General features: G+C 36.1%; 5 protein-coding genes across 6 annotated transcripts; 2 read left to right on the plus strand and 3 right to left on the minus strand.

Annotated features, from left to right (window-relative positions):
- Positions 1 to 5804: 5804 nt before the first annotated feature.
- Positions 5805 to 42153, minus strand: NT5DC3 (5'-nucleotidase domain-containing protein 3). Its single transcript, XM_051218182.1, has 15 exons — positions 40274 to 42153; positions 37770 to 37948; positions 37433 to 37579; positions 35775 to 35895; positions 35018 to 35089; positions 33676 to 33825; positions 29806 to 29877; positions 26629 to 26685; positions 23372 to 23432; positions 22719 to 22821; positions 21418 to 21519; positions 18647 to 18731; positions 16119 to 16205; positions 12886 to 13026; positions 5805 to 8362 (listed from the first exon to the last, which is right to left on the minus strand). Exons 4-15 carry the CDS (start codon positions 35802 to 35804, stop codon positions 8105 to 8107), a joined length of 1218 nt encoding a protein of 405 aa, XP_051074020.1. The 5' UTR covers positions 35805 to 35895; positions 37433 to 37579; positions 37770 to 37948; positions 40274 to 42153; the 3' UTR covers positions 5805 to 8104.
- Positions 42154 to 56513: 14360 nt separating this feature from the next.
- Positions 56514 to 63978, plus strand: UTP15_1 (snoRNA-binding rRNA-processing protein). Of its 2 annotated transcripts, none has more exons than XM_051218183.1 (7): positions 56514 to 56636; positions 56670 to 56762; positions 56799 to 56986; positions 57018 to 57243; positions 59568 to 60830; positions 61777 to 62128; positions 63148 to 63978. In XM_051218183.1, exons 1-5 carry the CDS (start codon positions 56559 to 56561, stop codon positions 59994 to 59996), a joined length of 1014 nt encoding a protein of 337 aa, XP_051074021.1. In that variant the 5' UTR covers positions 56514 to 56558; the 3' UTR covers positions 59997 to 60830; positions 61777 to 62128; positions 63148 to 63978. The 2 variants fall into 2 exon arrangements, with proteins under 2 accessions (XP_051074021.1, XP_051074022.1); XM_051218184.1 differs by having other exon boundaries at positions 56528 to 56737; positions 56789 to 56986; positions 59568 to 59897; positions 60516 to 60830.
- An 11075-nt stretch (positions 63979 to 75053) lies between these two features.
- BUB3_8 (mitotic spindle checkpoint protein Bub3) lies at positions 75054 to 103776 on the minus strand. Its single transcript, XM_051218186.1, has 7 exons — positions 103313 to 103776; positions 99587 to 102088; positions 95943 to 96043; positions 89449 to 91996; positions 81102 to 81470; positions 79396 to 79548; positions 75054 to 76296 (listed from the first exon to the last, which is right to left on the minus strand). The coding sequence occupies exons 4-7, from the start codon at positions 89729 to 89731 to the stop codon at positions 75995 to 75997; spliced, it is 1107 nt and encodes a 368-aa protein (XP_051074023.1). The 5' UTR covers positions 89732 to 91996; positions 95943 to 96043; positions 99587 to 102088; positions 103313 to 103776; the 3' UTR covers positions 75054 to 75994.
- Positions 103777 to 118031: 14255 nt separating this feature from the next.
- On the plus strand, positions 118032 to 131377 carry FTSJ3 (pre-rRNA processing protein ftsj3). The gene is made up of 15 exons (XM_051218187.1): positions 118032 to 118129; positions 118163 to 118340; positions 118378 to 118610; positions 118645 to 118744; positions 118776 to 119094; positions 119129 to 119234; positions 119265 to 119365; positions 120086 to 120142; positions 120659 to 120781; positions 121862 to 122217; positions 123973 to 124319; positions 125255 to 125450; positions 126249 to 126475; positions 128254 to 128423; positions 129270 to 131377. Exons 2-15 carry the CDS (start codon positions 118274 to 118276, stop codon positions 129520 to 129522), a joined length of 2655 nt encoding a protein of 884 aa, XP_051074024.1. The 5' UTR covers positions 118032 to 118129; positions 118163 to 118273; the 3' UTR covers positions 129523 to 131377.
- A 432-nt stretch (positions 131378 to 131809) lies between these two features.
- On the minus strand, positions 131810 to 137081 carry MS3_00009790 (uncharacterized protein). The gene is made up of 4 exons (XM_035732078.2): positions 136927 to 137081; positions 135313 to 135394; positions 134552 to 134852; positions 131810 to 132000 (listed from the first exon to the last, which is right to left on the minus strand). Exons 1-4 carry the CDS (start codon positions 136989 to 136991, stop codon positions 131936 to 131938), a joined length of 513 nt encoding a protein of 170 aa, XP_035588881.2. The 5' UTR covers positions 136992 to 137081; the 3' UTR covers positions 131810 to 131935.
- Positions 137082 to 144179: the final 7098 nt, after the last annotated feature.

Here is a 144179-nt window from a genome sequence, read left to right on the forward strand (position 1 = left end):
TATAGACAACTAGATGGAGTCGCCATGGGATCACCATTGGGCCCTCTACTGGCTAATATTTTCCTTGCAAAACTGGAAAATGGACCACTTAAAAGTACAATTACGCATTTACCAACTTATTATCGCTATATAGATGATACCTTCATAGTATTAGAAAAAGAAAATGATAAGCACAATTTACTTAATATATTTAATAACGTTCACCCATCAATTAACTTCACATCAGAAGATGAACAAAATAATAGCATATCTTTTCTAGATGTCCAACTAACTAGAAGAACAGATGGAACTATAAAAAGAAGAGTACACAGAAAGTCAGCAGCTGGTCAATACACTCATTTCCACAGTGCAGTTCCAATCAGATACAAAAGGAACTTAATAAAGATCTTGACACATCGTGCTAGAATGATCTGTTCTGAAGACACTATTGAAGATGAATTGAACAATATTCGGAACCTACTCAGTCTGAATGGGTACCCAATGAAATTCATCGAAAAACATATGACGGAGAAGAAAACAAGGACAAAAATACCCACTGTCCCCAAGAAGGTATTATTCATAAAACTACAATTCATAAATGACACCATTGAAGAAGTCATGACTCAGAAACTAAGAAGAGCGGTACAAAAAACATTTAATGCTGCCAAATTAAATGTCATCTTCTACAACCACCCGAAAATAAGAACATCCATTAAAGACAGACTGCCAGAATTCGCCAAATCTATGTGTATCTATCGTTTCAACTGCTCCTGTGGAGCCAGTTACATAGGGCGTACAATTCGACAGGTCCGTCACCGCATTACAGAACATCATCCAACATGGCTAAGCAAAGGACAGGTGAAAGTGATTAAAAGTTCTATTCTCTCTCACTTGGTTGACACAGGTCATCAAGTCGAAGTGAATAAAGCTTTTAAGGTTATCTACAATATTCCATCAAATCTACCACATGGTTTACGAGTGCGCCTTTTGCACATTGCGGAAGCCATCGCAATCCATGTTCACAAACCTGACCTTTGCATCCAAAAGAAATTCGTACAACCACTTTCTCTACCCTGGCCTTCAGTATAACATTTCCGTCAGAAGAACTATTTTTCATGCTTCTTCCATTTTTATTTTAATTTAAAAAAAAAAAAAATTTGTAATTTTGTTTCTATCGCTTTTGAGCCTTATAACTTCTCAACATTCATCTCTTGATTCTTACGTAACTACTATCCTATTGACCATCCGGTAAAATTCTATTCCTTCTTTGTTTCTTATATTACGCAACATAGCAACTTCTAGATTACTTTGAATATTAATAATCCTCTCTCTTCCAATTACTGAATGTTAATTTAAATGTCATTATGTAATTATTACGTAACGTATCCACTCTATGAGTATTATATTATTATTGTAAAACGTATATATATTAGTGTAGAGCCATGATGAAAAACTAATTGAAAAGAAATTTCTTCGCTCAATTCGTTCCTTCTTGATCTCAAATTCTCATATTTATTAGATGTTATTTTAATAAAGTATTGAGCGTGTGTTATTATTATTCAAGAATATTTATGTGATGAGTTTTTCATAAAGAGAAAACTCCATTCGTCATTAATTTGATGAATTGTTTACACAGATTGTTAAGGATAATATTTCAGTTAATATTTTGATCCAAATGGCGAAGAACTGTTTACGAATTCCTCATGTTTATGACTATACAGTCCTATGAATGTAATAATTATAATCACGAAACAATGTTAATATAAAATTTTTTATATGTTCACATGAAGCTACCATATTATTTGCTTGTAAACAATTTATTGTGAGTAGTACAAACATGTCAAGATATTACATACACTGAAGAGACGTGATTTAGTTGCTCAGGCATTTGTTTCTTAGAGAAAGAATCGAAATCCCCATTACTTTTGGAAATTTAGGTGTTCATCTAAGATTATTTGTTTTGAAATTCAAAGTTTTGTAAACGAATGTTTATTCAAGCCCTAGTTGTGGTAATACACCATTTACTTACAATAATGTGCAGATATATGACCTAACCGACGATCATACCTGTAATCTCAAAGTTGAAATTATACTACACAATCACCAAGATTAGGTCCAGTGATTAACCCTTGATTAATTAATGATTAATTACATGACGTAATTACCATTGGCATAGTTTTTTATTAGCTATAATTTTCCTCTGTTGTCAATATTTTTATTTCAGCCTAAATTCTATCTTTTTTAGTGACTTTTACACCAATTTTTAAATAAACAATACCGCGTTTTTTCTGTATTACAGATACACATCAATTGGAAGTATGGAAGATACTCATCCCAATCCACGACTAAGGTATATAACAGAAAGTGGACGAATCGCATACCATCCAGCATATACACTGAACGAGGAGATTTGTGAACGCATTGGTCGTGTACATGAGAATACTAAAACTGATTAAAGTAAAACCACCATCTACTAGTTCTGCGATGTAATACTCGTAAAATAATTTTGTGATAGATATTTGTAATTTTGAATAAATAGCCATGAAAGATTGTTTTCACCACTGTTCAGTACCACACGCATCGCATCCTGAATACACTGAGAATAAATTTTCAGCCAGGAATATGAACACATATTAAACCTATCCTAGTTACTTCTTACTAATAATGGTATTACATAGATTGGTGAGATCTATCTTACTGGTGTATTCTTTATAATGAAATATCGGAACAAGTCGTGCAGGCTTACTGATAAATGAAACCCGCCACAATCATTTGTCACATTCACCGGAAATTTCGAATAGATTTGAATACTACTTATATTCTCGAAATATCCCACAGAGTTCTTCACTGGTCGATTGGTAATCGAAGGGAATTTTCGAATTTCACTTTGAGTTCATTTAGGTCGCTAGTTCGTAGCACGGTTTACAATTCAAGTCTTCCACACGTATTATGGGTTTAGCTATGCAATAAATAGTACTTTTGTCGTGCAAAGCATATAAAACTCTATGATAGTTCGGAGCTAGTTCTCATTTCGAACACTGATTTTCAGGGAAAATAGCTTATTTAGTTTTTGCTCAATGGATGAAGTCGTTTAATAGTTAAAAATTTATTGCATGGCAAGTACACGAAATTTATAATAAAGTTATCTATAAAAAATAATTAAATAGTTTTACAAATAAAAGATTATGGAATGTTGGTGTAATTCATAAGAATAATTTGGTTAATTAGGCTTGTAATGTAAGAGTAGTCTGATAACACCCACACAATTTAATGTGATGACCCAGACGAAGCTGTAAAATCTAATTCACTTTCATCGTTTAGTCTGAAATATGATTAAATTGTGTTAACATATGTATTTAATGTGGTATCATCGATACGTAAAAAGTGATTAAAAGAGATGTGCGATTAATTCTGGATATTTTCAATCAAACAGGAGAGGATTCTGTCGGGAAGTTTTGACGTTTTATTTAGTTTGTATCCAGAAACACCAGTACATTACCATGCATTCTATAACGCAGTTTATGTTTTATAGCACCTTCAATATTACGGGAAATGTCAGTTACTCAATCGTGAGACCTTTTTGTACAATAAAACAGTTTGCTAGGAGACTGTTACGAAGGATCAAATGTGTAACCTGATATGTGCCGGATTCTATGTTCCAAATGACCGACTGATTTGGCATAGTAGAAGGGAAGACCTAATTACAATTAAACTAGCTAACATCAAAGTGCTTCGAGAATTTTAGGTCAAGTAAAAATATCAAGCGTGCCGGCCTCATCGTATCGAAAATATCCACTGGTTTCATTTTCTATGGGGCAGTCAATGTTTTTGCACAGTGTTTGGCAAGCGGTCTTCTTTCTTTGGCATTCGTTACGGTTGTCTGAAATTACCCAATGAATTTGGTGGTAGTTATTATGCTTGTCCGAATAAAGTGAATGACACATCCAAATGTTTAAAACTTACTTCGATTGATCGAATTCATCTAAACTGTAACATATTTACACAGTTACTTACTGATCCCCAGTTTTTTATACATCGTTTCTCAGATATAGAGCAACAATTATTATTATTTCCTGAGGATGCGACAGAAAATTGTAAGTGTTGTCAGTTTAGATTGCAATGTTTAATTGGTTGGTGGGTAAGAAAAGTTGTGATGTTTGTACATAATAATGGTTACTTTGTACATTATTGCGCGTCTAGTTCAAATTGCAATATAATACCTTCAAGTGTGTACAGTCTTATATCTAACTTGAGTGATGGTACATTCATGACTACTAGAGTACATATTGAACAGATCTTGGTATTGTATCCAGCACTCCTAATCCTACTTATCATAACCCGACTGTTGTTGCTACCTTGACGTGGTGGTCGGGCTTGTCTATCGTGATGAAGCAACCGAGCTATACTGGCTGGAACAACCGTTCCTCAAGGTCCTACCATGTCAAACAGGTCGGTTGAAGAGCGGTAAGACTAAAAGCAACAAACCCAAGGTCCGAAGGCAAAGTCGTACTGCTGGTTGTATGGAGGTGTGACAGCAGTAAGGTGTTTCCTTCAGATAGCCAGCATGATAGCGATGTTGGGTGGGGTTAGAAAGGGTCGACTGTAAAGATGCACACCGCATTATCCCACGGATATCCGTCTCAGGCGGTACGGTCTCAACAATTACGAAGCTAACACGAAAATTAATCAAAAAGATCATGTGTGGTCGACCACATTCAGTAGTCTCTTGGGCACTGCAGTCACTCTGCCAGGTCACTAAGACCACGTCTAACCCAAATTCCTTTTCAGGTACCTCTAGAGAAACCCTTCCGCGATGTGGGCAACCGGGAAGTGAAAACCGCCCTCATACCTCTAACAGCACTCAAGACCACTATGTTTATAATCAACCTACCTCTTCAATTCCTATTATTCCTCCTCCATCGACTTTCAACGCCAAACTTCCTCTTTCGGCTTCCCCCTCAAGTGTCATCATAGCGAACGATTCTAGTGCTCAAAACACTGTCCTAGGTCTACTGAAATCTCACTCCAAACTACACATTGGAACCTTCAACGTACGCACCCTATGTCAAATCGGTCGACAGGTTTCTTTGGCTAGAACCCTAGAATCTCGTACCATTGATGTATGCTGTGTCTCTGAAACACGCATACAGGATCCTAGTGTGGTCATTAACTTTACCTCACCTCCGCAAAACGGAGAGCCAACGAGATACACCCTCCGTGTATCTGGTGACCCGACAGCCAGTTCTGGTGGACTAGCAGGTGTGGGCATCGCACTAAGCATGAGGGCGGAACAAGCACTATTAGGGTGGATCTCCGTTAACAGTCGCCTATGTTTTGTTCAGCTAAACGGTTCCGCAAGAACTCGGAAGGATAGGGACACACGTCGTTGCCTTTTCGTCGTTTCTGCCTACGCTCCCATTGACCGCACCCTGGATGAAATGAAAGGCGACTTTTACAGAAAGCTTTCTGAACTTCTTCAAAAGCTAAATGCTCGAACATAGTACTTCTAGCAGATGACTTTAATGCTCAAGTAGGTAGGTTAAACCAAGCAGAAAGACATTTAGGCGGGTATTCTGGTATTCCAGATCAGAGAACAGATAATGTTGACCGTCTGCTGCAACTGTGTTCAGACGGTCGTTTAGTTCTAACAAGCACTGATTTTATGCATAAGGAGACTTGAGTGATAGTCCATTCATGACTACTAGAGTGCATATTGAACAGATCTGCGTATTGTGTCCAGCACTCATAATTCTACTTATCTTGAAAAACTGGATACTAAGAAGTTTCTTCTGTTAATTTCATCAAACAGGATACCTCTATGTATTCAGAAAATTAATTTGGATAATGCGATGAGAAGACGAAGTTTATTAGAATAATGTGATATAGTCGCGCAATACAGTTCGAACAGTTTGATCACACATATACTTGGTAAGACTTTGTATACAAAAAATAAAAGGTCGACTAGACAAATGAAAAGGCAAGGATGAACAAGGTACACGATGTGGAAAACAACGCTTGATAATAAGCCAGCATTACCAGGGTAGGTTAACGGCAAGAACAGATTGTCTTTGAACACATAAAGGGGGTTTCAGTTTTGTTCACAGACATTCAATGTCCCCAGCTATTTGTAAAATATGTATGCAACTTCTATCTATCATGAACAACGCAAGGAATATTGTACTTTAACAAAAGAGAGTGCGCTCATATCTGGCAGAATGAGACAGTGAAACTACACTGTAAGCATATCAACAGAGTAGGTTGTAAAATGGACAAATTTCAGAGGCACCGTTAAGAATAAAATAGTTAATTAGTACGGACGGTGTGCTTAATTGGTAATCAATTAAGGAAGTGTATTCGCACCAAAAAACAACATTGGAATTTTAAATAAAATGTTTTACAATCAGTAATGAAAGATTAACAGACTTGGTGAAATTTAAAAGGTTGAAGCACTGACAAAACTTAGCAACAAATTAAGTTTGGCTAATTGAAGTAAATACCAAACATAAAAAGTGTAATATGACATAAGTCGCTTTTATGATAAATTTATGATGTATTATAGGTGTAATAGTATGCAAGATTGTTATTAGTATTGTATATATTTATCAAAGGATACAAAATAGTGTTTATTAAGGTGAAATCCATTAGATAGTTTTACTTATTCTTATGAATTATACCAACATTCCATAATCTTTTATTTGTAAAACTATTTAATTATTTTTTATAGATGACTTTATTATAAATTTCGTGTACTTGCCATGCAATAAATTTTTAACTATTAAACGACTTCATCCATTGAGCAAAAACTAAATAAGCTATTTTCCCTGAAATTCAGTGTTCGAATTGAGAACTAGCTCCGAACTATCATAGAGTTTTATATGCTTTGCATAGCTAAACCCATAATACATGTGGAAGACTTAAATTGTAAACCGTGCTACGAACTAGCGACCTAAATGTACTCAAAGTGAAATTCGAAAATTCCCTTCGATTACCAATCGACCAGTGAAGAACTCTATGGGATATTTCGAGAATATAAGTAGTATTCAAATCTATTCGAAATTTCCGGTGAATGTGACAAATGATTGAGGCTGATTGCAATGTGACCACTAGGATAAATGATTTTAAATTGCATCACACTTCGTTTTGATGTTAGTAGGTTAAAGGTAGTTGAAATTAAGCATTGATTTTAGGTTTTATGCTAGTTGAAGCTCGTCAGCAATCTTGAGGGAAATAAAATTGTATTTTGAATTTTCGTTAACACCTCTCAGCTTCATAATATAAGACGCCATCGTCGATCTGTTCAGGCTGAGACAAGTTTCCGATGAGGCTGCGATACTCGCATTAACTCAACATTACATATTAATCAAGGTTCTGCTATCTAGGCCTTAGTTCAAACTCGGCGGGGATTGTCTGTTACATAAAATTATACGTCTAAGGAAAGCTAAGGGCAGTCAAAGTAAATGGATGCATTTGTTCATGAAGTTACTAAGCCCTGGTTTGAACCATGTTGGTGGTTGTAGAACATTTGACTGAGGTCCGTATGATTATCGGGAACAATGACGTACGGCATAAAGTGATATGTGTAAACATCGGTAGCAACTTCTAGGACGCTTTCACTGTTTATCTTCCCTTAGATCTTTAGTTTCGAAATTGTCCATTGCGTAAATGAATTTTTCCACTCTAATCATATTGTTTTTTAATACCACTGATAAGGCCTCTCTTTTGCCCTGGTTTTCACCTCACTACGTTGAGGTGTTGTAGAAACTTTGGTTGATACACATATGTAACAGGTTCTATGTTTCTTATAAACGACAGACTGAATATTGTAAATGCGTCTTACCAGCGAATGGAAGCTATCACGAGACATAGAAATACGTCAAATGCTTTCAACCAACTGATACGATATCTACTTAACTGATAGAGAGATTTAGCCTCGCTTAAAACTGTTCCATAAAAAACCTAAAAACTTTCACTTGAAAAGACTAGTAATAAGACATTAAAGAAAGGCATAAATACCTAAAATGAATACAAACGAAACTACTACGTAATAAACATCATTAGTAGTAAAAGTACAAAAAAGTGCGTTTATACCTACAACAATAAACTATAACAAAGATGAATTTAGAAATTAAAATGATTCATGTGGTAAAGCAGTTCTTTTAGGGAAAAACGCATGATCTAGTGGAAAATGTAAGAGATTCGTAACTCTTGACGTATACAGTGTTGCATATTGTCCAAGACGTTGTGAAAAATAAGACGGATTATGAAAAGAACGAAAAATACTTCCGAATTGTGGATTAAATACACATTTACTAGCACGTCTTAAAGCATTTCTTTCATCAAGCCACTTTTCAAGTAATAATTTTGCTTCAGCTGTATGAACATGCTGAAAAGGAAAAATAGGTGCGAAATAATATACAACTGTACTGACTTTAGAATTAAATGTACTCACATGATTTTTTAAACTAAATATGTAGTATCAAGATGGTTGAACAAGATTTAATTCAATGTTTTAATTTTTACGTATTAACATGTGAAGTTGAATCACAAAAAATTTTTATCTATCAAACGCTTTGAATGTTCTCATTCACTAATACAGAGTATTCACTTTTTGGAAGTTAGCCTGATTAGTTTAAGTCTATTAGATATACGATTTAATAAGACTGTTCGTCGTTGTTCAATTGTTTAAAACTATGAGATGATGTTTCAATTAATCTAAGTAGCTTGTTCGATGATAAAGCCATGACACCCGTTAGTACAACAGTCAGTCAGCTACAACGTAGGACCAGGCACATACATGCATCGGTCCAAGATGCCATACCTCATTAATACAACAAGATGGACACCGGATTCATAAAAGTAGTTAATTCAGAGGTGGTAATATATAAAAGAAAGATTGCAATAAGGATATAGAACAGGAAGAAAAAATTAGTTCATATAAAAAAAGATATGAAGCAATTTTAATCTCTTAGTTTAAGGGAAGACAGAGTGTATACACCGACGCCATTGTGAACGATTCTGAGCCATGTCACCAAGAGTCTCCAACCATTGGTTACGAAAGTCACGCGGACCCCAACCAAGTAGCCTGCATCTACCAACATGGCTCAGACTAGAAGTTAGTGTCTTCAAGCACTGATGACACGTTTTGGTTTGGCCGCCCCTAACTTTCTTCCAACCATCCCCAACACCAGTCAGCGTTGCGCATCGTGGTAATCGGTGTTCAGGCATACGTAACACGTGGCCCAACCATCTCAGTAGATGAAGATTCACAACCTCATCAATTGATTTACCATCATTCCCTAATATCCTGCGTCTAACCTCACTACTAGTTACCCGGTGATCCCAGCAGATGCCAGTAACATTTCTAAGGCATCTGTGGTCAAATACTAGTAGCTTACGAGTAACTTCTACTCTTAATGGCCGTGTTTTGCTGCCGTAAATTAAAAACAGAATGGACTGCCGCGCAGTATACTCGTCCTTTTATTGATAGACGGATATCTCGCCCTCGCCATAGGTGACGTAAGTTAGCAAAAGCCAAGCGAGCTTTTCGAATCCGTGCTGAGATTTCGTCCGATACCAACCCATTAGAGCTGATCAGACTTCCAAGATAAGTGAAGTTGTCGACGCGTTCGACTACTTCACTCGCTGTCCTTAGTTTAGGTGTTAACTCAGGCCAGTCCTGAAGTGAAGAAGGGAGAAAAGCGCATTTCGAACATTCTAGCATTGTTGCTTAGTGCTACCAGAAGACTCTGCATTTTATCATCGTTTTCACCAAACACGACTATATCATCTGCGTATTCTAAGTCGATAAGTGGACCTCCTGGATGGAGATCAATACCCGAGAATCCAGTCGACGACAATGTTATTTCCATCAGTATGTCTATGATGCAGTTGAACAAAAATAAAGATAGTGGACAGTCTAGACGGGCACCATTTGAGGTTGCAAAAGCAGATGACAGTTCGCCATAAGCTCTGAATCGACTGGTAGTGTTCGAGTAGAGAGCCTTCACAAGGTTTATGTACTTCTGAGGTACAGACACTGCCACAGAATATCGCGGTCTACCCAGTCAAATGCTGCTTTTAAGTCGAAAAAGATCACCATTATCAAACTCCGATAAGTATGCCTGTGTTCTAGAACCTGACAAATAGTGAATATATGGTCGATACAGCCACAACTAGGTTTGAAGCTAGCCTGATTTTCTCGTGTTTGCAGTTTACGAGTCTTAGTTAGGTGTCCGATAATTATCGAGGCTGGTATTTTAGATACTATATTAGTTAAACTAATCCCTCTATGGTTGTCACAGGATGATTTTGACCCTCTCTTATATATTGCGATGATAAATGATTGTGACCAGTCAGATGGAATAACGTCTAACTCCCAGATCTTAGCTAAAATATTAGACAACCTAATCGCTAAAATTGGACCACCATCCCCAAAGACCTCTGGAGTCAGTCCATCTGGACCAGCTGCCTTTCCTCGTTTCAGATTAGCTATAGCCTTTTGAACTTCAGCTAGAGTCGAAGGACCTTCTTCAATGTTCCATTCACACTGTCTGGAAATGGAGGGTAGTTGTAGAGTAGCTGAAGGTCATCTGAACTGTTCTCTGATATGTTCCGCCCATCGTTCTAAACTTCTGGACTGAGAGTAGAAAAGAGTGTTGTCTTTTTCCGAAATGGTCTCACTTACACTTGACTTATCGATTCTAGTTTCTTTCGTTTGTCTGGAAAGCTGTTTGATGTTACCTATAACCGCTGCCTTTCCCATCTCTTTTGCTTTCGTTACCCCCCACTGTTCATGGTCATTCCTTAAACTTTTGCTTAACCTAGGTCTCATTTGTTTTCGCTCTTCATCGCGTTTAGAACCTGATAGGATGCGTTTACGAGAATCCATCAGTGCAATAAACCTTGAAAAAATCCATTGAGTTTTTGTTACTCTTTGGTTTAAATCACTAATAGATATCACTGTTGTTTCCACGGCTGTTTGTATATCTTTCCATGCAACATCTGGGTTAGCCTCGTTTACAGAACTACCTAATTGTGACCTCAGTTGTACCTGGAACCTAAAATCGGTTTTCTCGCTACTCAATTCAATCCTAATGGGTCTTTTTAGTGTGACTTTTTTGCGTCCAGTGAGGCGCAAGCAGATGCGTGCCCGTATTATGGCGTGTTCGGAATCCAAGCAGGTACACCAGAATGAGCGACAATCTTCTATCGACTCTATCCAAAAATGACTGATGGCAATATGATCTATTTGAGTCCATCGTTGGTTTGCTGCAGTGGGTCGCCATGTTAGACGATGTCTCCTTATGCAAAAATCAGTGCTTGTTAGAACTAAACGACCGTCTGAACACAGTTGCAGCAGACGGTCAACATTATCTGTTCTCTGATCTGGAATACCAGAATACCCGCCTAAATGTCTTTCTGCTTGGTTTAACCTACCTACTTGAGCATTAAAGTCATCTGCTAGAAGTACTATGTTCGAGCATTTAGCTTTTTGAAGAAGTTCAGAAAGCTTTCTGTAAAAGTCGCCTTTCATTTCATCCAGGGTGCGGTCAATGGGAGCGTAGGCAGAAACGACGAAAAGGCAACGACGTGTGTCCCTATCCTTCCGAGTTCTTGCGGAACCGTTTAGCTGAACAACACATAGGTGACTGTTAACGGAGATCCACCCTAATAGTGCTTGTTCCGCCCTCATGCTTAGTGCTATGCCCACACCTGCTAGTCCACCAGAACTGGCTGTCGGGTCACCAGATACACGGAGGGTGTATCTCGTTGGCTCTCCGTTTTGCGGAGGTGAGGTAAAGTTAATGACCACACTAGGATCCTGTATGCGTGTTTCAGAGACACAGCATACATCAATGGTACGAGATTCTAGGGTTCTAGCCAAAGAAACCTGTCGACCGATTTGACATAGGGTGCGTACGTTGAAGGTTCCAATGTGTAGTTTGGAGTGAGATTTCAGTAGACCTAGGACAGTGTTTTGAGCACTAGAATCGTTCGCTATGATGACACTTGAGGGGGAAGCCGAAAGAGGAAGTTTGGCGTTGAAAGTCGATGGAGGAGGAATAATAGGAATTGAAGAGGTAGGTTGATTATAAACATAGTGGTCTTGAGTGCTGTTAGAGGTATGAGGGCGGTTTTCACTTCCCGGTTGCCCACATCGCGGAAGGGTTTCTCTAGAGGTACCTGAAAAGGAATTTGGGTTAGACGTGGTCTTAGTGACCTGGCAGAGTGACTGCAGTGCCCAAGAGACTACTGAATGAGGTCGATCACACACGACATTTTTGGGAGTGGTTTTCGTGTTAGTTCCGTACTTGTTCCAGCCAGTATAGCTCAATCGGTTCATTACGATAGGCAAGCCTGGCCACCATCTCAGGGAGCAGCAATTGTTACTATGGAGAGAGGAGTTGGGTTAAATGTATTTATAGTAAATTAGATTGGCATACCTTGGATTTTGTAAGACAACTTTTTGTTCCGTGTACTTATTAGACATAGCAGTATATATAGTCAAGTATTTCTTTGAAGTTCAAGTGTTAATTAACGTCAATTCAAATTATCTATTTTAAAAAGTATTTAGCATTCTCAGCTTATTAGTTTATAAGTCATAAAATCAGTAATTACCCACCAAGTGCTCAAAGCCAAAACAATTTGATTCATGTTCCTTAATAAATAATAACAACCAAGTTATACAATACTTCTTTTTTAGTAAGTTGGTAGGTAACATCGTACACTTTCATATTGTTTATATGTTCATCAAACGAGTAAATTCGAAGTTTAAAAAAATGTTTAACCTTTATAAAATTAAATGCTATAAATAAAAACTAGAGCTTTTTTTAAAAAATGAGGCTTTGATGAGATTCATAATTGTTAACAAAATTAAGTTAATAGGACTATTCAAATCAAATTTACTTGGTTTTCCTGAATTAATCTTTCTAGCATTCTTAAACGTTTTAAATTAATTTTGAAATCATGATTATTCGCAGCAATAAGTTCACTTTCAAGTTCCGGTATAACAGCTCCAGTCATCCAACCATATGTACTGGCTACATCCTAATAAAAATAAAAACAAAATTGATTTAATTTCCAGCATGCTTCTATATAGTAATACATTGATTGTGTGTCAGGAAAGAAAATTTTACTTCATATTTAACAATGAATTATTCGTTCTATGATTAAAGTTAGTAAAGATTGATTGAAAATAAAGACTACAAACGCAAACATGAACAACACTGTTTATTGTATAACTTCGTTTGATATGAAGCGGAAGTTGGATACTGATCCATAATTGAAAACTATGTGACCGAAAAGTTTATTTAGACTAAACTTCCATAGAAAAAATGTAGCATAATGAGAAGACAAAGTTGATCTGAAGAAAATGTGATGTACTTGAGCGAGGCATTACGAATAAATTAGGATTATGAACTTACTTTTCAAGGGAATTTACATAAATATAAAGAAAAGTCAAATCAATTAATAGTGATAGGTAAAAATATAAACGATCACAAGAGATAGTATAAAAATAAGAAATAGAAATATCAAATATTGGTGCCAGACTTGGCATTAAACAATGGTTAAAGGTAATCACGGGAAGTTCAAAGAGAGTACAAATTGCTGTTTAAAAACATAAAAGAGGAATGAATTTTCTAATGAGTAGAACTTCTATAAACTGAAGAAAAACTTCTTGGCAAATTTTATTTAAGGATTGAAAACTGTTTTAGGTCAACCCTATATTCTCTTCCAGTTATATACTTCGTCGATGGAGGATAATGGTTGTAAATACGCTGAATTTATTTGAGTTTGAAACTGTAAGTTTTCATCCATTCCGCCATATATATTTCACCACTCTTAATTGTATAGTTAGACTACTCTATTGTTCATAGATCATACACACACGTTAACTGGTAAATCCAATGTGATATATGACGCAATCATCCACTCAACATTGAAGACCAAATAAAATCTTTTTTTTGCGCAACAATAAACCTGACCAATTTTAGTTTCCGTCTAAAAATTATCTGATTTGACTCTCTTTAGTAGAGCAATGTGAACACGATTCTTCGCGATGGATTGGAAAAGGATTTTTAACTTCTAGTAACTTGAAAAACTACTTGTTATCAGTCATCAATTCAACGTATACTATACGAGTATTTTCATGGCAGATAAATTTTATGGAATAGATAACTTGCTGGGGCATACGAATAAGAATATCTGACAAATATGTGAAAACTGACGTCATTCAGAGTTAACACAAGCCTGATCTATATCCCTTACAATCCAGTTATTAGTTTCTGTAGTACCACAGTGAAAATTCAAACCCATAGAGTTGATGAGCTATTATAAGTAAAATGATACAATGAATAAATAAAAGCACTGAATACAGTATCATACTGAAGGCTATAAAAAGTGAACATTACACTGCTAAAGGTAATAATAATTATGAAGGATTATACATTTTTGAAAAAAAGGTTTTTATTTATATGTTCAATTTAATTCATCATTGATGGATGAGCTGTCAGACTACATACATTCAAGTAAATGAGAGAGTATTGTGAACTACTGTAAGAAATAACTTTAGAAAATTTTATAATAATTAATTATTTATTTAAGTAGATAAAGAAAGAAATCTATTGAAGTTCACAAGTAAAGTGGCATCTTCAGCAACATTTGATAATAACTGTAATGTCTTGAAACACATTAATTTGACAAAATTATGTGTAACTTGAGCTAAGTACTGATTTCTGCTATTGATAAGGATGTTTACTAAGACTGAGAAATACTTCTGCCTGCTACTTATTGTGACGGAATAAGACTACTTTGTTGACGAAAAGTAGAAAACAAGACTGAAGAAGCAGATTGATTTATTCACCAGCCACTAATTAAACGATATTCCAAATAGTGGTAATAATGAGTTATATATCAATTTTAATGTTTGGTTTGTCAATCATCAAATGTGTACGAACAATTTTAAAAAATTAATAAATGAGCTGGCTTAACCGAGAAATATAATTCCTCACTACATTATATATGTATCCTTCCTGACAAGAAAAATAAATGTCCATAAAAACACACAAAAATACATACATAACAATTACAACAGAATGTATATTGAAAAATTGATAACAGTTTATTCTGAAACTGGTAAAATGACGCAAGTTACCTTATACACACGATTAAGTTAATGCTGATTATTATATGCGAATAAAAAATTAGGATAACTTATTTTAATAGAAGGAACTCATACACTAATTAAAGTAGACGTATGAAAAATTGTTAATCATGCAAAACAAATTATTTACATAATACAGAAGTTAATATATCATTTGATAGGATAGTATAAGCATAGAGCTGTTGGTCTAACAATCTCCACAACTCCATGCTGATAATTATAATATCCTTACTGGTAGCTAGCTTCGAAAGTTCATTCTCAGAGTTCGAGTGAGAAGACATGACCAGTGGTGTTCAAACGTTTCGGGTATGGGGCAGTTATCCACCGAAGATGATCGCGCAATATCGTGGATTAGTTGAAGATAGATATTAACACCTCTGGATGCCGGCTCAGTGGTCTAGAGGTCAGGTGTTCGCGCCAGATCGGAGGTCTTGGGTTCGAGTCCCACCGCATGCGGGATCGTGGGTGTACACTGCAGTACAGTTCCATACTAGGACGAAACGGCTGTCCAGTATTTCTAGGTTTTAAAGGGTGGTATAACACTGATCAGCTATTGATCTCAGTAAAAACTCAATAATCTCTAAAACCTTATAATAATTATTTTGTTTATTTGAACTCTTATTTAATTGACCTTTATTAATTTGTGTATAAAATGCCTTGGCAAGTGTATATATGTGACCAGGTTGTTCAAAATGTGTAGTACAAATAAATCACACTTTTCACAGCAATTCCGCTTCTCAATGTTCTATCAAAATTTAAGATAATTTAAAAACATCCGACCGTATTGCGTGTTGTGAAATCAGGTCATGTTAAAATTTATTATGATATAAAAGTGATTGATTAATTAATGAGCCTATAATTGTTTAGTCTAAAGTATACAATAATAATTTGGTCATTTCATCACAATTAATATATAAATAAATAGAATTACAATATTATTCTGGATACAAATTTGATTAAATTCAACAAATCTTACTGCAAGATCAGCATAGACATGATCTCCAAAATATAATATACTAGCTGAAGACCAACCTGTAAGTTTTATCATCTGTTCTAAACAACCCTAGAAAAATAGAAATACAAGCATCAAAATCAAATATTAAATAGGACTTCAAGGTTAACAAAAAATGGTTTTGTTAAACTGAACAAATCAAAATGATTTGAATCATTTATTGAATATACCACCACTTTGGAGTACTTAGTTATAGTGAAATTAAAGTGTAGTTGGTCATTGAGTGTGGACATACGGACGCAACCCACTGACTAGTAAATATGTGATTTCCTCTCCCCATTCATTTCTACTCCAGATTTATTGAGAGTGACTGTTTGTAATTGTGTTGAATAATGTACCATCTGGCGTTAATCTGGTTCTCTACTGTGGATTGTGAATCCTGGACTTGATATAACGTGATTAGTCTCACTATCGTATTAACGTACGATAGTAGAATACATGAGAGAGAAAAATATTTCAAACCATTCGTTATATCATTTCAAGACAATCGGTCGTTTCTTATTAGCTAAAAGTAAACAACCTATTAAACAATTATCACATTTTTTATTTTAAGCATGAAAAACAAACACGTTTTACATTGTTTATAAACCTTCATCTATAAATTTCAGTTCATAATCTATGGAAGAAGGAAATAGAAGATGAGGTGATTCTAAATTACTCAAATCATAAACTGTTAATCATATATTCACAATCTTATCATGAGTTAAAAGGAGACTGATATAAACTGTCTTATGACCCTTTTACGACATTTCCATGTCTAATTAAAACCTTATCGACTAGATTATATGCAGGGATGTCTTGATCAATTTGCTTAAATTCTTCCTTATCTATTTTATTAAATGTCCCCTTGTTCATTATTTACCGTTTAATTTAAATGTATTTCGGTTGTGCTGGCCTTGCGTGTGTCATCTATACTTGATAAGTCTTCTCGATTGCACGCTATTTTGTCATATCTGGTCGTCGCTGATTATTATATGGGAATCGCTTATCACTTATATTCGAAAACGAGGAACCACTGCAATCCCCACGACGAGAAAGTAAGAACACAAAGACTGGTACAAGTGAAAATTTATTAACCCCAAAACACGACGATGACTCCAGTTGAAAATACACTCATTTATCTATTGATTGTACACCCACTTTGATTAATAATTAGGATGAAATCACATATATATGTAAAATACAGTTATAACAAATCACATGCTGCATGTCATGCTGTGCATAGTTCATGTCAATTGAACACATGATTATCGTACATTGGGTAATGATCACATTGAATTAAAAAGGAAGTAACGTTGAACGAAAATCATAATGAGTAAATCAATCTAAATTTGACTTTTCTTCCCGTCATATTAATACACTCATTTTTTAAATCTATAATTGATATATTATTCACCTTATTAAATACTAATTCACCCTTTTTTCACTGAGTAGACTTTTTCAGTTTATCCCGCGAGCCTCTATTCAATTTCCTTATTCACTCATTTAGTTTGTCTACTTACACGAATGTCTGAAATATGTCTCAAATGCAACTCGTATTCGACCTTTTATTTCTAGGTTTTATTAACATGATTGGTGGACAGAGTTATACATAGTTAAGCAGGCTATATATTTCATTGGCATCAATATCGCTCAATCATATTGGTGTCAACAATAGGCACGAAGCAGCCAGTTAAACGTCGTTCCTCGGAATATTATTATAGTTGGCTTTTACATAAGTTTCTTGATACGTTATTAATAACAAGGGATCCAAGGTCAACAGGAGTGTACAGCTATAAAACAATTCCGAAAAGGGATCTAATGAAATCTCTCTTTACAAACCTGGTGTGAATTTCTTAACTAATTGAAACGCAAACAATATCATAATCGAGAGGAGCCTTACCTACATCTGTAGCGTTGGGTTTATTGAACGTTGAATAGCCTTAGGTGTGTATCTTACAAAATTTATTTGACACAAAATAAATATAACAAAATCACATGGAAACCATTATAGATACCTAAATATTGACCAATGTTAATCATTTGAACGATGATGACCAATTAGTTAATGGTAAAAGTACAACTGTGACCATTTTTGTAAGATTCATGAGTGTCATATTGTAAAATCAAAGTGGTAAAATTAAGGAAGTTAAGATAACACAAATAAAAGTTTGCTTCGCATTCGATTCAAATATTGTGCTCTGTTCAGTATAAACCGAAAAATTTGGTCAACATTGATTATTATTTGACAAGGACACATCAGGGTCTGTTCAGAATTTTCGACTGTTATTTTTCTAAGCTTGAACATATTGCTATAAAACTTCTCACTTTAAATAAATAATTACTTCTATTGGCTGAATGTACTTACGTGTTACCATAACATCTTTATAATCACTTAACATATTTTGTATCGAGAAACATTTTCTGATATCATATATTGGGAAATGAATATTCAGAATATTATTATTATTGTCATTATGGTGAAAATATATCACAAGTAATTGAAGACATACTCCTTCATATATTTGACCTCGTTTAAATGTTTGAACTGCTTCCCAATGTTTGAAAGTCCCACTGATATCAGTACGTCGAAATTGCCTACAAAATGTTTGAAAATAACTTAAAATTCATGGGATAGGAGATATGACCTAATATTTATAGGATGCGGAATCATGAAATGAAAAAGCTCAGGGATATGTGTTTATGAATCGACCAATAGAATATGTTTCCCGAAAATGATGGACATTAATATGAGGAATGCTACGACAAATAACTAGGCCCCACTTCACAGGAAAGATAGGGTCTAAAGTTAGATGATGAGCAGAATGATTACAAAGGGAATTCACCTTCCAAATTAAACCGGTATATGTTTTCAATTATAGATATTTATATATGTATAATATATATATATTCTCAGACGAAAGACAATATCATATTACACATTACTAATCCCGAAGAATTGGTTCATTCATAAGTACAGATATACTCTTAGTCGGAATGACTACAATTTTAATTTGAACATTTAGAAAGGACATATAAAATGTTGCATAATAATATCATTAAGGCATATTTACATTGGTCTCAGTTAATGAGAAACCTTGAAACATAATGAATTCATGTTATTCAGTAAATCACGTTCATCTTGTTTTATTTATATTAATCACGACCAGTTAATTTCAGTTTGTATAAAAACAATAATGTAAAGAAAACAAGCTTTATTAAGAAAGTATTGAAACTAGAAAGTGGAAAGTTTCACTGATATTTTTGACTTGAATTGTTCAATTAATTAATTGATTGAGAAAAATAAATGCTTGAAATTACATACTACTTGTGTCTAAACTATATGCTAAGCCAGATACAAAAGCGAATGAGTTATAATGAGCTTGAATTGTAAGTATTGTTATTATTACTAGATAAGTCATATTGTTCTGTTTTTTTATTCTATACAACAGACAGATTTTTTTTCCAAATAAATGCACAGATTTACATCATAACCTTGTCCTTCAGTCTTTTGTTTTACAGTTCACTTAAAACTTTTAGAAATAGTGATAAAGAACTGTAAAAATCTCCATGTTCTATTGTATTTAATCACTGAAAGAGAATAATCATTGATCAACCCTTATCTCATTTCGGAAATTTCACAGACAATCGGTCATCAGACCTTCTAAACTAGGATTCAAATGTATTGTATTGAGATCAAAACAAAACTTCACAAGATTGTTGATCATGAATTTGGCTGATAATTTCATTTGACCGAATTAGGAGTTTAAGAGAAATGGAGTAGGCGGTTCTTTACCATAATCTCAAATAGTCTTGAGTTATGCAACTTCAAGAATAATTATAAGTTCTTATGTTAAGATTAACACTAAAGAGCTCGATCGCAAATTTTTATTGCAAGAAAATGTTCTCACCCATGGTCCGGCTCAGTTGCTAATAGGAGCCCCCTAACATCTGGATAAGTCGACTTGTCAGAGGAATATGATTAAGAGTGTGGTAAATTGCATTTGTCGAACGAAAACACTAATAACGACCACTTATCCTTCTATCTAAAAGATTACATTGAGTGGTCTGGTAGGGCATCCGCATTTCTCAGCTTTGTCACTTGTTTTATCGAGGGAAAAATATATATATATACTTTAAAGTGGTGCCAATCAGATATTTCCCACTGAATCTACAGGGGTGGTATTTCTAATCTGTGGTTACTTTATCCAACTTTCAATACGGTCAACATATTAGTAGATTCCATGATATAGTTATTATCAATTCTCTCGTCGTTAATCAATAAATCAAATGTATTAACATATATTTAACCGTAAAATACATGAGTTTTATCGTTAATGAATTGAAAGATCCACTAGTTTAATATAACGAACCTAAATGAGAGTCACGATTGTTCATACAAGACAGGTTGTCATTTGTGAATCCTGATAGTGATCAGCCTATTAACAATTTATTCACACTAAATTGAATTTATGGGTTTCAATACAGAGGAACTGATTATCAGAGAAGGCAATTTGTGTTGATTCAACAAAATTTATTTACATGAAAATCAGGAAGTATAGAATAGTCAAAACAATTTTTCATAGTAAATTTAACTACTTAAATAGTAAAAAGAGTATAATTTCGTTTACTCAAATAGAGACAACTAACTAGAAATAAAATTTTCAAAATTAGAGGATTTTGAGAGAACATCAGCTTTGCAAAAGTTATACGGATAAGTACATGACTGCATGATGTATACTTGACATAAAATTTGAGGTGACAGTAAATAAGGCACACGAACAAATCATTAGGAGTGACAATGATAAATAAATCCACGCTATATTGAAACATCTAACTTTTTACTTCGTATGATAACAAAAAACGAACTCTACGTAAATTTGAAATTACAGCTAGGAGGTCTTCACTAAAAACAACAAAACTATATTAAGAGTAACTGGCGCAACTTTAGAAACCTCGAAAGTATAATGAGTGAAGGGAGTTGATTTGAAAAATATTTAGCACATTTCGAGCGATCCCATCACATAACACAGTACTTTTGAAACTTCCTTACATTGATATTCTAAGAAGATAAATACATTTGGTTAATAAGTCCCTGGCTTTATTTTAAGGACTAGTAAGTATTACAAGAGTAAGGTATACACTAACGATGAGAAAACCGTGAAGTTTTTGGTGATGGGGTAAAATTACTTATTAGAAACCGAATCGGATGAAACATACAGCAACGAAGTCATATAAACAATACAATTAGATACGTATAAATAGAAGAAAATGTGAGACTAACCCGAGTGGTGATTTAAAGAACGATGGCTTATTGGCTCTAGAAATGATCACGTCAAATAATTCTTGCCAGTCGTTTCCAACCAAAAATTTCAAACCCCTATCTCTTTAGTTATGAATTATGAAAGTAGGATAAATTAGTGAGTGAATAAAACAAATAAACGTAGATAGTTTAGGAAACAAACAACCATAAAGTAACATTCTAATACAGTATAAACATAATAATAATAAAGTATTTCGATTATAAAAACAGGTTGGTATACACCGCTATGGGCCAGATATTCAGTGTGGGAGTTTGTTTTATTATCCGACTGCTTGAACTGAAGCGGATGAAACGGGACAGGAACATGGCGAGGTGTTCGTTTACTGAATATGCTCCCATGAGGGTCTACAATTTAACGGATCAAACTTAATCTATAAGCTACAGTCGTCGTGTGATCTTTGATGAATGAACGAAAGTAATGTACCAATGAGAATCAAATTAACAAAAAGCTAAGTGAATATAATCATGTGGATAAGATAATTATTTATATTATTAGTTAAACATACTGTTTATATGAAATTCCCTCTTTTAAGAAACAGGAAACACGTTGTTCAGTGCTAATAAAATTATTACTCGTTCAGTGATAACGTTTCGAATTAATTGTGTTGTTAGTAATGATATCGAGATATTCAATAGTCTTACTAGAGAATATTTTTTAATATACAATAAAGTGTTTACTGGTATATTATGTCTTCAAAAACGTGATTTCTCTGCGAAAAATGTAATCAAGTTGTATTCCCCATGGAAAGAAACAACTGTTTGAGACGCTTACAGAAATATTCGATGAGAAATCATCGATGTTCACTAGTTACAAAACGAAAACTGAGGTTAGAGCTATAGATAATGGTTAGTATAAAATATTTAGTAATAGGAGACTTTTAGTGATGTTGTTTACACTGAATTAAATAATAAATTCCCCAAGGTTTTACTGACATTTTAAATGGAATTCTTAGCGCCCACTTCAAATAAAAGTGAGTTGTTGTTAAGCTATTCTCTACTGATAAACTTGTTTATAGTGTATTACTTTCACAGGCTTCTTACCTTACTATGCGTCTTTGCATTCTCATAGCGTTTCAATAGGTTGACTTCTTACCATACGATTAATTAACCTTGTACGTATGCGTTAATAGATTCGATACATATTGACTAGTTAGTACGTTTTGGAAGCTTAAGATAGTAATATTGATCAATGAAAGAATGACTGGTTATAGAGATATTTTTAAATAGTTTCCTTCGATTTGTTTTAAACGATGTAGACTTACATGTAAGCAGCTGAACTGTTTGAAATAACAAATAATTTCTTATTATTTTTTACTAAGCGATATAAAAACGTAGATAGTTCTGGTGCCTTCGCAATATACCTTTCTGTAAAGTTAAAATGAATCATATTCTCAATAGGTTGGATACACATATTAAATTAAAACTTAGTTTTCTTAAAAGTAGGCATTATTCAAATATTAGTCTTTTAATATGATGGAGATCTTTAACCAATTAGTGGAATAATCAATGAAAGTTATGATACAATGAACGTCCCTATCTATTCTGAAGCTTCTCATTAGTACGTTACTTTTCACAGTTTGACGTCAACACTTATTGTTGTTAATGATATTGAAAAACATGTTAGAATTCATCAAGTACCATCTGAACCTAGGAACTTTTAAAAATTAAATTGCCATAAAAACAAAGCTTTTATATTCTATCTCAAAGGTAACCCATCAACAATGTACAGATATAAACTTTATAAGTAAGAAAAAAATACAACTCCCTTAGTGTTCAGGTACTGCTGAAAACCAAAGTGGATAGTGATCGATCAAACCTCTCAAAACAACGAAGTGAGATCAAAACTAGTATTGATAATTTATCGAACAAAAAATAAGACACACATGCTATCTAGAGATAGACTGTATTAAGTTACCTGGACCAGACATTACGGTTTGACCTAGAAGGCCAGATTTATGAACTCTTGCTACAGCTGTCTAAAAGATAAGTGTACATGGGATGAGAATTGTTAGTATTATCATGTTGACTTTAAATAAATAAATAGATATATAGGTATCATTACCAAGGTTTGACTTGATAATTTTGAATAAATTGAGCATTGGGTAGATTGTTATATATAAATAATATATTTGTAATATCCCAATGAATAGAATAGTTAGATTTTCTGATGTTTCGTGACTTAGTGTAAGCCGCTTCTTCAAAGAATAAATAACCGAATCAAGAAAAAATTCTATTCATGTCAACACAGAACTGCATCTACAAATTAGGTTGTATCGATTGTGACGCTTTCTATATTGGAGAGTCATCTTGTGAAATCTTGACTAGAGCCAAAGAACATATTAGGTAGACAAAGAAACCTCCCAACAATCCCGTAGAACTGGATAAACTTCAAATTAAATCGGCAATAGCAGTTCATGATATTTTCAAAGACCATGAAATTAATTTCAAAAATATCAAAATATTGCAAAAAGGCTTTTCCAATCACAAAGAAAGGAGAGTAGCTGAAGCGTTCCATATAATGCTTAATCCTACTGTTCTCAATAGAAAAGAAGGCCTTATCATTTGTTCTACTTGGACTATCTATCCTAGCCACCTAGTCTGATATTATTCACAATTCACACTATCACCGTACAAATTAAACTCTATTCTTCCTCATCACGAAGGTCACACAATTTTCATCCTTACAATGCACACATACATAGACAAATTTACAAATATGTCGCCTATGAATTACAAACAAATAATGGATGTGAAAATAAAGGTTATTGATGACAAACATAGAATAAAATAAATAAATAATGATAAAAATCAGCAAAAAAAATCGTTAGTTAAGTTACAACTGGCCATGGAAGAGATAGGGGGGTTACAAATTTCTTCGGTACACATAAATTGGGGTTATATGTACGATTGACTTTCTCTCGTCGACCAGCGATGTCTACCCAAACGAAGGATAAGTTACCTGAGTTGGCCACCTGAATGTGCATTTACAAATTCAGCTGCTCGTGTGGAGATAGCCATATCGGGCGTACTACCAGGCAACTTAACCAACGAATGAGTGAACATCTACCAGCTTGGTTTATAAAGGGCCAGATAAAAACATTCGCAGTTCTATCTTGGCATATCTCATTGATAGAGGTCATGCTGTAGATAAATCGAAATCATTTCGAGTGATCTATCGTATACCTCCATCATTTCCCAACGAAGTTCGTTCCCGCCTCCCACATATAGCTGAAGCCATAGGAATTCGTACATATAATCCCAATTTATGTGTACCGAAGAAATTCGTAACCCCCCTACCCCTTCCATGGCCAGTTATAACTTAACTAACGATTTTTTTGCTAATTTTTATTATTTATTTAATTCTATTTTTGACATCATTAACCTTATTTTCACATCCCTTATTTGCTTGTAATTTTCCGCCTCTTTCCGTTTGTATTCTTCACTATCTAATTATTTCAGTCGGTCTTGAGTGCTGTTAGAGGTATGAGGGCGGTTATCAGTTCCCGGTAGCCCACACCGTGGAAGGGTTCTTCTGGAGGTACCTGAGAAGGAAATTGGATTAGAGGTGATCTTAGTGACCTGAGAGCGTGACCGCAGTACCCAAGGGACAACTGCTTGAGGTCGGTCAAACACGACCTTTCTATGGGTAATTTTTGTGTTAGCTCCGTACTTGTTGAGACTTTATCGCCGGAGACGGATATCCGTGGGATAATGCGGTGTGCATTTTTAGGGTTGACCTTTTCCAACCCCACTCCTCCTTGTGGGAAGGCAGCATCGCTGTCATGCTGGTTGTCTGGATGAAACACCTTACTGCTGTCACACCTCCGTACAGTCAGCAGTACGACTTCGCCTTCGGACCTTGGGTTTGTTGCTTTTAGTCTTACCGCTCTTCAACCGACCTGTCTGACATGGTAGGACCTTGAGGAACGGTTGTTCCAGCCAGTATAGCTCGGTTGCTTCATCACGATAGGCAGGCCCGACTACCACGTCCAGGTAGCAACAACGGTCGGGACCTAATTATTTACACACTTCTTATTGCGTAATGATTTTAATGTTTTGTGATGGCTATTCCAAGTCTATTTACCCACGTTTGACCTTCTATTTCCAACGTTTAACTATTGTTTTTGATTGAGAACATGAACCGACTGATGTTAGACCACCATTGAAAACCCGGAAGCACTGGACGGCCGTCTCGCCCTGTTGTGGGACTCCTCAGAAGTGCGCATCCACGATCCCGCTCGTGAGATTCGAACCCAGGGCCTTCAGTCTTGCGTGCGAACGCTTAACCTACTGAACCACTGAGCCGGCATCCAATGGTGTTAATGTCTAACCTCAAACAATCCACGAACTATTGATAAGGCTACTGTTATCGTATTTCATTATTTTTACTACTATCAGTACACCTGTCTTCCTACTATCAACATGTATTTTTACTTATTATGTGTGGTGACCTGTTCTATTTCATTGTGATTATTGACCCAAATTGTTTTGATTGGTTTAACATTTTCGTATAAATATTCATGTATATTAGAGTACAGCCTGATGACGATCTAATTGAAAACAATTGTTCGCTTATATGCGTTGTTATAATGATTAATGTACACATCACATGGAAGTTGAATATCTACGGAGCATGATATATAGGAGTAGCGATTCGACATAAGTACGATAATAAAGAATTTAGACTATTTATTGAGAAGGATGTACGTCTGAAAAATCTTAGTACTTAATTACTATGCACAGACGAAGTGATAGTGAACATACCATAATAATGAGTTTTAAAACAGGATCAAATTAACAATGAATATAAAATATGACAGTATAACCGGAAAATGCTATATTCGTATATAAACGTAAATCAATAACATGTTGGAAATACTCTGTTAAAGACCTACAGTCAGTCACTGAATTAATTTATAAGTGGGTAGTATGATTTTTATTCCATATATCACATGTTCAACACATACTTTACAATAAAATCAAGAAATACTGACCTAATATTCGGTATATTTTTTCGCTGACCGGTATGTTTATCATGTAGTGTCTGCAAATATTAATTGGAAAATGAGGCTTATATTATTTTATAATGCTTTCGTGACGATTATAAGTGATAATAATAACAACAATACAATGAAACTTCTGCATGCTACTAGATAATTGAAGAACACTTACAGAAACATCCTGATAAACATAAACAGGCTTATAATCTATTCCATGTCGATCAAAAAACTGTAAATGAGAAAAAAAATTATTTGGTTGATTGAAAGCAAAGTATTGTCAAAAAAGTCATTGTAGCAGTAAATAAATAGTAATAATTGAAAATCAAAGGATAATGGAGAACATTATACATGAAAATTATACTTGAAATAATGATCTCAGCGATTGAAATTTAAATATTTCCAACATTTCGTCCAGCAAACTGGTCTTAACTTCTTCAGAGTAATAATCAAAATCAAAATTATCAAATAAATGTATAGTGTTTAACAATCAAATCAAATCTTTATTGTGCTAATCCAATCATATTTGGATGTTAACTTTGGTAAATAGGATAACATGAGTTGGTTAAATGAGAATCATGTAAAAAGTTCACAATGTGAAAATGAATGAATTGTGTGTGTATTTGTAAGAGTGAGTTATTAATGATTGATATCATGTGTTAAATTTGCTTTTATATAAAGGAAAAATAAAAGTGCAAGTTGAAGAAGTCCAGACAAGTTTGCTGGACGAAACAATGAAATTATCTAAATTTTAATCGCTGAGATTATTTCAAATATAATTTCCACACATAATGACTTCTTCATAATTGGCGCGCAATTTTCTTCAAACTATTCGTTCTAATATTAACGAATATTCGTATAGATAATGAAAAACGTCCTCGTTTTTAGGTTTCGAGTAACTCAAAGTTCTTGTCTCAATTAAGATATCAACATATTATATAATTAAATAACTGTCCATTGTACAAGTCTTAATTCACTCGACTATCAATATTAATTTAGCTTATATCAATTAGTGGAGAAAATTATCCTTAAGAAAATGTAAAACAAAAATGTCAACGAAAATCTTGTTAAATAATTACAATTATGAGATGTGTGTTTTCATCAAGCTTCCATGACAACAGTAACTGAAAGATTTTTGTTTAGACAGTTTATTATAATATTTTAGTAAACATAAAAAATTTACTTAACAGATCAGAATTTTAGTTAAACTTAGTAATCTAGCAGCATAAATACATTAGGCCTTTGATCAATGCTGATTGTATTAAAATAATATTTGAAATGCTGAAAAACGAATAATCCTGTGTCTATTTAGAACAAAATTCCCTAATGATAAAAGTGAATTCAAGATTGTATTAGCTACTGAGTCTTGTAATTGGTGCCGGAAACATAAAAGTGATTAGTTTAAAACTAGATAAGATTTCGATTTTACTCAAACTTCAACTTTCTAGTTAGATTTTATCCAGTGAACCGATGTTTTTTTATTCCTGTTTTTATTTTATCTATTTCCTGTCAGAATTGATTCTAAGTTAATTCTAAGTTGTCATATATCATTCAAGTTGATGGGCTCTTGTCAGAAGTACTGTTTTTATTGGGTTAATTATTTTTAATTTCCAAGTAGTTCTGTCTATTCAGTTACTGTTGGAATGACTAATATGTACTTTATAAAACTGATAAGAGTTGACTATATTTTGCAAACGGAAAAAAAATCTACCCGAATGATTTTTGTTCTATCCAAGTCGATCAAGTGATCAGTTTCCGCCAAATCTAGTGGTGTCTACAAAACGTTTTCGAGTTATCTAAGGTTTATATGGAATTAGGTTTTAGTCGTTCAAGCTCCCTTTTCATTCAAGTAGCTGGTTTGGAAGCTTGTATATTAATAGAAGAATCGCAGGATCTCACAGTTTAACATTTTTTAGTATGTTTGATTTTCGCTAACTTAAAACGTACAGCACAGTTTGAAAGGCAAAAATATTCATACGTTTTCATGGTATGGGATCTTTCAGATATTTGCTAAAGATTCTTTACGGTATCACAGATACACTGAAGTAATCACTCATTCAGTCAGACCTTCATATGCAATTTTTCGTTCCTATTCTCAATTATTTTATTTATAAAGTCCTTAAGATTATCATTTATTATCGTTGTAGTTACAATTAAATCTAACTAGGTCTTTTAATGCTTCAATTCTGCGATGAGTTGTTGAAATCTGCTAATCACGATCTTTGCAACTGTTACCGTCACTGATAGTGATTTGGTGACCTGTCTGTTGAGTATTTTTCGGAATCCGGGTTTTTGGGATAAATCAATCCGCAAATAATTATTGCGTTCTCTTTCGAATGAGCAGTCAATAAATCCTAGTTTGTGGTCATCAGATTCCATATCTAGTGAACTTGATTCCATCTGGCATATTGTTAACATGATCAAAAAGTTTATCTAATCCATCTCGTTTTGTAATAAAAAATGTATTTTCAAAGTAACTTGACCAGATTTTAGGTGAAAAGAACATTTTGAGATTACATTTGTTTCCGACGAGTCCATGATCAAATCAGTGACAACTAGGGAAACTGATAGTCTAACAGCTACACCTTCTGTTTCCTTGTAATCCCAAGATTTTTATAATCTCAGAGAAAGCTAACAGGCAGTACAACTTTAAATCAGTGTCAGATTCTAATAAATAATACCCAAATCTTTATTAATAAGGAGATTAGTAAATAAGTATGAATCTCGACTGGTAAGAATAAATCAATGAATAAAAATTTATGTTAAAAACATATCACTAATACACAGTTTTGACCTTGAACTGGTTATTCTCTGTTTAACTATAGGTCATGAAATTGTACCTGTTTTACAAATATGACTAGTTTCCACATTGAGTAATTTCGTTGCGTTCCTATTACTGTTTGGTATGTGTGCTTATTGTTCCCTGTTTCTAACTGACTGTACTATTTTAGGTCTTTGTATTAATGGTATTATCACTACCTTTAATTTGGTTTCTAGTAAAAAGTTTGGTAACAACGACCTGATAATATCAAGAAACACTTTGTAGTTCCCAAACATTGAAGCTTTTCCTTGACTGTTTCATCGTAAATAATTAGCTCAGACTAAACTGAAACAGAAAACTAGTAGTTTTTTCACCGATATCAGCTTATTTTGAAAGGTATTTTAAAACCAATAAACTTCTCTGAACGACTTCTTTATATAACATAAACAAACTTATCGGCCAACTGATCCAGATACAAAATAGTAATTGGAACAAAAATATAAATGAAGAGTGACAGTATTTTTAAGTAAAATAATGATAATTTTAAAAATTTGTAAGCGCTAAATAATAGATTCTAATAATAAGACTTACATCTATAATAGAACATAGAAGATTAATTTCCGGTAATCGGAAAAGATCCATCAACTGAATCATAATGGTGTCCTAAAATGTACAACAAAAACCTAAGTGGTAGTTACACATTTATTTAGTGACCAAGAGTTCTTGAAAAGTAAATCATAGGACATGTAGTTTGTAGTTTTTGTGAGTGGGTCCGGGAAGGCCATGAGTTTTATGATCACCATCATGAAATCCATATCCAACAGATGTGAGATAATCCTTTTGACGCGACCCATAGAACTTATTATTTATAGTCAAGAAGACTAAAATTTATGTACTGAACACCAAAATTGTTTATCACAAATTGAGTACAACGTACTGCAGCGATAAATAACTTACCTTTGTGGGGATTTTTTTTATTTCTGAAGGTAGTGACGAGTACATAGAGTAATTAACACCCACGGAGAAACTAGAGAATGAAACAATAAACTAAATAGTTTTGGGCCATACGACTGATTGTTTCGGACTAAAAGATAAGCGTCAACTTAAGTTCTGAATTTTATTGTCCCCACTATCAAAATCAAGTCATAACCAAAGTACAAATGACTAGATGGATGAGAACAACAGTCAGTTTGAGAACCATTATTTATGGATCGAGGATCGTCTACTTTTGATAAGGAACCTGATGAAATGGATGAAGATGGACTATACGAATAAAGGGGTGATAAAGACAAACGATGATAATTGCGCTGCCGAATAGACCTTATTTTGCTATCTCGAAGGTTTTTCTTCGACTCCGTTGAATATGAATGGAAACGTTTGAAAGATTTTCGAGACAACAGACCCTTCCATGGTTTTCAGAGCCAACTTTTCTTCCACTGACATATCATTTCCGTTGGTTCGACCTTCATCCAGCACGTCTTGATAAGGCATCTCAACGGTCTTTTCAAGCTCCGAGAGGTGAAGTCAATTTAACTTTATTTGATTTCTCGCCTGAGCACCAAATGGCTCCGATAACGTCCAACCGAAAATAGTTCTTATCACATGAAGTTCACCTAGTTTGCCTGACTTTTGTTGTGAAATTCTATAAACCCCTAGTACATCACATCCTATCAGCAATCCAACACGTTCAGTCTTACATTTCTTCAGCTCTACATCTTTCAAATGACATAAGGACTATAGTTGTTTGACATTAGGTTCTACACGTCTTGCATTAGACAAAACTGGCACTGCGTAAGCCCGCTCAACGTGCATACAATAGTCTGATTCGCATGATCGCAAATCTAATCAGGTTACGGCCCGTCGCCCACTATAGTGATTGATGGCAGCCAATCGAATGTGGACACCTTTGACCTCGAGCTCAAATTCGTTCACTAATTCTCGCAAGACGAGAGTTGAGTTTGAACCGCTGTTGAAGAAAGCTAGAGTTTCTTTTGTTCGATTACCGTAACAAAGAATCACCGGAACTATTGCCAAAGCTGCTCTTGGCTCTTCTGATGCTACTGTCACTTTAGTCATAAGTCGATATCCTGAAACGTGATTAATACTAATATGTGCATCAGGTTGAGAAACATCACTAGTTACATCTAACAATGTATGGTGTCGCCTGCCACATACTTCGATAGTACTTCCTCTTTGGATTTGATAACTTCTAGCCATATGCTTGACATTTAGACACAAGCGTTATGACTTTTTTCTCTGATTGTGTTCAATTTTCCAGTGTGCAACACTGGTAAGAGGAATGGATTTCATTACAGGTGGTACAGACTAGACTCTTATTCCGTTGCTTATTGTTAACGGGAGAATACCACAAAGAAAAAAATACTATTCTTAGTGTTGAATAATGTTTGAAGTAAAGTTCCTTTAACTCGTTTATCCGATTTGCTACATCTGCTCGTTCTACCACGAACTTAGCTAAATTTACAGATTTAAGCTCTCTACCTTGTCACATATACACTACGTCCATCTCTACCCACTTAGATCTAAAATTCGAAGGTAGAAATGAAACTGAAGTTCTGAACGCCATAACTCTATTCTGTCCTAGATCGGACAGATCCATAAAATCATGACTTTTAAATGGTGGTTAGCCTACTGTTTCGTGTATGAAGGACCTACTAACCATATAATTTTGTCCGAACCGTTTTCTTACAATATCTCTAGCTCACGTAAATCATTTAGATCCGTCCATTATGAAACAATGTTCGATAGCCCTTTTAGCTCGTCCGGTACAAAACTGAGTTAGATTGTTAAGCTGCTTAGAATCATCCTTCGTCGTTTGTTCAAAAACTTAGGAATTCCTTCAAAAAGGCGCAGTACTTCTGTAGATTGCCACCAAACTTCTGTACTTCTGGCTTAGGTAGCTCTAAATAACGTTCGAAATGACATGGAACTGCACTCGACATAGGTTGTTCATATTTTTTTTATTAAACTATCGTCATAGGGATCAGGATTATTTCTTTTATGTTGTAGTTTCTTCAGCGCGATCCACTTTTCAAGTTTTATCCTTAGCATGACTAATTCTAGTTCCAATTGCTTTAGATAAATGTTCGTATGATGTTCTGTATTGAAATCTTTCTGATACTGTATAGATAAGTCTGGTATTCTGAATTCCCTTCAGCTTTACTCGGAAATATATATACGTGACCAAGACAGTCTTCAAGTGGATCTGAAATACAGAACAAATGTCTATTAACCCAGATCGTAATACCATATAAGCATGATGAGGTCAAATTGTCAGGATGAACACCAAAGTAGTGGTAGCAGAAGGAATGTCAGTAAAAAAAAGAAACAATTCGGGGAATAAAAGGCATAAAATAATTTCTAAACTTAAGAACTAAGAAAAGATAAAACGTAAATGATTCTGTGCCACTATAACTAATTTTGAGTCATGTCACCCAACGACTACAATCACTGGTTACGATAAAGCTGTGGACCTCAAACAGATAGTTTGCGTCTACCAACATGGTTCAGATCAATAGTTAACCTCTCTATGGATTGATGTTCCGTTTTAGTCTGGTCGCCTCTATCTTTCTTTGAAGCCATTATTGCTCAAGCAATGCTTTGTAAACACAACAATCAAATAAATGTGGAGAGATAGCTTATTGGTCAAGATGTTCGACTTTCAGTTATCAAGTCTCAGATTTGAATCTCGCCCAACCTACTTCGGTCTGAGCAACCGGGTAAATCCATTAGCTCTTACACACAGTCTGAGGCTTATGCCCAAGTACCTAGTGAGTTAATTTAAATTCGAACTTTAACTGAAAAATCAAATACTACTAATCTAAAGATGATTTTTACTTTTAAATACCGCGTTCCACAGCTCCAAAGTGAAACACAGAAAACTGTTAGTTGAAAAAAGGATAACTGCATAATTGTAACCTTGAGGGGAGCAGTGCTTCCCGGAGGATTTAATCTTGTGTCATTCATCCCTCCTGTGTGAGACGTTACCATTGAGTTATTTAGGCATTGACTGACCTCCTACAGGAATGGAATATTTACAACCAACTGATCCCTGAGTGGTGACCAATATTATGTTTGTCAAATCCTTCAGTCCCAAATAAATTTACTCCCTAATATTAGTTTAGGCATTGATGCATACCAGTCTGAAAGCGAGATTTAGCCTTTAGAGGGGGAAGAAACGAACCTAAGATATACTTGCATTGTTGATCAAAGTGATCAGAAAACTTTGGATTTCATTAGACATTAACAAACAGAACTGTCATTTATATAGTCGAAGTCAATAGGTAGATTTCCTGATAGAATATTAATCTCTAGAAAGTTGTTTGAAGAAAGTTTTGTCTCTAAGACAGTATCTACTAGGAAGTTTTAAAAAAAAATTTTAACGACATATGATAAAGCTAGTAGATTTTAATGATATACTTCATAGATGAACAAAAAGCTTACATTAGGTGTAAATTTTTGTTTTAAAATATCACTAGATAAATGACTCCCACGATAAACTTTTAATATCTCATCCAATGACAGTAGTTTAAATCCACGATAAACAGTATCCAGTTGAATATGATGAAATGCATCTACTTTCATTAATAAGCCCTAGACATTAAAATAATAACCATAAGAAAACAAAAGATCAATAAGTTGTCTGTAAAGAAATCCTACATATGGTTGCATATGATGAGCTTAAAAAAGCATCTGCAAAAAGACCTACAAATTTTTCGATACATAAAACCTTACCATACAGTTATTCTTTTTTGAAAGAGCTTGACCATCATAGAACCAATGTAATCAAATCTGGATTATAGGTGTGAACTCCACCTAATCATTTGCATCAGACTAGATACTCAATGATACATTGACTACTCAATAGTACAGTTTCGATCGGAACATACTATTGCAGTGAAGTCAGCAGTACATAAATGGCAAAAGATAGTGCCTGATTTATTCCGTATTATGCCGTTTTAATAATTATGTATTGAACAAGTCCAGGAAATAACCTCAATACTATTCACTAAAAGCTGAACTGTTAGAGATTGCATTTATACGAAACTATTATTATTATCATTATTATTGATTGATCTGATCTCGCAATAGTTTCCTAAACCATAACAGTATGCAAGAACTTTAGATAAGTTATTGATGAACCATAATTAAATCATGCAACCACATTCTCTCACAAACTTATCGATTTCAGTTGGTTTGCATTCAGAACAACCAGAAGTGAAACATCACTGGTTATTTTATGAACTTAATTCTTATACCTGATGATTCCGGTTATTATTTCATTGTCATGTGGTTTTTACTGAATATACTATAAATAAACGACAGCTTCAAATCACCAACTAAATATTCAATCAGCATCCCAGAGACATCGCATTCTGAAGTCATTTGCTCAGGATTTGAGGATCGGTCGTATGAGTTCTGGTAGTCACCATGGTAGTTGAAAGATTTAATAGTTCAACCATAAAAGTTCACTGTTACATTTCTGCCAATTAGGGTCATAGTACTGTCTTTTAATTATTCCTCATCCTTTATATAGACAAAAAATTGACTAGTGACAATCTGTGCATAAGACTGACGTGCGATTAAAATAATAATAATAATAATAATAATAATAATAATAATAATAATAATAATGATGTATCTGATCTACTTGTATTGACCAGTAAAAATTTATCATTAATTGCTAACTAAGACAAATCATTTGTGTCGTTGTCATTTAATAATAAACCTTTCCTAAATTAAATAATTTGGGGAAATTAATTTTATTAGTAATGAGGTAACATACTCGTTTTACATCAAAATGTAAACCACGTCTAGCGAACTCAGTATAATCATAGTTCAGAATTTCTTCAGGATACTTGTGTTTGTTGAAGATTGTGATTCGAAGGAAATTTGAATGAGTGCAAAATAGTTTAAAAAAAGAAGACCGATTACAAAATGAGAAATTATTTATATCTGAATTGGTAAAATTAAATAACAAATTCCGAAATTTTCAAAAATAATGCTGACTGACATAAAAACAACATTATGCTTTAGTTTATTTACTGGTAATCAAAAATCAAAGATATTAAACGGTTCGACCGTATAACGACAAAGTAAACAGGTGGAACTATTTACGTGCTGAGTCTCCTTATTTGCCCTAGTAATCTTGGACACCACTCCACTCGACTAATTCTCAAATCGAAACACGACTTGGACAGAACATAAATTTATTCCAAACGAAACGGCAATTCCCGTTCAGCAACAAAATGTCAGTGTATATACAAACATTACACCATAATATTCTTGTCTTCTCGGTTCATCAATTGGCGCTGATAGGTTGAAAGTGGACCAATCAGCGCCTCAACGTGATCCTGTTTAACACATGCCTTGAGTGAGCCTTTGTCCTGCTAACACGGTGGTATATAATAAAGTATAATTATTGCGTGACAGTTGGAAGCATTATACGAGTAGTTTAACTAAACTAGGTTAGGCAAGATTAGAGCATATCACACAAATGACTATGTATTTGGAACTTGAAACATTGAACAATAATTAATTACATATGGCATTATATGGATTATGCGTTCCATTTAGGGTTGGAAATGGACGCGACCGAAAAATATTTGAACAGAAAAGTAAGAACTCCATTTTTATTACATTGGTTTCGAATGACAAAAATATCTGAAAAATATATAGAGAGAGAGAATTATTGAGTAGAACACTTGCACTGGTCCAATTTACAGAACAATTAAATTGTCTTAACCGTTTTAGTTACATATTATTCAGCACTTTTAAACGAGATGAACTTATAATTTTTAAGCCCTACACTAGATTTTGGCCTCAAGAAATTTAGTGGTAATATATACAGAATGAAATAAATTCCATTAATAGTCTATAGGTGGGACATGGGAAGTATCGCCATATATGGATACTTAGGAAATATTAGCAATATATAATAGGAATCGTAAGTCAAGAGGAATAGGACAATATGATCTGTTGTTAATTGGCCAATTACTCTTGCATCTCATAACAAGTCATTTCTACTGCCTTTTTACTTATCCTTACTTCATATAATACAAGTTTTTTCCTCAGATCTCATCTAATATATGTCTGAAGAGAATCGATAAAGCTTGAAAACAAGAAAAACTAACTCATGGATTCACACATCAATGTACCATTTAGTTACTGCTAGAGCATTAACAAAGATACAAACATTAAAGATTATGATTTGCAGATTGGTGAATTATTTTATTATTTATTTTAACACATAGATATTGGTACAAGGAGGCACCAAATACATATGCGCCACACAAATCTCATTCGATATGTGTGAGGGCTGTGTTACTGCCCGGGTGCCCAAACCGAAGCAGGTGGTTATCTTAGGAGGCTACTCCCCGAGCCTTCGACCTGAAGGTCTGATCCACAAGGCAGTGGAGCATCGTAAGGAGATGCAGTCCCGTGGAAGCCGGTGACCAACAATTGGTTCATACGCCATTTGTTCCTTCAGGATACTGGAGCCCATGTGCACAGTTGGTTTGGAATCCGGTTAAAGCGCCGGATATTCGCTTTTCGTCCTCTCATTTTCATAAACAACACCCTCGCCACGAGAAGGCAATGAGTAGGACTTCCCTGGCAGAGGGAAGTCCTACTCACTTACGGGACGAAACGCATGTTTTGGATTCCACTACTAGCAACTATCCGATTGAACAGTTTTAAATAAGCTCCTGAAGGACTACTACCATTATTTTGTGTAACCTAACTAGTTAAGTATTGGTACAAAACACTTTGAAGAGGTAAATTATATGTTAATGTGTTTGTCACATTTAGAGTCATCAACAAAGAGGTAAATAATATGAACTTTTGACTTGAGTTGTTTTGTCAAACTGATAACTACTCTCACTTTCTATAACTTTTGGTTGAAAGAGTCTTCGAAACGACATAAAAGTACATAGATTTTAAAAAGTTGAGCATAAAGCATATTATCCCCAATTTCTTCCATTGATAAAACGGCTTGAAACTGAATCGAAATGAAATACAGCCCCCACTGACCTATAGAATGATGAAAACAGTTAATTTCGGACACTGTTTTCACTATATGAGATGGATACTATTCCTCTGTAATTAGTTAAAATTACTAGCCAGATTTTTTATTCATTTATGTGCTGTGAGTGACCAGGATATATAGCAACTACACCGAGTTAAAGAAGTATCTTCTCACCTTTGCTGATATGAAGAAAATAGTTCATGGGTTTTAGTATCACAGTACTTACAGGAACTTCAAGTAAAATTGGTTTGTGAACAACACACAGTAAGACGTAAAAGATTGATATCACTGAACGTTAAGTAACATAATACAAGGTAGCATCTGAAAAAAAACAATAATTAAAAATTAGATTTCCTATTCCTTATGTACGCCCCTTTTGCTTAAGAATCCAAAAACTTATTTGAAGCTGCGAACTTGAAAAAAAAGTAAAAATAGGAAATATATAAACATGTTTCATGAATTATTCTCAACAGTGTATTTCGTAGTTTACATGATGACATAGTTAACTGACCTTCATCTGTTCAACAAGCCAGTTACGAGATTCATTGAAAATAAATTCGTCCAACGCGGATGTATAATGAGCCAATGTGTAATCATAATCAAACCCGTACACTTGAATTTTGCTCAACTTTACTTCATTGTTTACAAATACATCCCGCGGATTAACTTGATCGAATGTGGTTATGTGTTCTAGGATTGTTAAATGAAACGAGTGAAGTCTCGGAAGAGGTGGAAAGTGATATGATGGAAAGTATGCATTCGATTCACAAGTTATAACAGAAAGTAGTATAGTATCAATAAACATTCAATAAAACATTGATTTGATCTATTCACTCCTGGTCAAGGGGATAAGACGGATATGCAGAACAAAATGTGGGACAGTTTCAATGACCTTCCAACTATCTCCAAACAACCCGAATGGAGGAATTGACACAATTCCTACAAATCTCAGTGAAGATGAAAGGACTATAGCCAGTCTGAAGAAAGGGAGAGCATCAGACCCTGATGGATTAACAACAGATCTCTAAGTCTGGAGGTCTAGTTTTATAAACTAAGCTAACAGAAGACACTAGCTAGGATTTGGGAGCTAGACCAAATACCACTTAACTGGTTTCGATTGCTGATCGTGTCAGTTTATAGAAAGGGAAAAAATCCTCTTGTGATGAAAACAAAAGAATCAACTCTAGTAACATAGTGCCTAAAATATTATTCAAATTGACCGTCTGACGCTCTACTAGGGCTTGTGAAGAACAAACCAAAGGAAAGCCAGGCTGGTTTCAGACCTGGGGATGGACGGACTGACTAGATGCTCAGTTTATCAGTTTTTGGAACATATGAACACCTATTGGCGCTCGACGACTGTATTTCTTGACCTTAAGACAGCAATCAAATCCGTTGACCGAGAGGTTTTGTAGCACTTTTTGTTATTTGAGGGCTTATCAAAAAAGTGTATAAAACTTGTGAGGTCTCTCCTTTCAGATACTATTAGTCGAGTCAGAACTTATAACGAACTGTCCTCAGAATTGTTAGCCTTAAGTGGTGTTCGTCAGTGTTTCCCACTGAACCAACTTTTCTTTAATTACACCATAGATATCCTCTTGGAACCAACACTTTTTCCATCCAACTTTTTGGAATCGATCTCCTACCCAGTTTATTCATCAACTGAGAATATGCAGGTGAGATAGTCTTATCTAGTGAGGAGGATGATAATTTGCAATCTTCCGATCACCCTGAAGAACAATGCTAGCATGACCAACTTGACAAACTTTAGGACATCTACATACTACACAGCAATGTTAACCGTTGGTGACTACGCAGATAGACGCTACATTCTGATCTGATAACCCTAAGAATTTTCATAATTCACTTGTTCAGTCAACATAATTTCAAAGTTAGCCATAACTTGACAAACAAGACACGATAGATTTTACATATTTCTTGAATAGTAATTTCATTAAAGCAGTGTTAAGGAGCAAAATTACCATCAAATAATGTTACCTTAAGATTGAATCTCATATCCACTAATACAACTCATGATATTACTGTTAAATGGAAAAAGTTTGAAGCAAATCTTTAGTGTTCAGAATAATACATGATGGCCAAAATTTAAATTCAGTGCTTGTGAGGTTATGCAAATCATGAGCTATACAGACAAAGCATTTTGTATATCAAAAATTCTAAGGGAAGTTGGACGTATTGCTTTTGTGCGCAGAGTTCGGACTTAGATTTGTGGATCACCAACGCCTCAGCAGTGCATAAGTTTTTTATCCATCCTCCCTTCAATCCAGTTCCTTTGATTGTGTAGATTACTTTGAAAGAACACTCCTTTGGAGCGATGTATCCAGAAATAACTAGGTGCTCCTGTGTTGAACTGGTGACTGAGTTGCATTCTCCTTGTAAAAGCTACGCCGGATACGTTTGGAAAGTGGTCGCTTTGTGGGGACAATTTAACCTGCTCCACAAGAGCAGGTAAATTTGTAGATGAACATCGATGTGGCCCAAAGCGGAAGTCTATCCTTAGCACATCCGTGAATGGTAGGCCGGCTTGAGAAGACAATACGGAGCTTAGCTTAAGTAAATGATTTTGTCGGGAAGAAATTTTCAGCTGAATTTTCTTTGTCCTTACAAACCTTTTGGTAATAAAATGTCAGTCATTATCAACATTCCGTTGAAATAATCAAGCTTTTAGAGACGGCGAAGTTATAGTATTGAGGTTTCGTTGTCTCAAAAGACTACTATCTCAAATTTTGTTCAGACGAAGTTAGAAGGTGAAACGCTACATGACTGATAAATTATCGCACCACGTTAGAGGAATAAATACTGTATGACACAAACCAGAACAGTGTAAAATAAGTGATATAATAGGGAAATCTGCTAAGTAAATATGCCTTTCACATGTTCCCCTATTCAGGATATAGTTCAAGTAACTAAATTATTAATCAATGACAAACTGTCTAATTAGTACACATAGGGACGCGTATTATGGTGTTAGTTAAAAGTAAACTAACATATTACCTTCGCATTTCTTATTTAACAGAGCATAGTGCTGTTGCATTCTAGTCATTTCAACACCATTTGTAGAGATATGTGAATTCCGGGAAATAAGGCTTTTGCTACATTTGGGAAGAACGATGAACCAATAGTAACCATTATTTCGACCGAATTTCCTGCAAACTGACATTAAAGAAGATGTTTCACCACAGAAGAATTCTAGATACGATAAGCTTACCACTTAAGCCCTGGTTGATCCACATGCACAAAACGCACCTAAAATTTAAGAGCTTTATTAGGAACATTACATAGTACAAGAGCTATTACGCAAAATATTATACTAATAACAGCTTTTTTACATGTTGAACTACAACCGCTTTGCTTAAAATGCCAATAGGCTTGATGTTGATGGCATGAGGAGAGTCTAAGTTCGATAGACACTTCCATGAAACAAATGAAGTTCAACTGATATAGGAATCAAAACTAAAGTTAAATGTCTTATTATAACCCTTAGAATTCTAGATGTGTTCACCGCATAGCCAATTTTTTCACTTACTACAAACTCATATTACCAAACCAACTAGCTTCCAAACAAAATATATTCAGCAAGACATGGTCAAACTCAATCTTGAGAGACATATGTTGTTAGGAAATACAGTACCGCGAATCATGAGTTATATCATTTTTTGGCGCTTCATGTATGAAATTTTGTGAATCAAATTCTTTCCCAAATTACTGTCACGGTTTTTAAATATTTGTAAGGTATTGAATTAACACAACCTAGATCTTATTTCCGATAAGCTGAAGAGCAGGAAGTAGATAAGAAAAGCCAAAATACTACTAAATGTTTCCTCTTGTTATTCTCTGATTATGGCTGGTCAATTGTCAAAGAATACTGGGCTGTTGATCAAACGGTCTCAATAAGTCTTGTTGGGATGTAGTTTAGGGATCCACCTAGTCACAAGCACACAGAGAAACATTGGATGGCGCTGATCATGGAGGCTGGGAACAATATTCATTATACGAAACACAAAGATAGAAAACATGAATTTCCTGAACAATCTGTTAGTGAAAATAGCCGTCCCAACCGTTTCAGTAACTGAAATCTGAATGATGTGTAACAAGGGAATTCATCTTCGTAAAATGATCAGGCGTTTTTGTGGTTAAGCTTTACAACCCGTACGCTGGTGTGCATATACGCAGAAAATTAACTCATGGACCGGATTGACTTGAATATAGTTTTTGATATCACAACTAAATTCGATTGATCAGGTGACCTAAAATATTTTGATGAAACACTACAATACCTTTAAAGTTTTCATCGATTAGAGCTTCTTCAATTAACAGAAACTTGAATGAGACCATAATTAATGGACGATATTTGAGAGCAATTGAAGTGCACTTGGGGAAATTAAACCACTTAAGAGTAGTAATATGGACTTCATCACCAAGTTATTAATAAGTGCAAGAGATAAAGACTAAAAGCCCCAATCATAGCAAAACCTTTTCATCACTTTATTAGGAAAATAATGACTCTGAATAAATTTTACATCACCCTAAAACTAGCACCCTTGGTTTTCGTCTAATGTCCTCGATTTAAAACATATCGGTGTTGAGAGAACAGCCTCAGGTCTGCAGTGATGTTCATTTTTCTATTCCTAGACACTCGCATCAAGTGGTCTCAGATGTACATTCGAAAATTTAGTTGTTTTTCTCATATTTTACATCAACAGGTCCTTATTTGTTTAGAATATGTTTGACACTGAAATCCAAAACTTTGCTTAACCACTAATAAATACAGTTAACAAGACTACATAAAACCTAATCCCAACAATCGCATCGGTCTTAAAATTATAAGAACTCGAATATCTACAACGTCCTTGAGGTTGAAATGGCGTAGAGTCTTCAAACGGTTCAGCTCGACCACTTCAAACGATTGATATGGTTGAGGAAAGGAAAAAAGTTTTTATTCAATGGACTTCCATGTCTAGTAGCAGAGGAACAGTGACTCTGAAATTTCAGGCGTTGTCTCTAAAATTTGTATTCGGATTGAGCTATTTAGCGTGGTCTCAGGGATGTTAAGGATGCTTATTCATTAGGTCACGTCTGAGATGCCTATACTCTGACAGGTTGACGTCCAGTGATTTGAGGTATCCTTCACAATGTTTAAATGTTAGTCCCCGAACTGATTTCGTGAATCACCTCTGGACATATTCCAGTGTATTCTTATCCTTTTGAAGTTAGAAAGGATAAAAGGTCAGACTCAGAAGACTGAAGAACATAATGGGCTGTCAAAAGAGAGCTGAATAAAGGTTAAAATACAAGACAGGGGTAGGAAACAAATAAATAACAATACTGTCCAATGAAATGTTGTGGAGGGATTTTCAGTATTTTCTTTTCTTTACGTTGACCACCAAGCTTCATCTGGTTACGTATAGAAACCTCTGGATGCATTCAACCATGGCTCTTCTAACTAACTATTGTATTTCAGTCGCAAGCACAGAATTCACATCAGTACGCTTGCATAACTATAAATCTACTCACACATTCTGCAGTTATACAGCTCTCTACAGAAGGCCAGGCTCTCTCATTTCCCCATACGCCTCCTTTCGCGCTAAGTCTAATACACTACGTTCAACCGCATCTAATTCCTCAATTGTCAGACAGTCTACACTCAAAGACTTATATTAGTGACGGAAGCACATGATGGTCATATAAACCACATATCTGTTGAGATATGCTACTGCTTTAACCAACTTTATTCAACTCGAGCACATAAAGGCGGTTCGGTAAGGCTTTGGCATCAAATAAAGCTAGCCAAATTTGTGTGCGATCCGAAAAGCTCATTCTATAATGTAGCCTCTCTTTGCCTGAACAAAATTGATTTTTGTTTGATAGTTGCTAGGTCCTATTGATCCAAACAACAACGACGGTGACACCGACCTTATGGCAGGACAATATTTTTTAGGCTTTCCAACCCTTACGTACAGACGAGATCACTTACAACTTAATTAAACTCTCAGAAGTGAACCTGAGTACTGCCCAAGAGGGAGGGTAGAGTTACTGACATTGGTGGTGAGGGTGATGACCTCAGTCCACTAATCTTCTTGGGGCGGAACATTTTGTTTGTTCCAAAATATTTATGATAAAAGACTAGAAAATTAGTCAGCCGTACTAAAATTTTTGTCCCATGCCCTTCAATCAGAGTCATGTCTCCAATTTTATGCTGGCTTCGCCATTTTACTAAGAGAACTTATAGCATGATAACTCGTTCTTTTACACTGTAGTGACTCACATTTATCACGAGAACACGACTGGTTTAATAAAAACAATTACTATCATAACTAACTGTACCAGTGTTTGTTTTAATGTGCTTTTGTTTGACTGTGCTAATGACAGCTATTTTGTGCTTCCATTCATATAGACACACCTTTGATTGTGACTTCGCGCGAATTCGGTTACGTTCTGTAACCAAGCTTGTATTCTGGCACGATCTCGGTATCCTTTCGATACCACGAGATCGCCAGCGAATATATATCTCGATTTGGTCCGTTAATTGCCTTCTGATATTTGGCTTCTCGGGGATCTTATGGATTTACTTGGTTACGTTCAACCCTCGCCTTCTGATTTACTTGGCACGTGTTTTTTGGTAGCGGTGTTCATAGTCAATCCCGACTCGACACCACGCTACAATTGGTGATCCCAAAGTTTGGAACACGCCTCAACCTCTGGTGAAATCTTCCAAAGAAGCCAATTCGGTGAGTCTATAGTTTATCTATCCACGTCTGTCGTATATTTTCATATTAATTTTTAATATATAATATACACGACATGACGGACAGCGACAAGAATTCCATTAATGTTATAGACTCAGACGTACAGGCCATTCACTTTCGACCCATATCATTCATCCCCCACGACCCAGAGGTTTGGTTTGCTGCATTAGAGTCTCAGTTCGAGACTCGTCGCATCACGAGCCAAAGGCAAAAGTACGCCTTCGCTCTCGAATCGCTGCCCGGGGACCATTTAGTTGCTGTACGTGAGGTCATCCTCAATTCCAGTGTGCCTAATGTTTATGATCGCCTCAAAGAGGCAATTCTCCGACATTTCCTCCCATCGAGGGAGGAACGATTGAGGACATTAATAGCACGTCACCCCCTGTGTGATGCTAAACCAAGCCACCAACTCACGCGCCTGCAATCTCTTGCAGGACCAACAGCATCTGACTCGGAAATAGTTAAGGAATTATGGCTCGAGTCACTACCAGCTCATATCCAACCTACTGTGACGGCACTGCTCGAGGACTCACCGCTTAACCAGGTAGCCCTCATAGCAGACAAAATTTTGGCGAGGACTAGTAATAGAGACACCTATGTAGTTGCTTCGACGGCACGTCGTAAAGTAGACATGGACGCCGGTCATTCCTCAGCTCATGGCGACAGGGACGGGTGTATTCACACGCGTCTTAGTTTTCGAGACCGTTGTAACGTACCCCAACCCTACGTCCCCGAGCTCGCTCAAGTTCTCGCAAACGCGTCACCACTCGCCCAAAAGGGCATCTTCCAAGCCACGCCGAAAGGCGGCTACGGAAGCGAGTGACAGTTGGTGCTGGTTCCATAGGTCCTTCGGGTCTGGCGCCCGCCGTTGTCGAGCACCATGCTCATACAAGGCGGGAAACGCCAGCGCCGGCGAGTAAAAGCGGCCGTACTCGCCGGCCCTTCTCCCCAGGTTGGTCGCCTATTCTATGTGCACGATTACCGCACAAACGCTAGGTTCCTAGTAGACACTGGGGCCCAAGTTTCTGTCGTACCACGAGGTAGCAGCAAGTCACAAGCCACAGTGCTTCGACTACGCGCTGCGAATGGCTCAGTCATTCCTACCTACGGTACACAACAACTCGCGATCAAACTGGACAACCGACGACGCTGTCAGTGGACGTTCATCATTGCTGATGTTCCCACAGCCATACTAGGTATCGATTTCCTACAGCACTATGAATTGCTTGTCGATTCACGTAGGCTGCAGCTAATCGATACTTCGTCGAACAGCAAATTCATGGGCTGTAAAGCCCACATGAACGCGTACCGAATCCTCGGCACTTTTAACTCGCGTGACGATAAATTCCACGCTTTATTCGAGAAATTCCCCGTACTCACTCAACCACTCGAGGAGCTTCCATCGGTGACCAATCGTGTGGTACACCACATAGTCACCCGCGGACCGCCAGTCACGGCACGACCTCGCCGACTGGCACCGGACAAATTAGCTTTTGCTAAGCGTGAGTTTGACAATTTACTAGCTACTGGTATTATTCGTCCTTCTCACAGTCCATGGGCCTCTCCTCTTCACATGGTGCGCAAAAAAGATGGGGTTAGTTGGAGACCATGAGGCAACTACCGAGCTCTAAACGTAGTTACGCGCTTTGATAGCTACCCCATCCCCCACATACACGACATCACGGCATCGCTCAAGGGCACGACTATCTTTTCTAAGATCGACCTGGTACGAGCATATCATCAGATCCCAGTCGCTCTTGAAGACATCGAAAAAACTGCTATCACGACTCCTTTCGGTCTGTTTGAGTTCCTACGAATGCCATTTGGATTACGGAATGCTGCTCAAACTTTTCAAAGGTTTATCGATAGCATTGTACGAGACCTCAATTTTGTTCACGTCTATATTGATGACCTGCTAATCGCATCATCAAACGTAGATGAACATTATCAACATCTTACGCTATTATTCCAACGCCTTTCGGATAATGGAATAGTAGTTAACCCAGACAAATGCGAGTTGGGTAAACGAGAAATAATATTTCTGGGTCATGTTATCAAGCAAGAGGGTATTCTACCTTGCGAGGACAAAGTGCAAGCAATAAAGGAGTACAACGAACCGTCCTCACTCAAGGAACTGAAGGCTTTTCTCGGTTTGGTTAACTTCTACCGTCGTTTCATCCCACACGCGGCAGAACGGTTACGACCACTAACCGACTTACTACGCGGCAACCCACGCAGATTGGAAATGAACGATTCTGCACGTACTGCATTCACTGAAATCAAAAGGGCTCTTGCGCAAGCCACTCTTCTCGACCATCTTGATCCATCAGCCACGCTTAGTATAGCGGTTGATGCATCCGATGTTGCTATAGGAGCAGTCATGCAATAAAACATCTCCGGTAGTTGGCAACCTCTCGAGTTTTTCTCACGACGCCTTACTACCACGGAGACGAGATATAGCGCTTTTGGTCGCGAGCTGCTAGCAGCCTACTGCGCCATCAAACATTTTCGGCACGCAGTAGAAGGACGTCAATTCATCTTATTCACCGACCATAAGCCCTTAACGTATACTTTGCATACCAAGTCTGACCGCTACTCACCACGAGAGTGCAGACATTTGGACTATATCTCCCAGTTCACGTCAGACCTTCGTCACATCCAAGGCAAGTCGAACTGTGTCGCCGATGCTCTATCACGAATCCAAACGAATGCAGTTACTCTGCCGGTGCTCGATCTTCCTGCTATGGCCGCTGCCCAAGCAAACGATCCCAGTTGTACAAAAGCACCACACTCAACGTCCCTTCAGTATCAGGAAGTACCTCTAGCCACGACTTCTGGCACCATTCTATGTGATACGTCTACCGGTCTTCCTCGACCCATCGTACCCTCTGCTTATCGCCGTCTCGTATTCGATGCTCTGCATGGATTATCTCACCCAGGTATCGCAGCTACTTTACGCCTCATCGCTGCACGATATGTCTGGCCGTCCATGAATAAAGATGTTCGTATGTGGGCGAAGCAATGCTTACAATGTCAACGATCAAAAGTGCACAGGCACGTAGTCGCCCCCCTCGGTACATTCGCTACGCCTGATGCTCGCTTCGATCACGTTCACTTAGACATTGTAGGACCACTGCCACCATCGCACGGGTATGATCACATACTTGTAGAACTATGGTCTACTATGATATTAGTACTGCTGTAATAATAGACCTAATCCTAAATTTGTAGATTTGTCATGATATAACTGCCTAATCTATAAGATCTTACGTGGAAGTCACACCATCGACTACACCAACTCACTGTATCATATCAATTACCAATACATGATGTAGAACAAGGTTAGGCTAGAGAAAGAACAATATATTTAATATGAATAGAAGATATAAGGTAACATTCAGCAGAGACCACGCCTGCATGGCCGAGCCATGCCACTCGATCAACTCCAGCCCATTCAATTCATTGTTCGCGCCTTCTCCATCGTTAAGTATTTCTCCGCGTTAAATATTGAATATCTATTTTCTGAGTAGTCTCGTGTTCACAGCTTTGTGGATTGTGTGGTTGTTGTCCAATGCCACTACATACTCACGTGCATCGACCGCTTCACCAGATGGCCCAAAGCTAAACCCATCACGTCTATCACGGCGGAGACAGTTGCTCACCGCTTCGTAGAACGATGGATAGCTGTATATGGTTGTCCCTCGACTGTTACGACTGACCGAGGACAACAATTTGAGGCCGCACTATTCTCCTCACTTACTCGGTTGCTTGGTACGGAACGCATACGCACTACCGCCTACCATTCAGCTTCAAACGGTTTAGTTGAAAGGTTTCACCGTCAACTTAAAAGTGCTCTTCGAGCACACGAAAACGACGACTGGTACTAAACCTTACCGCTCGTTCTTTTAGGTATCAGAACGAGTTTAAAGGCAGATATCCAATGTTCCGCCCTTGAACTTGTATACGGCACGACATTGCGTCTGCCCGGGGAATTCTTCACACCACGGAGCAGACATGATTTCGGTAAATCAGACAACGTCCGTCGACTGTCTGCATTTATGTGAACGCTGTCTCCGGTGTCAACTCGAATACAACATCGACAGGTCGCTCCCCCTCGAGAGTTATCTACCTGTCCACATGTTTTTGTACGAGTAGATTCGGTACGCAAACCTTTGCAACAACCTTACGAAGGCCCTTTTCACGTGATCGCTCGTCACGCAAAGACCTTCAAGGTTGATCGATATGGACGCGTCGAGATCGTCAGCGTTGATCGTCTCAAACCAGCACACGTCGATGACAGTGCCCTATCTGGTAACCTGAGATTCAATGCTAGACCTATCAAACCTACTAGCGGGATCCTTAAATCTTCTTCAGGTCCCACGCTAGATACATCTCAGACCTCATTCTCACGTCCCGGTCAACAGCACGCGTCATCTGCACCGTCTACGGACGAGACGATAGTCTCACGTCCAGATCAGCAGACCACGCCGCCTCTGACCTCGGATGAGATTGCAGGCTCACGAGATACGAACGAGACTACCGTCTCACGTTCCGGTCGCCGAGTAAGGTTGCCCGTACGCTTCCGTGACTAGTCGCACAGTCAACAACCGATACGGTGTAGGATTATTCCTATACTACACGCATGCTACACTCTTCTCTTTTTGATTTTCTTTTTGTTTCCTGAGCCCACGCCATCGACCATCTCCGTTTGGTTCCGTCGACTTCAGTCAACTTTGGCGAAAGCTGGATTGGCCACCCACGCTCTTGTCAACGCACTCAGTCGATATATTGGTTTCGAACGCTTGGCATACGCTTGGTCTCGAACTTGGTCGTTGCGGTCGCTTCTGGTCTTTTGGCTCAACGTGGTTTCGTCCTACGTCTGCAACGTTTCTGGTCCGCATTCCATACGAACGCAATCTTCAGATTCTGGATACAAACCACTCTCGTGTAGCATGCCAACTCAAGCAACAAATACAGCACATCGCTCCTGGTACCGTTCTCCGAAAACGAACTTCGTTGGCAACTCGACGATCAAAGATCGCTTTCCTGTTCGCCAATTCTTCCGTCCTACAATCGCTCGTCAGCCGATCAGTCCCACGATTTAAACCGCTATTTATCGAAAGTGTAAACCCTTTCTAGCGGGGGGCTCCTGTAGTGACTCACATTTATCAGGAGAACACGACTGGTTTAATAAAAACAATTACTATCATAACTAACTGTACCAGTGTTTGTTTTAATGTGCTTTTGTTTGACTGTGCTAATGACAGCTATTTTGTGCTTCCATTCATATAGACACACCTTTGATTGTGACTTCGCGCGAATTCGGTTACGTTCTGTAACCAAGCTTGTATTCTGGCACGATCTCGGTATCCTTTCGATACCACGAGATCGCCAGCGAATATATATCTCGATTTGGTCCGTTAATTGCCTTCTGATATTTGGCTTCTCGGGGATCTTATGGATTTACTTGGTTACGTTCAACCCTCGCCTTCTGATTTACTTGGCACGTGATTTTTGGTAGCGGTGTTCATAGTCAATCCCGACTCGACACCACGCTACAACACTATGACCTAGAGGCTGGCACTAGATGGACAAAAGAGAGAAAAGAAGAAATGACAGATAATAAAAGGTATAGACATTAGCGTTTCTTGATATTTTACCCTCTTTCGATGTACTTTCAATTTTGATGAACAACCTACTGGATTCTAAATTTGACTCTCTCTCTATCAGTTGAACCTATTTCACTTGTACTTGAGAAGCAACTTACATGCAAGTCAATTTTGTGAATTATTGACCATGCCTGAAAAAAGTGACATGTACCTGCTCTGTCAGAAATATATTATTGTTATTATCAGAAACTGAAGCATTTAAACGAGGACACTCCTCTTACTCCAGATATGGTTCATGCTTCCTGTTATGACCTTGCGTCTCCCAATTATTTTGTTTTTGCCAAAATCCCCGTCGCCAATTGTTATGACCTTGGATGTCTTGTTTTGCTACCACGCGACCTATCGACCAATCCGAATACGACTTATACGAATCTTCGCACTAGGCCAACCAATGACGTTCAACCGGTGTGGGCAGTTTAGTGTCCTTATTGGTCCTATGTCCTACGAGCCCTTCCACTTGAGTCCAGAACAAGATACCAGCTTCCGAATCAGAGCAGATCAGACCAGAATCAGAGCAGATCGTTTATTTCAAGCATACTTAGTTTATATATCAATCACACAGACCGCAACGTACCATAAAATAGGAAATAATATTTGTACACAAATAAGCCCAAAAAGTGGCTGTGAATGTGGGAGGCAGTAGTTAGTAAACTGAACATAACTTAAGAACCGTAAATCGTACAATAATAAATTATAGGTCAAAATAAAGCTTGTCATAAGAGGGATATAAATATACATAGTGTAATTGTTGAGTAGTTATACAATAAGAATATTAGTCCATGAATAGTCCTCGGAAGTTACCTGTAACTTAATCTCAACTCGGATATAACACCTCCCCCCTTTTTTTTTTGAAAATTCCAACTTTAGATTCTGATTAAAAAAAAGAATTATGTGACTTTAAATTCCTCGACATTCTCCTCCTCCTCGAAATAATGTTGGGTCCTTATGGCTCCAAATTACAACCAGTAGGACTTTATTTAAACCATGTTTCTTGTATTGACTGGAGAATCCACTAAAAATGACTAGATGATGATGAACGACCATCGACTTGAGGTCATTACTTCCAAATTCATTATGAATCTCGTTAGTAGATAATGAGTCATTAAGAAAGTCAACGCCTAACAAAATTAAATTAGATTTTTGACCATCATTTGAAACAGCCGACATATTTTCTTCATTGTTATAAGAAGTTTCATTAAAATTATATGTATTATTCTGAGAACCAATATTTGGTACATTGTCATTAGAAATCGGATAAGTCGACTCAATATCAATTTCTGTCTTCCGGTGATTTCGAGTAACATCTGGTACAATTGGGTTCATCGTGTTGCTCCAGTTATTTTCTGAATACGAGTCCCCACAGCTTTCTCGACTAATAGCACGTGGATCACAATTTTGTTCGAGCTGGAGTTTATTTTCAGAGCTAGACAGAACCAGTAGCGTTTCATTCAATTCTGGACTCTGGGCTTCATCTACAGGATCTGGTTCTTGATCATCTGGTATTGTCACAACTTCATGAGCATTTAGAACAGTATTTTCTTGCTGTGAGCCGGATACGTTACAAATATTACGTTCTGATTCAGGTATAAGGGGATGTGAATCCTCCACAGGATATGCTTCTGAATTGTCCATTGCTGCACCATTATCTGCATGATATATAGATTTCTTATTTTCTGCTTGAATGCAAAGTCTGCCCAAAACTGTTATAAATAGCTCTTGTTGCAAGGCAAACATCTTCTGCTGGTGCTGTAATATTAACCGCAACTGTTCGAAAGAAATCGACATTTTTTTTTTGTTGCCAATAATATTAGCTCCAAAAATCACCGGCAATTATACAGCTAATTTATTTCCAAAATCTGAGTCACCACTTGTATTATTATTATTTCTTTGTTGCCACCAAAATCCCCGTCGCCAGTTGTTATGACCTTGAAGTTGAGGGTTCAAAACTTTTCTCCACCCCGTCGCCAATTGTTATGACCTTGGATGTCTTGTTTTGCTACCACGCGACCTATCGACCAATCCGAATACGACTTATACGAATCTTCGCACTAGGCCAACCAATGACAGTTTAGTGTCCTTATTGGTCCTATGTCCTACGAGCCCTTCCACTTGAGTCCAGAACAAGATACCAGCTTCCGAATCAGAGCAGATCAGACCAGAATCAGAGCAGATCGTTTATTTCAAGCATACTTAGTTTATATATCAATCACACAGACCGCAACGTACCATAAAATAGGAAATAATATTTGTACACAAATAAGCCCAAAAAGTGGCTGTGAATGTGGGAGGCAGTAGTTAGTAAACTGAACATAACTTAAGAACCGTAAATCGTACAATAATAAATTATAGGTCAAAATAAAGCTTGTCATAAAAGGAATATAAATATACATGGTGTAATTGTTGAGTAGTTATACAATAAGAATATTAGTCCATGAATAGTCCTCGGAAGTTACCTGTAACTTAATCTCAACTCGGATATAACACTTCCATACTGATATAACTGATCTAGATATTGGCAAAACGGCTTAGTATGATGTTCTTGCATTCCCTCAACCGACGCACTGTCCTGTCAAATTGGATGCTGGCTCACATTACACTAATTTTCAGAGAAAACCGACTCACTGAACCTTAAAGCTACCAAGCAGTAGTACTTCATTAAATACCCTCAAACGTTATGGAGTCTTTGATAAACGATGTTCTAAATGACTAGTTGTTTTCCATAAAGCTTTTCTTCACACCAAAGACACGGGTTCGGGAAGAGTAAATCTTGTATAATCAAACTGTTGTTCTGCGTGGACAAGTGAACAGCTATCCCCGATCGTAAAAGTAAGGTTGACTCAATGTAGATTGACTCCCAAATGCCATTGATAGGCTCAATAATATACGTCGCTCAAAATGTAAGATACCAAGTCACTGGTGGTAGACTAACTTACTTCATATCTAAATAATCAGCATTTTATGGTACGCGTAAACTTAGATTATTCTCAAGCTATCAAATATCCTGGTTGGATCCTTCAGAGTCCAGCACTAAAAACTCTTCAGTTATCAATTCACATAGATGACCTCCTTCATTATGTATAATCTGATTTATTGCTCTACTGACATTGTGGAACCTGATAGAGAAGTTTGTAACCACGATGATAAGCTGGTAGTTCAGAAGGATCTGACTTCACCCCACAGTCGTGGGGATAACAACAGACTTATTTTCAACACTCCAAAGTGTAAAGTAATCCATGTGAAATATTCCGCAGCGTATGCATGCAAACTAGGTGACTCACCTCCGGAGGCGTCTCGAGTTGGAAAAGATCTGGGAGTCTTGGTACTCTATAATCTAAAGTTTTACTCTGAGACAAAAATGCCCTGCAATCAAACCTTGCACTGATCACGTCAAGGCGCATTTTTGGTCAGTTTGACAGTAAAAGTTTCCACTTTTTAATAGTTTTATTGGGCTTTACTTAGGTTATGAAAATATTGTGTCTCCTTCCTAACTTCAAAAGGATAAGAATACACTGGAATATGTCCAGAGGTGATTCACGAAATCAGTTCGGGGACTAACATTTAAACATTGTGAAGGATACCTCAAATCACTGGACGTCAACCTGTCAGAGTATAGGCATCTCAGACGTGACCTAATGAATAAGCATCCTTAACATCCCTGAGACCACGCTAAATAGCTCAATCCGAATACAAATTTTAGAGACAACGCCCGAAAATTAGAGTCATAACTTGACAGAATGGATTGCAGGTTCATGTTTTTCCGTTATGACTTGTGGAATTCTGAAATTCGCTACCAACTGAGATGGTTTAAACGAATTGTCAGATGTCTTTCAAGTGGAAGAATGACGTATTCCCGAGGATTCGTCGTATACTACAAATATTTTTCTCTCATTCGTTAAGTCTACCGATTTCCCCACCTGTCTGTAACGATTATCGTACGCTTATCTTGTTTTAGGCTTCCTAATTAAATATGTGTTCTATCATTTTCTTCTAGCAAAGTGTATTTAATTTCCTCAATTATTTGCACGGTTTAAGAATGTATCTGGTGATAAGAAGGTAAAATTTAAATGTATGGGAATTACTTCACTTTTTATCAAGGCAATGATAAAACACTTGCTATTCCTACTTCAACCTGCATTAGAAGAGCATACTGATACTTATAAGTTAGCCTACAAATGCAGGAAAAGCGCCTTAGATTGTGCTGTTGTTCTTCATTATAATATATTGTCCAGCTTGGAGAATGGTGAGAAGTTTGTTCAATTAGTAGTTCGGATTGTATTTTTGCCTTTGACCTAACCCCAAGACAACTTCCACCTAACAATTTAATCAGCATCAACACTGACAACTAGATAACCAACCACCTATGTCCACATCTCTTAGGAAGAGGAGAGTGCATTGTTTTGAGAGGGAAGTGCTCGACGTTTCCACTGACTCGTGAAAATGTGCCACAAAGTGTTGTTTTCTCTCCTCTTATTTCTTTTTTTCTGCATGATCTTCCAACTTTCACAGAAAACACTTCTATTAAATATATAATGATCCCACTGCATGTATGCCGATCTCTACCTCTTCACATTCCTTTTAATGAAAGAGTTTTTATATTCCTAATTAAACAATGGTCTGTTGTTTATTGTCCCACATTTAGTTCATCTAAGTGTCAAACTGTTAACTTCAGCGCTAGACATGAACAGCACCCCATTGCAATCCCATAAAACGTGTAACACTGGAGGCTCCTTAATAATCAGTGTCGAAGGTAATTTGTCTTAGTGTAAGCCTTTCCTCTGATCTCTATAAGTCTTCTCATGTTTTGTTGTTACTGAAGTATTCCGTTTGATTTACTGCGCAGGGAGTCTGTATGCTTTTGGTATAACTATACATTTTCTCTTACGATTTATTAATTCTCGTATATTACCTATTATCCTTTATTGTTCACCACTATTCTTTCCCAAAATTTTGAGAAAAAACTTAACTATATTCTGAAGAGTTCCGAAGTCAGTTAACAGGGTGTGTAGTGAATCTATTGAAGTCATTATTAATATGGTTGCGGGTAGATATCTTAAGTCTTGTAAATACCAACCATCCATTTTATCCGTATATTTCTCCTTGTATATATTCTGGTAGAACGAGACGTCAGTATATCAGAGTTCATGCACGCAAGCAAAAGCATGAAAGCTCTACAATACCCTACTTAGAAAATGTACTGTGTGACAAACAGTCTGTTAAAGCATGGTTTTCAGGAAGGGTCATTCTTTTGTAACCAACATGCTGACTGTGGTGGACAGATGGACAAACATCCTTGGTCGCAAGGTGAAGGTTGCCATCATTTACCCTCATTTCTCGAAAGCTTTTGATAGGGACAACCATACACATCTTACCAATAAGCTCAAACGATTGGGTATCAAATCACCCCTACATAACTGGCTCGCTTCAGTCCTAAAAAGTCGGCATTTGAAGGTTATGGTTAACTTCACTTCCTCTCAGGACATGGAATGCTTAGTGGGGTCCTCCAGGGTCCAGTACAAAGACATCTTCTTTTCTTGATTTGCATAAACGATCTTCCACAACAGGTATCGTCTGACGTATTACTTTTTGTTGATGATATGAAACTTTGGAGAGAGATACGCAACCGAGAGAATATACTGGCACTTTAGGAGGATGTAACTGAACTTCAAGGTTGGGCAGATGACGACGGACTTACCTTTGACATTTCATAGTGTAAAGTAGTCTATCTGAGATATAATGCAGACTACAGCTACAACTTAGGAAACTCCCCTCTAAGGGAATCTCGAATTCAAATAGGTCTAGGAGTGTTGGTACCCTACGATTTGAACTCTTATGCTAACTTTGTCAAAAATGCCTTTCGAGCAAACCTTGCACTGGTAACATTGAAGCGCATTTTCGGCAGTTTGACGAATGAACTTTCCACACATACTTCAACAGTTTCATTCATCCGCATATGGAGTACGGAAGCATAGTATTTCCTCCCTCGCTCCAAAAGGATAAAGACACTCTATAACACATCCAACGGCGAGTCACGAAATCAGTTCGGGACTCGAAGTTAAGCCTTATGAAGAGCGCCTCCAATAACTAAAGTTGTGCCCGTTAGAATACAGACGTCTTGGAAGTGACCTTCGTAAGACTCACAACATCCTTAACATTTCTGGACATCACCTCAAACACCTAGTTAAGTTTAGATCCAACACAGACCTAAGGGAAAACACCCATAAAATAGAGAAACAACATAGCAGAACGAACCGTAGGCACAACTTCTACTGCTTAAGAGTAGTCAAATTCTGGAATTCGCTGCCGGCTGAGCTATTCCAAGCGACTTCCAAGTAATACTTTAAAAGAAAACTTGACATATTCTTAAGCACTAGGTATAGTATCTTATTACGATTTACCAATTTTTCCTCTCTTATCGCTAATATACCTAGGTTCCTGCCTGGAAGTATTGGTGATCAACCGCTATTAGACATGGAAGCTCGTTAAGCGAAAGCTCCTTCTATTCTGTCCAAAATCACTTGAAACATTCGAACCGTTTGGACCTAGTCCACAACTTGTATTCTTGAATCAAGAAATGTACATATCCAAATATCCATCGAAAAAACAATTCATTTAACTCCAGGTAGTTTATTTGCTTAATTTATTCGTCTGTCTGCACTTATCGTTTTTTTCACCTGTTTTGTACAGTAAACCTGCTGAAACACTTTGTACTGAAAACTTTATATTGTGCCAAAAACAAAATATTTAGTAAAGCCATTAATATTAGCAAATATGAGAGTCTGTTGGGCTAGAAAGTTTATTTCGTCCACAACTATTTGAACTGCCTGAACCGCAGTATCCAATCAATGCGTTACTCTTAGGTGAATCATGATGCCTTCAACTCATAGTATATTAGTTCCGTATGTACAGAAAAAGGAAGCTATAAATGTTTGGGACAGCTATAAAGTTAGTTTGAAAAGGTGATAAATCAACTTGTAGAGTGGAAAACCATTACAACTTGTACATCGCATTAACTCGGTTGCTATTTCCGTAACACCTCCTTACAAGTATGGTCTTCCAGATGGATATAATGTACGTGACTTTTGATTTCCTTGTAGAGTATTCTAGGTCAATCTTTACAAATGTGATAGTGACAAACGTTTCCGTAAATTAAGTGGATTTTCGGCTCGAGTAGTTTGTTGTAATTTTAGAAATGATGGGAAACTTGTCATTGTGGGTGAAGAAGGCGGAACTCTGCGTATTTGTACTACGGACAAAAACAAGTTTCATCTTCGGAAGATGAAAGCACACCAGGGGTATGTCTGACCGTTTTTTGTAACTTCGTAGTTCTATTTCAACAGCTTCATTTTTTTACGACGGGTTACGTGCAGCTAGTCTTGGATCAGATGCAAGTGTTCGAATTTGGGACGTCACACTGGGTTCCCCATTAGGACGTTATGCGGTTTGCAATGGGAGCGAAGTTGCTCGTGGCATGGTAACAGGGAGAGTCGACAATAACCTCTTATGCTTTGGTGACCTTAATGGAAATGTTGCCATTTACGATGTGCGCGAGGTAAGGCTTTTAGTCGCGGTTAAATCCTGTCATTCAGTCACTGAAATTTCGGGTACTTCCCACTGTTTGTAATGTAGATCTTTATCTCGTTCAAAGTAGGGTTGATATTTGTTTAGATCAATCCACGGAAATGAGGTTTCTGTGCATAATAGAATATTATCCTTAAAAGATTATAATGAGACATAAAAAATACTCAAGCGGCGTGTAAAGAATCCCCTGAAATTTAGTTTGTTAAAGGTGTAAACGATAAAATTGAGAAAATAAAGTTCCTTCATAGTTACTTAGAGATTAGGCTATCACATGTGGTGTATATACGGATAATAGATCTATATATTTAATATGACGGGTAATGACTACTCCCTTTAGATATCCCTCATATTAAACATAAGTCATAGTAAAGTTAGAGAAATGATTGAATCCATCCTTTTGTGCCAAAAAGTCTAAGTTTTTAGATTGGTTTTAAATTATTTCTGGCAGATATTTTATTGCTTTTCTTTTCTAAAAGCTATAGATGTAGTCATCAATAAACGTAAACAAGTTGAGTTGCTTCATTTTAGGTTTAATTTTATTAAAATGCTCTTGTTAAGGCATAGTAGATAAGTGTTTTATATTCTGGTGTTACGTATCAGCTTGAAAAATAACCTTAGTTGACATTGGTGTCGTTGACTTATTTCATACGGACTCGCTACTAATAATAGAGATACACAGATGCACCAATTACTTTGTCATTTCCAACGATTTACTATGTAAGGTGAGCATGAAGTGCAATTAATTTTAAGATAATCCTCACATTGGTAATGTAAGTGGTGTGATATACTTATGGATAGTCTCCAATCCGTGAGTTATAAAATAATGAAATACGTTCGTATTTCTACTACCCATGCGTATATAGCTATAAGTCCTACAAGGATTCATCCAAAACTGTGGAATACCGCCAAAACAAAAAGACGAAGTAAAATATGTGTTAATCTTAGCCGTTGGTTTGAAAAAGTAAGAAAAAGTAATTTTCCTCAGTACCTGAAATGTACCTGTAATAGGCTTTGGAATTTCTAAGGTTTTTAGAAACAACCTCCATCATCGAATGAGAACAAGTCCTACCATCAAAAAGCACCGTTCTAATACTAGTAGTGATAACACAGGGTTTCCAAAGTACTTCTACAAGACTGGCAGGATTCCAATCCTGTACTCACCCTGGATGGTGAGCAGATAGAAGTAGTCGAGAAGTTCGTGTATCTGAGTAGCTGCATAAGTGCTGGTGGGGGTGTGAGTGATGAGATCAATGCACGAATAGTGAAAGCCAGAATGGCTTATGCCAATCTGGGCCACCTTTGGCGCCTTCGCTATGTTAGTCTGGCTGTAAAAGGTCGGGTCTACAGTTCGTCAGTGGGAGCAGTTTCGCTCTATGCTTGTGAAACCTGGTCTCTCCGAGTTGAGGACGTTAGACGACTCTCTGTGTTCGATCATCGCTGTCTCCGAAGGATTGCTGACATTCAGTGGCAAGACCATGTCAATAATGCAGAGGTTCGGCATCGTGTGTTCGGGCACAGATATGATAATTCAATTGGTGTCACCATCTTGAAACACCAACTTCGGTGGCTTGGACATGTACTCCGAATATCGTCCCAGAGAATTCCACGTCGTGCATTATTTGCCGACTCTGAGACTGGTTGGAAAAAGCGGAGAGGTGGTCAGTACATGACATGGTGTCGTGGCATGAAAGAAAGCTGCAAAGGACTGGCTTCTGTCGGTCCTTCACGACTCCCTGGTTGGGGTCTGAGAGATGGTGCAACACAGTGGCTAGAGACGTTATCAGATATGGCTCAGAATAGAAGCCAGTGGCGATCCTGCTGTAACCTTCTTTTACTTTCTTCATAAAAAGTGGTTGTGTCTCCCTTACCTGAAAGATTTCTTCCGATTGTACCTTTGCGTTCCCTCATTACTATCACACTACCTTACACCAATCTCTTCGTTATTGTTCTTTTTTTCTATTTCTCTTCGAATTCTCATTGTTTTGTGTCGCACATATATATTGGCGCTCTCTTGTACCAATATTCATGTGTTCAAATAAATAAATAAACACAGGGTTAATAGAAAAGTCCAGGATTTTGGTGGGCAAAAATCTTGAGTTTTCTATTTCTCCATAGAACGGGCTATTTTATGCAAAATTTACGATTTGTTTCTACTTCTTACGTTAAAGTAACCAAAAATGTGCACTGGGCTGTGTATTTAAATAGGAATCATAATAATTTAGTTCTACTTGACAGTGTATATGAACTTCAGTTTAGTTTATACAGTTTACTCACTGTTTTGATTCCACTTTCAAGCCAAAACCTGTTCAAAAAATCACATTTCCGTCTGCGGTCTCTGCTCTTGCTCTTAGCAAGACGGATAAAATTTTGGCTGTTGCTGCTGGTTCAGTTGTACAGTCCTGGGACTTCTCAGCTCAGAAATTTCATGACTATGGAACAAGTCAAAGCCTACATCTTCATTACAAAGTTATTACTGGTTTATTCATTGAACAACATCCCATTACAGATGAAGAAGTACTTTTATCTGTTTCGCTAGACAAGCTCGTCAAGTTCACCAGTTTGCTGGATGGTAAAGAATTGTATCAGCTCCAATGTTCATCGCCTTTGACTGCTATAGGTGTCACGGTAGTTTACTTTTTTGTTAACTGTAGTTTTGTACCCTTCCACTCCTGTTCTGGTCCATCCATTTTCATTGAAGTAACAGGAATAGCAAGGGTGTTATAATTTACGCATTTGATGGTCCGAAAATCGATCTGTATCAACATATCGAACAAAATATGTCTTAAGAATTGTTTCTTCCTGTGCTTAAACTAAAGGTTTTCTCCTATTCGTTAGAACGTTCGGGTTCGCTCCTGAGGATATAAATCATTGGATCCACTCGGATCTTTTATACCTGCTTTACCAGTTGTTTGTTTCGTGGTAATATTATGAGTTATCTAATTGTTAGTGGTAAAATAGTATAAATTTACCGATGAACTGCATTTTTAATCATATCTGTTTCATCAGATAATCTCGCCTTCTCAACTTTTGTGGATGAAATACACAATACAACGTGTTTACTTAATTTTAAATGTCAGTTACTCATTCTGCAGTCCTTTCCTGTATAATTTACATTTATACTACCTGATAATAGTCTGCTTAATACTCACTATTCAGTATTTTGCCGAACTAAGCTTCATCACTTTAAATTTTGTACCACGTTAGATAACTCATTTTTCTGTTCCTGTTTATACAATATTGTAGCCAAAGTGTGGAAGTCTTGTAATAGGAGGAGAACATGGTTTCGTTAAAATCAAACACTACGACTCGAAAATAGACACATTTGTCTCGGCATCATCTGAGGGGCAAAACAAAGCGTCTTCTAGTGACACAGAGGATCCATATATGAGTTTATTGTCTCAGTTTTCAAAACCAAATAAAGGCGATCGCTTTATGTCAATGAAAATGAACGAATGGCTAGAAGTACCCTTAACTGGTTCTCGCCGTGCTCCCAGGGACTGGTTTTCACCCGAGAAATTTAAAGCAACCGAAAGGCCGTATGTCCCTTTAATTCACCAAGTAAGCTCTTGATACCACTGTTTCATTTGAATTTTCTCAAACAATCTCCAAGGGTTTTTCAGTTCCAAGCCCAAAATCTTGCTAGCACTATATTTCTCATTCAAAATACCAATAAGATCTTCATTGCCTGTTTTTAGAAACCTGTTATCGTTAAAATCCTTTGATCATCATAAGTCCTATTTGACATATTGTCTAGAATACTATGATCAAATCACTAAGTGAGCTAGTGTATTTAGTTATGAATACAGACGTTAAGTAAACGGAAGAGTCGAAGTGGTAAAAATAAAAGTAAAAAGTCAGATGAATCTTCAGGACAAATTTGTGTTGGGAAACTTGTCGTTGATAATCTTTGTGTGACAAGTGTATATATCGTTTGTATGAATGGCAAGAGAGACCGAGAACTAATTCTTTATCAGTAATGATCATATTAGTTTGTAGACCGGGATACTAACCCAACGTCTAGATCGAAGCAGGTTTTTTTCTCGGTGGGCTACCCCTTTTTGTCTTTGATCTAGAGATCTGATCCGCAAAACAGTGGAGCAACGTTAGGAGATGTTCATACGGCACTTGTTCTCGCGGAATCTTTCTCGATTGTAAAGTTAACTGTATCTTCTATTATATATTATCATTGTTTACTGTATTTATTTATTTACCTTCCTCTTTCAAGTATACTTCCTCTCCCTCTTCTCTTCACAATGTTATTTCTCCATTCTGTGTGATACATTCTATTTTTTAGTTACTGGTTGTACCAGATTTTATGTACCTTAAATAAATAAAAATGAGATAAATCGCTAACATTGTCCTACAATATTTACCACAAAATGCAAGTTGTTTATATCCATAACTTGTATTTCTTGTTATTAAGATTTGATTTACAAATAGCCTTTAAACTTTTAAAGACTATTTCTAATGACTTGATTTCCTTTTATATTTACAATGAAAACAGAAAACGGAAATATCACGCAGTGGTCAGTCGTTTTACTCTCAAACACTGACAAATACATATAATCGAGTAGACGTTCTACTTAAACGTTTTAATCACTCTCGTGCGTTGACGTTAGCTTTAACCTATCGATCATGGATGCGTCGCTTTAAAAGAAAAACCATTCCTACCCCTCAATATTGTTTAAACTTAGCACTTGCTGTTGTACGAGAATTAATAAGAAGAGATACGTTAGTTGCCGCAATCGCAGGTAGAGATAATCGTCAGTTAGAATACATTTTTGGATTTATTTACAACAATATTTGGCGTAAAGATTCATCTGCAGTTTGCTTAGAATTATATCATTGTATATTAAGTAAGTTTCCACTTTAAGACAGTGCTTTTTAATAGTCTATAGTACCATCAGTTTTATAATTTATATTGATTGTTGAAAAGAGATAAATAATTTGAGAGATTGTAAACTAAAATTTACTGTGCAATACAGAACAAATAAAATTAAGTTTTCGATAACCTTGTTACTTAAATTTCCCGATCTTAGCAACATATTAAGCTGAACAAAAAGCATGCTTTTGAGCTTCATTAATTTTTCAATACCATAATACTTATTCTTTCCCATTAGATATTATTAAATCTCTTAGGAAATGCGCTTATTTGAGTGGATTACATTCTCCACTTTGGAAATTTTTGTGAATCGTAATTACCAACTGCACTTCAAAAGTGATTTGAAGGTTTATTGTAAAGCAGCCCAGTTGTAATTGTTGGTGAATATATCTGCATCCATATTTATCTACTGTGATAGTTGCAACGTGTACTTGTCAAAGTCGGCAGTAAAAAGTGTCGTTAAGATGTAATTGAAGTGAAAGAGAATGATACATAATGGAAGGTACAATCCAGTTAAAAATATTCCTTTGATCTAAAGAAGATTCCACTTTAATGTAGAGTGGGAAATAAATTATAGTAATATGTAGTTAAAAGTCAGTTATTGATTACTCACATATATTGGTTCAATAGATCGAATTCTGAAGTTGCTAATTGCGGATATATATGTTAATTTTGATCCCGTTTATCACCGACTGAGTGATTTGGTTTTATAAACTGTTATGGATTTTTATTTGCTAGTTATTGACAATAGCTAAAGAGGCTATTAAAATTTTAATCTTCACTAATCGTTAATGATTAATTTTACTGAAAAATTATCATACTTAAATTAATATTTGTGGTCATCACTGAGACACTTTATTACTTACCTTCGAACACCTTAGTGAGGTAACTAGCGAGGACCACATAAGTTTCAAATTGTAGCTAACGCTATTGTACATGCTTTATAATTTCACGCCTTACATTTTAAACTCTCATCGCATTTTTTTTCGACAGACACATATACTGCTGAAGAACTGATGAAAACCCGTGGATTCGCGAAAGTTACTAGACTGCTTGAACTCACATCTTCAAACTTCTATGCCCTAGGCAGAATCGTAGACACAATTGTATATCAGTCCCGCGATTTACCGCATTCAAAAAATGAGCAATTTGTAGAAAGTATGTATAATTATTCCTCATCTAATTCAGAAAATTCACCAGAATGCAAAGAAACATCTGTAACTAATAAGCGTAGAAAACTTAATGTTACTTAGTTATTGTAATCTTGTATAGTGAAAATAAATTTCCTTTCTGATATCCATGTTTGTGGTTACCAGTTCGGCTTTCAGGTAATACAAATTTTTCGCTGTTTGCAAACGAGAATTTCCGTTGGAAAAATAAAAGATTCCCACAAAATCCAACCGTAACCACTCAAAAAATTCCAATATTTTCAAAGCACTTGGGTAAAGTGGAACCTAACGCTTCAAAACTGTCATAACTTGTGAACCTGTGTGCCCTGTTTATTGTATAACGCAACGATACCGACAATCAGAGAGCAGCGGATTATCGATCAAACCAGTGACTCATAAAACACATGCGAACAGCCTAGAGTCCTTATTGGTCTCGCTTCCTATCTGGCCCAGCCTATTAAGTCCAGAACACCAACCTCAACTTATGCAATATGAATCATTTATTTCAAACACTCGGTTTATGTATCAACCAGACACCACAACGTACAACAAAATATGAAACATTTGTACAAGAGTTAGCCAAATGTGGCTATGAATGAGGGAGATAGTAATTAATAGACAGGCCGTAACCCAAGAATGGTAAATCGTATAGTAATAGTCTATGGGTCAAATTAAAGCTTATAATAAGAGCGACATGAATATGAACATTTTAGTTACATAACAATTATACGATAAAAATATACTCATAGTATTGGTCCATAAATGGATCCAAAAAGTTACCATTCATTATTCTTATCAGAATATAACAAGAACCCATACCCTTAGTGATTGATTCGTGAAAATACCGGAATTTCCCATATATACCAGTCCTTTTCACACTAAATCATCTTCATTCTGAACTACAGTAAACGTTCTGAGTTCCTTTTATCCTGTCAGTTGCTTAAAGCTATTTCCTAATTTACTGATGTCGAACATGGAAACTTGAAACTATGCAAGGTCGTACCAGATACTACTTTAACTGCTACTAACAGTTTAGGATGGTTAGAACCATTATGGGTATTTTGTTTTGGTGCGTCGGGTTTTTGAATCTCATGTAAAAGTACATTTCTGTTTACCTATACTTCAAATGTCATAAATGTTTCAAACAATGTAACTCGATTCCTGAAAGTTCATATCTAGTTGGCGATCTTGCATGAAACTGTCCACATTAAACTCAAACTACCGTGGGTTAATAATGAACTAGTGTTTCTGTGTGGCTAATGGCGACCACACTAAAATTCATTTTTATTATTTCAAGATAATCATATCCGCAATAATTTTTTCTTCTGAATGTATTTTCAATGATTGATATAAATTCCTAATGAAGATTTCATTGTCTTGTAACTCCCGATATATTTCCTACTAATTATAACATTTGGGTACCGAGCTTCGAGGCAGGTATAATAATACTTTTATTAGTCAGTTAACATCACGAAGTCGAACATGGCAAAAATTAATAGTTTCAACTTTGCTATAGCCATATAACGGTGGGCTTTGTTTGCTACGAATCTGTCAGATATACAATTATATCCAAAATATATGAACCAATCGACTCTACATACACTTGACAATTTTGTGATGCAAAACACATTCTATTCCTATAAACGCTGATACCTGACTAATTAAATACGATTTAAGTAGTTTGTACGGCATCGTATAAAAATTTATGTAACTGGTCGTTTCTTGTAGGTCTTCAACCAACAGGTTTGCGCACCATTTTGAAATATCTCAAAAATATTGTAGATAGAGAGATCTGAAGACCTTTTTTAGCTGTACTGATGGTTTAAATTAGTATAAACAGGTAATTTCCTGATATTATTTCACTAAAATATTTTGTACACTGAACTTTCAGTATACTGCAAATGAAATTATCTCTAACACAATTCCATAGCATAGTTTCGTACAACCAATGAAAGGTAGGTCAGATGGCAAGAAACAAAACTACTGCTGGTCTAAAATGTGTTTAGCATTTCTGGATAAATGTGAATATATGACCGACACACAACGTAGGAAAGATTCAGTTTGCTTTTTTGAGTCAGTTTGTTGTACGCCTTGCAATTTGTGTGAGACAATGTAGCGAGTATTTAGGGAAAGACTCGATATAATTTTTTGTACATGATTTCCAAATATGAAGAGTGACCCATTGCACAAAGATACGGTTTAGTGCCACTATGTTTTATCAGGTCTCGTGGTTTTAATTACACATATCATATAATCACGCTGCAATATCATCAGTGTGCTGAGAATGACTTAACTGTGTCACAAGACAAGCCCTCACATGGAATCCTCAAGGCCAAAGGAAAAGAGGAAGACCAAAGAACACATTACGCCGGGAAATGAAGATAGACATGAAAAAAATGGACAAGAATTGGATGGAATTAGAAAAGAAGGCCCAGGACAGAGTGGGTTGGAGAACGCTGGTCGGCGGCCTATGCTCCATTAGGAGTAACAGGCGTATTCAGTCAGTCAGTAACAACGTAGAACTTCGTGCGTACGTACATCAGTTCGAGTTGCCACACCACATTAGCACAGAGATGCAGTGGTCGAATCAAATCCCGTAGTGGTAGAGGTAGTAAGAGTACAAGCAGCAATCAGAAAAATTAGGGTGTGAAGATGCTATTCAAGGAGTATAATCCAGTGAAATAAATTTGAGAAGAGAAAAAAGAAATGGACATGAAGAATTCAGAAGATTAGAATTTGGGAGAACACAAAGAGTGTATGTACCTGCGCCATTGCAAACGGTTTTGAGCCACGTCATTCAGGGTCTCTAACCATCGGTTGCTATCATCTCGCGGTCCCCAACCAAGTAGTCTACACCTACCGACATGACTCAGACCACTTGTCGGTGACTTCATGGACTTGTGCCATGTTTTGGTCTGGTGTCAACGCAACCCAATCCTGAAGCAACATTTTGCATTTGGAGGGGGAGAACCTCATCCCGAACATGCTTGCATTGTTGCTTAGATTGGTCAGAAGACTCTGCATTTTGTCAGCGTCTTCACCAAATAAAACTGTCATCGGCATATTCTAGGTCAAAAAGTGAATCTCCTGGTAGAAGTTCAACCCCAGCAAATTTAGATGGGGAGAGTTTTATCTCTAAAAGTACGTCGACGACAAAGTTGAACAAGAGTGGAGAGAATGGGCAGCCCTGACGAACACCACTTGAGGTAATCAATTCTGATGACAGTTCGCCATAAGCTCTCACTCGACCAGTTGTGCTCGAGTAGAGAGCCTTTACAAGGTTAATGTACTTCTTTGGTACTCCTTTCAGTGACAACACTGCCATAGAACCTTACGATCAACAGAGTCGAATGCTGCCTTAAGGTCGAGAAATACTACCATTGTGGGGCACCTGAATGTGTGTCTGTGTTCTAGAACCTGACGTAGTGTGAATACCTGATCTATTCAACCACGTCCAGGTCGAAAACCAGCCTGATTTTCTCCAGTCTGTTCTTCACGAGCTTTAGTTAAGCGTCGAAGTATTATTGAAGCTAATATTTTAGACACTATATTTGTCAAACTGATTCCTCTGTGATTGTCACAAGAGGACTTTTGTCCTTTCTTATAGACTGGCACAATCAGTGATTGAGACCAATAAGATGGGATTACGTCCAGTTCCCAAATTCTATCTAAGACCTCAGTTAATCTCACTGCTAATACTGAACCACCATCCTTAAGAATCTCAGGAGTAAACCTGTCAGGTCCTGCTGCTCTTCCTCGCTTCAGATTTCCTGTGGCTTTTCCAACTTCGTAAACAGTTGGACGACCTACAATAACTTGCCATTCAGGTTGACTGGAGATCGTGGGAAACCGAAGTGTGGCTGAAGGCCAGTTGAACTGATCCATAAAGTGTTCTGTCCATCGATCCAATCTCCTGGATTGAGAATGATTAGTATGTCCATCTTTCTCTGAGAGTGTTTCGCCAACAGTCGGTTTCCTAATACCAGTTTCCTTAACAAGTCTGAACAATTATCTGCTATTACCCATTGCCGCTGCCTTTTCCATCTCTCTTGCTTTCGCTACCCACCACTGTTCACGATCATTGCGTAGACTTCTTGTTAGTTTGCACTTAAGCTGACTCCGCTCTTCATTATGTTCAGAGCCAGGTGGAATGAGTTTCCGAGCATCTATCAGTGCGATAGATGCTGATGAGATCCAGTGTTGCTTCCTAACCTTACGGGTTACCTTACTAGCAGATATCACTGCTGTTTCCACGGCTTTTCGGATATCATTCCATGCTGCCTCGGGGTGAGCATCACATACATGACTGCCTAACTGCTTTCCTAGTTGTTCCTGAAATATACTCTTAGCTTGACTATCATTAAGTAGGGCCCTAAGAGGTTTACTTGCAGCGTCTTTCCTACGTCCAGTAAGACGCAGGCAAATACGCGCTGGCACTGGAGCATGATCTGAATCTAAGCATTTGCTCCAGAATGAGCGACAGTCTTCTATCGAGCCCCTCCATCGGTGGCTGATAGCGATGTGATCTATTTGGGTCCAACGTTGGGATGAATTAGGGGTCGCCATGTTAAAAGATGTTTTTCCTTATGCTTAAAGTTAGTATTTGCAAGGAACAGGCGGTTATCTGAGCATAGCTGCAACAGACGGTCTCCATTATCTGTTCGTTGAGCCACGATGCTATAAGATCCACCCAGATGTCTTTCCCTATCGCTTAGTTTACCTACTTGAGCATTAAAGTCACCGGCCACCATTACTACATCCGAGCGCCTAGCTTTTCGGAGAAGGTTGGAGAGCTTTCTGTAAAACTCATCTTTTACATCATCTGCGCTGCAGTCAGTGGGAGAATAGGCAGAAACGACGAAGAGGCAACGACGAGTGTCCCTATCTTTCCGAGTCTTTACTGTTCCGTTTAGTCGGACAGCGCACAAACGACTGTCTACTGGGATCCAGTCTAAGAGAGCTAGTTCTGCCCTAGGACTCAATGCTATACCTACGCCGGCGAGGCCACGAGAAGCAGCATCAGGGCTTCCAGATACACGAAGTGTGAATCGAGTTGGTTCTTTATTTTGATATGCTGAGGTCAAATGAATGACGCTACTCGGATCCTGTGTGCGCGTTCCGGAGATGCAGCACACATCGATGGCGCGGGATTCTAAAGTTCTAGCTAAGGAAGCCTGTTGTCCTATTTGGCACTGTGTTCGGACGTCAAAAGCTCCTACGTGTAGTTTAGAGCGTGGTTTCAGGAGACCAGGAATAACGTTCCGCGTACTCGAATCGTTTGCCCTAGCGGTGCGAGGTGATAAAGAGACATGAGGAGGGTTAGTCATGGAGATAAGAGAGGTATTCGGAGGTGTAGGAAGGATTTGAATGTGACCAACAGGCGTAAATAAGTAAGTAAGCCGAGAATGATTAATAGGTGTTAGTTAGATATAAGACACCTGCAAGCACATTAGAACCACAGCTGGTTTTACTTATTACTTTCACAACGTTTTGTAAGTACAACATTAATGCCTATCTATGCCTAAAAGTGAGTTAACAACCCGTTTTGAATTCAACTCTATTTGATATTTAGTCGTCGTCACTTAAGTCAAATCACTTGAGACTACAGTATCGTTAATACCTTAAATGATCATGCAATATTCGGTGAAATAAATCTTTTTGATGTCGACTTGCAATTGTTATTTAATAAATCGTAGACAGGGATTCGGACTAAAAAAAACCCGGTTTTCTTGAAGAGCTTACACACAATTGGCTTTTTTTAGCTAGCCATAACACAATTTTCTCAGTCAGAAAACACTCAACGACACAAAGCTCTACGCAAATACGAAGAAAAGACGAGTAGATGTAAATATATTTAGCAATGGGGGATAGATTTTAGTTATATGTCACAACACTTCTTATGGCATATGGGCTTTATGGGAATTGTCAACATTTTATAGGTTTAATTATGAGCTGATCTTAGTAAAACTACCAATGAAAACCAGGAAGCAATAAACGGCTATTTCGTCCTAATATAAGTTTCCTTAATAGTGTCCATATACGATTGCACACCTGGGAATCGGACCTAGGACCTTCGGTCTCGTACGTGGACGCATAATCTATGGACCAGTGAAACAAAATCCGATGGTATATATGTCTAACTTCGATCAATTCACATAATCGTGCGACCGTCTTATACTGCCTGTGGTGGATAGCTGTCTCTTTTTCGATATAGTTGAACTCCATCAGCCACAGGTTTTGACTACAACAAGAATCTCATCTTGAAGCCGTTAATTAGTGAGCACAAGATATATTTGTTTGCGCATTGATTAGCATTAGAATTTTGGATAAACTATAACTCAATTGAACTTGTAATTGACGGTTCAATAAATTTCATGTGACCAATTTACTAATGACGTAAGATTAATAATGTCACTTATGTAGTAAGGCTTACAGAATAAAAAGAAACATCATAATAATACGTGTAGATTCTACATCAACATTACAATAATTAATTTACGATAGTATTAGATACTTATATTTATAAAATGTCAAAAAATATATAAATTATATCTGGTTACTACCTTTATTGTCTTTGGGTTCTCAGATAACAGTCAGAATGGGACATAGCGAGTCCGGCCAGTTGTCAGAAAGTAGAAGTAGACTAATGTCCTTGCAAAACACTAACGAGGTTTGTTTAATAAGGATAAGAGAGCAGCTAATAAATACGCGATTTTGAGCGAAAATCAATCTGGGAAGTGTATTTGTATCAAATGTTTAGCGTTAAAGTTGTGGGGCCCGTTATTTTGTCGTCTTTTAGATCGTATGATGTTGTCGAAAGAGCTCTCCACTTTAGTGGCCCAGTGGATCTGACTCCAATTAGATCATATGAATGTTTGTTATCGCTTGTCCTCGTATATAATCATCGGCTTAAATCGCGTTAATCAATAACGGATTTAGATCAGTCAAATAACGAGAATGGACTTGTGAATACATATATTTTGTATATGAAGGTGATGGAATAGAGAGAAGAGAAACGACGCGCGGTGAAGATGGGGGGTAAGCCAACCCCCCTTTAACCAAGCCTTAATCAATATTTATAGTTACACAAAAGTAAGTTACAGACATGTGATGAGTAATCGGATAAGAAATGTACACACTCCTACGCGCTCAGATAATAACAGTCAAAATTGATAAGCGAATAAATAACAAGGTCAGAATATGACCCAAGTAGAATGAATATGATGGACTGTCCGAAAGCTAGAATAAGGTATCTGGGCTTAACATAATAACTGACACTACAAAGACATTGACAATTGCGTTCAAATTATGCGAAGTTTTAAAAATATGAACCTGTAGTGAAATTATTTATAATTCAAGTTTCAAAGCCTCCTACCATAAACAGGAATTACATAGTCTTAGGCTTGGTTCCTACCTCAGTAACTTCGATATTAATACATATTAATTTGCAATTGTAATTCAAGTGAAGCAAATATGGACCAACAGTTTAAAGACATTTCACGGCTATACATTGTATGGATTTTCATGAGACTAAGTATAAATAATAATTCATCAAGTTATCAAGAGCAATCAAATCGTTCAGAACTGAACTAAATCTCTCATTAATTTCTTTAGTACATAAGCCAGCTAATCTATGAGAACAAGCCATATGTATAACTAAAAGGAATTGAACTGATCGATTGACACTGGAAATTACTTAGAGCCTAAAAGAAGTAGATGTGGCCTCCCAAATAGTGTAATAATCAGTCTTCTAGTATATATTACCGAAATTATAGTTCACAAATAGTGTTCAAAACTTAGCAATCTAATACTACTTCATGATATAATTTCTTATAGATAGTATTCGTAGCAAACTGAAATCATTTGGGATACTATTACTGTTTACATAGGAATGTAATTGTATCTATCAGAAGGGGTTTTGTGCGAATATTAGTAATTTCAATAGTTGAAATCATGAGTCAATTGAAACCAGACCACCATGGAAAACATGGAAGCACTGGACGGTCGTTTCGTCCTAGTATGGGTCTCCTCAGTAGTGCGCATCTATGATCCCGTCCCCCTCGGGATTCGAACCCAGGACCTATCAATCTCGCGTGCGAGCGCTTAACCACTAGACCACTATAATTAATTAAAATTTATTCAAATCTAAATTTTATTTATAATAATTCTATGGTAGTAAAATGTAATATTTTGTATGAATAATCATACAATTCGTGAATAACATCCTTAAAGAAAGCAATACTTGTCAACATTTTTTTATATTTTTGACTAGAAAAGTAGAATCAACAGTATATAATCTATTCATTTCGATAGTTTTATTTACACAGGAAGTGTTAACAGAATAAGACAGTTAAAACAAAACAAAAAATCGTTTTACATTTTCATACACACTAATAAGGTTTATTAGAGAATGAATTACAAAATATTTTTGTTCATAGGTCAATTATTATAAAAAATAAAAGTACATTTATAATGTTTTAATTTATATTAACTAATGAATTTATCAGGTGATTTAAAAACACATAATTATTTTATAAAACTTACAAAGTAATAATCTATTTGTTTTGATAAAATTTAAATGAACCAGAAAAATTAAAGAATATTAAGTAAATTAATGTATTTGTAGTATCCCAGTGAATAGAAAAGTTAGATTTTCTGATGTTTCGTGACTTAGTTAAGCCACTTCTTCAAAGAATAAATAACCGAATCAAGAAAAAATTCTATTCATGTCAACACAGAACTGCATCTACAAATTAGGTTGTATCGATTGTGATGCTTTCTATATTGGAGAGTCATCTTGCGAAATCTTGACTAGAGCCAAAGAACATATTAGGTAGACAAAGAAACCTCCCAACAATCCCGTAGAACTGGATAAACTTCAAATTAAATCGGCAATAGCAGTTCATGATATTTTCAAAGACCATGAAATTAATTTCAAAAATATCAAAATATTGCAAAAAGGCTTTTCCAATCACAAAGAAAGGAGAGTAGCTGAAGCGTTCCATATAATGCTTAATCCTACTGTTCTCAATAGAAAAGAAGGCCTTACCATACGTCCTACTTAGACTATCTATCCCAGTCACCTAGTCTGATCTTATATACAATTCACACTATCACCGTACAAATTAAACTCTATTCTTTCTCATCACGAAGGTCACACAATTTTTCATCCTTAAACAGTACACACATACACACAGATTTACAAACATGTCGCTTGCCAATCACCTTGACCGAAATAACATGTCGTTGATGTATTCAGACCTGTTTTTTGATTGATCACATAATATTCTTGTGTTGTTCTGTTGTACTATTTAAACTTGGATTAATTTGAATTATTTATTCTCTGAAGAAGTGGCTTACACTAAGTCACGAAACGGCAGAAAATCTAATTTTTCTACTCATATGGATATTGCAATGCATTAATTTATTTATAACAATCTATCCAATGCTCAATTTATTTGAAATTATCAAGTCAAACCTTGGTAATGATACCGATCAAAGAACATTGTTTTGTAAAATAATTCATGGGAAATTTAATGTATGTTTTGAAACAATAAACTATTGGAAGGGTATCATACTACTTACTAAACATCAATTATATTTAACTAAATTATGGAAGAAAATTATACTTCTTAACTTTTTATCATTAATCGTCATTAGATGAGATTTACCATTAAGTTATTGAAGTCTGAATAGATCCAGCAAAGAACTGATCACTGGATTGAGATAAAACACAATCCAAATAGTTAGTAAAAGCCACTTATATATTTAGTTGGTGAATCTGATTTTATTAACTTTAAAACGTAGATACGGATTCTGAACTTAAGGAAATACATAAGTTATTTGTGAAAGTCTAACCTGATCTTATCCATGAGATTTTGATTGAAATGTTAATTTCATAGAACAATTGTGTCTCTGTTAATGAACACTAATTTGTTTTTAATGACTACAAATATGATAGAAGAAAACTGAGTATAAAAAGGCAATGAGAACTCACATGAATATTAATCTGTAAGTTGTATAACATTATTTTAGATGACTTTTAAGGTGTTATTCTAGGATAACTGATACATATCGGGTTACTATCAGAAACAGCACTTCCATTATTATCAAGATTTTGTAATCAAATATTATTATACATACAAGCTCTACACAATAGGAACTAATAGGCTCGTCTATATAAATAAACGGAGTATCGAAACTTGACTACTAAAAATATACTGTCTGAGCAACTTTAGATTACAGTATTCGAAGCTTTATATATTTCATCTCCGACCGATGTGGTTGTACTCCACGAAGCAGCCAGCAAGCATTCTATCTTAGATATTAGTTTTATGATTTAGTACTGTTTGGGTGATCCAGAAAACTTCTCGCAAAAGACAAAAAAAGATCAGGAAAACACTAAGAAGCATTTTATCCAATCAGCGTTCACTTGAGGTTTAGCCAGAAACATCAAGAAAGTGATAAGTCACGTGGAGTTTCTGATTGGCTGATTACTATACTTCTACTATGTTTAGTAGCAATCCAGAACCTTCGGGAAACCCAAGGACACCTAAAATACTATAAAAGCTCTATATGTTCTGTACAAAAACGGACCTTCAGAGCAAAGTGCTTCTCGTATACCTTGCACCTCTTCTCTCGTGTTCAGGTCGCTGTGTTGTTCTAGCTTGGAGTTTACAAGAATAGCTTAGGAACCGAATATAGCGTCCAACTAGCAAGACCTGTCAAGTACTCGTTAATAATCTACGTATGACGTACCACAATTTATTTCATTATTTTGTTAGTATATAATTCACTGTTCAATAAACAATAAGTGTCCGCTTAGTTTTCTACAATAAAGGATAGTGGATTTTCATGTGCTTAACACTATGGACTAATTCCGCATAATAATAAGTACTTTCACATGCTAAAAGAAATTTAATTAAATTTTTGAACATTTATGCAAATTGAACTTAGTGCATAGTCGTATGTGAGCTACCTTTACAACTACTGGTTCATTTCAAGGTTGGTTACAAAACCACTCCATTTATTAAGAAATGATCCTTACTCGGTCAATAAATATATCTCCGCTGTCTCATTACGGCTAACTTCAGAAATATTATTCATCACATAACAGTTTTAAAAAGTGAAGAACTGATATGACTTCTAGTAATAGTTAACAAACACTACTTTTAATTACTTATGATACAACTGAATCAATAATCAAAATCTTGAAAGTAATAAATCTAATTAGTTAACTCACACATGCAATAAAACGATAAGTGCAACTGAAAGCCATTGGAAACAATAGGATAATATTTATAATGTCTCACTACACTTAAAACTATTAGTGCGTGATATGTCCCATCGCTAAAATCAAAATTCCAGTAAAATCGTCATTGATTTCAACTCGTAGAATAAGCAAACTGTAACCAACCTAATATTGGAGCAAAAGTGGCATAAAATATGAAAATCCTAAGATGGAGTATTGAATAAACACCTAATGTAATATTTGTAATGACCATTTCGGAAAATAGTAATTAGTCTTCATTGAGTTGTCAGTATTTAGGTTCTGTTAGTAGTTTATTCAATAACCAATTTATTTCGAACAATTTTTTTCCACTTATAAATTCAAGAACATGAATTTATCATGTTTTGTGATTTCTCGTCATATACTTACAACATAAACATATCGGCATGAATTACTAAAAATCAATGTACATACTTTAGATCATAGCGTCGGAAGCGCTAGGGTGATATGTTTATATATATTATTTCTAAGTAATTGTTTTTAGTTGTTTACTCAAGAATATTCTTGTATTCAGTCCATTAATTAACATATGAACATCTCTTATCGTTCTTCCATACCTATTGCTCTTCTCAATAATCTTTAGTGACGAAAACGCTTCCAATGCTATGATATAAAGTATGTATACTGATTTTTAATGATTCATACTAATATGTTTAGGCTGTAAGCAGATGACGAGAAATATAATAAATTCATGTTACACTACCACATCAATTGTTATTGTCAGTCAAATTACTTTTATAACCTAACTAATTTATAAACAATAAAAAATTGAGACATTCACCATGTACTTCGATATGAGCCACATTCTACGTGTAAAGACTAATGATTCTTCTTGGTTACCTACGTCGAAATAGGTGGAGCGGGTTGTTTTTTTTTTACCTTGGAATTAGTGACTGAAAGTCAAACGCCTTAAGTAATAAACCACTGCTCCAAACAATTTGGAAGACTAAATCCACTTGGTTTTAATCTTCCGGTTGACGGTTAGAACTGCAATTGATCAGTCTCTTATTGGCATATATGCATACTGCCTCGATATAACCTTAATTCGCAAGCATTATATGCAAAGATGGATAGTGCCTAGCAGTGGAATTCAGGACGCCCGTTTCGTCTTATTTGGAAGACTTACTAAATTAAGTTTGATAAACTACTGTTAAAGTGATATGCTGTCCGCTTATATGTGATATAACGAAATAGTTTAATATTGATATACAAATTCAATCTCCAGAAAATGATATTTATAAGAGTTACACAAAAATGAGACTAGACAGATACATATATGTATTTTTTAAATATTTAACAAAATGATTTGATATGGAAATGTTTATTTTACAGGATTATGGAAAAACAAATATTAAATTCATAATTGCTTCTGATTTTATCTTTAACCTTTATAACCAACATTGGCTCCAGCAGTACCACCTCCGCCACCAGTAGCACTAACATTATTAGTATTACTGATATGTTTAGGTTTGACTTCATTTTCAGCAACACTTCTTATGTAAATAGTTGGTTCTGGTTCATTTTCAATTGGACCACGTTCATACATGTATGAAGAAGCAATAGCTAGTAAATTACCATCTTCAGAAAATGCTAAACTTGATATACTAGTTGGATACTTTGATAATTGAGCAAGTCTTTTACGATTAAATCCATCCCATATATTTACAATACCATCACAACCACCTAATATTTGTATAAAAGAAAAAAAGAAAGAATACGATTTTACATGTACAACTCATATATACACATTTGTACGAATGATTATAAAAATTTGTTTATACATCGAAATTCTAATCTTTTCCTTTTTTTTTTAAAGAAAAAAAAAACAACCGTTTAACGTTTTAAAGATTATTTAAATATTTATTTATTCGTTTAAAAGCATTATTCCAATGAAATGTAAATGGAATTGTTACACATGTACATAAATGAAATATCAACAATAATAATAGAAATAATTAAACTATATGTACACAGTTCAGTCAACATTGAGTAACTAGATGATGAAAAACAATAAACAGTGAAACAAAGAATTCAATTATCAGATTTTCGAAAATCAATAGTAAAAACTTGTTAAAATACTTCATAACTAACTATTAATACATAATTTTCTTTATTCTTTTTTAAACAATGAATATAGGAATTGAAACAAATGTAAATCAATCTAAGTGATTAAATCATATTAGAAGAGTATGAAGAAATTCACAAGATAAAAACTAGAGGAGTTAAAATGATAATAAAGAAAATTATGAGAATATTGAATATAGTTTGAAAAGCACAAATGAAATTCAGCAATTACAATTAAAATAACTATAAAGAGATTTTGAGCTCTGTGACGTAAGATCTCGAAATAGAGATGAGGATTATTTTACTTGCTGACATAAAGTCAGTTACCTAATAGACTATTGTCATGTATTTTTGTCAGTCCTTAGTCTTTTTTTTCTAAAACCATATCTTTGCTAGCTATCATTGCACGTCACCGTAGTGGCGTGAATCTATATGAGTCACAGAGGTTAGCAAGCTCACGAACTAAATTTACCAAATACTTTAAACGTTATCGCTGCTGATTATGGCATGAGCAAGCAATGTTTTGGTGATAGTTCTAAACAACTTATAAGAAGAACAAAGGATGCTGTATAACAACGCGAAGAAATAATAGAAAGAACATTTCAATGAATTTGAGTAATTGCAAAGAGATTTTTAAAATAATCGACACTATAAAATCCTCTGCATGACAATTTTAAAACACCCAATATAAAACTATCACTGCTGAAAAACGTTTACACTATTCTTAATTAAAATTAGCTGTAATGATAGAATATTACGACGGAGATGACAATGTTGCGCTGTTCAACCATATACAGTCGACCTAACTCGTATTTAAATAAATGGCGTTCGTAAGTACAGGATATATTCTGAACATTCGACCTTTGTAGTAAGCTGTCAAAAACAATTGAAAGTTTGTTTAGCGGTACAGGTGTTAGTACTGAAGTGATAGTCTATATATAGGGACTAAGTGAATAATCCTGGTTCATTTTTGGCAACCCCAGCTAAGTTATAAATTATCTGGTATGTAACAAGTCGGTTAGAATTATTTCTGATCTATGTCTGTTTGGGTGTAATAACAATAACTCAGTTGGTACTATCATCGTGAAATACTAATTAACCTCAACTGTTTAAAGAATTAACATGTAAAAAGGTAGTTATTTATACATTTTATTTTATTGGCACAAATTTCAGAAAAGTTATCTTGTTAACACATTAGCAAGATGATTCTGATCAATAAATATATTATCTATCCGAATGATGATATTTTGTCTTACTTTGGCGATACAATATCTAAATTTATTGCAACAATTAACAAATCCTGTAAAAAGGCTAGCTTATTCCTTAATATGACAGGCCATTCTCCTCAGAATAAGAATTATCACCATGGTGACACTTATTCTTTAATATATATATATATAACCATTGAAAATACTAATGGTTAACACCCTTAATTGAGTCAATTATTTTTTTTCAAGTTATCTACGTAATGAAATAAGTTGTATGTAAGAGATATCTGAAACAACAATGAACCTACAGACTTTACATCTACAAATAATAACAAAAATAACACCCTTTTAGCTTACCATAATAAAATATTCTTTTAATTACAAAACAGAGTAATAAACACTGGTATGGAAAGACAATGTTAAGTGTGAGTAGCATGAGAATAATTATTATCAAAAAACTAATGTTTGGCAAATCACGTGACATTAGACACTGATTTTGTTCTATTTGTAAAATTTGGTAGTTCAACTATTTATGTGTGCTTATTAACCTTTTCAAAAGTAGTAGTACTCCGAATGGTATTATATCGCACCACAACGCATTGAAATAATCAGTCTTTTGTTTAAAACTCAACAGTCTGTGAAGTAGTCTCATATAACTAAAATACAAAGCATCCACTAATGACCTCATAGATACCTGAAAAAAGTCTGTGATCTTACCAACTGTAAAAAAGATTCAGAGTAAAAGAAAGTATCTACCGAAAAATTTCTTCAAATTACTTTGAAATAAATGAGTTAAATTTTAAAAAACAATGGATTTTATGGCTTAGTTGCAAGTTTTTGCTCGTCTGTTGTTTTGACGATTAGCCGATAAAAGTTAGGACGACAAAGAGTAGATTGAATAAGTCCTATCTATTTGTATAATCCATTTGATTAATAGGGTAACAATGATGGTTTAAATAAAGTTATCTGTTTGTTGAAAATATATGCTATCAATTTTAGGTAAACAGAAATGATGAAATATTATATTCCTTGTCAGATTAATGTGTGTGGTGCATCGAGAAAACAAAATAGTTGAAGATTATGATCAAAATAGTCTGATCCTAATATAAGTACTATATTTTAATTACGCTTCATAAGAAATACAGAAAGGTTTAGAACATAATCTACTTGTATCCATATAAAGGAATCAATACATCGCCAATGACAGTGTGATTTAGAAATATTTATCGATGGGTGATCGCTAGTGTATAAATCCCGAAAGACATTCCAACTTGAATAGTCATTTCAAAGAATCCTACAAAATACTTTTCGAATATTTGCAAAAGCAATAAAATAATGGGAGATTCAATTAGTTTTAAAATGAAATGTCCTGAAAATGAATATACAAAGTGATGTTATAAGTATCTGATTTCATAAGTAGCTTGCGATTCATCATTTTATAAACGAATTACTGCAAAAGCAGGGTATCGACGAAGTATCATAAAAAAATGAATTGATGAAAGACAAATACCTGTAGCAAACGTATTGTATCCTTGATGAAAGGCAATGGCAATTACTGGATAAATCGTTTCTTTATCGCCTTCTTTAACACGATGGCATTTAAAAGCATATTTTTTCTTTTGAACCTCCGGACTAGGATCAAACATTTCGACAGCTATCCGACCTAAAAATAAAAAAACAGTGTCCATTGCCTAGTAAGTAGATTTCAACTAGTAAACAAAATTCTTTTTTCTAAAATGGGGGATAATGTTTCACTGCATTAAATTCAGCTCTCGAGATCTTTATAACTTGCTTTAAATACATAAACATTAAGTATTCAACTAAGAATACCCAGGTAAAATAGTTTCGATTTATTATTTCAGTTAGATACGTGAAAAAAAACCGTGACAAATCAGTGTACTCCTAGCAAGTCGTTTATTAAGCGTTTTTCAGTTTGTGTAGGATAAAAGTATTTAAAAAATTTCGATGAAACTTGTATCAGTTTTATAATTTGACAATCTTACCTCCAAGTACTTTTATGCTAATCTGTTCTCATTTAGCTGGGAAACAATTTATGGATATTTAGCAATTAAAAGAAACCCATAGAAACATAGGATGTCCTCAGAACCTACAAGTGAGTTTCCTTAATACTTCAGTTATCTACTCTTTCCAGTGAGTTAGCAGCTAGTTTAGAAGTTTGTTCCGTTCGGTGTTTCGGTAAAGCTAGATTACTTCCGCTTAGGACGGCAATGTGTCTGACAATAACTACATAACATTTCGCCATTGAGATCTAGATAGGCACTTGGAAAAGTGTGGGAGTTATGTAAATATTCACACCACCAGCATCTGGAGTATAGTACAGTTCGTTAGTGTAGTAGTGTACAGAAAACCATTTTCAACAACGTATCGGAGAAATTTAGCAAGGCTGCAAAAATCGAAAATTACTCAGTTGGCTTTAGAAGTTAGTGTTCATCAAAACCGAGCTATAATCCACTGGATAATATAGGAACAGATAATAAAATAACGCTGAGATCGCTATCTTCTCATTATTTGGAATAAAATTTGTAACGCGCAAACAGATAAACAACTGTCAATCGAAAATTAGCTGGTCATATTCGCTTCAATTTCGGTCATTAGTGTGGTGACGACGATGGTGGAGTGGGACGTGAATACCAGAGGTTTCTAGGATACACTTACGTGAAACATACTTTTAAATACACAAACAAATAATAAAATGATAGTACACAAGCTGAATTATGAATACACGTATATAAAATACATCGTATATTAAAGCTGTGGGCAAATATAAATCACAAAGTAGCAGAACTACTTCATCAGGTGTTGAATTCATTTAATAACCACAAACAACAGTAAGTATGTATGCCACTTATTCCTACAAAACACATTAATCTATATATATTATTGGTTTGAGGAATCTGAATTTAAAATTATGGAAACAAATTTTAAACAAAACAATGGTTAGAATTGTATTTCGGTCAGTCATGTTGAGTAATAAACCTCAATGCTCGACAGAACATTCCTAGTGAACTGCGATCCCTTTATAATGTGGTTTATGTGTTCATATATGTGATCACAACACTGTGTGAAACCATTGAGAAAAAAGTGAAACAAACAATGATTTTCCCCAATATCACTTATAATTACATCCTTTCGATGGAAAGACAAAAAACAGTAACAATAATCATAATAAGATAGTGTCGATTAACATATCATTACCTTCAATTGAACCTAATATATAACCCTGTCCATTTGGAAAACATTGGATACATCGAGTTTGGTATCTGAGGCTTGATTCACGCTGTTCTAAAGGTGCATGCATTTGACGGAGATCCCATATTAGTACATGACGTCCAGCTGTACCTACAACCAGTTGGTTGCGTATACTATCCATCGTATACACTGTACTAGGTTGACGATGAACACTTTGTGCTCCACCTTTTGAATCAGTTGCATTGGATGATGCTACAGAAGCACGTGGGTCCCATATACGTACAGTACAATCCCAACTACCAGTGATACAAGCCTGAATATTTGAATTGTAATGCATCGTACTAATAGCTCTCAAACATGAACCTAAAGTTTGATCTGAAATTACAAGTAAAGAAGATATTTGGCCAAAATATTGAATATTTAAAACATTGTTAGGATAGAAACATTCGATTATCAGAATAAACGTATATTTGTAATATGTAGGTGGAAACCGCGTGTGAACTCAAACATAAGTTCTAAAATAATTATATTTCCTCACGTGAGGCATGAGACAAAAAATGTGGGTCATTTTTTCTGAACAAAATAACAATCCACTTCTCACGAACCTTAAAATACGGTACGCTGAGATTAATATTTGAATATAAACTAAATCTAACTCTTCCTTAAGCTCTTCTAGAACTACTTCCAGTTTTAAACCCAGTTGAAAGAGGAGTGTTGGACATGGGGTCAGCAACTCCATCCCACAGAAAACAATCTTGCTAAAAAACGCTAACCAGAAGAACCAAATTACGCCATTTAAACTCTGCCTTCGGAGTTGAAAGATCTTCACTCAGAAGAATTAAGACGCCTAATGATGAAAACCGAGATTCTTCGAAAGTCACGAGATCGATTCCCCTTATAACAACCAGAATAACAAGATTTATAGGTACATGGAATGTCCGGACAGTGTGGGAGACCAGGAGGACCGATCAAATAGCAACGGAAATGAGGAGATACAACTTGTCGATGCTCGGAATCAGTGAAACCCATTGGACCCAATCTGGACAGCAAAGGATAGATTCGAGAAAGACGCTGTTGTACTCTGTTCATGAGGAACAAAATGCTTCGCACACTCATGGAGTTGACCTGATGCCGTCCAAGGAAGTACGTACAGCACTTATAGGATGGGGATCTCATGAATCCAGGATCATCAAATCATTCAAAAATAGGCAGGGAATCACAATCAATGCTACACAGTGTTATGTACCCATAAATGATAGCGACAACGATGATAAAGCCTAGTTTTACGAGAGGCTGAAATCAATCATAGTGAAGTGTTCAGGAAATGACCTGAACATCCTGATGGGAGACTTAAACGCCAGTTGGAATAGATAACACGGAGTATGAAGATATCATGGGACGACATCGACTGACTGGGTGAAAGGAACGAGAACGGTGACGGGTTTACAAATTAATGTGTATTCAACAAAATGGTTGGCGCAATATTCTCACAAAAACGAATACACAAAGCTAAATGGGTCTCAACGGATCACACAACAGAAAACCAGGTCTAAAATATTCGCATCAGCAAAATATTCACAAGGTAAGTGGAGGATGTAATAAACCAGGAGAGGAGCTGACGGCTTCAAATCACCATCTGTAGGTTGCCAGAATGAAACTGGAGCTAAAAAAGCACTGGACAACTGGAGAAACAGCATTACAAAGGTTCACTTAAGAATTCCTTCAAGATACTGACAAACTTAACGAATTCAAGGTAGCTCTCAACAACAGGTCCCAAGTCTTACAAAATCTACTCAAGGAAAGTGAATCTACTATGGAGAACAAATGAAAACGCATCAAAAAGCACTAACTTCAACGTGTCAGGAAATTCTGGGCCTCAAGAAGGATCATCATCATAAAAAATGTAACTCTATGGAAACCCTAGACAGCATTCACGAAAGGAAGAACAACATAGCAATTAACAATAGTCGAACAAGAGCAGAGAAAGTCAGGGTACAATCTGGATATACAGAAGCAGACAAGCAAGTAAATAGGAGCATTAAAACTGACAAACGGAAATACGTGGAAGACCTAGCAACGACAGTGAAAAAAAGCTGAAACAGAAGGAAATATGAGAAAAAACTACATGACACAGCGGAGAAACTGACAAGGAAATATGGCAAACTAGAGAGATAGGTCAGGGACAAATAAGACAAGCCAATCACTGACATTCAAGAACAGAGCACCATATGGGTAGAACCCTTTGGGGAAATATTGAATAGGCCAGCTCCACTGAATCCAACGGCATCGAAGCAGCACACGCACTTTCCTATAAATATCATTCCACCAACGATAGAAGAAATCAGACAAACCAAGAGTGGGAATGCAGATAGACCTGACAATATATCAGCTGAAGCTCTGAAGTCAGGTATAGAAGTAACTGCAAGTATGCTTCACACTCTATTCAGGAAGATTTGGAAAAAAGAACAAGTGCCGACGGACTGGAAAGAAGGACACCTAATCAAGACATCAAAAAAGGAGATCTGAGCAAATGTGAGAACTACAGAGGCATCACACTACTATCGGTACCAGGAAAGGCATTCAACAGTGTTGCTGAATCAGATGAAAGATTCAGTATGCACATAGCTTCGAAATCAAAAGACCAGATTCCGTAAAGATCGATCGTGCACAGACCAAATCGTGACACTACGGATCATTTTTGAACAACCAGTTGAGTGGAACTCATCACTATGCATCAACTTCACTGACTATGAGAAGGGGTTTGACAGTATGGATGGGAGAACATGATGAAAACGTCTTCGACACTATGGTGTGAAAATCATCAACATCATCCAGAATTCATACTACGGGCTACACTGCAAAGTCGGGCATTGAGGACAGCTGACAGACGCATTGTAAGTGAAGACCAGTATAAAACAAGGCTGCTCGCCCTCACCTTTTATCTCCCTTCTAGTGGTTGACTGGATTATGGAGAACTCCACACCTGACAGGAAGCACGGAATACAATGGACAGCTTGCATGAAGCTAGACAATCTGGGTTCTTCAGATGACCTGGGCCTTCTACTCATGCACACCAACAAATGCAGGTGAAGACAACCGGTGTGTCGGAAGCCTCTGCATCAGTAGGCCTCAACAAACACAAGGGAAAAGCACGATCCTTAAATATAGTACAGAAAACACCAACCAACCCTATCGCAATTGATGAGGAAGCCCTGGAAGAGGTGAAAACTTTGACGTACCTGGGCAGTATCATCGATGAACAAGAAGGATCCGATGCAGACGTAAAGGCAAGGGTTAGCAAAACAATAGCAGTATTCTTGCAGTTGAAGAACATATGGAACTCAAAACAACTCTCAACCAATATCAAAGTTAGAATTTTCAATATGAACGTCAAAACAGTTTTACTGTATGGAGCTGAAACTTGGAGAACTACTACTACAACCATCATCATCAAAAGAGTACAAGCATTTCTAAAGAACTGTCTACGCAGAATACTCAATGTCCATTGGCTGGATACCAACAGCAACAGCGTACTATGGGAGGGAAAAAACCCGCTTACAGCTGAAGAAGAAATTAGGAAAAGATGATAGAGGTGGATAGGACATACATTACAGAAATCAACTAACTGAATCACGAGGAAAGTTCTTATTAAGCTCGCTACTTGATTAACGCAGAATACAGTATACAACTACAGCACTCGAACGTATAGAACCCCCATGGTCGCGAATGAGAAGATAGAAGACTGGAGAAGTGCTTGTTGGGTGAGTATCAAAACGTACGGAAAATTATGGGTATTTATAGATATTAGCGTTTGTTATATCAACATTACACTTCAGCAAAGAGGCATGTTATGCTACTCTCCAATGGTAGCATACCACGTTGATATTCTAGAAAGCTCCATCACATTCTGATTGGATGGAAACACTTCAGCTCCTTTAGGGCCACTGAAGGCTCCATCGTAGTTCTCAGAAGTCATCCAGACACCTCCTCGGAATAAGATTTATTCATTGGGTCCACTTGTAGCCTGACAACTGGTTTGCGACGGTATTCCATTTTGTTCGCTGTCTCTATGGTCCAAGTCTTCTTCTCCGTATTCTTGGGAGAATATGTCGTTAGTGTATCTGAGATTAACTCTAGTGGAAGATTCAGCTGATTATCTCGAGTATGCATCATTCTTTTATCTTTAAGGATTTGGTTTGTGTGTGTGATACATGTGCGAAACGTTCCTCAAACTTTGTACAAAACTTTCCCCAATCTTTGTACGATTTTTTGGGATTCTCATCGATTCTTCCAGAGGTAGGACTTAACGAACACTTGGTCGCCAACGTTAAAACTTCGGATATTAAGATTTGGTCTGTGCCTATCCACTATTTTGGTTGGCAACATGGCGTTGAAAATAGTTCGAATACGTCTTCCGAACATGGCTTCAGCAGGAGAATTACCATCTGGGACAGTTGGGTTTGGAGTAGTTCTGTAGGCCATTAAAAATGTTGTAATTACCTGTCTAGTTGTCCCCTCGCCTCCCTTTTCAGCGGAGCTCGTTTAAAAGTGTCGACAAAACGTTCTGCTTTTCTATTCGATCGAAGATGATAGGGCGGAGAACGTAGATGTATTATTCCATTTATGTTGCAAAAATAATTGATTGATTCTTCAACGAATTGTGAGCAATTGTCAGTCACTAAAATCTCTGGGAATCTAAAACACCTGAACAAAGTAGACAATTTGTGGTCTGTTTCTGATGTTGTACAATTGGGCATACTATATATTTCTGGTCACTTCGTAAATGCATCTAATCGGCGGCATCATTACGTCATATATTAGTAGGACACAAGTCACAACAGTGCTAACTTAGAATCCTGAAGGTAAACGGAAAAGAACAAGGCCAAAGAGCACACTGTGTCGAGAATCGGAAGCAGATATCAAAGGGATGAATAGCAACCGGAAACGATTGCCCAGGACAGAGTTGGATGGAGAATGCTGGTGGGCGACCTATGCTCGTCCAGGAGGGGTAACAGGTGTAAATAAGTAATGCAAGTGTTAAGTATGCACAATCCAAGTCTACAGAGATATATACAAAAATAGTTTACACGATTACTTTGTGTAGGTATTTTAAGCTTTAGGTCCTTCCGTAATAACTTTTGTTTTTTTATTTTTCATCATTAATATTTAGAAAATCTTATTTTTTGATGTACAGTAAACCAGAGAGACCGGTCAAAGACAAAGAAGGCAAGCCAATCAATGAAATTCAACAACAGCGTAACAGATGGGTAGAATACTTCGAGGAACTCCTGAATAGGCCGGCTCCAATGAATCCACCGGATATCGAAGCGGCACACACAGATCTTCCCATAAACGTCAACCCACCAACGAAGGAAGAAATTAGAATGGCCGTCAGACAAATCAAGAACGGGAAAGCAGCAGGACCCGACAACATACCAGCTGAAGCACTGAAATCAGACATCGAAGCAACCACAAGCATGCTTTATCTTCTATTCAAAAAGATTTGAGAGGAGGAACAAGTGCCGATGGACTGGAAAGAAGGACACCTCGTCAAGATTCCAAAGAAAGGAGATCTGAGCAAATGTGAAAACTACAGAGGCATTACACTGCTGTCAATACCAGGGAAGGTCTTCAACAGAGTGTTGCTGAACCGGATGAAAGATGCAGTAGACGCCCAACTTCGAGATCAACAAGTTGGATTCCGTAAGGATCGATCGTGCACAGACCAAATTGCAACACTACGGATCATCGTCGAACAATCAGTTGAGTGGAACTCGTCATTATACATCAACTTCATTGATTATGAAAAGGCATTTGGCAGTGTGGATAGGAGGACGTTATGGAAACTTGTTCGACACTACGGAGTTCCTGAGAAGATTGTCAATATTATCCGGAACTCATACGACGGACTACAGTGCAAAGTAGTGCATGGAGGACAGCTGACAGATGCATTCCAAGTAAGGACCGGAGTCAGACAAGGCTGTTTACTCTCTCCCTTCCTCTTTCTTCTGGTGGTCGACTGGATTATGAAGACCTCGACATCTGAAGGAAAACACGGAATACAATGGACAGCTCAGAACCAATTAGACGATCTGGACTTCGCAGATGACCTAGCCCTCCTATCACGTACACGTGAACAGATTCAGATAAAGACAGCCAATGTAGCAGCAGTCTCTGCATCAGTAGGCCTCAGCATACACAAAGGGAAAACCAAGGTCCTCAAATTCAAAGCGGAGAACAGCAATCCAATCACTCTTGATGGCGAAACTCTGGAAGATGTAGAGTCCTTCACATACCTAGGAAGCATAATCGATGAACAAGGAGGATCAGATGCAGATGTAAAGGCGAGGATCGGCAAAGCAAGGGTAGCATTCCTACAATTGAAGAACATATGGAACTCAAAACAACTCTCAACCAATATCAAAGTGAGAATCTTCAATACGAACGTCAAGGCAGTTCTACTGTATGGAGCTGAAACTTGGAGAACTACAACAACCACAATCAAGAAAGTACAAGTATTTATAAATAGCTGTCTACGCATGATACTCAACATCCATTGGCCGGATACCATCAGCAATAGCCTTCTGTGGGAGAGAACAAACCAACTTCCAGCTGAAGAAATTAGGAAAAGACGATGGAAATGGATAGGACATACATTACGCAAATCATCAAACTGCATCACGAGACAAGCCTTAACTTGGAATCCTGAAAGGAAGCGGAAAAGAGGAAGGCCTAAGAACACACTACGTCGGATAATAGAAGCAGATATGGATAGGATGAATAGGAACTGGAAGGAGCTGGAAAGGATTGCCCAGGACAAGGTTGGATGGGGAATGCTGGTGAGCGGCCTATGCTCCTTCACGAGGAGTAACAGGCGTAAGTAAGTAACCACAATGTAATGTTGACAAACGTTATTTAATAGTTTAATTCACGAGTCGATCCAAGCTAAACCACCACTGAAAGCCTGGAAGCATTGGATGGCCGTTTCGTCATAATGCAGGACTCTCCCCAGCAGTGCGTATCCACAATCCCGCACACGGGGTTCGAACCCAAGCCCTTCGGTCTCGTGCGCGAACACCTCACCTTTAGACTACTGAGCCGGCATCCAGTGGTGTTAATGTCTAACTTCAATCGGTCCATGATCTTGCACAACCCGTCATCCGTTGCCGTTCAGTGCGTCCAGATTTTCTATGGTGGTCTAGCTCAAATAAACTCATGAATTCAATTAGTAAAATTACTACAATCTCTACAACTCCCCATTCTGATAAAATGTTTTCATTTTGACTGACTTGAATTAAATTCAAACGACCCTCATTGGTCTACTTTTAAAGTTTCATACTATAATTTTTTCAGTATTTAGTTATTTACGTCTATGACCTTTAGTCTCCCATAACTGTTATATTTTCTAATCGATTTATTTGTTCACATTATTTACTAGTAGTTTTAGAAGTTTGCATAGATTCCACTCACTTCCTCACCCATACCTAAATATCCATGAAACATACAAGCAAATAAATGTTATCACATCATTTCATGTAAATTGTATGATTGTACAAGACATGGAAGTGAGATCATCTCAATGATATTTTTGCTTTACTGAGCTGCTTAATTTATATCGTAGTGGCGCAATAAATGAAAATCAATTTATTCTGGTGTCAAATAAATATATTTAAACGTGACAAACGAGTGCATAGTTTGAAAATAATTGTTAATCAGTCAGCATTTATCCATAATCATCGCTTGGAGCTATTTATATAAACAGAAATGAGAGCACTGAGATCGAATGAGTAACAAAGGAATTAGGGGATGTTTAGATTTACTTACAAAGATCTGTTTTTACTGTTTGCGACTGTCATTTGCAGTACGATTTCACTACTGTAATAACGAAGTGACATTTACTACTTTACTTAAGTCATTCAGCTTCCCACACAGACTAGTATATAGTATAGTGCTTTTCTAACTTCAGATAGTCTGAATTTCTTATAACTAGAAGTTCAGCTTTTAATGTCTCCAGTGTAGGCTAATAGTGAGATAACAAGTGATAGCGAGATCGGTTAGAAATCACATCAGATATCGTGAAAAGGAAATCTCCAATCTCTGGTTCCATCAAATGTAAGTATTGCAAATTTCTTTCCAAATAGTCACCATTTTGTATACAGAAGAGGATTTATTTGTCATATTCATTTTCTTATTTAACGAAATCTGTAAATCAGACATCCATATACCTTTGATATAACCAGAGAAGGGATGATAGTAAGTGAAGTTGCACCTCGAAGACCTGCCTGTATACTAGAAGTTAAATCAAAAGATAGTATATTAAGATGGGTTCTTTACTCAATGGTGCAAAACTTACTCTGATTAGTGTTGCAGTCGAACAATTTTAATTCTCCATCTAGTGAACCGCTGACAACGTGTACAGTATCAGAAAAAGCGGTGTCTAAAACTGGAGTACTATGTTGATAAAACAAACGTTGACTTCCTGAAGCCACATCATAAATTCGCACCGTACAGTCCCAACTTGAAGCGACTAGGAATTGTGGAGCCGCTTTCCCAGGTTGGAAACGAACAGCAGTAACACCATCAGTTGGAAGAGAAGATAATTTGTACTGATCCACAGTAGTAGTCAAAGGAGCCATTGCTAAAAAAATAAATTTATCTCCCAGGATAAATATAAGCTGCAGAAATCAGTTATGAAAACTACGCTGTACTCTTTTGTATCAAAATTGTGATTTTTTCTGGAAAGAACATGTCATCCTACTGTGCGTAAGTAAAATTTTTCGTAATAGCTGTAGTCATGTTAGGACTCTAGAAATGATATAATGAATGACGGTTCTAATGAGTTTTAATCACTTAGAGTGTTGACGCATGTGACTATGTTTAGAAATTATCACTGCTGGCGGGATAAAAGATTGAACTAATGGGCATTGATAGTCATACGCAAGTGACTTCTTGCAATCTGTTCGTTTAATAACTCGGTACAGAAAAACGTTCCCTTGATTTATTGCTCTGATTTGTGAGAATATAGGGGAAAATTTACACAGTATGTTCATACATATTGGAGAATCACATATACACCTAAACATTAATTTGATTTACGGTCTAATCAGCTGATGTAAGCATGGTTGTTTTCAGCATTAGGTGATTTCATTTACAGCAGACTGAAGGTACTAAGTAACCCTGTGTGTAAGACTTTGACCCCAATTATTGCATATGAGAGCTGATGGATATTATGCACTGAGCCAAACTTTAGCTGATGCCGAGTGCTTCGAGCCCCTGTCTGAACGACTTAGGTTTGAGAATCGAAACCTGTAAGACAAAATTCTAATCATAGTTCGACATGAATAAAAGTCGTATTACGATAATTCCTGTTCATAGAAAAAACAAATATCCTTTTTCACTATGAACACAGATTTTAAGGTTGGGATGGAATTAAAATCAACTATTAAAATACTAACATGGTTACAAGTATTTTAGTTCTTCTGAATAAGTCATTGTACATTAAGGAAAAACTGTAGGTCGCATTGAATAAAATATAACAATGAAACTGTACAAATATTCAATATCAGATGTAATATTTATCATAAAGGATCAAACTAGGAAACAATGGCAGTCATACAATTAATCAAGAACGATACTACATAATGTTTATACACTGTTTATTAGAATTAGTTTACACCGAAATTTATTAAACAGAACAATTAACATAAATATCAATGAGTATATTATTTTCTTAGAAAAAAACAAATGAAGCAGCTGGAAGCACTTCGGCGTTTTCTGCAATTAGCAAACTACACATACAGACTGAGAAAAGTTTTGGAAATAAATCATACATATCGTAGACAGAAACACAGAAAAAACAAAGTGTATTGAAATATTTCAAAAATAAAGGAAATCAAATTTATGCAACTCAATATTAACTCAAGTTCGTAGAAAATAGAGCAGACACAACCGAAATAAGCTGACTATAAAAAGGTGGGCAATACATAAGAAGCAATAGGTAGTTTAAACATAAGTATTCACTGGATGGATAATTGCGAGTAACTGATAAGTATTTTTATTAATTATTACCTGGTTCACTGTTTTTTACATAGAATATAAAACAATACCCAAATACTTTTTTAAAAAAGAGAAAAATATGGAAAACCGATGGTAACTACCTGAAAAGATCTTGTATAATTCACGAGATGTCTGTAGAAGTGTAAACATGCATATGAAAAAATAAGCAAACAAAAAACTGTACAATAACAACCACGGAAAATAACGATGAAGAAGGCAATTGGTAAGATATATATTGCTAGAATGATTTGCACAGGTTTACACTCTGAGTAGAAATAAGTTCGTTATCACAAATATTTATTTGAGTCGGTGATAGCAAAAATGGAATATATATTTAGTTAATAATCAAAAGGGAAATCATTATGTGCAAGAAAGAACTGGAAAAAGAGAAAACGAGGTATTTAGTGCATAACAAAATAAATATGGAGATTCTTTACTTTTGGTGAGTTCATAGAGATAATAACCGATTCAGGTGACAGCTTCTAATAATCCTTATTATCGGATATGCTTACAACTTCATCGTTTTTGGCATCAGTTTCAAGATATGTGTGATATCGGAATAGATCAGGCCAATACCAAGGTGGGGTGATTTTGCCACCTGATATATTTGATGAACTAGATTCAAATACTCTTTCTATAACAGATTTCTGATCATGTTTATTGGAATTCAGACATAACCAAGGCACCTTTCGTGTATTTAATCGAAGCAAAAACAAAGTAAAAATCTTTCCCAGAACTAATATTATAACAGACTGGTGAAAGACTGCCCATAAACGATAATTTGGGCCAGGGAATGGATCGCTTATAGCTGGGCACAGAATATTGTTAAGATTAATTCCGGTCATCTGCAAAATAAGATAATAAATTAATCACTTGGAGATCCAATTACTTAATGCACAAATATTTAAAGAACATTTGCACTGTTTAATGATTATGGACAATGAAAGAAAATAATTTATCACCAATAACGGAGTACATTTCACTAACATAGATCATTTATGAAGAATTAATGTATCGCAATTTATAATCCAGTTCCAACTACTTTTGTTTGATCAGCCACACATCATCGTGCATTTGATCAAGCAGAGATACGGAAGTCATGTTATTATCAAAACTATTTAACATAAAAGAAATGTATTGAAAAGAGAATGGTATGTTATAAGTTTGGACAAAGTAGAATCACTAGTCAACAAAAGAGACTACAACTATCTGTAACAAAATAAAATAACGATACTTAAAGATTTATGTTTCAAATTCATATACTTCCGACTGTCATGGAATGAGTCGATAGTAATATCTTTAAAAAGGGTTCACGTCGTTCCTGTAACAACTATCGGGGGATAACTCTACTTCCGATTGCGTCCAAGCTATTGGCTTCCGTCATACTTCGTAGGTTGTTCAAAACCCGAAAAAGATTGACTCGCGAGGAGCAGGCTGGGTTTCGTTCTGGTCGAGGATGTATTGCTCATATCTTCACCCTCCGCCAAATGTTAGAACACCGCCATACTTATCAAAGGCCAACAATCGTAGTGTTTCCTGACATCAGGGCTGCCTTCGATTCGTTGGACAGAACTGTTCTCTGGGATTGTCTATTGAAGAAGGGTGTGCCTGAGAAGTTTATTAACATCCTAAAAGCCCTATATACAAACACCTCAGGCAGAGTGAAGGCATACAACCACCTCTCTCCATTGTTCCATTCGAGCAGTGGGGTTAATCAGGATTGCCCAATCTCACCATTCCTCTTCAACTTTGTCATCGATGACATTCTGGAAACAGCTCTGATGAATGTAAGTAATGGTGGTATGTATCTGTTTCCTGGACAAAGACTTCTTGACCTTGAGTATGCGGATGATATTGTCTTACTGTGCGATAATGCCCAAGCCATGCAATCTGCACTTAGTCAGTTGGCAATCAGTGTCCGTAGGTATGGTATGTGCTTTGCACCTTCGAAGTGCAAAGTATTTCTACAAGACTGGCAGGATTCTAATTATGTACTCACTCTGGATGGTGAGCAGATAGAAGTAGTCGAGAAGTTCGTGTATCTGAGTAGCTGCATAAGTGCTGGTGGTGGTGTGAGTGATGAGATCAACTCACGCATAGTGAAAGCCAGAATGGCTTATGCCAATCTGGGCCACCTTTGGCGCCTTCGCTATGTTAGTCTGGCTGTAAAAGGTCGGGTCTACAGTTCGTCAGTGGGAGCAGTTTCGCTCTATGCTTGTGAAACCTGGTCTCTCCGAGTTGAGGACGTTAGACGACTCTCTGTGTTCGATCATCGTTGTCTCCGAAGGATTGTCGACATCCAATGGCAACACCATGTCAGTAATGCAGAGGTTCGGCATCGTGTGTTAGGGCGCAGGGACGGTAATTCAATTGGTGTCACCATCCTGAAACACCAACTTCCGTGGCTTGGACATGTTCTCCGAATGTCGTCCCAGAGAATTCCACGTCGTGCATTATTTGCCGACTCTGAGACTGGTTGGAAGAAGCGGAGAGGTGGTCAGTACATGACATGGTGTCGTGGCATGAAAGAAAGCTGCAAAGGACTGGCTTCTGTCGGTCCTTTACGACTCCCTTGGTTGGGGTCTGAGAGATGGTGCAACACAGTGGCTAGAGACGTTATCAGATATGGCTCAGAATAGAAGCCAGTGGCGATCCTACTGTAACCTTCTTTTACTTTCTTCATAAAAAAATGGTTGTTTCCTCCTTAACTGAAAGATTTCTCATTGTACCTTTCCGTTTCCCCATTATTACTATTATTATTACACTACCTTACACTAATCTGTTCGTTATTGTTCTTTTTTCTCTTCAAATTCTCATTGTTTTGTGTGGCGCATATATATTTGGTGCCCTCTTGTACCAATATTTATGTTCAAATAAACAAATAAATAATAAACTTTTGACTGTCGCAATAAAATATTTGTTTGTTTAGAAATAGACAACCATGTCACTGTGAAAAATAAGATGAGGCTAAAATTTATCTCTCATAAGCACGTAAAATATGTAGGAATCAGGTTTTGATATTAAAAAGGCGTACATTCAAATTAGATTACATAGTCTATACTGTAAGTAAATAAAGACATTGCATCTGATGATCACTTTGACACAAAGCTGCAGATCCACAATGACTTTCTGAAACAGTACTAAAAACAATGCAGTAAAATTTGTAAATCTAACCTTTTGAATATACATAGACATACTATGCTACAATCTTAGAAGTAAAAGACAATACAAGGAAATAATATTTCTAGAATGCATTCAGAAATAGTCCAATATTCCTGTTATTAAATTAAACAACGTATGTTAGTTTCAATATTTGAAAATAAAATTGATCATTCAGTTGTTGCCCCGATAAGCCTTTTTATTCATTCTCAAAACAATGAATAGAAGTATATGAACTAATACGACGACATTAAAACTTGATTTATAAAATAGGACAATAACATTGATAATTAGGATGAATAGACAATAACAACAAACTGTTGGGAAGGGTGAATATACATTAGCCTACATATTTGTGAAATTATTACATGAATATACAACCAAGAAACAATGAATGAGACAAAAACTGGTCATTTCGATGTAGTGAATAGCTGACCACATATCCCCTTTTAGAAGCTGAACATTCCAACCAGTAAACTATCTCTATATATTTTTTGTTTTGATCATTACTGATTTTATATGAGCGTGTGTGTGTGGATTTCTTATCCTACTCATCACGTGTCTGTGTGTGTGACTATGGATATCGATTAACGCTTGATTAAATCGAGTTGGCTCACTCGTCTTCTCCACTACGTGTCATTTAGTTTCGCTTCTCTCTCTCCTCTTCGCTCCGTTTCCTGATTGTTTGTTCAGATCAACGATTGTATGAAATATACGCACTCAAACATCATTCTCGTATTTGACTTATTTAATTCTGTTACTGACTAACGCGAGTTAAGTCGATGATTATATACGAAGGTAGCTGGGATATTGTTACAATGTCTCTTATTACAACCCAGTTATTCCTATTATTAAGTATTCTTGAACAGTAATCCATCCAACAAGTCCCCAAATCAGAACACGGTTGGACAGAAACGAAACGAAACGAAATTCCAAATAACAAGGGTAGATGGAAATAAGAAGCACAATAAGAAAAAAGTTAGTAAATTTCTAGTTTTTATGTGAAATTCTAGAGTCTTCTCTAAGTATCCGCTAGCGCTGATTGGTTAAGAAATAGCCAACCAGAGTGCAGCAACACAATCCTGCACGGAACGTGATTTAATCCAGTCTATATTCCACTAACAGATATATAATTAAATAACAATCATTCATACGATCAGATTGGAGTCAGAACTCGGGCCACTGAATTATGAAAGAAATCTGAACAGGGGTGGCTTCTGCTGGTCCTTCATGACTCCCTGGTTGGGGTCCTAGAGATAGTACAACACAGTGGCTTGAAATGTTGTCAGACGTGGCTAAAAATGGAAGTCAGTGGCAATCCTGCTGTGACTTTCCTCATAAAAAGTGAACGTAACTTTTTGACTCAAAGCATTCTTTCTGGTTGTATTTTTCCTAACTGAACTGCCTCTCCTATTATTATTTCACTATCATACACTAATTTCCGTTCGCTGTTATTCTCCTTTTTCTTATACGCACTATACATTCTCTATCTCTTCATAGCCTCATTGTTATTGTATGGTGCATATGTATTTGGCGCCCCTTTGCAATAATATGTGTCCAAATAAATAAATAAATTCTAAAAAATATTTTACCCTGATACAGAGATTCTATTTATCATAAGACCTAACTTACCAAAGCAATGGGTTGTAGGACTAAGAAATGATACAGAACCTGTATACTTAAAGAAAATATCACCCATGAAAAATCATCAATTGGTTCAACTGAAAATTCACCTGTTGTAAAAGCAAGAAACAAAATATCTCATGTTAAATACCCAGTTAATTGTAATTGTAACTTTAGACACTGAAATCTACCACGAATATTTGAAATACTTTAGTGGCTGAGAAGGGAAATTGTACTGTGTTTATGAATTGTCTTTAATACTTAGTTTTGCAAAACAATCATTGTATTAGATGTAACCAGTTAGTCATGACCAATGTAGAGCCTGACACATGTTTTGGCTAGAGTTGCCAGAATGCCCTGGTACGGCCGAGAGTGGGGAGAGTCCGCTCTCCCTCTCGAAATACTCTCACACGGCCGCGCGTATACAGCCACTGCCAGGGAAGTCCTACTCATAGCCTTTTCGTGGCGGGGGTGTTGTTTACGAAATTGAGAGGACGAAAAGCGAATGTCCGGCGCTTTAACCGGATCACAAACCAATGGTGCACATGGGCTCCAGTATCCTGCGGGAACAAATGGCGTATGAACCAATCGTTGGTCACCGGCTTCCACGGGACTGCATCTCCTTACGATGCTCCACTGCCGTGTGGGTTAGACCTTTACGTCAAAGGCTCGGGGAGTGGCCTCCTAAGATAACCACCTGCTTCGGTTTGGGCACCCGGGCAGTATCACAGCCCACACACAAATGATGAACTCTCTATGTCTATGGAAATTACTTTTCTCGCTTCGAAAAACAATCAATTGATTCAAATTATTATCATTACAATTATTGTCATTATTATTACTATTATTATTATTGTCATTATTAATATTATTATTATTTTCCACATTATTCACCCTCTTTTATACTTATACAGCGGCTCGTCTTTGGTGGAAATTCGACTGTATCTAAACGTTCTTGAGTCACTGTCTGGTTGAAAATTGTATGTTACCACCGAATACGAGGACTGAAGCAGTTTTTCTGAAACCACGTGCACCATTCAAACTGGCTGCCTTCAACGTTCACACATTTATGCAGGTCGGACAACATATAGGGCTGGCTATGTCTTTGGAAAGTCTTAATATTGATGTTTGTTGTCTATCCGAGACCCGTATTCAAGACTCTGGCGAAGTACTACAAATTCGCTCTACATCTGTCGCTTCGAAAAGCTTGTTTTACGTGCGCTTATCCGGGGACCCTGTGGCATCTTCTTCTGGTCTTGCTGGCGTTGGAGTCGCACTAAGCGCTAGAGCTGAGGCAGCACTAGTCGATTGGATCACCATTAACAATCGGTTATGTATTGATCATATCTTCACCCTCCGCCAAATGTTAGAACACCGCCATACTTATCAAAGGCCAACAATCGTAGTGTTTCCTGACATCAGGGCTGCCTTCGATTCGTTGGACAGGACTGTTCTCTGGGATTGTCTATTGAAGAAGGGTGTGCCTGAGAAGTTTATTAACATCCTAAAAGCCCTATATACAAACACCTCAGGCAGAGTGAGGGCATACAACCACCTCTCTCCATTGTTCCATTCGAGCAGTGGGGTTAATCAGGATTGCCCAATCTCACCATTCCTCTTCAACTTTGTCATCGATGACATTCTGGAAACAGCTCTGATGAATGTAAGTAATGGTGGTATGTATCTGTTTCCTGGACAAAGACTTCTTGACCTTGAGTATGCGGATGATATTGTCTTACTGTGCGATAATGCCCAAGCCATGCAATCTGCACTTAGTCAGTTGGCAATCAGTGTCCGTAGGTATGGTATGTGCTTTGCACCTTCGAAGTGCAAAGTATTTCTACAAGACTGGCAGGATTCTAATTATGTACTCACTCTGGATGGTGAGCAGATAGAAGTAGTCGAGAAGTTCGTGTATCTGAGTAGCTGCATAAGTGCTGGTGGTGGTGTGAGTGATGAGATCAACTCACGCATAGTGAAAGCCAGAATGGCTTATGCCAATCTGGGCCACCTTTGGCGCCTTCGCTATGTTAGTCTGGCTGTAAAAGGTCGGGTCTACAGTTCGTCAGTGGGAGCAGTTTCGCTCTATGCTTGTGAAACCTGGTCTCTCCGAGTTGAGGACGTTAGACGACTCTCTGTGTTCGATCATCGTTGTCTCCGAAGGATTGTCGACATCCAATGGCAACACCATGTCAGTAATGCAGAGGTTCGGCATCGTGTGTTAGGGCGCAGGGACGGTAATTCAATTGGTGTCACCATCCTGAAACACCAACTTCCGTGGCTTGGACATGTTCTCCGAATGTCGTCCCAGAGAATTCCACGTCGTGCATTATTTGCCGACTCTGAGACTGGTTGGAAGAAGCGGAGAGGTGGTCAGTACATGACATGGTGTCGTGGCATGAAAGAAAGCTGCAAAGGACTGGCTTCTGTCGGTCCTTTACGACTCCCTTGGTTGGGGTCTGAGAGATGGTGCAACACAGTGGCTAGAGACGTTATCAGATATGGCTCAGAATAGAAGCCAGTGGCGATCCTACTGTAACCTTCTTTTACTTTCTTCATAAAAAATGGTTGTTTCCTCCTTAACTGAAAGATTTCTCATTGTACCTTTCCGTTTCCCCATTATTACTATTATTATTACACTACCTTACACTAATCTGTTCGTTATTGTTCTTTTTTCTCTTCGAATTCTCATTGTTTTGTGTGGCGCATATATATTTGGTGCCCTCTTGTAGCAATATTCATGTGTTGAAATAAATAAATAAATAGAGTTGCCATGATACGTTAGCACAGCGAGGTGGATTTTAAAAAATAGCAAAGTGAAATGTAGCAGAAAAACCATACATTAAGAAAACGGCACGAATAAAAAATTAAAAAGATGTGTCAAAATGTACTGAAACTTAAGATCTAGAGGTAGATAAATGGTGATTACATCTGTGCCGCTGTGACCGATTCTGAGCCATGTTACAGGATGTCGTACACCACTGATCAAGGTTGTCATAAAAACCACAACTAGGTAGTTTGCGTACAGCAATATGACTCATAACAATAGCCAATGAAAGCATAGTGTTCAACCCTCCATCAGCTTAGTTAGCCGGATAGTGAGTGTCACAAGCTAGAGATAAGCGTCCCTCAAAGTTGATTACAAACGTGTATTTGGCAAACAGGTCCAAATGAATATCACAACATAAAATATCGGATAAAACCAAATTAAAGTGGATGGATTACATTAACCTATGTTGTAACAATAACAACCATAATAAAATCATGCATATAGAAGGGTACGATAAAGTGAGAGAAAATTGTTCTTTTTACTAGTACCCATCATGTTTTCAACAGTCAATTTATGGAAGTTTATGCAATAGCCACAAAAGCTCAGTTCATTATCAACTTCTTTTATTTTGTTGCCAAACCAGCCATTTTCGCAGTTTACTCTTTATACAACAAGCCACATTACAATATAGATACTGAAACATACATACATGAACTAGAATAAACAATAAAAAAGTAGACGAAATAAAAATGATACAGAAACATTCACCCGCATATAATGCATTCCTTTTTAAAGAAATAAGCACCTTTATACAAATTAACCGAAGCTGTACTGGGTAAATAGACACAATACATTTTAGCAATTTTAACAAAATAAGACTTACTACTCTGATTCAAAAAGCTAGCAGGAATTAAAATAATCAGAATATGTTGCACGAAGTAGGTCACATGTTCGAATGGCAGCTTTAAAAAATGTAAAGAACTACGTTAGAACTCTTGTTATACACAAGTCATCAAATTTCTCAGTAAATTTAGTCCAATCATCGGAACACGTCGTTTAGTGACTCAAAAGATGTGTTAAAATATGTGTTCGAGACGCTGAAAATTGCTGGGCTTTAACATAAATATTATGAGTATATCAGTTATGACTACACCTACTGGCACTTCAATGATTCAGGAACAATTTTCAACCTTCAACTTGTACTTTTATTTTTCGTTCATATAAAAACATCGAATATCAGTCATTAATAACTCAATTTTACACATACATAAAGGCACAATTTGTCCAGTCATTTATTTTCACATCATGAACTTTTCACATGTTTCGCATTTAATTGACTTATGTTACCCTATTTACTAAAAGTCAAGATCCAAACATGATTGCATTAACACAGTATGGATTTGACTGTTGAAAACGCTATATATTTATTTAATGATTTTGATTTTTACCATGAAGAAGTCCAGACAAGTAGCTGGACGAAACGTTAGAATTATTTAAATTTCAATCGCTGAGACTGTTTCAAGTATAATTTTCACATATAATGACGTATAATAGACTTCCTAATCTGAAATTGTCATAATCCCTGACTACATTAGACATCAGAACTAGGTTTCTAGAAATTGTAATACCAGTCCCTTGAGATTCGCAATCTTAAGTTGAAATGAGTTCCGGATGTTAAAAGTGTAACTATCGATTAATTAAATGATTCGGAAAGGAACAATGAACATGTCGGCTTCAATTGGTGTCCGGTGAAGCATTAAAAAAAATGGAATCGAGATATGAAAGGTGATTCTAACAAAAGTTGACAAGGTTATTCAAAGTAACAAAATGTGTTTATTTATGTACTGAGACTCGATACACAAATGGAAGTACGGGTGGACCTTACAGAAGTATATCTAGATACTTTTCTATTATAACCAACCAAACTTATATTAACAATTATTAGACTCAACCGTGACTTACTAAACATAAGTTCATCATATTACGTTTCAACCAAAGCTTAGAATTAATAGATACCTAATCATAACATCCGCGACAGAACGAATTAACTACTAGTCTTTCAATGGATTGACTAAATTATCATTTTACCAACCTCTAAAATATACTATTTGGCTATCTCAAACATTTTTTCCGATCCTGATAAGGCTCTAGAAACCGCTGAAAGATGTTCCGCTGACGCCTATGTCACTGAAAAGAATATATAGAAGGTATATTGAAGTTACTGAAGATTCTTTGTCTAAACTAATGTAGTTATTCAAGTTTACTGAATCGTATTCCGAGGTTATCACAAATATTGGCGTCATAGAAGCCAAGTGCATGAGTACGTATAATGAGTGGTAAGTTCAGCTTCCTGATTTTCGAGAACTCTCTTACCGGTGAACTTAAATTCCTGGTTTGATGGAACGAATTAGAACGTAAATAATTGCACTTTCTGATTTTAAGTTAAATACAAACATTTATTTTTACTCATTGAAAAATTACTGATTAATATACATTTCAGTTAAAGACGATTGTGAGTACAGAAACTCAATAAGAAGTAATCCACTTATCCTGATAGTTATATTCGCAACGAGTTAAGCATTACTGTATTGAGCTAAACAGTACATTGGGTGCCTTTTAAACAAGAGATCAAGTTGCTTACCTGGAAACCTACATCAACCCTGGAGATCATGTGATGCTCGCATACTACATAGTAAAATAATAATAATAACCATAATCATTAATATGGCTTTTTGAACGTTTGAAAAAATATCCATAATCGGGTGTAATTGTGGTTAGGCGTTCGCTATTGAACAAGAAGTGCGATAACAAGTAAATTCTCATGAGTTCTTTAGTGAGTTGAATATCCTTATAGACGACCTATACATTTTGCTTCAAATTACTTCTATATGTAGTAACTATCAGACTGTGATATCAGTCACTAAAAAACGTAGTGAAGTCGGTAAATAGAATCTCACACTTGATCTAAGGTTGATATTGATCATTTAATCGGTTGCTTATTGATCTGTATTTTGCACCATGTTCGTGTTTTAAACACAAATATTAACACATCAAACTTATCAAACAAAATAACGCAGGTCAGAACAAAACAAAATAAACTGTAAACTATCTGGAAATGTGGTCTCAGGGATTCAAGTGACTAGTATTGTTTCACTTGCAATTTACGGTAGAAAAGCCATACGTATTACTGCTTACCCAATGAGCCTTAATTAAAAAAGCAACCACACAGAAAACTAATGGATTAACATGAACGTCAGTAAGAACTTACGGAACGAGTGTTCAATATTGGGAAAGTTAACGCTAACAAAGGACCATTCATCATATGTAAGTGGATTCGAAAAATAAAAGTTGTAAGCCAAGATGACGATGAAGCCAAAAATAATATCTAGAAGGTAGCAAAATGCAGGGATGTTACATTTATTAAACCAGGAGACAATCGGAATAGTAAAAAACAATCGGCTTAAAGGTATCTAGTCGAATTTCTAAACACTGGAACAACTGAAATCAGCATAATAGAATTTTGTGTGGAAAACAGAAAAATAACTTATTAACAGTTGGAAATTTATGAACAACCATTGCGTTAGATGATTTGATCTACTCGATCTAAATCAAAATGCTTCAAATACTGATCTTTCTGGTTATAGCTCAAGTCAATAAGAACAAAACCGAAGGTCAAAGCAAAGTGCGACATAAGTTCATGAAATGATTGGCTGGTGGACTGAGCTAAGATAGTAGGTGCGGAGTTTCAAGTTGAAATCCAGAGGATAACCGTAATTTAAGGTTGGAGATGCTGGTTAGTATAACCGGAAATCCTAATAATCGAAGTTATTCTTTTTTTACATCTTGTGCTTAGCACTGTTCCGATCTTCCCCTATTCTGTGACAACTCAGTCAGCCAGCTACAACGTAGGACCAGGCACATATGTGTCGGTCTCAGTTGCCATACCTCTGTGACAACTAACGCTCTATTTCTACTTAAAACGACTAATTTTCGAATAGTCTCACCTTCTATCTCTGGAGTTTGTTCCTCAATGCAATAATGCGGTGCAGATACTAAATTCGATGTCGTTCACGACTGACTGTCCAGATAACTCAAGAGAAGAATATGTTCGACTTCGAAACCTCGTAAAATAAGTCGACCAAGTCATCAATCTTGCTCGACTATATTTTGAAAACCTTGTAGTTTGATCATACTTAAGATACTGAAGGCATACTTTAATGTTACCAGTAACCTAGAGAGTCATAATACGTCCCATCATAAACCCGTTTTCGACTAAGTTTCCCCAACCATCGTATTGTTCCAAGTCCCTTGTTTGGTGAGCGACCTTAAGCAGAGCACGAATCAACCATATTCTTGATGTACAAATACATATCATTATGACATCATTCAACTTCATTTGACAAATAACTCGTGGAGAAAATGAGTAAACAAGGGCTAGTGCCGAGAAATCTAAACACTCGGTAATGACAATAAAAAAGCAGTGGACACTCATAATAATCCATTTTATTGACGCTGGAACGATTTTTAACAGATTTTTCATGATAAAACTTCTCGTTCGCAAAAATAGAATGAATAGCGCAAAAAGATGAAGCAACTCAAAGCGAATTACCTGTAGTATGGTTATAATGTGACACGGATTTAAGATCCAAATAAGCGTGCTAGTGGCTAGCTTGAAGCCTATTTCAATCCCAAATACAAACGTGTGCAATACAAGAAGTATCTGTCTGAGCTTTGTTTGTTCATTAGAATGACGAGGATTTCCAACACTAAATTTTAAATACGACCAATAGAGAGTGTATAAGAATGTTATGCAGACACATGTAGATTCGAAGAACCTTCTTTTTGTTGTAATATAATTAATACAATTCTGACCTCCTGCCCCCTCGATACTTGTATTTACACCCGTATACGTCCAACTTAACATAATCCTCAAGGATTTACACAAGGCTACAACTTATTGCAATATTCTAAAACATTGAGGTTTTTCAGGCTTGTGAAAGGGTTGACGACGCCTGACGCAATGTAATACCTCATTGGGATCCCATCCGAAATCCCTCCCGCGCTCAACGTACGCTAATCAGGAGTAACAAAACAAATAAAACTTCTATCTGACAAGTTAACACAAGTCATTTGACTTATTTGTACTGTCTCCTTAGTATCAAAAAACTTTTAGCTACTCGTCAGCCTCCTGTGATGTTAATATACTTTATCTGCCACAATTGCTCTCGTGAATTCGCTAATTAGAATTGGGAGGTTTTTATGTTGATCCACAGTAACCCTAGCAATATATTTGCCTCCAAATATACTGCTTTCTATGAAATCATTCTTCTCAAGAGTGACACGATTGGTTTGTATAGGACTACCCAGTCGTTAACCTCTAGTGGTCAGTAAACCCGATTTCTCTATTTTGGGGGAAATTTCGTCCGTTTTGGGTAAAATTCTTATCGAAATAGTTTAAAAGTGCTGAATAGGGATAAATGCACTTGCTTTATGGAACTCTTGGCTATGTGTTGTATTAACCTCTATATTTGACGCTGTTAAAGTTCGAGAATTCGCTTTACTCGGTAACCGTAAACCGTTAACGTCTTCTTTTGATTCATAATCCAGTGAAACTAATTAAAATAGACTTGTCTTGTGATCAGTTCTTGCTCTTATTTGTGTTTCTTTCGTTAATTCTAAGAATTTGTACAATTACTATCATCGACTGTAAAATTGCCCTTTAGGAAAATGAACTTCGACCTTCTTTTCCGTATTTGAATACCCCACAACATGACTCAGTGATTATCGCTCACAAACACACTGCTGCACACGTATGTTACTTGTTCTTAATTATCTGCCGTCACGATAACAGAACTCTTATATATTTGCTTTCTATGTTTACAGATCACAGCGATATCCTCATTACATGCTTTATCTGGATATAAATCTCATGTTATAATAATTATAGTTGAAATTGTAACTACTTATAATTGAGGATTACAAGACCAACGGAAACTCGGACATGCCGATTTCTGACAATTTAAGTGACGTCCTGTATATTCTTGTGTGCATAATTTATGTTTGGTATATGAATACATTATTTTTTTTCATAATAACTTTGTCATCATTTTTGGAATTGATATATTCTGGTCTACCACAATCCAATAATTTTTTTTCTTTTTCGACACTTGCTTTGAACATAAAATGCACTTTTTTCGTTTGAACATTTAGGTGACAAAACTTAAAATGTCTTCATGTCATATATTATTCTAAGTGGATTACTATTAATTGAGGATTTATGAAATGTAGACTGGTGAAATATTCATAATGACTACTTCATGGAGACTCTGGCTTCGACCAGTTATAAACAAACACGTTTTTAATGGTTTCCTGATAATCACACATATCTAAGATCGGTTGAGGGAATTTCAACTAAAAAATATCAGACAGAACCCGCCCTCAGTATCGCAATGATTCAACAAGTGGGTTGAAGCAATAAAACTTCATGAATGGGTTCAATATGTCCCAAAACAGACTGGTGGAAAAAACTTACATGATATATCACTTGAAATCAACTCAAACCCACGTTGGATAAACGTCAGATATGAAATTTCTACTAAAGATCATAGAGTTGTAATGTGAACACTGCATTCTTCGATGTCTGTACTATCAAACTCCAAAGTAAAAACAAATTTTCATTGAGGGAAACTCAATTACGAAATGTGGAAGCGCATTAAAAATAGGTTCGCGGTTCATAGAAGGATTGGCGACATATCACAAATAACATAGACTGAATACTTTGATCTATACTGTAACTCGGAGCACCGTCTATACCGTCCAGCTACTAGTATTAAACATACAACTCGCAAAACCAGTAAAACCTAATTAGTAACGCCTGTTGCACCTCATGTAAGAGCATAGGCTGCCTACCAGCATACTCCATTCAACTCTGTCCTGGGCAATCTGTCCAGTTGCTATTCATCCTCTTGATGTCTTACTTCTATACCTGACTTCAGAGCTTCAGCTGATATATTGTCAGGTCTATCTGCATTCCCACTCTTGGTTTGTCTGATTTCTTCTATCGTTGGTGGAATGATATTTATAGGAAAGTGCGTGTGCTGCTTCGATGCTATTGGATTCAGTGGAGCTGGCCTATTCAATATTTCCCCAAAGGGTTCTACCCACATGGTGCTCTGTTCTTGAATGTCAGTGATTGGCTTGTCTTATTTGTCCCTGACCTATCTCTCTAGTTTGCCATATTTCCTTGTCAGTTTCTCCGCTGTGTCATGTAGTTTTTTCTCATATTTCCTTCTGTTTCAGCTTTCTTTCACTGTTATTGCTTTGTCTTCCAATGTGGTAATAATATGTAGTGTGTTTGGTTTATTAACGAACTGCGCTTGTATTGGTTTTGGACTTATCTACCCAATCTTCAAAGCTGAACATATAATAAATGGGAAAATATATATTCAGCATTTATCAGAGGGAGAAAGCGGATAGTGGTGAATTCGGGAACATTCATTCAATCGCTAGGCATGGTTTAGTCTCAAAGACTTGCTCAGTCTCACAGACTCGCTCATTCTGTATAGCTTGCCTTTATTCACATCAAACACATTATTCTATCCTCAGTCAAATGGTGTTCTCCCTGAGTGCTAAACATCACATTGCTGGTTGTCGTGGTACGAAGGGTCAGTGTAAACATTTGTGTGGCTTCCACGTAAGATCACACAACTTAGGTAGTCTCACCATAACAAATCTGCAATTTTGAAATTAGGCCTATTATTTTAGCAGTACTAATAACGAAGTAGACCATAATTCAACATTGGTGAACTCGGCTAGAGAAACGCAGCCTTTTATTAACCCTTAGTTCCACTCGATCGATCGATTTTTACTCATTTTAACGCATTATTCTATTAGTCCTCTGATTAATGCTTAGACGCATTATCGTAATGTTACATTGACTATTACTCGCTGCTTACTAGCCCAATCGATACTAATAACTGGTCATCTACATTAATTATTATTTACGATCGTTCCCTAACAAGTTGTAGTAGCATTTACACGCTTCAGCGAAATAAACTTGTTAAAACCTCAAGCTGTGGTGAATATGACCCGTAAATGACGTAAATATACATTGAATAGCAACATAAGCAGTGACTGAATGGTTATCTGGACCTAATTCTTCATATTCTATACCTAACGTTTCAATCTCTTTTAAACTATAGGCTATCCTGTAATATCTTTTCTTCAGACCACTTCCTGCTTAATTTCCAATTTTCGAGTTTCATCGCCAAACGACAGTGATAATACTTCAGAAGCATATGGTGAGTTTATGCTATAAATAACGAAATATACCATAATTCGACAGAAGAAAAACTAGTGAACCTAAGATGGTCCATTTGGGGTATTTGACTTTTAGCTTGATCCCACTCCGACACTGTCGCATTTACCCCTACTCTCGGTCTCTAGCCATGGAGGGAGTTCCTTATTCATTGCTGTACGGCACAAAATCTTCTGCACAAGCCTAGAGTGGGAAACGTTATCAAGTGCTTTGCTGAAGTTTACGAACATCATATAAAAAAGTATGACATTATCTCAGACTACTGTCCAATCTCCTGTCGCAATGAGTAAGTTAGTTGATCATGAATGCTTATGTTCCTCGAGAGATGGCAGACTGTATAACTCGGTGTGGCCTAGCAACCTGGGCCCAGTTATTTTTACAAGTAACTACTGTTCTAGTTAGACTGGGTTGTCGGTAATTAGACGCGACCCGTCACTGCCTATATTTAAATATCGGATTAGCCAAAGTATCTTTGTAACCCATAGGTTGTTGAGTGTGGGAAAGGTACATGCTGAACATTGCCTTTAGTGATGCTCATATAGTGTCTACGAGTGTTGACAGCAGTCGTATATATGACCCGTCAGGACCAGATGTCCTAATAGATTAGACGTTGTTCATCATTTGAACAACAGCTCCTTCACTCACATGTACAGGTCCAATAACTGGAACGTCAGTGGTGTGGTTTTAACAAATGTTGTCAACAATTCCCATGAGTTAGACTTCACCTGAATAGACTGATAAAGTCTCAGCTTTGTCTAGAGTGATGGCAGCAGTCGTAAATAAAAACCATCAGGATCTGATGTCTTAATAGATATAATTCATCTACTATATCTGAGGAGGAAAATCTCAATCACTGCGTACTGTTCTTCGTTTCATGTACGAAGAAAATAGTTTTGTGTAGGTACGGCTATCGTATGCCAACTGTCTTTCATATGCAGTGCGACACCTAGCTATGGTATTTCTGCATATATTCCGGTTATTTTGGTATCCACACTTAACTTAATCGTACTCTATCTACGCCAGTAAGTCACGGTAGTGTTTCTTGCGCCCCGGCGATGGAGAGGGCGGGAAGAGTAAATTCAATTAATTCAAATTCATTGAATTGCATGACTTGGCTTTGCAGGCCTGATCATTCTTGTGCAGACTATACCTCGTATTCATATTAGATATGTTGTTCCATCTCCAGCCTAAATGGGGTTGCTACCATACGATGAGTTCGTTGAACAATGCTAACGCGTATTATTGTAGTGTAATATTGGCTATTAATGTGCTTACTAGTTTAATTGATACTAATGACTGGTCATCTATATTTATTGTTACTCATGATGGTTCTTTAGCAAGCTTTAGTAGCATCTATATTTTTCGGTGAAATAAACCTGTAAAAACATCAAGCACTAGCAAACGTGGCCCTTAATTTAAGTAAATGCACATTGGCTAGCAATGTAAACAAGGACTAAAACGTTATGTGCATCTAATTCTTCGTCTTGTTTCATCACACAACATTTCACTCCATTTCAAACTCTGGACTATCCCGTAATCATTTTTCTTTCGACCACTTCCTGCTATGTTTCCAGTTTCTGAGTTCCGTTGATAACCAACGAAGACGATATTCCAGAAACTTACGGTGAGTTTGAGCTATAAAGTTTCGCCAATTGCAATCTAATTTCAGACTGTTTATACTGTAGTGACTCACATTTATCACGAGAACACGACTGGTTTAATAAAAACAATTATTATTATAACCAACTGTACCAGTGCTTGTTTTAATGTGCTTTTGTTTGACTGTGCTAATGACAGCTATTTTGTGCTTCCATTCTTATACTTACACTTCGATTGTAACTTCGCGCGAATTCGGTTACCTTCTGTAACCAAGCTTGTATCCTGGCACGATCTCGGTATCCTTTCGATGCCACGAGATCGCCAGCAAATATAACTCGACTTGGTCCATTAATTGCCTTCTGATATTTGGCTTCTCGGGGATTTTATGGAGTCATTTGGAACGAGCTTCTTACGCCTTCTGATTTATCTGGCACGTGTTTCTTGGTAGCGGTGTTCATAGTTAATCTCAACTCGACGCCACGCTACAATTGGTGATCCCAAAGTTTGGGACACGCGACAATTGGTGACCCGTATTTTGGAACACGCCTCAACTTCTGATCAAATCTTCCAAAGAAGCCAATTCGGTGAGTCTATGATTTATCTATCCACGTTTGTCGTATATTTTCATATTTTTTAATATATAATATACGCGACATGACGGATAACGATAAGAATAGTATTAATATAATAGACTCACACGTATGTGTACCGAATCCTTGTCACTTTTTATTCGCGTGATGATGAATTCCACGCTTTATTCGAGAAATGTTACCCTATTAACGATTCTCCTCGCTGACCCGGCTGCTTGGTACGGAATGCATACGCATAAGCATATCCGTCTACCACTCAGCACCAAATGGTTAAGTTGAACGGTTTCACTGCCAACTTAAAAGTGTTCTACGAGCACACGAAAACGGCAACTGGCACGAAACCTTACCGCTCGTTCTTTTAGGGGTGAGAACGAACTTAAAGGCAGATATCCAATGTTCCGCCCTTGAACTTGTATACGGCACGACATTGCGTCTGCCCGGAGAATTCTTCACACCACGGAGCAGACCTAATTTCGGTAAATCAGACAACGTCCGTCGACTGTCTGCATTTATGTGAACGCTGTCTCCGGTGTCAACTCGAATACAACATCGACAGGTCGCTCCCCCTCGAGAGTTATCTACCTGTCCACATGTTTTTGTACGAGTAGATTCGGTACGCAAACCTTGGCAACAACCTTACGAAGGCCCCTTTCACGTGATCGCTCGTCACGAAAAGGCCTTCAAGGTTGATCGATATGGACGCGTCGAGATCGTCAGCGTTGATCGTCTCAAACCAGCACACGTCGATGACAGTGCCCTATCTGGTAACCTGAGATTCAATGCTAGACCTATCAAACCTACTAGCGGGATCCTTAAATCTTCTTCAGGTCCCACGCTAGATACATCTGAGACCTCATTCTCACGTCCCGGTCAACAGCACGCGTCATCTGCACCGTCTATGGACGAGACGATAGTCTCACGTCCAGATCAGCAGACCACGCCGCCTCCGACCTCGGATGAGATTACAGGCTCACGAGATACGAACGAGACTGCCGTCTCACGTTCCGGTCGCCGAGTACGGTTGCCCGTACGCTTCCGTGACTAGTCGCACAGTCAACAACCGATACGGTGTAGGATTATTCCTATACTACACGCATGCTATACTCTTCTCTTTTTTGATTTTCTTTTTGTTTCCTGAGCCCACGCCTTCGACCATCTCCGTTTGGTTCCGTCGACTTCAGTCAACTTTGGCGAAAGCTGGCCTGATCACCCACGCTCTTGTCAACGTACTCAGTCGATATATTGGTTTCGAATGCTTGGCATACGCTTGGTCTTGAACTTGGTCGTTACGGTCGCTTCTGGTCTTTTGGCTCAACGTGGTTTCGTCCTACGTCTGCAACGTTTCTGGTCCGCATTCCATACGAACGCAATCTTCAGATTCTGGATACAAACCACTCTCGTGTAGCATGCCAACTCAAGCAACAAATACAGCACATCGCTCCTGGTACCGTTCTCCGAAAACGGACTTCGTTGGCAACTCGACGATCAACGATCGCTTTCCTGTTCGCCAATTCTTCCGTCCTACAATCGCTCGTCAGCCGATCAGTCCCACGATTTAAACCGCTATTTATCGAAAGTGTAAACCCTTTCTAGCGGGGGCTCCTGTAGTGACTCACATTTATCAGGAGAACACGACTGGTTTGATAAAAAACAATTACTATCATAACTAACTGTACCAGTGTTTGTTTTAATGTGCTTTTGTTTGACTGTGCTAATGACAGCTATTTTGTGCTTCCATTCTTATACTTACACTTCGATTGTAACTTCGCGCGAATTCGGTTACCTTCTGTAACCAAGCTTGTATCCTGGCACGATCTCGGTATCCTTTCGATGCCACGAGATCGCCAGCAAATATAACTCGACTTGGTCCATTAATTGCCTTCTGATATTTGGCTTCTCGGGGATTTTATGGAGTCATTTGGAACGAGCTTCTTACGCCTTCTGATTTATCTGGCACGTGTTTCTTGGTAGCGGTGTTCATAGTTAATCTCAACTCGACGACACGCTACAATACTGTGAAAGCCAAGTAGTTATCTAGACTCCCGAATTTTTTACTGAATCAACCAAGTGATAAAGTAGCGTCACATACATCCAGGAACTGATTGCTTTCAAATCATTACTACTTGTCATAACTAATTTTATATATGTCAAATTTATATGATGATCTAAATCCCAAGAATAATCCAGGTGAGTTTAACTATTTTGCTGGATATTTTGTCATGTTTTCGATACTTCTTAACACACATGTATTTTGACTTGCTAACTCCTTCGATATGGTATATCTTTCCCCTTAGCTGATGGTCTGACAGTGGTTTATTTATTTTAATCTTCCACCAAAAAGTGCCATATTTCAGCAATAACTCAAGAATGCATCGACAATCTATAAGAATGGGCTGCATCATAGGGTATACCGCTAACTTTTGTTCAAAGTGGAACAACCTTCATTGGCCTTAGTCCTGGCAAGAATGAAATTCTAAATAAGCGCTTATTGAGGGTTCTTTAAGCTGTTCATAACTTCAGTACCAGTTTTAGCAGCAGCCTGAACTTTTGATTGTGCTATCCAATCTCACTTTGCATTGCGATGCATAGTTTTATAGATTTTCGTCCGAGGACTTTAGCTCAACACTTCATTAACGTGTCATCATAGCTTTGTTAAGAGACAGTGACCGGCTGGTGCCTTACCACTATATACATAATAATTCATACTTCTTCGCGCAGAATATACTCTGCTTAATTTTCAGGTTTTAGTAAGTGCAAATTATTTACTTTTTATCCGTGGTTTTATGACTATTTATTTAATATAAAATGATTTAATTTAGATTCTGTGTGGGATACATATAATGCTGTTTATTCCCACTCTGTTTCGAAATTATAGTTGCAGAAACATCTATACATTTTTTCTAGAGTCAAAATAGTTTCCTTCTAAATTTTGTTGGAAAAATTAAGATATCGAAAATGTCATAATAATAATTTATTCTCAAATAACGGTTTGTTACATGAGGCATGCCAGTTTTCAGGCAAGATCGAATTGTTACATATGGTACAATTTTCACTGTAGTAAATTACTCAGCTGGGTTGACATTTTATAACATATGAATTTAGATGGTTTTAGTAAGAATCGTATTGCCAGTATTACAATTCGCGCGCTTTATGAAGGTTGCGTTACAACGTGCAACTGATGGTCAACAATAGATACATGAGAAGTTGGGGGCTCCTAGAAATCGCAACCTTATATCCTTCTGGAATATCTGAGGCTTTGATGGCGGTGCAGGACGAAGTCATACGTTCCATATCTGTTTTCAGTGGCATATCTCAAGGGGGCTGAAAAAGGGTTTAGGACTATAAAGGACGAGAAGCAGAGCAGACAATGTTCACGAAGGAATAGTTAAAGTATGACTACTCAGTCTAATTTTATTTTATTAAGGTACTTATTAAGCAAGAGCATTCTAGTATGTTAAAGAAATAAGTGTAAACAAGTTATAAGTAGGTAAAGAACTGTATAAAAGAAGGTGGTTCAGAAAGAAGCTGAGAGTGCGGATTTATGAGTATTTATAAAATATAGTGCATAAAACAGTATTCTGATACACAAATGGCCGTCTCCCTTTTTTCGTCGAAGCTGTTTGTTTTATAGATTTTATGGGGTCTTGAGTAGGCTTCGTTTTTAGCGAACCGCCCAGTTTGCTTGTATTAGGATTACTCAGTAGGAAGTGAAACCAACTCAGTGTTCTAAACACGATTTAATGATGTATTTTGCATGATAAATCAGCATCAATACCACTGGTTCGTGACATTCCACTACACCATTAGGAGCCGTAATTAAATAAAATGTTCTGCCCTACAGACATCAGTGGATTGAAGTTATCTCCTCACCGTTATTTTTGCTGGTCAGTAACGCCACCCTCCCTCCTTTTGTGATGTTAGGCTCTCCTACGTTTTTGGTAAGTATGGATACTGTTTTAACCAAAGCCCATATTTGGAATATTCTGTCTCCACTAGTTCCATGTTACAAGCGAATCTGATGGTTAAAGCATTTATATTATGGGTCAGACATCCATTTAGTATACCACACTGCTATGAAGATAACTAGTGGTAAAAGTCTAAAAAGCAGGTTAGATTATATGTGGTTTAGAGGTGCTAAGGACTATTAGCAAATCAAAGGGAACGAAACAGTATAAAATTGTAAAATTTCACGGTAAGACAAATAAAACACTGAACAGCTCATAATAATTTAGGACATTTTGAGCTTCTTATGAACGGCCTTCGATGACCAGCATCCATAAGTTTTGTGAGTTATCCATCTACTTGGAATAGAAAAAAAAGACATGACATTTAGGAAAAATGATGCATATTTAACCACTAGAGAGATTCGGAAACTGAAAGTGAGTGTTAGGAGCATAAGGCCTTGATCGTTAATCAGTGAATAATGGGTGAGGATAAACAGTGTGTTCTGTAATTTAGTTATATTCATATCAATAACAATGGGGTTCGTTATGTTCTTGTTCCGTCTAGATATCAGTCGATCCATAATAACGTTTATCAGTAGTGAGCGGGAGTTCAAGGCATAATTGAAGCTCTTTGTAGTCTGGTAACAGGGTTATTAGCCTTTGGAACTTGGTAAAAGTGTTACGGTTATGGAGAAATAGCATCACATTTAAGCCCAAATGACATAAATGGGCTTTCGTAGTGGGGTCATGTTTCAGAGTATTAAATTTCACTACAGATGAGTTCTTGCAATTTATACCTCATCAACAGGAAACTACATCAAAAATACTTTCTAATATTGATGGATAAACTAAGGAAGCCGGGTACTGCTTTATTGCAGAGAATAACATCGTAAATGATCACAAGACATCATAGTTACTTCAGTAGTGGTAATATATCGAAAAAACATTGCATTAAAGTATACAGAACAGGAAGAAAGAATTGGTTCGTAGAAAGAAAGATATAAAGCAATTTTAGTCACACAGTTTGTGGGAAGACAGAAAGTGTGTACACCTACATCATTGGGATCGATTCTGAGCCATGTCACCCAGAGTCTACAACCATTGGTTACTATGGTCACGAGGACACCAACCATGTATCCGTGTCTTCATCAAATAGGGCGATATCTTCTGCGTATTCTAAGTCGATAAATGAACCTCATGGTAGGAGATCAATGCTCGAAAATTTAGTCGACGAAAGTGTTATTTCCATCAGTAGGTCTATGATAAGGTTTAACAAAAATGGAGATAGTGGACAGCCTTGACGGGCACCATTTGAGGTTGCAAAATCAGATGACAGTTCGCCATAAGCTCTCATTGGACTGGTGGTGTTCAACGACAGACACTGCCACTGAATCTCGCGGTCTACCGAGTCAAATACTGCTTTTAAGTCGAAAAAGATCACCATTATCGAACCCCGATAAGTATATCTATGTTCTAGAACCTGACGAATGGTGAATATATGGTCGATACAGCCACAACTAGGTTTGAAGCCAGCCTGATTTTCTCGTGTTTGCAGTTAGTTCACGAGTCTTTGTTAGACAACTGATAATTATTGAGGATAGTATTTTAGATGCTATATTAGTCAAAATAATCCCTCTGTGGTTATCACGGGATGATTTTCACCCCTCCTTATATATTGGGATAATCAGTGATTGTGACCAGTTAGATGGGGTTACGTCCAACTCCCAGATTTTAGCTAAATATTAGTCAACCTAACAGCTTAAATTGGACCACCATCCCTAAAGACCTCTGGAGTCAATCCATCTGAGCCAGCTACTCTTCCCCGATCCAGACGGGATGAGTTTACGAGAATCCACCAGTGCAGTAGTCTTAGAAGAAGTCCATTGATTTTTCATTACTCTTTGGTTTAAATCACTAACAGATGACACTGCTGTTTCCACAACTGTTTGAATATCTTTCCAAGCAACATCTGGGTCAGCCTCGTTTTCAGGACTACCTAAGTGTGACCTCAGTTGTTTCTGGAATCTACTTTCAGCCACTCTGTTCAACTCTAATGGGTCTTCTTAATGGGGTTTTTCTGCGTCCAGTGACGCTGGTATTAGAGCATGATCAGAATCTAAACATGTAGTCTAGAGCGATCGGCAGTCTCCTGTCAAGCCTCTCCAAAGATGGCTGGTGGCAATATGGTCTGTTTGGGTCCGTCGTTGGTTTGGTGCAGAGGGTCGCTATGTTAGGCGATGTCTCCTTATGCATAAAATCAGTGCTTGTTAGAAATAAATGACTGTTTAAACACAGTTGCAACAGACGGCCAACATTATCTGTTCTCTGATCTGGAATACCAGAATACCCGCCTAAATGTCTTTCTGCTTGGTTTAACCAACCTACTTGAGTATTAAAGTCATCTGCTAGAAGTACTATGTTCGAGCGTTTAGCTTTCTGACGACGTTCAGAAAGCTTCCTGCAAGAATCGTCCTTCACTTCATTCTTGAGTGCGGTCAGTGGGAGCGTAGGCAGAAACGGCGAAAAGTCGACGACGTGTGTCCCTATCCTTCCGTGTTCTTGCGGAACCATTTAGCGAAGCAACACAAAGGCGACTGTTAACGGAGATCCACTCTAATAGTGGTTGTTTTATCCTCGTACATAGTGCTATGCCTACACTTGCTAGTCCACCAGAACTAGCTGTCGGGTCACCAGATACACGGAGGGTGTATCTCGTTGACTCTCCGTTTTGTGGAGGTGAGGCAAAGTGAATGGCGACACTAGGATCTTGTATGCGTGTTTCGGAGACACAGTATATGCCAATGGTACGAGATTCTACGATTTCAGCCAAGGATGGGTGCTGGCCGATTTGACATCGGGTGTGCATGTTGAAGGTTCCAATGTGTAGTTTGGAGCAAAGTTTTAGTAGACCTGGGAAAGTGTTTCAAGCACTAGAAATCTTGGCTATGCTGACACTCGAGGAGGGAGCCAACAGAGGAAGTTTGGTGTTGAAAGTCGATGTAGGAGAAATAATAGGAATTGAAGAGGTAGGTTGATTATGAACATAGTGGTCTTGAGTGCTGTTAGAGGTTTAAGGACGGTTTTTAATTCCCGGTTGCCCACACCGTGGAAGGGTTCCTTTAGAGGTCCTCAAAGAGGGAACTGGGTTAGAGGTGGTCTGGACATTGAGGAACGATTCTACCAGCCAGTGTAACTCGATTGGCTCATCACGATAAGCAAGCTCAACCACCACGTAAATGTGGCAGCAATGGTCGGGTGTGGTTTGTTCAAACACACTTCTGTCTGAAGCAATATGTAGAATTAATGAATCGTCCAGCAAGACTATGTCTTGGTAAATGCATATAAAATTGCAGCAGTGCCAGAGGATCAACAAACTGAAGATTCTGTAGATGCAGCTCTGAGTCCAGAGTTAAATGGCCCTCCCAAACTCGCAATAAACGCCAGCCAGCAGACTGTTGCTGGTCATTATAGAAGCTAAACACTTGGTGGTGAATTTTGTGAGCTGAATGTTGATGTGTTCTGCTAATTGAATGCTGGATCCCTACATTCTTACCGCCACTAATGACTCCAAACCAAAACCACTAGGTTGCTCAAACACAAGAGGAAGGGCATGGAGTGCAACTAAAAGACTGTTTGTAAAGTTTTATTTGATCAATAACATAAATTGAAGTGGTTCACGAATTAATCTTTTTGCATATGATTTATTTCATTAGTCGAAATCGTGATATAAACAGCCCACTGAGACAGAAAGGCATAGCAAATATTTAGCGACCTGCGAAGTACGAAGGGGTTAAGAGGTTATGATTTCACAATCCTTTTTAGTAAAACGTCACTAATACATTTTAATATTAAACTAAGCTTAGGTGACATCGCTTTAGTACAAAACTCGAGTGAATTCTTATACAAATCTATAAAAAGCATCTTGTGATCAAATGGTTTAAATAGTTGTCGACTGAATAAAAAAAGCTCTTGCCTAACGATCTCCCATGTCTGCTAGCAGTGGAGTAAATAGGCAAAGTGTGGGATTCCTTACCAAAGCAATAGCAACGACATCTTCTGTAGAGTCTTTTAAAGAATGCCTGAAGTTTATTTTAGTTCTACAGATTTTGACGGTGTTAGTCCATGATCACTTCCGCTACTGATAGCCAATTTTCCTTTTCATCATAGTAAGAGTTAGTCTTCAGTTTTCAGTAATAATGACAAGAGGTTTATCAACCTGTCAATCCTTTTCAATTTGTAGCACTGTAGAGGTTCAATCTAGCTTTGAATGTATCAAAAAAAGTTGATGATATTACATGTTCTGGTAGATGATTTTAGCAATTCACTACTCGGTGCGAGAAAAGGAACTCCAAAAGTGAAGGACTTGGTTTCAGTTTTCGAGCTGTTTTAGGATGTTCGCTCAGATGATCAGTCCTAGATGGAACGGAAAGATATGATATACTAGTACCAAAATCACCGTTCAGTATACGATCAGCCATTATTAGATTACCATGTAACCTGGGATTAGATTAAGGAACTAATACCCCAAGGCATCGATGATCCACTGTTACTAGGTATGGAAGCTCTAAAGATGCCACAGGTATTTGGAGTTTGACAACGCTTTAACCAGTAACACCTTCTACTATGAATCATACCAACCAAGTGAAATCAAAAGACAGAAGCGAGGATGTTCGACGATATATTTGATAGGTTATCAATATATCGAGGATCGACTGATCTAGATTGGCTAGCGATTGCAGGGGATGTTGAGCACGGCGTTCCCACTCGGATGGATGACCGAACGCCTTCAGCTAGGTGAGTCAAGCAAAACTAATGTGGTCAGCATTCAGTGTCAAAGATTTACAGAGCTATTTATTTTGGGGATTTATTTACCGCTATAGCTCGTTAAGCAAACGCTTATTTTATGCCGTCCAAAACCTTTGAACCATTTGAATTTATTGCTCATCATTTGTATATAAAATCCTACTATTACCAAGGTATCCTTTCTACTGTTCATAATCAGGTTCTAGGAGACATTTGACTGACTACTTCTATTCAGCAAGGTTCAAAGTTTGAGGTTTGATGACATTCGCTTCCAATAACTACGGCAAATATTTTAAATATTTTCGTCACAAGGGGGCATGGGGAAGAAAATAAAAACAGGGAAAGCGAGGAAGGATAAGTTTTATTTTCTTGCAAAGGAAACTGGTATGATAAACTTAAGACTACTCATTTTTCATATTAGGATTCCGATCTAGAGCAGCGTTTAAGTTGATCCAGTTAAATCGTCGCTTCAAGTTTCTAAATTCCTCCAAAGTTCTAATAGATTTATGTGCTGCTCCTGGAGGCTGGTTGCAAGTTGCAGCCAAGGAAATGCCAATGACCAGCCACATTTTAGGAGTAGACTTGGTGCCTATTCACCCTATTCCAAAAGTCAAGACATTTGTTGCCGATATAACGACTGATAAATGCAAGCAGGTTTGAAAACATTATTTTAATTTTTTCATACTAGATTCTGCGAAACGAGTTAAACGATTTAAAGGCTGATGTCGTCTTACACGATGGTGCTCCGAATGTGGGGGCTGCCTGGTCAATCGATGAATATGGCCAAGGTTAGTTTTTGCTATAAAATATTCTCGTTAGCTGTACTTTCGCTCAATTCATTTGCGATTGCAACTGAGTTCTTACGCAGAGGTGGCTGGTTTGTCACCAAGGTTTTTAGGAGTCGAGATTATGAACCGCTTAAGTGGGTTCTATCTCAGTTTTTCCGTACTGTACGTGCTATTAAACCTGAAGCCTCTCGACTCGAATCTGCAGAAATCTTTCTTGTTGGACAGAATTATATCGCTCCTGCACGTATCGATCCCAAGTTCTTGGATGCACGACATGTGTTTGGGGAGGTTGATGCACCAAAAGATCGCGCTGCGTTGGTTTCCACATTTTTGAAGGAAAGCCGCAAAAAGTAGGCCCACTTTCTCATTCATTTGATTTTGAAGGAAGGCTGAAGGTTATGATGAAGGAGACACATTGTATCATGAGCTCCCACTTTCTAAATTTTTGGAGTCAAGTGATCCTCTGGAGGCTCTTGCGAAAACTAACAAGGTATTCAGTTTGACTGTTAGTGACTTGTAGGTTATTTTTGATGTTCCGGAAATTGCATGCCACCCATTAACTACTGCTTTGATCAAGGAAGACTTTAATGATATTCAAGTCCTTGGGAAGAGCGATATTAAGTAAGTTTACTTTTCACTGTTTGATTTCGTAAGGTGTTTTGGGACTTGGATTGTTTTAAAAGATTCTTCATAGTTTGTATGAATATTAAATTGTAAAGCACTGTGTTCTGTGAATTATTTAGTTCTCGCAAGTTAATTTTTGTCCCGATGCAGTTCTGTTTAACAGTATATACTTGATTTTCTTCCAATAGTGGCGATGATTGCAAAAACACAAACTGCATGAATTCCCTTTGTAGTTCAATTAGCCTGTATCTGCCAAAATTTTTAATGGCTTTGGCCAAAACTGTGGTTATCAGTATAGTGCAAGCCTCTGAGTGGAGTTACTTGCTTTTTGAAATACTCGTTCATCACTCAATGTGGATTTGACCAGATTCCTGAAATTTTTTAAAACATATGATAAAATCACTTCTTTACTCGTATAATCTATTCGGGCTAATGCTATTGTACCATGCAGTAGCAAGATAGAAAAGAAATTAAAAGTCTACACCTCAGCTTCTAAGTCTACAGTTAATTTTGGAACGGATGTATGACCACTACAATTGGGCTTAATATTTAGACCAAAACAAGCAGATTTATCCTCTTTTCACTTTCACAGACATCTCATTCAAAACGAATTGAGTTAAAATCTTTGTCATAATCTATCTACGTAAAGATGGATGTATAGTAGTTTAATCTTATTACTCATAAACCTGCTTATAATTTTGATATTTTGCTCTCTAGAAATCTTCTCAAATGGAGGATGAAAATTCTCAGTATCTTTAAAGCTGAATCAAAAGAGTAAGTCAGCACTTATGCCTCATCTTTATTTCTTAGCGTACTTAAATTTTTAGAATTCAGCAAATAGATTTAATGTTAAGAAAGTGGTGATTGTACACTAAGGTTGTTTTGTATATGTTATGTTCGTTTACTCGACTTATATGATACTGAAGTTAATAATCTTTCCTAGTTTAGTATTTTCATCCGAAAAACATCGAATAAAGTACGCTTTTTTGGTGGGTTAGTTTCCACATCAATTCTATACTGAAATTGTACGTACATCAGTCTTAAAACAAGTTAGCTGGAAACCATATACGGCAAAGAATCTCTGGACTGCATTTCGTAAACCTTAACTGCGCAAGTATAATACCCTTGATGTTTTAATTGAGTCAGTTGTAAGGTATTTGCAGTTTTCTTGAAAAGTAAAGTAATTTGAATGCCAGTAATCAATAAAGACTTGTCGCTTGTGTCAAACAATCATTATCTTTAATTCAAACCGTAAAATGCTTACTCTGTAGATGTTCTTTATGTTCTCAGGTCCAAAGACAGTATTGAAGAATCTACTCTTCCTAAAAGGGGTACTGATGAAGATGAAGAGGATTTGGAAGTCGAGACACAAGTTCAAAGGTTGTTGGACGAGGAAGAAAAACTAAAGAAAAAGTAACTCACAACTTCATAGGTCTTAACTATTTTGGAAACACATTTTGAGATATCTGGATAATTACTATAATTTTTAAAGCAACATTAAGGTTCCAACTGGTATCAAATATTTCTCTAGGAATTGTTTATGTAATGAGTAATTTCCATGTTATTACTTAGATGTTTTAAAGTGTAAGTAATCGGCGTCCTACTGCTTTCTAACATAGATCTGATAAGGCTGTTATTTATGCGATTCGGATATTTTATTAGTTAATTTATATCATAAAAACATACCATAAGGCACCAAGAAGTATTCAGTAAGAATGTAGGAGAAACCGTGTATTTTTTGTCAGTTATATGTTTGCATTGACTGATTTGATCACTCATTAATACTTCAACAGGGGTTATTCCCAAACTGTGTGGAGTTTAAGCTAGACAATAAACATATATATTAAAATTTAAACGTAGACTATAGATATTGAATATGTAACCAGACTTAGGTGAATGAAAAATATGTAAGCTAAACACAGCAAATGGAAGCGGTGATAGAGTGTGATGGCTTATCGGTTAAAGAACTTAAATTTAAGCTATGGAATTACAGGTTTGGACTGTGATCCATCTTTCTCGGTTTGAGCAGGCACATAGGATCACTTATCTTCGTATTTAAATTGTGGTTCATTACTGAGTAAATAACTTCACTTGGCGAATACAGCAGTGAATTATTTGTATAACACTAATTTTGTCGTAATGGAGTCAAGTCGGTCAACTTATATATATCTTTTCTTTCTAAAAAAAATCCATTAGTCTAAGCACCTTTTTAACGTCACTTTAGGCTTTTATTTGTACGTGAAATGCCCTTCATCAGTGCTAATGTGTTACAAATTTGATTAGTGTTTGGTGTTTTTACTCGCAACAACCAAGTAGTTTGTCCACTGATATTTTACATCGTTATTTCATAACGTTGTTGCTTAATCTCACTTCAAAGTTTAGATTTTATATATTTGAAATGAACAATCACACTTCGTCAATTTTCAGTTTAAACTATGATGAACTATTGATTTACTTATTATTTTACGTTCCCACTTTCTATATTATAATTAGAAAAATGAAAAAGGTTAGGAAAGAGAAACGAAAACTTGCAGAACGCTATGTACTAAAAATGTCGCACGAATCTGACTATATTGAACAAAATGATGACGAGTTGTTTTCCTTAGCTGCTGTAAAGGATTTAGTTGGTTTAGAAGAGTCTAACAAATTGTCAGGGGACACCAGTAACACTGGTGTAGATGATTTAGCACGTGAACAAATCGATGCTGCTTTGAAAGCCAAACGTAAACGTTTAGCTGATGAATGGTGTTCAGCAGTAGAAGGGAAAAAACGTGTTCACTTTGAGAGGCGTTCTGGCAATCAATCTGATGAACATTTGTCTGACAGTGAACTGTTTGGTGAAATTTATGGTGAGCTTGCTTCTTGGTATATTAGAAATTGAATTTCTTCCCCAAAAGTTTGTTAGATAGTAAAATATGAAATATGTCAACTTTTGTTGCAAATCTTATGTTTGGTTATGTTTCTAACAATTTTGTTAGCTAGGTGAACCTTGGATTTTGTATTTGAATACAAAAAGCAATTTATTCTACTTGTAGGTTAACTGAATTCTTATACTATGTGCTTTCGACATTTTAATAAGATCTCTCACATGTTTTGAATATCTGTCACCGATTTTGTTCCGTAATTCTTTTCCACCAAATCTGTTTCATTCGTGTATATTTATTTAAACACAACTATTAGTACAAGGAGGCACCAAATGCATACGTACCACACTTCACCATTCGATTTGTGTAAGGGCTTGGATTCTGCCCGGGCGTCCAAACCGAAGCAGGTAGTTTTCTTAGAGAGCTACTCTCCGGGCCTTTGACATGGATGTTTAATCCACAAGTGGAGCAACGTTAGGAGATGCAGCCCTATAGTAGCCAATGACCAACATTGGGTTCATATGCTATTTGTCCGCTCAGGATCCTGGAGTCCATGTGCACCATTGGTTTGGAATCAGAGTTTTCCAACTCTCCTAGGTGGGTTTTCCGTATCCGCCAACCTAGTTAAGGCGCTGGATATTCACTTTTTGTTCTCAATGTCGTAAACAACACCCTCGCCCCAAGAAGACAGTGAATAGGAATTCCCTGATGGTCGTCAAGGCTCTCGGCTCCTAGTTATTAAGTCGCAGTGTAAAACGCCTTACGTATTTCAATATGAAAAACTGTTTAGTATCATCAGCCCTCATACTTAGAGTGCAGCTCGAAACCAAGTACATAAATGTGTGCCTCGTTAACGATTTAATCTAAATCCAAACAACCGCCAATTCGTCCGAATCGCGTGCATAGTAACTCAACCGATGCTACATACTCGTGCCAGTTTTGTATGAGATTTTCTTTAACATAGATTGTTTCATCATTTAAATCCACTTGAACTTTTGAGTGCTCTTATAATCTCCTTCTTACGGTTATGACCCAGCTATTCCTATTGCTTAGTATTCTCGGACACCGATTCACTCGACAAGTCCCCAAATCAGAACACGGTTGAACAGGAAAGAGATTATATTCCAAATAACAAGGTTAGATGGAAGTAAGAAGCAAGTAAGAAGCACAATAGGGAAGACGTCAGTATATTTGTAGTTTTTACATGAGAAGATTCTAGAGTATTCTCAAACTGTCGACTAGTGCTGATTAGATAAGAATTAGCTAATCAGCGTGCACCAAAGCAATCGTGCATTGAGCTTGCTTTAATCCAGTCTATGTTCCGCTAACAAGTGCTATAAATAGATTGAATTTCATCAGTGAATTAGATGTTTGATTGTACCATAGTTTAGAGACCGTTTACAGATTTGTACATCATAACTACATGTCCCAAAATTACTGGATTCCAAACTATGTAGAATCTTCAGTGTTTCATACAAGCTTATATAAATATAGGATTGCTTCTTTAAAAAAATAAGTAAGCCAACTCATAAGACTCGTATAATAAGTCATCGACTTGTTCGGATCTCAAATATAGTTATATCCAATTAGTTCATAAATGTATTTCGTCTATGCAACATTGGCGCAACTGTGTTTTTTTGTCTCAAATAGGTTACTTATGTTAAGCACTTTGCTTCCAATTGAACAGACCACTGCGATTGGAAATATGAAACTTTTATATATTTTGCTTCATGGTTGTAGCCCATAACCAACGTGATGATTTGTATCTGAGTTCTGACGAAAGCAGTGAAGGTGAGTCGGGTAAAGAAAATGGTGAAAATCGAAAATCAACCTTAAGTTCAGAAGAAGAATCTTCAGAAATCGATGAGGATTCAAATAGTATCAGTTTATCGAATTCACCTTTAAAATCCTATTCGAATGACAGGAGGGTTAAATCCAAACGAAAAATGATCCTACCACCTGGATTAGCATTATCTACTTCTGAACAAGGTAGAAGGAACCCTTTGCTCGTAGATTTGGACGATTCTGAAGAAATTGTCAAGAAAAAAAGCAAAATAGATTCATGGTTTGGTTCGGATGAAATTCAAGTGAGAATTGTCTTGATTAATGTTTCATCTTTAATAGATTTAGCAAATATTCAGTTATTGACTTTTCATACATTTATTATACAATTAATACATAATTTAGGGTTTGCTACAAGATTTCTATACTGAGTACGCATCACAATGATCCAAGTGCCTTATGACTGCAATCTAAAACGAGTCTTACAGTTACATACTTCATAAATAACTGGTGTGGCTGTTTAATTCTTGCTTATTGTATCATTCAAAAATTTTTGTTTCTGATTTGTGTCCATTTATGTAGGTTAAATATTCATGGTATCTTCAGGAATACATATTACATATTCTTAGGTTAGCTACTAAAACTTAGAATTTGGTTATCAGAACTGTTTCGAAAAGCGTAATTTAAAAGCTCATGATTAATTAACTATGCCTAGGTTAGTCTATTTCCATTTGATTCATCCGTCTTGTATGAAGAATGGTAAAGCTTCCTCGCTGGACTACGGTAGGTTGGTTTTCGAATCTCGAACGTAGTAGTTGAAAGTTTAGTGCTTTAATTACTAAAGTGCCGCTTTTTCAAATGGAAAAAGTAAAGTTATATAACTTCCTGCAAGTTACCTAAACATGGTCAGTCATTTGATTGCTGAATGTTTACACTTGAAATATCACTAAGGCATTAAAATAGTCATTGATAACCTGCATTATCGAGAACCGTTTCTACTCTTAAATTATATTTGAAGGAGTGTTTATTTTAGTTTACTATTCTCAAAGAACCAGCTAGTAATTTCCCATACGATATCTATTAACATTTGAGCTTTTTAAATGACATTATTAATGCTTCAACTTCTGTCTTTTCTCCTTTACTTCTTTTTATTCATCTATTTTTTTGAAATAATCATTTTGCACTTGTTAATATATATATATATATATATATATATATATATATATATATATAATTTCAGGAAATACTTGCTCCATTGGAAGAAGAAGAGAATATTTCGACGGTCATTTCAACTAAAAAGTCTAAGTCTGAGTATTCATCATATACTGTGATAAAGAAAAAGAAACGCGAAAAGAAAACGGTTAATGATGAAACTATCGGTTCACAAGATAAATGTGTGTCACCATCTTCAGAAATTTCGATACCTAAAGTTTCATGTGAGTAGATGTTAACATCTTTTCTTTTATCTAGCAACTAGAATGATTCTCATATGCACTAATAAATGCCTTCGTTTACTTTATACATGAATCAGCTGGTTTATTTCACCACTTGATAATATTCATCAGATTTATCCATTAATTGTTCAGTTATTTAAACTTGATAGCCGTCAACTTGCATCTGTGTTATTCACAGTGGTTACGAGTCAACAGTTTGCTATTTTCTTCTATAAGGATTGCTAGGGACTCTGTTCTGGACTGGAGGTCAGTAATTTGAAACATCTAGTGTGAATCAGAATTAACGTTACAAGCTATCACTTACTTTTTCTCTTATATTCCGTATAATAAGTAGAATGTTTTCCAAGACGAAAAGCTTTTTTGAGTTGGATTACTTGATTTTCATACTTTGATTTATAGTTGCTCCGTTTTATGGAGTATGAACCTTTTGACGCGTTGTTTATGCGAAGCTTTTTCACAATATAAAGACAAATGTTGACTTCGTTGGATTTGAGAAATACTCGTATTTTGTGCAAACAGTTAAATTGAGGTAAAACACGCCACAATTGTGTCTTGATTGAAGTTACCATATTTTCAACTAGTGTAATTAACACATTACAAATAGATGTTGAGAATTGGAAATTTAGGAGAAAAAATTCGACTAAAATAATAACTACTTAATTTGATGACCACATTTTTCTTTTTTTCTCAATCTTAATGGAGAAAATAAGTCAACATAACATGGATTCATAACCTCACTGCAAAATCTTTTCATTTTTCTTCAATTTTAATAAATATTAGCTGAAAAACTTGAGAAACCATTACGCCGTATACGACGTCTCAATCGTCCATTAACTGCAGAAGAGCGTGCCATAGCCACTCGTCTTATTCAGTCTGCAAAATCTAGACGCGAACTACTTGAATCAGGATATAATCGTTATCAATTCTTTGAAAAGTCCTCTGATTTGCCCGATTGGTTTATTGAAGATGAAAAGAAACATATGAGAAAACCCATAATGGTTAAAAAAGTAATCTGTTTGTAGTTAATATCTTTTTTAGTATGAGAGACCTAGTCGGTCTAGTACATTTGAGCTCGATTTATGGGATTTTTATTAACTTATTTTGCTTCTGTCACGTCTTTATTAAAAGCTAGGTGGGAAAATGAAATATTTATGTATGAAATGTTTGAACTCAAATATTGTTTTTGACAGTTTGTATATAACATTTATTTTCATGACGAAAAGGTTGAAGTTTCGTTCCCTTTGTCAGAACATAAGCGAATCACTCAGTAAATAACCATGTGATTTAATAAATGACAATTCTTCTATAATGAGATGAGAATACACTTCTCTTACAATATAGATGGACAGAATATTAAGTCTCATTAAAATTAAATGGTGTTGTCATTGAGTATGATTCCACACGGTTATCTCAATGAATACATGACAATGGAGGAAAATTTTCTGATTTGTACTTCTAAAGCTTTGCTGCTCTTAGATTCTCGAATAGGGATTATGTTATGTTCCCCAGCTTTATGATCCCTTAATATCATAGTGCTATGTTCGAAGAGATTACGAGTTCACCTAATCTGAGAACGAACACTCAGTGACACAATGATCAATAAGCTAGCTATTCCGCTAACTAGAGAGAACCCCAAGTTCAGAAGAGAGAAATATGTTTTACACGCAGCCAGAAGCACAGACAACCACGATAAGCTCAACTCAAGCGTATATATGCAACATAAAAATGTCCTTGGGAAACGTTACAAAATAGCATACTGTAAAAGACAACGAAACAATATCATTTAAGATCCTCCCAAGTGGGAAATAGGACATGAAGGTTAAAATGGGTGCTTTTGGCGCGAAAACAAGGAATTCAAATTTTTAAAATAGAATTACAAAAATAAGGCATTTACCAAATGAGCTCTGGGGATCTAACATCCCCAACACCTCCCCTCTTAGTAACGTACGTTCGTGGGGTCCACTTGCATCTTGACCGTCTGTCGCCGTTGTCGCAGTGACCACCTGCTGGACGGTAGACGTCTTCCTGTGTTGGGACTACGGGCAGACTAGAGGTATCCAACAGGATGTCCAGAGGAATATTCCCGTCTGTCGATGGGCGAGCTGGAGCTAGCCGCTTACGTAGCTGGTTTCGGTGTCGAGTCCTCCTGTCTCTCCCCACCTCTACCTCGTGCATGACATGACCTAGTTTTCCGGCCACATGTGCTTCTGTCCAGGGACCATTATTTGGTCTGTAGTCCCGAGCGAACATCGGACATCCAACCTCGTGTGTTAGTAGCTTCTGGGACCTGGTCTGTGATGGTGTGGTTCTCGGGAGCATCACATTGTGTATCGTTCTCAACTTTCTTCCCATGAGGATCTCTGCCGGGGATTTCTATTCTGATAGCATACACTAGGTATCGTTCAGTAAACGAATAGGAAGTTCTACAATGTTTCTGCTGGCATCCCCTCCCCTTTCGACTTGATTAGAGCTCTCTTGAATGTATCCACAAACCTTTCTGCTCGGCCGTTTGATTGTGGGCGGTAAGCGGAAATGATACACACAATTGTTTTTGTGTATGAAGCTGTTTTTTTATTACTCTGGGGGCCTGTTCTTCGATAATTGTGTTTGGATCTTTTTAATTTTACGTAGATCTAGACAATCATTGATAAGTTTGACTCGGTCTTGGTAGAAAAACTGAATTTTCTTACATCTAACTATTACAGTTTTTTATATCTGTACTTATATCGTTATTAGTAGTCCGTGTTATATTTTGCCCTAATTGTTTTTATTTTTACTATCGTAGGAGGAAATCCCGGTCGATGTACCTACGATGGGACGTTCCCTTTCAAAAGCGGAACAAGCCAAAGCACGTAAAAAAGCTCGTCTAGCCAAACGTTTAAAACGAATTCGTCAGAAGGCAGAAGGTATATCTGATGAAATACCAGAAACTGAAAAGTGGCAACAAATAAAACAGTAAGTGCTGGTATAAAAAATACGTTGTTAGTTTTGGCTTGAGTTGTTAGTACTTGAATATAGTTTAATAGTAGGGTAATTATACATCTTTGGAAATAGCATCTACTTCGTGTTTGTTTTGAGGATTTTAATTATTCACTTTCTAGATGAATGTGTAACAGAACTTTTAGCGGCTACTACAGAACTCCAAACTAGTTGTATAAACATTCGATCCTCAACAACTGGGTCGCACGTCCGAATCCTGCCTCACATTCTGTCATTTGGACAGAATGTGACAGATCCTAAATATGAATTAAAACCAGCTACATTGATCTGTTCTTAATTGTTGAATTGCATGGATTTTCAGCTACTTAATATCGCTATTTTCATCCAGTGTATATTTTGGTATATGCCTAGCAGTGGAATCCAGGACACGTGTTTCGTCCCGTTTAGTAGTCGTTATCTGAGTGCACTTTCACCTCGGCGTTGAACCCATAACCTTGAACTTCAAGCTTCCAATGCGTTATACAAACGAATAACTCATTCATCAGATATGAACAGGAAATTGCAAACCCCTAGTAACAGTGTACCTTTGTTTTAGATAATTGCATAAAATATTAGTTCATTTAAAAAGCATCCAACTGTTACATCTTACGCATTGGAATCCTTATTCAGCTTGTTTATACAAAGATTGTCTGTAAGCATATTTGTTACACCGTATTCGAACATAGGCTGTTGATATATGTAGACAAATCAGTACCTTTGATAAATTTTTAACATCTTTAACCCATAAGTTGCTCATCAATAAATTTAGTTCACTGTGTTAGTGTGTGACCATTTAGTTATCATTTTCATTTCTACACTTAGACTTTATAAGAAAGCTGGCCTGTTGAAAAAGAAGCGTCGCCCTCTTCATGTAATTGTAAATACAAAAGCTGGTTCGCGTAGCGGGGGAACTAAACCTCAAAAAGGGGCTAAAGTCAAAATTGTAGATAAAAGAATGAAAGCAGATTTACGTGGACAGCAAAAAGCTAAGGATGGAAAAAAGCATGGAAAGCGTAAGAATAAAGTTGGGCGTCCTGGAAGGCCAAAAAGTCGAGGATTCGGGAAGAGACGTTAACCGTTCTGTTCCGTTTATTGAGATCTGTATATAGAAATCATTTGATTATATTGATTTTTGTAAAATATGCTTATTCTTCTTTCTCATCTACTTGCTGAGTACAATATACAGTCATTTAGTATGCAGATAACTTTCTTAACTATTACAATATTTTCCATGTAGGTAACTAATTCAAAAATGAAGAATATTTGAGCAAACGATTGTTCTCAATAATTTCATCATCAGGCTTTACAGTTATATGTCCATAATTATGATATTTTGCAAAAACCAAAATAAGACATGTATTTATGAATTTGACAATGTTATATGTTAAAAATGGTGAACGTTTGCATCTGTTACGACATATATACTTCGAAATTGTGTTATTTGTATATTAGCAAGGTCATTTAATAAAGGTCAGAATGAGTTGAAGTGTCAAGTCATAATAATAATATTCAGTTTAGGTATCCGGTGATCCAGTAGTAGGCCACGGTAAACATAAAGACTGTTTGTATCTTTTCTGGTTACATAAGTTCGGTTCTATGGAGTTGATCCAGATGGCTTCAGCTATGTAGAGTAGCCGTAATCTGGCTGCTTGATGTAGATCCTTCGGAATTTGATATGAAACCGAAAAAGCTCCCTCTATTTTGATGTGATGTTCACTATCTACCAAATGAGAAAGAATAGTACTGTTGATCTATTTAGTAACTCATTTTCCTAACCGTTCTGGCACATGTTCATGAACACGCAAGGATAAAGCCTTCTGAGTACGGCCAATGTAACTAGCTCCATAGGAGCAGTCGAATTGGTATACACACATGGAGGAGCCCATCATCGTTAACCTGTCCTTGATTTATTGTGTAAGTACTGGTTTAGTTGAGAAAGTTATATTTAACCATTTTTAACATATTGTCAAATTCATTAATACATACTTTATTTTGGCCTTTGTAAAATATCATGATAATTGTAAACTTGTAACTAATTCAGTCCAAAATTGTTAGTGTAAAGTACGCACGACGAGACTCCTGCTTATATGAGGGTTTAATATACAGGGATTTGTTTCTTAGGTGTTCAATCACCCACAATCAATTAGATTACGATTATAAGACCGAATCAACAGGATTCTCTCAGCACAGTATTTTTGTGATAAAACGAGGGAATTTTAATTGCTTTGACAAAAAATGTACGGAGTTCCGAGGGTGATTAATTCACGTTTAGTTGTTTTTTAAGCTCTAGAACAGCCTGGTCGCATTTGAACATGATACATTACCATAATTACGGGATTGATTAATAGTAATTTTCTCGATAAAATATGTAAATTTCTTATCAATGATTGTATATATTACCTAAAATGAGTGCTTTGAAAAGCTTTTCATAACTGATTATCTAACTCGGAAGTTTCATGTTGAATGCAAGAAATGGGAAGTCAGACTTTCATATGATTGTTGGAATTGATGATATGCTTCAACCATTTTTAATGGAACATCTTTTCCAATTGTATTTCTTTAGTAGGTGTTAAGAGTATGATCCTATTACCTTTATAATTTTCTTGTAAATGGTAAATTCATGCCGAAACATTTATTGCAAATCTTACCACAGTGACTACACTTCATAGTCAATCTCATTATTTTGTTTATCTGCTTTGCAAGTAAGGAAATTATATATTTCTAACTTGAGTTACGGATCTACTCGACACTAATCGCCCTCGCCTCCCGCAGTTGAATAGTTCAGTAGAAATCTATGGAGGAAACATGTATTTTAAATAAAGTGTAGATTATGTTTATGATTTTTATTGTTAATTGTTTACCTTAATTTCCACATCGACGTGAAAGGGCTTGTCAAGCCTATGGCTTAAATGACTTAATATTTATTCAAACCTCATAATATAAATTCAAGTGGGGAGTTCATAGTTTTGCTTTCAAGAAACAAGCTTAATCACATGTCGAATCTCTTATGGCAGTCACATTTTGACTAGTAAAATCCAGTTACCCTGAGGGATATGACCTCATGTATCAAATGAAGACAATTGTTGAGTTTATCTTATTGTAACCAATTTTCATTGAGGTCAGTTTATTGCGTGCTACGTCTCACGTACTCTGATAACTTTTTTCATATACTCTTCACTGACTAAAAAAGCTGGTTGCTTGACCTAGTAAAGTTAGTGAAAACTACTAGTTAATTGCCTGCACAGTTAAAATCCAACCAACTTCAGATTTGTGCAATATCAGTTAAATCACTCGTCTTTGAGACTAATTTTGGCATATGTATGCTGATGAATATTCTACTATAAGTTCTGGTTTCATTTAGTCATTGTTATCCAATTCAGGTAGTAAACTAAGGCAGCGTTTGTGCGTAGTTGTTTATTTAACATAGCACATTTTACTAAAAAGGAATTGAGTGTATTTTATTGGAAACAAACAATACAATGAAATATTCAACTTCTCGGGGCATTGCATAATCCGAGGAAAGTATATTTGGCTCCCATTGAGTAATGGCCAACTGAAATAATAAAACAGTAATTGTCGAAAAGTGATTAAAAGACATGGATATAATTTCATTAATAATATTAATGGTGATGGAATTTATTTCATATAGCTAGGTTTATGTATGGTTAAGGATAAGGTTGGTAGTTTCTGTTGGATTCTCAGAGCATGGATGGTTGATTTCAAAAATATTAACTTTACTATCATCTTGGGAAACTTCGAGGTGCATACTCACGTATGAAGTCATGCCTTTCACTTACTTGTTACGTAAAAACAAAATAGAAATTATGAATCAAAATCATCAAGAGTAGTTGATTCGGATGGTTATAGTTTAAAGATAAATAGACCTGTTGGACAGGAAACGTAACTAGGTTTTTAGCCATATTTATCTTGATATAAAGCTTTGAGACTTTATGAGCTTATATCTTCCAATATAAAGTTGTGCCAAAGCAAAATGGTAGATAAAACGTGCTCAGTATGGTAGTTCTACAGGCAGTTTAAATTTCAGTGGTTACTGCTTATTATCTTTTTATCAGAAGGGGTTTGTGGAGATTTTTAGAAATTTCACAGATTGAAATCATGAGTCAATTGAAGCTAGACCATCATGGAAAGCCTGGAAGCACTGGACGGCCGTCCAGTGCTTCAATTGACTCATGATTTCAATCTATTATCTTTTTGTAACGGTTAAAAGCTTCGATTTCACCGAAATCTAGAAAACATAGTTTGGTATCTATTGTCATTATTTAAGCGAAATGAACGAATTGACTGTTTCTGCGTCAGTTATCTTCTGCAAAAGGTACATCAAAAGCCGATGTATTTTAATGTCAAAGTGTATACTAATCGTTCCTAAATTCAAACTCACCTATTCAAAAGGTGTAGGTGGTGACGAATTCACTAAGTTACGGCGGAAACATTCAGCTCACATGGCAAGGAGATGTATTATCAGAATTCATATTGCTGCTGATTGTCATGGCAGGAATGAAGGTATTCTTTGCTCATTAAGTGTTAATTAGATTTAATTAGCATAGGCTGATTTTTCGAGAAAGAACTTCTTACAAAATTAAGTTAAAAGTTGGATGTTCAGGAAGATCTTAGCGAACTGTTAGAAATAATCTCAACTAATGGAGGGGTTATTGAGGGCACGTCGATGTCAGCCTTATCAACTGTGGATTTCAATGGGCGTACTGGTAATCGGCTCGATAGTACTATTTTTTAAACATTGATCACACCAACAACATGTTGGCCTTTCTGTTGATAACTAGGCATAGCATAGTAGCATTGTGAACAGCTATTTTTGACGCGCTTGTCGGTAAAAGGTGTCTGAGCTTCCAAACTATTTTCTGTGAAGCTCTTTCAACACTTTTTTTCATTAAAACTACTGAGACTGCAACATTCAGATGAAAGAAAAATCCCAAACCACTTATTTTTCAGGGATAGTGAACGAAGACGTGATGGGGATGACCAATTTGTTGTTTAATGCAAAATTAAGGAGTGCCTTCGTAAAATATGAAAACTATACATTAAAATACATCATTTGCACATTTTTATTGATTTGTTCTTCTGTAGTGTAAGCTAATTATATCAACAGACACGAGTAGTATGTAACACCAATCGGAAGTGGAAAAACTAGCAGCAGGAGGCTAAGAAGATGGAGTTGAAGAGAATAGAAAGGGAAACAGAAAGAAATTAAGAACTGGAAGAATAGAGTGTAAAGGCAAATGATGGGAGTGAAGTATTCAATGTATGGTTCCCATATTTTACTAAGATATTTTGTAGTTTTGTAATAAACAATAAATTGGTTGTCCCTCAACTGAGTCTCCATTCATTACACTTCCTGTTCTCTTTAATTCAATCTTCTACTGGTAGGCATTCCACTTCCGATTACTGTTAAATTCTATTTATATCTGTGAGCATAATTTGCACGCCCCACATGAGTATTACTAATCTGCTTTAATGCTTCTAAATATCATTGTGTGAACAGAATAGATCAAGTTTCAAGATAAATACGTTAGCTGTTCGAAATATTTAACTACCAGTATTTTAATGGATGAGGTTTGAGAGCTAACTGTATTGCTAAAATTTCCTTTTGGATGTAATGACGACAAATTTAACAGATTTTAAATGATAACATAAATTGTTACGGATAATTTTCCGACCCTTATGAATTTACATATTTCGAATATACAATACTAAATATCTGACTTAAATGCAAACTGGAAGCTGATAAAATCCTTTCTGTACTTTGTAGCAAGATATATCCATTGATTTAGTTCACCTTCAGACTACACTCTTCCAATGATCACATTTCATTATTTCTTAAGAATAATAAGTTTTGATAACTAATAAACAATGAAGCTACATACAAATGCATCTATTCTATTTGATCTAAACTTTCTTTTAATCATTGCTTAAGGTAACATATGCTTTAGCTTTAATTTAATACTCTTTCATTGGAAATACACTACAAAAATATATAAATGTATAATAATACACATACAGGAATATATCATTCCATAGATGATTACTGCTTAATGTGAGTAATAATATCGATAAGTGTTTACGCTTACATTTTGTTGGTTTAGGCCGTTCAGTTACCCAAAATCGAAAACCTTCACGAGCTTTCTGATTTAATTTTGTTCTGAAAAACTGTTTCCGTTCTTCCGGTGTCATTCCTTTGGTGTATGGACCACCTTTATGATCAGTAGACTCAATACTCATTTCCTTTGTACATTTTTCAAAGCCATCTTCATGTTTTGTATGAGTTAGTGTTGTTTCTCTTGATATGTTTTGTAACTGGGATGCAATAATCTGAGCACGTATGGTGTGTGGGTTAGCTTCTTTCTCATGTCTGTCATTCATTTCATTTATCTGAAAGTGTAAGTATTATTTGATATTTATTTTTAATCATTTCGATGTGCCGAAAAATGAAACAATCATATTTGTGTCAATTTCTTACTAATTTTGAAACTCACTGAAGAATTAAAGCGGTCTCACTATCAGTTTATTCGTCCAATCTACTTCGTTTCACCTTAAAGAAAATGTAACACTGCATACAATATGCAAATTATCTGACTATACTAAATCTCTAAAGGTGTACTTCTATTAAAATTGTATATTCAAATTGATTATAATAAGAAACACTGTTTTGTAATTCTTAAGCAATATATATACATGAAAGGAAGCAGGAATTCAGTACACGTTAGTTTTGTGTGTTCCTAGTAATTCAAACTAGACAATGCTTCCTGATATCATACAATTAACTAAAAATTTTATTACATAACATAAAATGCTTGATAATAATAAGCAAAATGAAAATAACACCAATCACCTTATCACGCAAAAGAACCCAATTTATTGTACCGATTCTTCTAGCTATCATAACAGGATCAGAGTTTTTCCAATGATAACGCCTAATAAGTGTTTTAAAAAGAAATGACTGATTTAGTTATTAATGAATTACTGCTTTTATTAAACAGAAAGTTACAGAGGGTTTACATTTTTCATTACAAACTGGCTAAGTTAAAACCGAAACCAAAACAATAACTACTACTACTACTACTACTACTACTACTACTACTACTACTACTAATAATAATAATAATAATAATAATAATAATAATGGTAATTATCAGTATATGTTAGACAACACTTAACGGCTTTCGAATATGCGACAGTCAGTAACTTCTCAAAGGGAAGATTTCAGTAAGTATTTGGTATTGATATTGACTGTCAGTTTTGATGAACTTCCACGGGATGAAATGAAGGAACCTAATTGATCATCTGTACAAATTGTTGGTATCTGCTAGGTAGATAACCAGAATATTAGTCTCACTCTCATAGGTCTGTGTGTATTTCAGATGTATCATTCCCGGCTATGATTACCGTTCTTAACATTTTTGATATTGCCTTTCAACAAATAGGAGACTTGTCATCTCAATGCTTAATTTATTATAAAATTACATAGAATGGATCATATATAACATAAAACATATCATAAAACACATCGGTAAAAACCACTTTAATACCGGTAATGTGGAAGATAGATCGCAAAACACTGAAAAATACTTATGAAAGAAATGGCATTCAGAATAATTCATTGCTAAGCACTGAACAACTGAAAACAAAAAAATATTTCAGTAAACTACAATTTACAGATATCAAAGTTTTCTTCACCGCATTATTTCAGATGATGATGCTGAGATAGGAATAAGTAGAAATCTAAGCTCAGAATTAACGGAAGTATATTAGGCCGTTGTACTGATCATCTTATGTAAAACGATAAACTAGCCTAGACATCTGGAGTTTAACAGACGCCCTATTTATTTTACTTCTAACTATTCATATAAATTTACATTAGCATACTATAAATAAAGACTTACTTTAAATTTCACAAAGTCCGCTTAAAAGGAATAGGAACTTCTAATAACATACACTTAGTCATAAGTTCTAAACGTTATGAATTGAGACTTATCCATTTTCAGTGATTGTTAGAGTAATGTTAATTAGTGATAACAACTATGAAAACCACTAGAAAAGTTACGTTGTAATAGAATATACTCATTTTATTATTTTTTTAAAATGTTAAATTATTGATTTTGTTACTTTATTAAAATAATTTATTCGAGCAGATCATTTTATATAAATCTAATTTCAGATAAAAACCTTAATGCTTACATAATTCTGGTTATTAAAATGGTAACCGAAATTATATGTACCTTTATGTTTTTTTAAAGGAATAAAGTGTGGTTTTATTATTCTACGTATTAAAAATAACTCCTATTCGAATCTTAAAGTAAGGAATAGTTTCATGAAGTTACTAGCATCTCTCTCTCTATATTTTTAATGCCTAGTAACGATAAGTGAAAATCTTGGCTTACGAATTAAAATCAATATATATTCTAAGTAATCAACAATAAGCAGTACAGGAGATAGTAACACTTACCAGTAAATAGCATCTTTTGTTCGAGGTGAATGAGCTCTACGAGTACTCATTCTATTCTTGTTCATCTAACAGACGATGACAATGTTGAATATTGTAAATAATATACGCTAAAATGATTGTTAACTTTATTTCAACACCATTGACCTTAAAAATACTCGTAGTATCTTAATGTGTATTAAAAGAAACAAGATTTAATTGATTTACAAACTAATTTTTCTACGAATCAGAAAATAAATTATTAAAATAAGTGCAAACAATGTCCCCCCCATATATTATTGTTTTTATTTGACAATACAAACTAAATCAATAGTTAATATGTGTTTGTCTGTGTATTGTGGTGAATCAAACTAAACTCGTTATTATTTCCCGGTAATAGTATTTGTTCATTAAATAAAGTACAAAATGGAATTAAAGTTAATCTTTTTGGTGATACAATTAATTTGAAAATAATTTACATTAGTGAGAAATCCGATGACTAGATACTTTCTCTAATTACTCCATCGTTAAATTACTTTTAATACAAAATAGATGGGGTTTGATAGAAAATTCCATACTCGGTAGCATGATACCGAACTAGATAATAATTTAGTTATTTTTTGTCAAAAAAAATGAGCTGTTTGTTGTTTTTCTGTGAAACCGTAGTTAGGTGGTTAAAATATTATATTACAGATTCGAACCTCATTCAGTGTATTCGCGGAGCTGAAGAATAGTATCATTGACCCTTAAAAAATTTGTATTGCTCGGAATTGATTACATGAACTAGTTATGAAATATCGAGTTGTATTAAGTATTTTTTTGATATGATACATGTAATAGTATTTACTATTTGTATTGACTTGATTTACACTATTATTCTTTACTGAGTACACTAATGAATACAAAACTGTGAATGATACTACTAAAATGTTACTTTAACATGTTATTACACACGTATACTATATCATGGTACTAGACTTTAGTCGATTTTTTGACAAGTTGGTGAATTGTCGAACTTTAGATTCCTGTTACTGCTCCAAGTAATTCAAATTGCCTGATACAGAATTTGGATCCCAGTTCTATTACTTGTAAGATACCGTTTACCCGAAGTAATTTTTCATCCGTAGCTTTCTCTGCGACATATTGAAAAACAACTCAGCACTTAAGATGCTAACTATGATACTACAGGTCCCCCATCCCAATATTTATTAGTCATTCAAGTACATGTCCGATTTCCAAGGCTATTTTAATAATCTTTTGTTTGATTGTTATCACAAAGCTCATGGCACACAGCTTACTGAAGTCGGGCAGTGTACCAAGGCGATACAGTAAGTCAACAAACGTAGTATAGAGGGTACTGTACCAGACAGAAGATATACCTATCGCAGTTATTTAGATCAATCATAACAATAAATCAGTATAAGCTTGTACATTATTCAATTCGTATAAAATATCAGTATGATTATCCTACAACAAATCTCTTAATGGATTTTGTAAGGTTGACTAGAAACAATCGTATTCCACACTTTGAATGAACGAACTTAAAATCAGTTTCAGTGTGAACATACACGTTTTATGTTTATAAAGAGCTTAGAAAAATGGAAATTTACGAATAGATTCTGTTATGTGGCCAGCTTTCTTGTAGGTGACCGAAACTAATGAAGTAGCTTTTGGATTACTTTGCACAAATCTTTTGATCTGTCTGTATTGTTCTGATTTAAATGTCTTCCGCTTGTTGGTTTACGAAAAACGTCAATGTTACAAAAGGCTTTACCCTTTCAAAGATCTATTTCTTATGTGATTGTTGTCATGCATTCCATTTTTACTGACCTTTTACGTCACTTTTACGGCCTTCTAATGGTTTATCAGTTCATATAGAGTAAACCAGACCGTGCATTTAATCAGACTCAACAAAATTGATTTTTTGATTGAGGTTGATAATATAAATCATAAAAAATGTAAAAAATAATCCATTTATTTGGGATTACTTATAAGTAGCACGGAAATATCTAGTGAAAAATATGTCGTGTAAAGATATGATGCTTTGTAAGCAGCAAATTTTGCGAAAGAATTGACTTCAAATTGAGTGTGTTTCCTCACATCTAAAACCATAAATTATCAAAGTTATTATGTTTCAACAATTGTGGTTAATAAAATTATTTACTGTAACGGTTACTCTACATTTATTCGATAAAAAAGAGAAAATTGAAGTAAACAGTTATACGTCCGTGACTACTAGGTTACAATACAAACGCAAGACGTTATGACCTGATAAAAGTGAGCTTTTGTATCTGTCAAAGTGTAAATACTTCAGAAATGTGTCATTTGGAAACTGGAGAGGTTGTTTTAAAAAATGTTAGAATGATTCGTTATAAGTTATCAGGGTGTAATCAATCCAATCATAAAATAAATCATGTAAATAAAGTGTATAGTAGAAGAATTTAGTCTAGTTAATGAAAATAATAATAATAATAATATTGATAATAATAAGGATAATTTTGTGTGAATATAGTGTTTAATAAGTGAAGTATTGTTAAGGTAGTTATGTAAAGAAATTCATGTTCATTGGGAAAGATGAATATGTAGACTACAAAGGAGACAGTGGAGATATAAACAAAAAATGAATTACGAAGTAAATGGTTTTCAGAGTTCAGTTTAATTCTGTGATAACCCAATCGTAAAACAGGGTAAATAAAGGCTGAAGAAACCTCTGTTGTTCATATAAATTAGGTATTCTAGAGGTGATTCTGATGGTTTCAGCAATGTCGAATAACCGTGTTCATGCTTCCATGTGCAGATTGTCTGGAAACTGATACAAAAGAAAAAACTCCATCTACTTTAGTATGATATTCACCAACCGCCAGATGAAAAAGAACATCGCTGTTAATATATTTCTTGACGCATCTTTCCAACTATGCCGGTACATGTTTACGAACACGCAAGGATATAAACCTCTAGGTACATCCTGTGTGAATATGTAAACATAAGAGAGCTTATCATGGTTAACCTGTCGTTGATTCATTATGTAATTACTGATTTAGTTTACAAGACCATATGTAACTTGATGGCATTACACAACCTTTCAACGTGTTACGATAACATACTATATGCTCCCTTTAAAATTGAGTTCTGGCTAAAGGGTCTTGATGCTGATTGTCATAACTTACCCTATGTTTATCCAGTTGGCCGTTGTTTCTTAGTGTATTCTTTAGTTGATCTATTTCATTATCTGCACTATGTTCAGAGAATAGTAGTTCTGATAGTTTTTAATAGTTCTTCAGGAAATGTTAATTAGTGATGAAGACCATCACTGAAATTCTATAAATCTATATTGATGTACGGCGAAATATACGTATATGCTTGTTGATTTCTTCATTCTTAACTATAAAACAAGTCGTTTTTTTAAATGACTTTGTTATAATGTCCAGCTGAGAAAATCAGAGCTTGATTAAGTTTTATAGTCCTGAACTGTTAGTATTAAATGAGTAAATACAGGTATTCAAAAATTCAGTGATACTGGCTCATTACCAAGAATATTTTTTACTTTAAAACATTACCATCTTCGCTTATTTTGTCGTAGAAAATTTGATATCTTTCTGTGTGTTCTGTTATTTGCAATTTGAATTTGATTGGTAAACTTTACATTGTGTCTCATCTTATTTGTTCTTAAATATGATTTATTCATCAACTGGCTGTTTTCTTATATATTTAACTGCGAGCAACTAAAATAATCAAGGAACATGAAAAGCTATTTACTATCAGTGGAGTTTAACGCGTTAATCAATTTGTAGTGATCATGATAAACTGTAAGTGAATTTTCATCGTAGGTGAACCCGAGAAATTTTAATAGGAAGTAACCCTCAAATAGTTTTTCATTCTGTTTGCGGACCCTTCAAAATAGTCATAATCATTTAATGATGGAGGGAGCGAATTGTTCATCGGTCATTGTTTTGGGAATGTTGAAGCGATTATTAACAAGATTTTCAACTAGTTTTAAGATGAGGTGCTATACATTGCCAAAGAGTATCTGTAGACTTCATGAGACCCTTATTGCCTAGGGCTATGATCACATATGTTGTCGGTGAGTTATTTGAAACTTGAATGACCTCTATGTGACCAAATTGAGTATAGTGAATAGTTAGCGACTAAGATTATATATTCTCTGCCGATGAGATTTCATCCATCAAGTTTGAAATGAAAATTGTTTATGAATCAGCAATTAATTTATGCAGCAAGAATAACGTACGAATAACGAATATAAATAATTTCTTTAGTAAATGTTTTTCTGCCCAATTTTCTGTGGGAGTCGTATTTAGCTTTTTATTCTATAAAACAACAGTTAATATCACAATACCATATTATTAATTTACATAAGTATATTCATTTACAAAAACTTAATGTTTGTAAGCCTATTAAAAATAAAATGCTTTTTATGGGATATAACAATTTGTAAACTATCAATTTTGGGGATTTGTAGTATTTTGCAAGTTGAATTCACGAGTCAATCTAAGCTAGACCATCACTGAAAACCTAGAAGCATTGGACAGCCGTCTCGTCCTAGTATAAAACTCCTCACCAGCACGCATCGACAATCCAATACGATAGGATCGAATTAAGGACCTTCGGTTTCACACACGAACGCCTGACCTCTAAACCACTGAGCCAGCATCCAACGGTGCTAATGTATAACTTCAATCGATCCATGATCTAGCACAACCATTCATCCATTGTCTGAGGTGGATAACTGTCAAATGCCCGACAAGGATTGGACTCCGCTGGTCATGGCTTCTCACTAAAATTCCAAGAAATCCATCTTGAACACATGATTATTATCACTGTTCTAGAGGCTAGGCGTTTGTGTGTGAGACCGAAGGTATTTGGTTTGAGTCCCACGTATGGGATTATGAACGCGTACTACTGAGTAGTCTCATACTAGGACGAAACGGTTATTCAGTGATCTGGCTTAGATTGACTCGTGAATTCAAATTTTTAATTATTAAATTAAAATATTATATTGGAAAGAATTAATTAATGGGAAGATAAAAGTAAAACAACACCAAGCAAATTTAAACTTCACTGTTATGACCTGGTTTTTCTATCACACGATTTATCTACCAATCCGAATACGACTTATACGAATCTTCACACTAGGCCAACCAATGACGTTCAACCGGTGTGGGCAGTTTAGCGTCCTTATTGGTCCTATGTCCTACGAGCCCTTCCACTTGAGTACAGAACACAATACCAGCTTCCGAATATGAATCGAATCGTTTATTTCATGCATACTTGGTTTATATATCAATCACACAGACCGCAACGTACCATAAAATAGGAAATAATATTTGTACACAAATAAGCCCAAGAAGTGGCTGTGAATGTGGGAGGCAGTAGTTAATAAACTGAACATAACTTAAGAACCGTAAATCGTACAATAATAAATTATAGGTCAAAATAAAGCTTATCATAAAAGGAATATAAATATACATGGTGTAATTGTTGAGTAGTTATACAATAAGAATATTTATAGAATATTAGTCCATGAATAGTCCTCGGAAGTTACCTGTAATTTAATGTTCACCGGATATAACATTCACCCCATCTCAAAAGCAGGTGGCTATCAGGATTCAATAGCTAAGTGAATAACGCGATGACGTTTGAGACAAACGGCATTGAGTTCGAGTCCCAAAGTGGATATCCACTCTGCGTTACAGGTACATCTAGCTGACGAGTGCCAAATAAGACAAAACACGCGTCCTGAATTCCATTGCTGATCACTATACATTTTTGCTTAAAAACCTTGTGATGTTAAGCAATATCGAGCCAATTCACACAAAATGCATAAATGCCAACAAAAGACTGATCCATTTCAGTTCTAAATAATAATGGAAAGTTGCAAGTAAATCAACATCAAGTGAATTTAATTAACTAATTAGCTCATTTTTATTATAACTAATTTTTATAGTGTTTAAATTTAGTGTATATACTATGTATCCTACATTCAGTTTTTTTTACTTATCTTCAAAAGCTTCTATTCTATCACAGTTCTAGTTATAAAGCTGTTAATAACTAATTATAATAAGGAAAATAAAAATGAAAATTATTAATTAAGAAAGAAAAAAGAAAACAAAAAACCGATGAAAAATGATGAAAATAAAAATTTTATATAATTTTTTTCAAAAAAAATGTTAATTAAATATAAACTCTGAATTTTGTTTGTTTTAAAAAAAACATTTTTTTTCTTCATTTAAATTCGTAAATAATATTTGGGCGGAAAATTTGTTTTCCATATTTTTTTTAAAAAAACCAAAATAACAATGAAATTTTTAAGAAAATCTTTTTTTTTTAATATTGTTTAGTTAAAAAATAAATTAGAAAGTATTTAAGTAGTATAATAATCAATTAATTAATATTAATGAATATTTATTGTAATCACATATTAAATGAATTAAAATTAGTTTTTTTTAGTAAATAACCGATCATAAAAATGAAAAAAAGTGTTAACTATCCATTAATTGGCAATGTATCATAAATAACTTAAGAAGGAAAAACAAAAGAGAATATAAATGATGTTTTATGAAGATTCAATATTCTTATCCTAAATGACTGGAATAGATTGATGCTAAAAACAAAAAAAAATGTATTAGGAATACTTATCTGATTATTGTTACTTAGCTAAAATAATTATAAATATGTTGATTTTAAAATGAATTCATTATTTGATTTCTTATATTTGGTTTTATGAGAAGGGGTTTTGTGGAGATTTCAGTAATTTCAATAGTTGAAATCATGAGTCAGTGGAAGCTAAACCACCATAGAAAACTTGGAAACACTGGGCATGCCGTCTCGTCCTATTGCGAGACTCCTCAGTAGTGCGCATCCATGATCCCACCACCGAACGAGATTCGAATCTAGGACTTATCAGTTTCGCACACGAGCGCTTAACCACTAGACCACTGAGCCATCATCCAGCGGTGTTAATGTCTAACTTCAACTAATCCACGAAACTGAGCGACAGATCTACCATTGTCTTCATTGAGTTACTATCTCACAGCAGACCCGGTTGTGTATTAGTTATATATTAGTTATTGGAAACAATTGGTGATGTTAACATTTAAAATTTCTAATCAATAGTGACAACTTTATAAACAATAATATTTAGTGAATTATAATAAATAGACGCTTTGTTTATTTGAACTTTGACTAATGTATGATTTATCTGGTTTGCTTATGATCAAGGTTTCATCTTTTCTTAGTTTTGTTAAAGAGTCGTGGTGCTG

The sequence above is a fragment of the Schistosoma haematobium genome, chromosome 1, assembly GCF_000699445.3.
Source record: "Schistosoma haematobium chromosome 1, whole genome shotgun sequence".
Taxonomy (NCBI): Eukaryota; Metazoa; Platyhelminthes; class Trematoda; order Strigeidida; family Schistosomatidae; genus Schistosoma; species Schistosoma haematobium.

Bases quoted from the DNA above. Each gene is read 5' to 3' on its own strand.
- BUB3_8 (XM_051218186.1), bottom strand. From the start codon at position 89,731: ATGGCTCCTTTGACTACTACTGTGGATCAGTACAAATTATCTTCTCTT. The intron at 79,549-81,101 runs GTAATGATATGT...TTTTATTTTTAG, and splicing joins TATATTAGGTTCAATTGAAG to GTCGGATAGCTGTCGAAATG. The intron at 76,297-79,395 runs GTATTTGTCTTT...TACAAATATTAG, and splicing joins ATACAATACGTTTGCTACAG to GTGGTTGTGATGGTATTGTA.
- NT5DC3 (XM_051218182.1), bottom strand. From the start codon at position 35,804: ATGGAACGCATAATCCATATAATGCCATAT. The intron at 35,090-35,774 runs GTAATTAATTAT...AACAAACACAAG, and splicing joins TAATCCATATAATGCCATAT to TATCCTGAAGAAATTCTGAA. The intron at 33,826-35,017 runs GTATGTTACCTC...TTTAATGTCTAG, and splicing joins TACATTTTGATGTAAAACGA to GGCTTATTAATGAAAGTAGA.
- MS3_00009790 (XM_035732078.2), bottom strand. From the start codon at position 136,991: ATGAACAAGAATAGAATGAGTACTCGTAGAGCTCATTCACCTCGAACA. The intron at 134,853-135,312 runs GTGATTGGTGTT...TTACACTTTCAG, and splicing joins GGGTTCTTTTGCGTGATAAG to ATAAATGAAATGAATGACAG. The intron at 132,001-134,551 runs GTAAGCGTAAAC...TTATTATTTCAG, and splicing joins ACGGCCTAAACCAACAAAAT to TTGGCCATTACTCAATGGGA.
- UTP15_1 (XM_051218184.1), top strand. The intron at 59,898-60,515 runs GTAGTTTACTTT...ACAATATTGTAG, and splicing joins TGACTGCTATAGGTGTCACG to CCAAAGTGTGGAAGTCTTGT. The intron at 62,129-63,147 runs GTAAGTTTCCAC...TTTTTTCGACAG, and splicing joins ATTATATCATTGTATATTAA to ACACATATACTGCTGAAGAA.
- FTSJ3 (XM_051218187.1), top strand. From the start codon at position 118,274: ATGGGGAAGAAAATAAAAACAGGGAAAGCGAGGAAGGATAAGTTTTAT. The intron at 119,366-120,085 runs GTAAGTTTACTT...TTTGCTCTCTAG, and splicing joins CTTGGGAAGAGCGATATTAA to AAATCTTCTCAAATGGAGGA. The intron at 126,476-128,253 runs GTAATCTGTTTG...TTACTATCGTAG, and splicing joins AACCCATAATGGTTAAAAAA to GAGGAAATCCCGGTCGATGT.